Source organism: Oncorhynchus mykiss, chromosome 2, assembly GCF_057628025.1.
Source record: "Oncorhynchus mykiss isolate SJ-2025 chromosome 2, ASM5762802v1, whole genome shotgun sequence".
Lineage (NCBI taxonomy): Eukaryota > Metazoa > Chordata > Actinopteri > Salmoniformes > Salmonidae > Oncorhynchus > Oncorhynchus mykiss.
Genome location: NC_143023.1, coordinates 57,567,265 through 57,710,334, shown reverse-complemented (window position 1 = coordinate 57,710,334; position 143,070 = coordinate 57,567,265). Strand labels below are relative to the sequence as shown.

Sequence of the window (143,070 nt, the reverse complement as noted above, 5' to 3'; positions counted from 1 at the left end):
TTTTACATAATTATCCGAATACTGTCACCGTGAGTATCCGTGAACAATTGTATGGCTAAATACAAAATGCATCATCGGTATCTTTGTGTTGGGTCTAGAATGACTAACAGACGAAAATATGTTGGAAACACCAGGTGAACGTTTTGCAAAACACACAGTTCACCTGACAAATGACTAGGATAACCAATCAGGAAAGCTGACACACAGGCCATAGGTACTCATGATAATAGCCTAGTTTACCTGTACACACTCTCCCTATAATCGACATTGTTATTGTATAGACTATACACACATGTGGTATTAAAAAGGAATATATTAAATTAAATACCCTCACAAGAGGGGGCAACTTTTTAATCCTACACTACAGAGGATTCACTTGTTGTATAACAGTTGTATAACACAACCGTCTAATTTCACAATTGTGAAATAAAGGATGAAACCATTCAATTAAAATTCCAGCCAAAACATGTTAGTCCTATATGAACATTTTATACACCTATGAAGACATTATAAACGCATCTAAAGGCACCTGTGCAAAAGCATTACCCCAACAGGGTTCAGAGTACATCATAGGACGTTGATAACAGCCAAAACAAAATGAAACACAAATTAAGTTCTTACCTTGTGCCTAAATTCTCGAGCTACTTTTCGTTCCATTTTCGACAAAATAATAACGCTGACACCGACCGATGTTCTATCTTCCTGTTAGCGACAGTACCCTCTCAACAGTGGCGCTACCGACAGTGAACGCTGGGTGGTAGACATAAAGAATGATAGAGGCCTCTAGTGGCCCAAAGCCGTTTTAACATGGGCAGCGCCAATGAGTGCATGCTTCCATGCTTCCGCCATTTAAAAGTAGTCAAAGTAGTCGACTGGGTGGGGATTCCTATAGAGTACCACAGTAAGAGTCATAATACCCTGGCATGACGTTTTGATTACCGTGTAAATCTCTCTAGGACAAGGTGACTTTTATCAATATATTTGTCTGTATTTCCCCCCCCCCCCCCCCCCCCAATTAAAAAATAATAATAATTAAATGCTAATTAGCTGCTAATGTGGCAATCATAAAGAACTTGATCATCCATGATGATCTGGATGAGACTGCCGAATCAAGGCAAAGGTAAGAATCTCTGGATTAACTATCTAATGTTAATGTAGTAAAGAGTAAATAAGCTCCATTTCTTTAAATTTCTGAATTGAGACAATACCTGTTAGCAAAGGTGTCAGCTAGATGCAGGAGCTTGCATGGATTTGTAGTTTTGCATGATGTCTACGTTGATGCTGATTAGCATTTTTGTGACAGAGTAAATAGAGCCGAATATATTGTTAAGTCACCTTGTCCGAGAGAGATTTAAATGGTTATCAAAATGTCAGGTCAGGGTAAGTCTACATGAAACACGGCCCTTATTTTAAGTGTTTCTAAAATCCCCTTTGGAAAAAAATGAATGGTGGAAAAAAAAGATTGGAACCATTTCCCTGTTTGACCTCTAGATTTTATGGGTATAACGACACCCACACTGCAGGGCTCTATGGGTTGTAGCCTCAATGGCACTGCCCATGTTGTCACAGACACTATGTCACAGATGAGTCCTCTATCTATCTCTATGGTGGTAGATCCCAGCAGTGGCCCCATTCAGAGAATAGCTCCTGGTATTCAGTTGCTGAGGCACTGCTGGGCTGGGGAAAGGCGGATGTCTCCGGTTTTCAGGATACACTATTTACAATTCAGGAAGCTTCATAATTTAGTTGGTGGTAAAGCAACGGTACAAAGCTAAATATACTGAGCAAAAATATAAACTCAACATGCAACAATTTCAAAAAGTTTACTGATTTACAGTTCATATAAGGATGGGCATGGGCGCAACCATGGGTTGGTCTGAGAGGGCAGAGGCCCACCCACAGAGGAGCCAGGCCCAGCCATTCAGAATGAGTTTATCCCCCAAAAAGGGTTTTATTACAGACATAAATACTCAGATTTAATAGCTGCCCGGGTGGCAGGTCTCAGACGATCCTGCATGTGAAGAAGCCGGATGTGGAGGTCCTGGGCTGGCGTGGTTACACTTGGTCTGCGGTTGTGAGTCCGGTTGGACGTACTGCCAAACTCTATAAAACGACATTGGTAGAGAAATTAACATTACATTTACTAGCAACAGCTCTGGTGGACATTCCTGCAGTCAGCATGCCAATTGCACTCTCCCTCAAAACTTGAGACATCTGTGGCATTGTGTTGCGTGAAAAAACGTAACATTTTAGAGTGGCCTTTTATTGTCCCCAACACAAGGTGCACCTGTGTAATGATCGTTCTGTTTAATCAGCTTCTTGATATGCCACACCTATCAGGTGGATGGATTATCTTGGCAAAAGATAAATGCTCACTAACAGGGATGTAAACAAATGTGTGCACATTTAAGAGAAATACGTTTTTTGTGCTGAACATTTCTGGGATCTTTTATTTCAGCTCATGAAACATGGGACCAACACTTTACACTTTACGTTTCTATTTTTGTTACATATAAATATAAACACTCAGTTGTATCTATTTTCCATGTTTCTTGTTAGTCTGTATGTCCCACTCATGTCCAAATCCAAACCAAATGTATTTATATAGCCCTACGTACATCAGCTGATATCTCAAAGTGCTGAACAGAAACCCAGCCTAAAACCCCAAACAGCAAGCAATGCAGGTGTTGAAGCACGTTGGCTAGGAAAAACTCCCTAGAAAGGCCAAAACCTAGGAAGAAACCTAGAGAGGAACCAGGCTATGAGGGGTGGCCAGTCCTCTTCTGGCTGTGCCGGGTGGAGATTATAACAGAACATGGCCAAGATGTTCAAATGTTCATAAATGACCAGCATGGTCAAATAATAGGTCTGGGACAGGTAGCACGTCCGGTGAACAGGTCAGGATTCCATAGCCGCAGGCAGAACAGTTGAAACTGGAGCAGCAGCACGGCCAGGTGGACTGGGGACAGCAAGGAGTCATCATGCCAGGTAGTCCTGAGGCATGGTCCTAGGGCTCAGATCCTGAGAGAGAGAGAAAGAAAGAGAGAATTAGAGAGAGCATACTTAAATTCACACAGGACACCGGATAAAACAGGAGAAGTAGTCCAGATATAACAAACTGACCGTATCCCCCGACACATAAACTACTGCAGCATAAATACTGGAGGCTGAGACAGGAGGGGTCAGGAGACACTGTGGCACCATCCGATGATACCCCCGGACAGGGCCAAACAGGAAGGATATAACCCCACCCACTTTGCCAAAGCACAGCCCCCACACCACTAGAGGGATATCTTCAACCATCAACTTACCATGCTGAGACAAGGCCGAGTATAGCCCACAAAGATCTTCGTCACGGCACAACCCAAGAGGGGGGGGGGGGGGGCGCCAACCCAGACAGGAAGACCACATCAGTGTGAACGGCATGAAAGAGCACCAGTAAGCCAGTGACTCAGCCCCTGTAATAGGGTTAGAGGCAGAGAATCCCAGTGGAAAGAGGGGAACCGGCCAGGCAGAGACAGCAAGGGTGGTTCGTTGCTCCAGAGCCTTTCCATTCACCTTCACACTCCTGGGCCAGACTACACTCAATCATATGAACCACTGAAGAGATGAGTCTTCAGTAAAGACTTAAAGGTTGAGACCGAGTTTGCGTCTCTAACATGGGTAGGCAGACCATTCCATAAAAATGGAGCTCTATAGGAGAAAGCCCTGCCTCCAGCTGTTTGCTTCGAAATTCTAGGGACAATTAGGAGGCCTGCGTCTTGTGACCGTAGCGTACGTGTAGGTATGTACGGCAGGACCAAATCAGAGAGATAGGTAGGAGCAAGCCCATGTAATGCTTTGTAGGTTAGCAGTAAAATCTTGAAATCAGCCCTTGCCTTGACAGGAAGCCAGTATAGGGAGGCTAGCACTGGAGTAATATGATCACATTTTTTGGTTCTAGTCAGGATTCTAGCAGCCGTATTTAGCACTAACTGAAGTTTATTTAGTGATTTATCCGGGTAGCCGGAAAGTAGAGCATTGCAGTAGTCTAACCTAGAAGTAACAAAAGCATGGATTAATTCATCTGCATCCTAAAAACGTTTTTAACTTGGCAAGTCAGTTAAGTCCTATGGGGCTCCCAATTGCGGCCGGTTGTGATACAGCCTGGAATTGAACCACGCCTCTAGCACTGAGATGCAGTGCCTTAGAACGTTGCGCCACACGGGTGCCCCATTAGAGCTGCAGAGACAACAAATTAGGAACAATAGCTCTCTCTCTGCACTTTGTTCCATACTCGTCAAACGTCACGACACGTCATCAGAAGTGTCCACTTAATTTGAGGGCTGAGGTTAGGAAATTATTCATAAATATTATCCTGCCAACCACTATATGAAGAAGTTTAAGGAAAACATCAACTCAAATTGCTCCTTTTGTAATGACCACCCAGAAACAGTTGTGCATCTTTTTTTGGCATTGTATGCATGTAAGAAAACTGGCAAGACATCAGTAGGTTTATAATTGAACACATTTATGAAGATTTTACACTATTGTGGAGAGATGTACTGTTTGGATTCTTTACATACAATAGAAATAAGCGGAATCATTTTATGTAATTCATTTCATTATTCTTTTGGCCAAATTTCATATACACAAATGTAAATTTACAAACAGAAAACCACATTTTCTTCCCTACAAAAATAAATTGAACTGTATTTTAAGACGGTTAAATGCTCTACTAACAAAAAAGCTGTTAGAATTGTAAGTATATGCATGTCCCTTAAGGTCCTTGTGTAATTGTAATGTGATATTGTACCCCCTAGCTCGATTGTCTATTGTTTGTAATCTATGTATGCTTGTGTTCCCTCATGTGCTTTATGTATTGATTTGTTATTAATAAAAAATACAAAAAAAACACACACAAAAAAAAAAAAGGGCTGAGGGAGGAAGGAATGATTTTAAGTGTTTGGAATGCAGCCATGGTCACTTGCGGGGTTGATATGACTCACAATTCAATGAAAGCTGTAGTCTCTGGTGGCCGCGAAGTGTCAAATTTCATTTACAAGGCTGCATTTTCGGCATGTCAGGAAAAGTATAGCTTGCTAAAAAATATATTTATATATATACATACATATGTTGATTTTAGCATTGGCTTTGTCTCGTAGTGAGGAGCCTATAAAACGTTGATAGATTCATAAACATTTTTTTCGCAAATCTGACATTTATTTTGAAATAAATTACCAAACCATAAAAATTGCTACCGAGCTACGGGTAACTGTAGCTAGCTACCTCACAGGAGTACGTTAGCTTACTAGGTACCTTTTAATAACCTTAGGTTGGTTGTTTTAAAACTCAACTTCAAGATTTCCAGCAAAGGTTGCCTCTCCGATCATCACTCTCCCTCGCTTGGGCAAGGGACATTGAAGGTACTGTACACTGGGATGTGACGATTTAAAACGTCATTCAAGGGCTGAGGGGTTAGGGCCGAGGGCTGTCTATTTTGAGTTTGAAACGCAGCCAAAGTATATTGAAAGCAGGTGCTTCCACACAGATGTGGTTCCTTTGTTAATTAGGTAAGAATTGTGTTGCTTTCCTCCAATAAAGTTACAGACACTTGTAGTGTGGTGGCCCAAACACCCAAATTATACACATATGTATTACAAGTCTATTTAAATATGTTTAATTAAGGTCAACATGATGGAATAACCAACAAGAGACCATGTTTCAGACAGGTAAGGAAAGGCTACCTATTGTATAGCTAGCTATGTTTCCTCTTCAACTGCCCCAGAGAACATCATTAGTGACCAACCTCCTAGTAACTTTAATCTCAGAATAATCACCATCGTTGTCTAATTCCCATACTGCTCCTACTCTAATCTGATTCTAAGGATTTGTTCCTAGATTGGGTTTATCTGTGTCAGTTTAGTGGGATAATTTCCTCCCTTCTGGGTTGTTTTCCCTTCCAGGCCGACGGGCCGCACCCCTGGGGTGGAGGACTCTCCCCTGCCCCCTATCACCGAGCGCCTGGCGCACCTGTGTGCCTCCAGAGAGCTGCTGGAGTTCTACAGGGGGAAAGTCGTCCAGTTTGATGGAGAACATGAGGATCTGTTGGAGAAGTACAGGTGCACTACAGAGGACCAGGTAAATGGTGTTCTATACTGAACAAAAAATTAACGATCATGCTTGTTTAATCAGCTACTTGATATGTCACACCTGTCAGGTGGCTGGATTATCTTGGCGAAGGAGAATTGCTCACTAACAGTGATGTAAACAAATTTGTGCACAATTTAATAGAATTATGCTTCAGGGATGTTTTATTTCAGTTCATGAAACATTGGACCAAGACTTTCCATGTTTATATTTTTGTTCTGTGTAATTCCAGCCCGTTCACGCAGAGAGAAGACAAAAAAGCTTTTTGTTTGCTTTGGGCTTTAATCCCCCCCTGTCTCTCCCTGCCCTCCAATAGAAGCTGTAGTGGGAGGTGGGGGTCTCTGAATTGCAGAAGGCTCTGATAGAGAAGGAACAGGCACTGCGCCTGTACTCGGAGAACAACATACTCAAGATCAGGTGAGCTCTCATTTGATTCACAATTACACTTAACAATTGCAATTGACATATTCAGCTTTATTTGAGACTTTTTCAAAAATAATGTTTTTCTATTGTCTTTGTTTGCAGAGAGCAGGAGGACAGCAAGAGGATCCAGCACTTGTTAGCCCTGGTGGGGCCAGACATTGGGGAGGTCAGTCTCCAGGATCTATTCTACCCCATTGTCTTGTGTCACATTACATGACTTCGGACAGGGAGAGATATCTAGTTGTCCACTTGAAAGACTGTTGTCTGTCTGCTGTAGGTTACCATAGCCCAGAAGAAACTAGAGCCCAGGATTCTGGATCATCGGAAGACCACAAAATCAAGAACTGGATGTTGAAAATATACCTCAAGTCACACATTTTTTATGTTATGCGGTTGTAGAAGGTTTTTAGGTGAAAATCATTCTAGATGGCATTTGGTTAAAATGTTCTCAAACTACCTAGCTGAGTTACACTATTTTGCTTACTTAAGATAAAACGAAGCCCAAGGCGGGGAGCTACTAAAGTCTCATTAAGTAGGATTACAGCGGGCTCTTAGAACACTTGCTGTAAGTTGAATTGGTGTAATGTGCCTACCTGTGGAGGTGCTGCCGGCTCAGATGGAGGAGCAGACAGGTCTGTCCAAAAAGAAGGTGGAGTCTCTGCTGGAGGACAGGAGGATCCACGTGGAGGAGGGACAGGTCCAGCACCAGATAGACCAGGACCCCATCACTGACAAGTATGTATGTTCACTATCTACTATACTCTACCACATGCCACTTTTGCCTCATATTCCTCATACTTTACCCCCACACACCGCTAAATGACAAGTGGTATTACATGCCACTAGGGCTTCAGAATTCTGTGAACTGTCAATAAATTCCATGGTTTTCCAGAAATGATTGTTGAATGATTCTGGATTTCCTCCTGATTCCGGGAATCAAATCAAATTCGATTTGTCACATGCGCCAAATACAACAGGTATAGATAGACCTTACAGTGAAGTGCTTACAAGCCCTTGACCAACAATGCCGTTAAGAAAATAATACAAAAAAAGTACAAATAATTAAAGAGCAGCAGTAAAATGATAATAGGGAGGCTATGTACAGGGGGTACCGGTACAGAGTCAACGTGCGGGGTCAAGGGTTAGTTGGGGTAATTGAGATATGTACATGTGGGTAGGGTTAGTGACTCTGCATAGGTGATAACAGAATAGCAGCAGTGTAAAAGTGTGGGGGGGGCAGGCAATGAAAATAGTCTGGGTAGCCATTTAACTAGCTGTTCAGGAGCTAGACTTGGTGTTCCAGTACCGCTTGCCGTGCGGTAGAAGAGAGAACAGTCTGACTAGGGTAGCTGGAATCTTTGACAAATATTTTTTTTTTGGGGGGGGGCAACTTGCCATACCAGGCAGTGATGCAACCAGTCAGGATGCTCTCTGGTGTAGCTGTACAACCTTTTAAGAATCTGAGGACCCATGCCGAATCTTTTCAGTCTCCTGAGTGGAAATAGGTTTTGGCATGCCCTCTTCACAACTGTCTTGGTGTGCTTGGACCATGTTAGTCAGTTGGTGATGTGGACACAAAAGAACTTGAAGCGCTCAACCTGCTCCACTACAGCCCTGTCGATGAGAATGGGGGTGTGCTCGGTCTTCCTTTACCTGTAGTCCACAATCATCTCCTTTTGTCTTGATCACGTTGAGGGAGAGGTTGTTGTCCTGGCACCACACAGACTGGTCTCTGAACTCCCTATTGGCTGTCTTGTCAGTGATCACTTGTCACCGGTAAACTTAATAATGGTGTTGTAGTCGTGCCTGGCCATGCAGTTTTGAGTGAACAGGGAGTACAGGAGGGAACTGAGCATGCACCCCTGAGGGGCCCCCGTGTTGTGGATCAGCATGGCAGCTGTTACCTACCCTTACCAGCTGGGGGCGGCCCGTCAGGAAGTCCAGTTACAGAGGGAGGTGTTTAGTCCCAGGGTCCTTAGCTTAGTGATGAGCTTTTAAGGGCACTATGGTGTTAAATGCTGAGCTGTAGTCAATGAATAGCATTCTCGCATAGGTATTCCTGTTGTCCATGTGTGAAAGGGCAGTGTGACGTGCAATAGAGATTACATGATCAGTTGGGGCGGTATGCAAATTGGAGTGGGTCCAGGGTTTCTGGAATAAGGGTGTTGATGGCCATGACCAGCCTTTCAAAGCACTTCATGGCTACAGATGTGAGTGCTATGGGTCGGTAGTCATTTAGGCAGGCTACCTTAGTGTTCTTGGGCACAGGGACTACGGTGGTCTGCTTGAAACATGTTGGTATTACAGACTCGGTCAGGGAGAAGTTGAAAATGTCAGTGAAGACACTTGCCAGTTGGTCAGTACATGTTCGGAGTACACGTCCTGGTAATCCATCTGGCCCTGCGGCCTTATGAATGTTGACCTGTTTTAAAGGTCTTACTCACATCGGCTGCGGAGAGCATGGTCACACAGTCGTCCGGAACAGCTGATGCGCTCATGCATGTTTCAGTGTTATTTGCCTCGACGCAAGCATAGAAGTAATTTAGCTTGCCTGGAATGCTCGTGTTACTGGGCAGCTCTCGGCTGTGCTTCCCTTTGTAGTCTATAGTTCGCAAGCCCTGCCACATCCGAGTGTCAGAGCCGGTGTACTACGATTAGATCTTAGTCCTGTGACGCTTTGCCTGTTTGATAATTCATCGGCGGGCATAGCGGGATTTCTTATAAGCTTCTGGTTTGGAGTCCTTCTCCTTGAAAGCGGCAGCTCTACCTTTTACCTCAGTGCAGATGTTGCCTGTAATCCATGGCTTCTGGTTGAGATATGTACGTACAGTCACTGTGGGGACAACGTCCTCGATGCACTTATTGATGAAGCCAGTGACTGATGTGGTGTACTCCTCAATGCCATCGGAAGAATCCCGGAACATCTTTCAGTCTGTGCTAGCAAAACAGTCCTGTAGCTTAGCATCTGCTTCATCTGACCACTTTTTTTTTTATTGACCAAGTCACTGGTGCTTCCTGCTTTAATTTTAGCTTATAAGCAGGAATCAGGAGAATACAATTAAGTTCAAATTTGCCAAATGGAGGGAGAGTTTTGTACGCGTAAAGGTGGTCTAGAGTTTATTTATTTATTTCCCCCCCCCCCCCTGGTTGCACATGTAACATTCTGGTAGAAATTAGGTAAAGCGGATTTAAGTTTCACTGCATTAAAGTCCCCAGCCACTGTGTGCCTCAACCAGGATTTTGGGGGAAAACGGGTAAGTTATTGAAAGTTACAGGAATTTTGCAACCCTACATGCTACTATCCAGCCTTTATCATTTTCTTACTCTGTTCCTTCTCCCTCAGGCTGGAGGGGAACCAGAACTTGACGGATGAGAGCTCCAGGGACTTCCTAAAGCTGAAGTTTGAGACGCAGGCCCGCGAGATGGTGGAGAAGGACCGGCTGCTGCGGGAGCTGGACACGAACCAGGACCGACTGAGGGAGGCCAGAGACAGCCACGGGAGGGAGCAGCCACGATCCAGAGGACCCAGCAGCGTGGCCCAGCCTGACACCCAGCACGTCCAAAGAGAAGAGCTCTGGGTGGGTAGTGGTGCACACGCTTCAGATCAGGGGTCTTACAACATCGGGATCATACTCATCAAATCAAACTTTATTTGTCACGTGTGCTGAATACAACAGGTGTAACCTTACAGTTAAATGCTTAGTTACAGGCTCTAACCAATAGTGCAAAAAAGGGCACACAATGCAAATAGTCCGGGTAGCCATTTGATTACCTGTTCAGGAGTCTTATGACTTGGGGGTAAAAACTGTTGAGAATCACCATTAGCGGTGATTGGGGATCATCATTAGCCAAGGCAGCAGCTACTCTTCCTGGGGTCCAAACACATTAAGGCACTTGCATATAAGATAGGTGTGTTGGTATACCTTGTGTTTATGTTGTATTTGTGTGCAAGTTTACGCCACTGTGTTTTGCCTACCTTTGTGTGTAGGACCGGTCTGACAAGATGGCAAAGCGTCTTCAGATGATGACCCAGCGGTACGAGGCCCTGAAGAAGAGGGCAGCCATGGAGGTGGAGGGCTTCAAGAGCGACATCAAACATCTCCAACAGAAACTTAAAGATGTGGAGAAACAGCTCTTCAAGGTGAGCATGGGACAAATGTTGTACGCCTGTGTTACCTGTTGTGTGTGTGTGTGTGTGTGTTAAAGGTGACCCTGAACGTGGGTCCTGACCATCCTACACGAGGTGCGTCAGACCAACGTTCGGACCAGGAAGGTCCAGGGGGAGCTGAAGGCCAAGATCTACGGGCTGGAGAAAGACCTCCACTACAGCTGAGATACAGCACAGACTGGCCCACTGGAGACCTGGGTACCATTCAGTAGGTGCCAGACTTGGAAATATAAAAATTGATCATTGTTATTGAAATTGCAACCTTTTTAAAAACCTATTTAATGTCTACTGATCGCAACCCTGTATTCCCCTTTGACATTGTTTCCCTGTTTGAATTTCTGACACCTAATATGAGACGCATTCTACAATGTCTCACAAATCAGTTTGTCAGGTTTTAGGCCAAGAAGACCTGGGTGTATATGGTCATTGGCAGACAAGTTGTGTACGACATTAATCTCATTTTACATTGATACTCTAATCAAATACAAACACAACAACTTGAACATTGTGCATAGGTCATGCACATGCATCCTAGACGCACTTGTTTTCTACTACTGATTTGTCTATTGTGTGTTGCTGTGAAAAAACTAGTGGTTTTATTTTTATCAATAAAGATGTATCATTAATTAACTGGTCGTTGTAATAACTAGATATAAAAATGCACAATTGCGTGGGCTAGTTACATAAATGTTTGGGATCCGTTTCTGTTCAGAGGAAACAATCAAAATCTGTAAATGTAAAATATTGTTTAGGAAAAAGAGCCCATTGACTCAAATTGACGTAGACCTCATCCCGCCCATAAAGTAGGTATGCTGTCTTTGGTCCTTCCACCATAGAGCAGCTGGACCCCAGGATGATGCCAGCGCGATGAATCTGGCAAGTGTCTCGACCACAGTGCTTAAGAAATACAACTTCCTTGCATTGAAGATTGTGTCTAAGGTCACTGTCCACCCGGAGGGTCAACCTGGCTGGGGAGTCTAAAGTAAAATAAATAAATAAATTGGCTTCGTTTAAACACAGGCAAGAGTTTCCTTCCATATTTTTCTACCAGTCTAGGTGCCTATCCTTTAAATCCAAGTGACATTAGGTTTGGTTTCAATTATAACTCAATCTTATGTCCTGGCTATGGTGTTGAATAGAGTCCTCTAGTGGCCAAAAGACTGTTAGCTTGGGCGATGCCATTGAGGACTTGGGTGAAGCTTCCAACTTCATTGGCTGATCTCTCCTGATGACCTGGTTGACCTGATTACCAGTTTGGTGTCTGGACAGCCAGGTCATCAGGAGGGATCAGCCAATGAATTTTACTTGTGAAGAAGTAAAATGGACTATTTGAAGATGGCGATGTCCTCAATGGTGCAGCCCATGCTCACAGACACCATCTTTGATTTGATTAGGATCCCCATTAGCCGACGCCAATAGTGACAGCTCGTCTTACTGGGGTCCGACACACAACGAAAAAGATTTTACCATTTACATCCATTTAAAAACGTGTGCATACATGTCAGTACATACACAGAAGTAGGTCACATGTGGGAGAGGCATTGTGCTGTGAAGTGCTGCTTAATTTTTTTATTATTTTAAAGACCCCTGGTCTGGTGGAGTAAGTGTGTGTCAGTACTGTGCGTAAGTTGAATATGCAAACAATTTGGAATTTCCAACACGTTTCTTATAAAAATAAGAAGTGACGCAGTCAGCCAAGAGTCTGGCATGCATAATATTAATATTAGCCCTCTGATTACAGTGACGAGCAAGACGTGCCACTCTGTTCCGGGCCAGTTGCAGCTTAACTAGGTATTTTTTTGCAGCGCTTGACCATATGACTGGACAATAATCAAGATAAAATAAAACTATAGCCGGCAGGACTTGCTTTGTAGAGTGTGGTATCAAAAAAGCAGAGCATCTCTTTAGCACGGATACACACAATATTTACAACCATTGAATCTATATGTTTTAACCATGAGTTTACAATCTAAGGCAACTCCAAGTAATTTAGTCTCCTCAACTTGTTCATTATTACACAGATACAGAGATTATGTCTACCCAAGTCTATGGTCCGGGTCTATCACCTTATGTATTACTGCCCCCTAGTGGAAAGAAGTGACATCCCAAAATAAACTAGGTTTACAACACATACAGTGCCTTCAGAAAGTATTTACACCCCTCGACTTTTTCCACATTTTGTTGTGTTACAGCCTGAATTTAAAATAGATTAAATGGAAATGTGTCACTGGCTTACACACAATAGCCCATAATGCCAAAATTGAATTGTTATTAGACATTTTTGCAAATGAATAAAAACATTCAAAGCTGAAATGTCTTGAGTCAATAAGTATTCAATGCCTTTGTTATGGCAAGCCTAAATAAGTTTCAGGAGTAGACATCTGCTTAACAAGTCACATAATACATTGCATGGACTGACTCTGTGTGCAATAATAGTATTTAACATGATTTTTGAATGACTACCTCCACTCTGTACCCCGCACATACAGTAGAATAATCTGTAAAGTCCCTCAGTGGAGCAGTGAATTTCAAACACAGATTCAACCACAAAGACCAGGGAGGTTTTCCAATGCCTCACAAATAAGGGACCTAGATGGGTAAACAAATAAAAAAGCACACATTGAATATCCCTTTGAGCATGGTGAAGTTATTAATTACACTTTGGATGATGTATCAATATACCCAGTCACTACAAAGATACAGGTGTCCTTTCTAACTCAGTTGCCGGAGAGGAAGGAAACCACTCGGGGATTTCACCATTAGGTCAATGGTGACGTTAAAACAGTTACAGAGTTCAATGCCTGTGATAGGGGAAAAATGAGGATGGATCAACAACATTGTAGTTACTCCACAATAGTAATCTAAATGTCAGAGTGAAAACAGAGTGAAAAGAAAGAAGCCTGTATAGAATACAAATATTCCAAAACATGCATCCTGTTTGCAACAAGTAAAACCGCAAAAAATGTGGCAAAGAAACACATTTTATGTCCTGAATACAAAGTGTTATGTTTGGCGCAAACTCAACACATCACTGAGTTCCACTCTTCATGCATTGTTGGTGGCTGCATCATGTTGAGTAATGGTGACATGACGCTTGTCATCGGCAAGGAGTAGGGAGTTAAAGGGAGTTAAAATAAACGGAATAGAGCTAATCACAGGCAAAATCCTAGAGGAAAACCTGCTTCAGTCTGCTTTCCAACAGACACTGGGAGGCAAATTCACCTTTCAGCAGGACAATAACCTAAAAGACAAGGCCAAATTTACACGAGTTGCTTACCAAGAAGACATTTAATGTTCTTTAGTGGCCTAATTACAGTTTTGACTTAAATTGGCTTCAAATCTATGGCAAGACTTGAAAATGCCTGTCTATGAATGATCAACAAACCACTTGACAGAGCTTGAATATTTTTTTTTTAAGAATAATGTACAAATATTGTACAATCCAGGTGTGCAAAACTTAGACTTATCCAGAAAGAATCACAGATGTAGTCACTGCCAATGGAAATTCTAACATGTACTCAGGGGTGTGAATACTTATGTAAATTAGATATTTCTGTATTTCATTTTCAATAAATTTGCTAAAATGTTTAAAAACATGTTTTCACTTTGTCATTATGGGGTATTGTGTGTAGATGGTTGAGAAAAAACAAATATTTAATCCATTTTGAATTCAGGCTGTAACACAACAAAATGTGCAATAGGTCAAGGGGTACGAATAATATCTGAAGGAACTGTTAATGGCTTTCCACGCATAGGCTACTTTCTGTCCCTAAAACTAAAACTGAAACTAAATAATATAAAAACTGAGTATAAATGTTTTTATCAAACTGAAAATAAATAAAACTAGAAAATCAAGTCTGAAAACTGAAACTAAACTAAACTGATTATTATTATTTAATATGTAAAAACAAACAGAAATAAAAACTCACATTCAACCACAAAACTATAATAACCTTGATGTCACCTTCACACTTGCCTATCAATACTTAGCCACAGTCCCTGCCAAGGCTGTGCACTAAAATGACCAATGCCCACTGGCTGAAACTTGAAAGAGCTGGGTGGGTGTAGTTTGATAATGATTGACAGGGACAGAGCATAGAGCATGTAGTAGACACCACCACGATACTGTATGCACTGTGTGTACCTTGGCTTGGACAAGCCCCTCTACTCACACAGAATGGACTGTTTGAGTTGTGTGACTGGTCAGGTCATTATCAATGCAGACTAATTCCACTACCTACTGCACCTTAATGATGGAATCGACATTAGGGGAAACGGTGTTTGTTGTTTGAAGTATCTTCTTTGATGTTGTGTTATCCCAAATGGACATGGCAGTTTCACCAGCTTTAACGGCCTACCACAAAGAAAAGAAGGGTGGTCTGGCATGAAGGCCTACAGATATAAAGCCTACAGATATAAGGTCTACAGATTATACATATTTTCTGAATGTTAAAACAACCCTTTTACACAAAAATGAGTGGCATATTAGACAAAGGCAATCTGAAACATGTTGCAATCTTGTTGCTAGCAAGTAGCAACTAACGTCAGATAGCATAGCTAGCTAGCTAGCAATGTTTATCCCAAAGTCAGCCAGCTATAACTTTAGCTTGCTATTAACTTGAAATCAATTAGCTAATCAAATGTACAGTTGAAATCGGAAGTTTACATACACTTAAGTTGGAGTCATTAAATCTTGTTTTTCAACCACTCCACAAATTTCTTTGTGCATGCCACAAGTAATTTTTCCAACAATTGTTTAAAGACAGATTATTTAATTGATAATTCAGTGTGTCACAATTCCAGCGGGTCAGAAGATTACATACTAAATTGACTGTGCTTTTAAGCAGCTTGGAAAATTCCCAAAAATGATGTCATGGCTTTAGAAGCTTCTGATAGGCTATTGACATCATTTGAGTCAATTGGAGGTGTACCTGTGGCTGTATTTCAAGGCCTACCTTCAAACTCAGTACCTCTTTGCTTGACATCATGGAAAAATCAAAAGAAATCAGCCAAGACCTCAGAATAAAAATTGTAGACCTCCACAAGTCTGGTTCACCCTTGGGAGCAATTTCCAAATTCCTGAAGGTACCACGTTCATCTGTACAAACAATAGTACGCAAGTACATACACCATGGGACCATGCAGCCGTCATACCACTCAGGAAGGAGACGCGTTCTGTCTCTTAGAAATGAACGTACTTCGGTGCAAAAAGTGCAAATCAATTCCAGAACAACAAAGGACCTTGTGAAGATGCTGGAGGAAACAGGTACAAAAGTATCTATATCCACAGTAAAACGAGTCCTATATCGACATAACCTGAAAGGCCACTCAGCAAGGAAGAAGCCACTGCTCCAAAACCGCCATAAAAAAGCCAGACTACGGTTTGCAACTGTACATGGGGACAAAGATTGTACTTTTTGGAGAAATGTCCACTGGTCTGATGAAACAAAAATAGAACTGTTTGGCCATGATGACAATTGTTATGTTTGGAGGTAAAGGGGGAGGATTGCAAGCCAAAGAACACCATCCCAACCATGAAGCACGGGGGTTGCAGCATCATGTTGTGGGGTGCTTTGCTGCAGGAGGAACTGGTGCACTTCACAAAATGGATGGCATCATGAAGGAGGAAAATTGTGTGGATATATTGAAGCAACATCTCAAGACATCAGTCATGAAGTTAAAGCTTTGTCGCAAATGGGTCTTCCAAATGAACAATGACCCCAAGCATACCTCCAAAGTTGTGGCAAAATGGCTTAAGGACAACAAAGTCAAGGTATTGGAGTGGCCATCACAATCCTCAATCCTATAGAGCATTTGTGTGCAGAACTGAAAAGCATGTGTGAGCAAGGAGGCCTTCAAACCTGACTCAGTTACACCAGCTCTGTCAGGAGGAATGGGCCAAAATTCAGCCAACTTATTGTGGGAAGATGGTGGAAGGTTGCCTGAAATGTTTGACCCAAGTTAAACAATTTAAAGGCAATGCTATCAAATACTAATTGAGTGTATGTAAACTTCTTACCCACTGGGAATGTGATGAAAGAAATAAAAGCTGGAATTAATCATTCTCTCTAATATTATTCTGACATTTCACATTCTTAAAATAAAGTGGTGATCCTAACTGACCTAAGACAGGGAATTTTCACTATGAATTAATGTCAGGAATTGTGAAAAACTAACTTGAAATGTATTTGGCTAAGGTGTATGTAAACTTCCGACTTCAACTGTATGTTTTAGTCATACCACAGAGTATATAAACCCAGAGGCGCAATATCTTGAGAATTCCGGGAACGCTTGCGAAACAGAACAAGCACATCAGGACGAGGTTTGGGGTTTGAGAAGTCAATTAGTGAAGTGAAAACTTCTTCCTTAGTTACTTATTTTCTCTAAATCTAAAGGAACAAACTACAATCGAGCCAATGTCTTAAGTTATTACTCCAACCTCGTGAAAACTGACAGGTTTTATTTATTATTATTTTTTTACCCCCTTTATCTCCCCAATTTCGCGATTACGATCTTGTCTCATCGCTGCAACTCCCCAACGGGCTCGGGAGAGTCGAAGGTCAAGTCATGCGCCCTCCAAAACATGGCCCAAAGCCAGCTGCACCAATGTGTTGGAGGAAACACCATTCGACTGACGACCGAAGTCAGCCTGCAGTCGAAACTGAGACCTTTTCATTAGAGTTAATAACAACTTTATAGCGAATAAGTGACTTTGATTTGAAGGCCTGCATATGCGCAGTTAGGCGCTTTTCCGCATGAGCTTAGCTAGCCAAAGTCACCCTGACATCGCCTACAAGTGTGATCGGGAATTTCTATTAGAGAAGCAGTTTCTGCCTATCTTCATACTGTATTGTCTTTGGTTATACATTTACTAGTTAGCTAATTACAGGCTAAACATTACCCCACTGAAGGTATTAATTTTCCTTCTTGGATGTCCTCTGTTTACATAGTACAATGTGAATCACTCATGTATTCTATCTACTACTGCTGTAGCATGTTTCCTCCCTGCTCCCTCATTATGGCAATGCGTGTAGTAACCTAAACATTAATAGATCACAGTCTGGCCCACAAAGATCAGACGACAGCAAGTATGACCAACAAAACCTAAATAGATACGAATCATGTTTCATCAAGTCAAGAAGAAATGTCTAATGCAACATTTACTAATGTAAATAAAGAAAACAGAGCATGTACAAAATTAACTTTATTTTAGAGGGTGATATAAGGCATGAAGCAAATGTGGAATGACTTTGTGAAATGTGAAGGTTTAGACCCGCTGAAGATGTAGAGTGAAGGTATCTTTTAACCCTCTCTGTACCCAGGTGCAGTGGAACAATGATCTTTCAGCCTCAGAGCAGCATGACTGGTTCTGATTCTGGATAGGTGTGTAACGTTCGTCGTAGGTGGAAGAAGAGGAGGACCAATGCGCAGCGTGGTAAGTGTCCATATTCTTTAATAAAGTAATTGAACACTGAAACAATAAATAAAACGACAAACGAACAGTCCTGAATGGTGCTGGAAAAACACTAAACAGAAAAGAATCACTCAGGAGTGAAAACAGGCTACCTAAGTATGGTTCTCAATCAGGGACAACGATTGACAGCTGCCTCTGATTGAGAACCATACCAGCCAAACACAGAAATCCCAAATTATAGAAAAAAGAACATAGACTGCCCACCCCAACTCACGCCCTGACCATACTAAAACAAAGACAAAACAAAGGAACTAAGGTCAGAACGTGACAGTACCATAAAACCTGAACCTATAGGGGAGGGTCTGGGTGGACGTCTGTCCGTGGTGGTCGCTCTGGCGCGGGACGTGGACCCCACTCCACCATAGTCTTTGTCCGCCTCTTAACCCGCCTCCGTGGCCTCTTTAGAGCGGCGACCCTCGCCGCCGACCTCGGACTGGGGACCCTAGCAACGGGTTTCCGAATGGACGGGAGATTCTGGCAGCACCAGACAGGCGGGAGACTCCAGGAGCTCCGGAGTGAAGGGCGATTCCGGCAGCACCGGAGTAACGGACTGCTCTGGCAGCTCCTGACTGACAGGCGGCTCTGGCAGCTCAGGACAGACTGGAGACTCTGGCAGCTCAGGACAGACGGGAGACTCTGGCAGCTCAGGACAGACGGGAGACTCTGGCAGCTCAGGACAGACGGGAGACTCTGGCAGCTCAGGACAGACGGGAGACTCTGGCAGCTCAGGACAGACGGGAGACTCTGGCAGCTCAGGACAGACGGGAGACTCTGGCAGCTCAGGACAGACGGGAGACTCTGGCAGCTCAGGACAGACGGGAGACTCTGACGGGAGCACCTGTAGGGAGAAGACGGAGAGACAGCCTGGTGCGGGGGGCTGCCACCGGAGTGTTGGTGTGTGGAGGAGGCACCGGATAGACCGGACCGTGGAGGTGCACTTGAGGTCTCATGCACCGAGCCTGCCCAACCCTACCTGGCTGGATGCTCCCCGTAGCCAGGCCAGTGCGGCGAGGTGGAATCGACCGCACTGGGCTGTGCTGGTGAACCGGGGACACCATGCGCAGGGCTGGTGCCATGTACCCCGGCCCAAGGAGACGCACTGGAGACCAGATGCGCTGAACCGGCTTCATGGCACCTGGCTCGATGCCCACTCTTGACGGCATAACACGGTGCCTGCCCGGTCCACTTCTCTCCACGGTAAGCACGGGGAGTTGGCTCAGGTCTCCTACATGACTTAGCCACACTCCCCGTGTGCCTCCCCCCAATAAATTTTTGGGGCTGCCTCTCGGGCTTCCTTGATCGCCGTAACAACTCCATTCTCCGGTAGCCCTCCTCGCACTGTTCCAGAGAATCCCAGGAGGGCTCCGGCACTCTCCCTGGGTCGACCGACCACCTTTCTATCTCGTCCCATGTTGTCACCTCCTCCAGATAGCGCTGCTCCTTACCACGCTGCTTGATCCTTTGGTGGTGGGTGATTCTGTAACGTTCGTCGTAGGTGGAAGAAGAGGAGGACCAATGCGCAGCGTGGTAAGGGTCCATATTCTTTAATAGTAAAGTAATTGAACACTGAAACAATAAATAAATCGACAAACAGTCCTGAATGGTGCTGGAAAAACACTGAACAGAAAATAATCACCCACAACTCAAGGGTGAAAACAGGCTACCTAAATATGGTTCTCAATCAAGGACAATGATTGACAGCTGCCTCTGATTGAGAACCATACCAGGCCAAACACAGACATCTCAAATCATAGAAAAAAGAACATAGACTGCCCACCCCAACTCACGCCCTGACCATACTAAAACAAAGACAAAACAAAGGAACTAAGGTCAGAACGTGACAGTACCATAAAACCTGAACCTATAGGGGAGGGTCTGGGTGGACGTCTGTCCGTGGTGGTCGCTCTGGCGCGGGACGTGGACCCCACTCCACCATAGTCTTTGTCCGCCTCTTAACCCGCCTCCGTGGCCTCTTTAGAGCGGCGACCCTCGCCGCCGACCTCGGACTGGGGACCCTAGCAACGGGTTTCCGAATGGACGGGAGATTCTGGCAGCACCAGACAGGCGGGAGACTCCAGGAGCTCCGGAGTGAAGGGCGATTCCGGCAGCACCGGAGTAACGGACTGCTCTGGCAGCTCCTGACTGACAGGCGGCTCTGGCAGCTCAGGACAGACTGGAGACTCTGGCAGCTCAGGACAGACGGGAGACTCTGGCAGCTCAGGACAGACGGGAGACTCTGGCAGCTCAGGACAGACGGGAGACTCTGGCAGCTCAGGACAGACGGGAGACTCTGGCAGCTCAGGACAGACGGGAGACTCTGGCAGCTCAGGACAGACGGGAGACTCTGGCAGCTCAGGACAGACGGGAGACTCTGGCAGCTCAGGACAGACGGGAGACTCTGACGGGAGCACCTGTAGGGAGAAGACGGAGAGACAGCCTGGTGCGGGGGGCTGCCACCGGAGTGTTGGTGTGTGGAGGAGGCACCGGATAGACCGGACCGTGGAGGTGCACTTGAGGTCTCATGCACCGAGCCTGCCCAACCCTACCTGGCTGGATGCTCCCCGTAGCCAGGCCAGTGCGGCGAGGTGGAATCGACCGCACTGGGCTGTGCTGGTGAACCGGGGACACCATGCGCAGGGCTGGTGCCATGTACCCCGGCCCAAGGAGACGCACTGGAGACCAGATGCGCTGAACCGGCTTCATGGCACCTGGCTCGATGCCCACTCTTGACGGCATAACACGGTGCCTGCCCGGTCCACTTCTCTCCACGGTAAGCACGGGGAGTTGGCTCAGGTCTCCTACATGACTTAGCCACACTCCCCGTGTGCCTCCCCCCAATAAATTTTTGGGGCTGCCTCTCGGGCTTCCTTGATCGCCGTAACAACTCCATTCTCCGGTAGCCCTCCTCGCACTGTTCCAGAGAATCCCAGGAGGGCTCCGGCACTCTCCCTGGGTCGACCGACCACCTTTCTATCTCGTCCCATGTTGTCACCTCCTCCAGATAGCGCTGCTCCTTACCACGCTGCTTGATCCTTTGGTGGTGGGTGATTCTGTAACGTTCGTCGTAGGTGGAAGAAGAGGAGGACCAATGCGCAGCGTGGTAAGGGTCCATATTCTTTAATAGTAAAGTAATTGAACACTGAAACAATAAATAAATCGACAAACAGTCCTGAATGGTGCTGGAAAAACACTGAACAGAAAATAATCACCCACAACTCAAGGGTGAAAACAGGCTACCTAAATATGGTTCTCAATCAAGGACAATGATTGACAGCTGCCTCTGATTGAGAACCATACCAGGCCAAACACAGACATCTCAAATCATAGAAAAAAGAACATAGACTGCCCACCCCAACTCACGCCCTGACCATACTAAAACAAAGACAAAACAAAGGAACTAAGGTCAGAACATGACAAGCTGAACGCCTTTATATAGTGGAAGCACCTTTTTAATATCAACAGTTGTCCAACCATAACATTGGAAATCACTCTGTGAGCTATGAGTTTTTCCAACTTGAGACTAGGGCTGTCATGTCATTTTGTCATCCGGTGATTGTCATGCAAATATCTGCTGGTCTCACGGTAATTGATCGTTAATTAACATAACAATGTTTAGCCTCTCTTGGCTTCCACGCATAGCCTACAAGCCACTGATGCAGACCTTTGGAACGTCTGCATTTCAAAAATCCATTTAATATAGCCTACACCTTCACAATAAATGTTTTGATTTTTAAAACATTCTAAGGTTGAATGATGCGACTAATTATGATTTGAAAAAAGTTGCATGAAAGTCATGAGCTCAGCTTTGTATCTTGCGCAGGATGCACACACTACATCAGTCTCTCATTCACAATTTGACAAGCACTTGATAATATTCTCACTAGGCCTCTAATGTCCCGGCGGCATCCTCCTTGTGTGGCCATCATGTCCCCTAAAAAATCCATGCCTTTTGCGGCCAAAGTGGCCATTGTGTCCTTGGGCTGAATATAATTAATATAATTCCCTTCTCCAGGCTGCCAATCACCGTGCTCTGAAGCACCTCACACTCACATGGCTCTCAGATACCTAAATTATTTTCAGCCAATGCCCTTCATGTGATCGGGTCCTTCTCACAGGCATCTCAGCTCTGAAGTAGGCTAAGAGTGAAGACAGACACATCTGGGACGCAACTGTGCGTGTCCTTCTTGTCGAAGTCCGAGGTGCATATTGAGGATGTTAGAAGAACTGTCCACATGTACTTTTCATCAGCCAACAAGATGAGTAGGCTTGCTGAACAGTTCTAGGTCATTGTACATACCATTTGTAGGCCATGTGGACTTCATCCGCAATGACTCTGACAATTTTGAATCTGTAAAGGACTGAGGCCAAAACATCTTTCCTGGTTTTCTCCAACCAGCTCTCCGGACTTCCGAAGACAAGGTCGCATGCACCCTCCAATATACCGTTCTTGTCTTGCTTCACAACCACCGCTCTGAGAGCCAGGGCTGTTGCCTCGTGGATTAGTCCGTCCACCACAGCCTTTAGCGTGGACACGACTGTCAGAATTGGAAGCTGTTTTCCTAGCTTCTTGAAGACTAGAACTCGCTAGCTGGTTAAATTAGGCTTTTCCCCAAATGCAATTGGCAAGACCATCAATATATCCTCCCCTCGCACAAAGGCTTGAAATGCTTCAAGTTGCGCCTATCTTAATTCAGTCCCTAAATTGGCCGTTACTTTTCAGAATGCTTCACCCCTGAGTTTTCCTCCCCACAGCTTGGCTTGTTTATTTCGCTAGTGGGGAGTAGGAAATTGACGAGGAAATAGCGTGCATATGAGAACCAATCAAAATGTTAGCTCAAATTCTGAGCAAATATTGAATTTTACACGGACTCTTGTCCAGACCAAGTGGGTCACAGCTCTTTGCTGTGTAGTCACGTGGGTCACGTCAGCCAGGCTATCACATTTTAACTCAAGCCCGCTTAACTCTCTTCCTTCCCTCCCGTCTCTCCATCACAGTGATAACCCTATAGCAGACATTTATGGTGCCAACCTCTACAACCACTACTTACAGGCCTGACGCCACTGCAGGGTTCAGATGCAGCTCAAGCGGATCGGTGGGGAGCCCCAGAGCCTGGAGGACAACCACAAAATTATCCGTGACAAAATGGAATGGGTGTCAGGGGTGTACTAGGGGCGAGGACAATACTGTCCTGTCAAGTCTATTCCTGGCCCATACACTGTTCACTTCACTGCCTAGTTAGTTAACAGCCCCTCATGGTCTGGGTCTCAAAGGTTGCCTTTACACAGGCAGCCTAATTCTGATCTTTTGCCCAATAATTGCTCTTTTGACCAGTCAGATCAGATGTTTTGCCAACAATTGGGTAAAAGATCAGAATTGTGCTGCCTGTGTAAACCTAGCCTAACAGCTACTCTTTGGTTAGGACAGAGTCTGAGAGTCCACATAGACCTCTCTGTGACCAACAGATGTCTAAAATACAAGTTAACATATGAAGGAGGCTTCCTCCTTAACCCCCCCACTCTTGTATTGTCTTATACAAGTCTAGAATGTCCGTGCACATTTACCATACGGTTCTGCCATTGAGATTTCCGTAACTTTTCAATTTCTGTTGCGTGTCCTGTTCTAAAGAGTGTAATTATGTCTGTTATGGTAATCATGACTATGTTTTTGGCGACTAAAATTATTCTTAGTTTAATTGAAACAGCCTTAGGGGTGGTTTGATAGGTCAGTGACTTCCAGGATTATTACAGTATAAGAGTCATTTCTTTATGCAAGTGACTAATTTAAGTCAAGGAATGTTCATTGATGGTCTCCACAACTGATGCAAGGCAAGTTGTTCAATTTACCGTTAACTAAACTAGTCCTACATATCCGCTTGTGTTCAATTAAGGGTTGGAGCATCTTAACAGAGCCAATAGTATGTGAAGGCATGCTATCGGGGGATGTAAGTATTTTATCATGTTTTCTGAATTATGATTATTATTTTTATGGAATTTGTTATTGAATGTTTTATGCGGGGATGTCAGCATTTGTACAATTTGGCCCATGGTTTTAAGGGAAAGAAGTGTGAGACTGTGGAATTGTCAATGCAACAGTATATTTGACAAACTGGAGGACATTTTTTTTTTTTTTTTTAAGGTAAAAGATCAAACAATAGGGGTGTTCATTGAAACCAGTCATTCTGACACATACAATAGACCACAGGTGGCCAGAGGATACTTTTACCACGTTTGGTTATTAAATACTGGTTACGTTTTAGACAATAGTAGTAGGTTAAGCACGATAAGGACATGTGCATGTGACTACTGGCAGCCAAGTTTAAAACTACAGTTAAAGACCCACTCCAGCCTCCCTAGAACTTAATTTATCACCTGATTCACTTAACAAAATAGGTGGTCCATTGCTCCTCTATTGTTCCTGCAAGCAAAGGGAAAATCCGATGACATCAGAGTGCACCATCAGACCAACTCCTTGTTTTGGCAAACTCTTGAATTTTGCAATTGTGTTAAAAAAATAATAATTTAAACTATTTTGCTCAAAACATGTCATTTTTTTTACCCCTAAATGTGTGTACTGTATTTATACTTGAAATATTGTTTTTCAATGGGAAAAGTAAAAAATACAGCTGGAGTGGGACTTTTCAGTGGCAGTGATGGTCTCAATCATCACTACAGTACTTGTATCTATTCCGTCCCCACCAACGCACAATATAGTAGACACACACATCCCCAACCCCTAGCCTCTATCCCAACACGCTTCTTGACAGCACCTTTAAATGTGACAGTCTAAAACTAGCAGGTGTTGTGGCAACGTTGATTCCAGACAATTATAGTTTATCTCTAGGTTAATTATACAGTTATCAGGACCATCAGCCCAACAACCTCTTGTCCACCTTGCCCATCAATTCTCTCAACAACATGATTTCCTGTCCGTGGAATCGGAGCCATGGATAGGATGGGAGTTTGGGAAGTGTGGGGAGGCCTGTGAGTGTTCGTCTGTGATGGTCAGGCCGTTCCTAACCATCAGCTCCCGGGCCATTAGCACGAAGGCTGCCTCCACATTCTGGGCCTCCTTGGCTGAGGTTTCCAAGGCGGCCAGCGCACCCTTCCCTTCAGCCAGAGTACAGGCATCCTCAAACAGCACTTGTCTCTCCGACTGCAGATCCGACTTGTTCCCTAGGAGAAAAGAGCAGACAATGGAAATTGATATTTTTATTTGAGAAATAGACGACTGTTGATTGCTTGGAAGAATCTATTTATAAGCTCAAGGTAAGTGTCAGACAATTTTCTCTCACCCACCGGTAACGATGAGCACCACATCTGTTATGTCATTATTACAACTGCTCAGTAGGCTTTATAACAGAGTTTGACTAAAGCCACGTGTTGCCTGTGTCTCTCCCACCCACCAATGAGGATGAGAACAACGCTAGCAGCCCCGTACTGCTCCACTTCCTGGATCCAGTGTGTCACAGATTCAAACGTTGGACGCCGTGTGATGTCATAAGCCACTATAGCACCGTGGGCACTGCGGTAATAACTCTGGGTGATTGTGCGGAAACGCTCCTGTCCAGCTGTGTCCCACACCTGCAGCTGAGGAGACAAGAAACAACACCCACTTTAGCTGGAGAACACACACTACACCAATTTCTTATACACACACTCTCAGGCCAGGTTAAGGAACAAAGGGTCAGTTGAAACCCACCCATAGCCTTTTCCCCAACCCTCTGGTAGAACAAGATAGGTGTAAACATGGAGAGCGCTCCCCTAAGCACATTGAAAGATTAGCTGGACACAGCACCACATGCTTACACCTATCCAGTCGCTTCGGCAAACACTAAAGGGCAAAGGACTGTGGGTTGGATGTCTATGCATCCCTGTGCAGGAGAGACCGGTACAGGGAGGTTTTAATTGATTTCATTTATGGATGAGATGTTTTTCAGGGTGGTCCAAAAACATCCAACCCATCCTCCAAATACACAGACCTAGGAAAACACACTTATATTGTCCATACAATTATACAGTCACTTGATACACACCCAGAAAACACACACACTCACAGCGGGGCGATCCAAAGTTACAGTTTGACCTCTCCCGTTCCTTAAAACAAACAAAAAAGTGCTGAAGACTTCTTTGCTTTTGAGGAAAAGCAGAGGCAGAACAATTTACACTGTGTAAAGACACAATTAAGCTAGCTAGGCCTATCGACATTAACGAAATACCGGACGGAACAAAGACAACATCTCCTGTACTTAACATCGAAAAATGTGATAAACAATCATCCCAGAAATCTACACATATTTCCTTACCTTGACCTTCCTGCCATCAATGTCCATGGTGCGTACGGTGAAGTCCACCCCGATAGTGTTTTGTTGTTTCTCCATGAAGACACCAGACTTAAAGCTCTGGACCACGCAGGTCTTCCCCACGTCCGAGTCTCCCACCAGGATGATCTTAAAGAGGAAGTCGAAGGAGTCGTCCTGCTCCGGCCCAGAGGACTGCATGGTGAGGGGTCGACACAGGGAGAGTCTGAGAGACAAAACTAAAATAGGGCCAGGTCGAGATGCCCTGCAGCAGCGATAGAACTGGTTCTCTACTGTGTAAGTTGTTAGCTGCGTCAATAACAGTTGAAACTGTTGACAGAGATGGTCACATCCTAGTCAAAAACACGAAGAGAACCCTTCCTCAAGAGGAGCTAAAGAAGTACATGAACATTTCCTACTAAAACGGTGTCCCTTCTATGCAGATTGTCTTATATTTCTTTTTAAACTGGCTGCTATACAGAAAACAAATTGTTGGCCAAAACAAGAATATCACGGCTTGTTAGTCCCCTGTTTATAACCATAGCCTGTTTCTTCTTCATTATTTTTTCTTGTCAGAAGTTGTATTGAAGATAAGGCTTCAATAGGCTGTATCCTCTACTTCTACAGGTGTTCTCTACTCAGCCCCTCTTCGGGTATTTCTTCAGGTGTCCATCTCCCAAAGTGAGCTCATTCCACACACAAATAAAACATCACATTCGAAACAATGTCACAATTAAAGGTGTTCTGGAAGGCTTCCAAAAGGTCCACGTTTCAAGTCTTCGCCCTTTTCAAAGGTTGTGTACATCAAATCACTCCCATTCTTTGTGCTCAGACCTCCAACTGTTTCCCTGCACAGTTGGTGTTCTTATGCCCTTTATACCATATTTCTCTCTCTACTCTGTTGTTCTCCCCACTCTCATTCGTTCACAGACAGCTACGGTACACCCCTTACCTTTCCTGGCAGGTGTGATTTCCAGTTGCCTGCCCACCTGCACCACTGCATCTTGGGAATTGTAGTTTTCCGGGCAAGGTCCAGGGTCTGTGAGGACAGGAAGGAGGGATCAGTCGCAGCGGTCACATTTAAGACTTTTCTCTAGGTTCTTGCAAGGCTCACTGGGTACACATCCTTAAGTCAATAGAGGGAGCCACTCCTGTAGTTAAGCTGCTCGTGGCGAAATGTAAACACAATAATTTTGTCTTGACAAGTGGCCTTTGGACCCCAGAGAGCTGCATACAAATACTCAGAAACACACAGGCGGCTTCCCCTCTCTCACTATTCGCCACCTCCTGACTGCCGTCAACTAACACATTCCAGTGCATTCAACAGCTAAATATAGAGCAGGCAAGAACACAAGACAACGCTTAAGCGTTTCTCAGTAAACATCTTGTTAATGAGGGTTAATTGAATTTACTGTGTGATGAATCCATTTTACCTCAGGCGCCATACATTGACCTCGCGAGGAGATAAAGTGAAGTGATGAAGAGTCTCCTGTTCTGGAAGTCAGAGACCCCCTCTTTTTTTTCCATTTCTCTCTCTCCACCCACACACGGGTTTGTCGTCATCTCAGCCCACAGAGGCACAAGGCACAGCTGGACACAGAACAATGCGTGCGAGTGTGAGTGGCGCTGTGCACCAAGGCTGGCCTATCTCTGGCCCCAGCCACCATGATCTTCCTCTGAGTGTGTAGTCACATGACGGTTCCACATTAAGCCCTGAAGCCTGAGGAATGTTTATCTTTCACCCACTGACACCATATCTCCTATTATTGCCTTATCTACAGCTGTCTACTGATCAACTCATGTTATGTTAGCATTGTTTTTTTTACTGTGTCTGACAAATAGTTCAAGCATAAGAAATTACACTTGTCAGTCTCCCTCTTTGTCTGCTATCCATTTAGGTTGATAAATCTAAAATGAATTAAAATATCCAGCCCATAGCCATAATATAAATAGCCACAACTAAACAGTACAAACCGTTTTTATTGACATCCCGAACTATGCAAAAAAATGTACATGTCATTAGAAAATTGTTTGTCAGTGAAAGTAACAGAATTTGTAGAAATATTTAGCTTCACATGAATCATAAAATATTCTTTGAGAATTAAGAACCTATACAAATCTGGCCTTAAAAAAATACGCTACCACAACGTGTCTTTTCGATAAGAAATACATGACAACACAGTCAATGGACTAGTGCAACAGTCTACACAGTGCAGTCGGAAAGTATTCAGACCTGGACTTTCCCCACATTTTGTTACGCTACAGCCTTATTTTAAACTGGACTAAATAGCGTTTTTCCTCATCAATCTACACACAATACCACACAGTGACAAAGCGAAAACAGGTTTTTAGAATTTATTGCAAATGTATTAAATAAAAAAAAGACCTATACCATGGTTCACCAACTAGCAGCCCGCAGGTGATTTTATTATTGTTGGACATAAAAGACTGAAAACATCAGCAAATCAGCTCCAAGTGATTTGAATTTTGGCTATCTGTTTCAAAAGATTCACATGCATAAAAGAGAGATATACTGTTTGTGATCTAATTCAAATGTAAGCAAGGTTTGAAATTATCCGATTTTTTTGTCAAATGTTTTATCGGTTTGGGCTTCGTGCGGTCAATTTGCAGTCTACAAATGATTGGTAATTATATTCCGGCCACCTGATCATCCACTCAAAAAAGTTGATGATCCCTGGTATGTACATTAGCATGGTCACCTCCCCTGTGTCCTCTCACAGTACCATAAAGCGCCTAAACACTGATCTAAGGTCAGTTTTGTGGTTTCCCCGGAGGTTAGATCTGAGGATAGTACTCTAGATCTGTTTCCAAGGTGAACCTCTACTGGAGCGGTCATCTCCTCTGCAGGCGAGCTGCCGAGCTTACAGTGTATCTGAGTCTGAATGGGATGCTGGGGCTGTTCTGGTACTTGGGTTGACTTGGCCGTTTCCTGTGAGAAGTCTTCTTCACTGGTGTTTTCTCTGGTGGCGGGACGTGGATGGGCTTCCATGGGATTGGGTTGTAGAAGCTGGGAGATGGGTACGTTACATTGTCATAGCCACCTGGGAGAAGACACAAAATACACTTACTTTACAAAATCAAAACTTGCTTTAAAATATACATGCACGACTGTACAACTACATGTGTGTGGCAATAAAACATCTTATTGTTACATTTTTTTAATTGACATTTTCCAGAAGGTGAATATGAGATTGAACAACCCTAAACCGGGTGAAGACCGTTATGTTACCTCGAGGGCAGCCGGGTGCATTGGGACTGGGTCGGCTCTTGTCCTGGGCACGAAGCCATTCCTTAAAGTTTTCCTCTGCTCTCTGTCTGCGCTCCCTCTCCTGAGCCTCTCTGCTGGCTGCCTCCTCCTGTTACAACACAATTGCCCCAATCTCAGCAGCTGAGCACCTCACAACTAATTTCCAGGGAAACCAAAGCAGTTGTGGTCAGAAAGATTGAAACGCATGTTGAAACGGACATTTCCAGGAATTTTCCACATGAACTTGCATTCAGAGTAACAAACTACTGTATAATGCAATTACATGGTTTCGTTCTGTGTTGCTGAAGATTAGTTAGCAACGACAGAAGAGAGAGAGCACAGGAATATTTAGCAAATGGCTAATATGTCGATCTCTTCCAACAACTGTACTTTAATGTAGAGAGCAAACCAACAAAACATTTCAGATATTTTAATTTGTTTACTGTCCTGAATACATCTCTGAATACACAAGGCTACTGTGAAAGAACCTACCTTCGCTCTCCTCTCGCTCTCCATTTTCTCCAGGTTCTTCCTCCGTAGCCACTCTCTGTACTTCTCTGCTGCTTTCTGTTCAATCTCCCTCTGCTTCTGCTGCTGCCTCTGCATCTCCTTCTGCTCTTTTCTCTCCTTCAGCAATTTCTCCTGCTTCTCCTGGGGATGCCAAACAATCACAAAAACATGACTTACCCCTTTAGGTGCAGATATAACGTATGCATGAGAAAGCATACAACTGCATTGTTCCTCTCTGGAACTTTGTTAATAACCGAGTCAAAAGAAGGGGGGGGGGGGGGGGGGTTCTTAACCTGTTCTTTCTTCATCTGCAGCCACTCCTGGATCTTCTCCTCCACCACCATCTTCTTCTTCTGCTGCTCTCTCTCCTGTTCCTCATTCCTCTCCCTCAGTAGGCGCTCCTAACAAATAACACTCGTCAGCCTCACAGTCATACTCAATTGCTTCCATGTATAGACATTTGCAACCCTAATTTACAGAAAGTATAAAATGTTAGAAAAACATAAATGATCACGTTCTGACTCCAATGCTAACAGGAGTTGCCAAACAGAAGAAGAAACTAAAAAGATACGACTGCGCACCTCTTCTGCTTTCTTTTCTATTCTGAGTCTCTCCTCTTTGGCTTTGCAGACCAGCCACCTCTCCCAGGCAGAGAGACATGCCTCTGGATCCTCCGCCTCAGTTACTGCTCTCCTCTCTGGGGGCTTCTGTTGTGGATCATCTCTGAAACACACACGCTCAACTCTGAGCATAACTTTGTGCACAAACCCTACAGTTAAGCCTACTAGAGCTAATTCTGTGCACCCGTCATTCATACATCTAATTTTGGTCTGTGGCACTTCCATTGAAACAGTCTCATCAAATTGTTTAGCGTCATCAACCCTTTTTAATTGCTTGTTGATGAGGGGACCCTAACTAAAGAGCATGTGGCGCGAACAAAAATATTGCTGACTGTCTGCTGAATCCAGATGGGTAACACTGCTCGTGTACACCAACCATACCTGATGGGTGAGAGGGGTCTGGCGTCATCACTCTGTGTGGCTGAGGTGTCTATCTGATGTACGTGGTGAGCTGCAGACAGGTCCTCATCACTCTCATAGCTGTCATGGTAGATGGGGGAGAGCAGAGAGTAGGTGGAGTCGCCTGTTGAGTCATAGTCCACACTCTTGGACCGGTGCAGTTCCCTGCCGCTGTCCTGGTAAGTCTTCAGAGGAGTCGAGCTGAAACTCTTGGAGGCGGAGGCAGGAAAGCTTGACATCTTTCCCCCTGTTATCATACAAACATGTGATTTTTTTTTTTTTTTAAACGAGCACAAAGCATTTTAAAATGTATTTTGTGGATACTCACTCTAATGTATTGAGCAGTCACAAATAAGGAATGCAGACAGAGTTAAACAGGAGCAGCTATGTAGCGAGCATTATGACGAGCGATCATTGTGATGAACAAGCATTATGATAAACACACATGGCTACTAAACGGAACCCAAACCGTCTGCGCGCGTGCGCCGTCGTGCGCTATTGTGCATAAATGTATTTTGTCCCCCCACACCAAACGTGATCACGACATGCAGGTTAAAATATCAAAACAAACTCTGAACCAATGACATTAATTTGGGGACAGGTCAAAAAGCAATAAACATGTATGGCAATTTCGCTAGTTAGCTTGCACTTGCTAGCTAATTTGTCCTATTTAGCAAGCTTGCTGTTGCTAGCTAATTTGTCCTGGGATATAAACATTGAGTTGTTATTTTACCTGAAATGCACAAGGACCTCTACTCCGACAATTAATCCACACATAAAACGGCCAACCGAATCATTTCTAGTCATCTCTCCTCCTTCCAGGCTTTTTCATCTTTGAAATTACATGGGGATCGCATCTAAACTTTCATAGTATTACCATGACAACCGGCAACAAAGTTAGTCTTTCAACCACCCACGTGGGTATAACCAATGAGGAGATGGCACGTGGGTACCAACTAATATAAACCAATGAGGAGATGGGAGAGGCAGGACTTTCAGCGCGATCTGTTTCAGAAATAGGAATGACATCTATTTTACATGCTGAACAGACCGGACACGTCGCGTGCACGAGCGGCGCAAAATAAATGTAGAAATCTATGTTAGTCAATTATTGCACCCACACTGCTCGCGAGAGACTACGACACCAAGGGCTAAAATAGAAGTCGTTCCTATTTCTGACGCAGATCACGCTGAAAGTCCTGCCTCTCCCATCTCCTCATTGGTTTATAGAAGCAGGTACACACGTGCCATCTCCTCATTGGTTATACCCACGTGGGTGATTGAAAGACAAATTTTGTTGCCGGTTGTCGTGGTAATACAATGATAGTTTAGTTGCGTTCACCATATAAGTTCAACAATGAAAAAGCCTGGAAGGAGGAGAGATGACTAGAAACGATTCGGTTTACCGTTTTATGTGTGGATTAATTTGTCAGAGTAGAGAACCTTGTGCAGTTCAGGTAAAATAACAACTCAATGTGTATATCCCAGGACAAATTAGCTAGCAAGTGCACGCTAACTAGCTAAATTGCCATACATGTTTAATGCTTTTCGACCTGTCCCCAAATTAATGTCATTGGTTCAGAGTTTGTTTTGATATTTTAACCTGCATGTCGTGATCGCGTTTGGTGTGGGGGGACAAAATACATGTATGCACGATAGCGCAAGAGCGCAGTCGGTTTGGGTTCCGTGTTAGCCCTTGGCATCCCAGACGCTCGTTGGCGCGCGCGAGCAGTGTGGGTGCAATAATTTAATAACATGGATTTCTAAATTTATTTTGCGACGCTCTCGCACGCGACGTGTCCGGTCTGGTCAGCATATAACGCCCATGAAGCTCCGATTCGAACCCCTATTCACCAGTTCTGCCAGCGTTATAACGTCAACATATGTTCGCTGATCACCATATATGGAGTTCCGCTAAGCAACTATATTCATTTACTCTCGTAGCGCCCAGTATGTACTTCCAAGAAAGGTCTAAATAAAAATGTACAAGTAACCGGAAAATTCCTCTTCAGCACCTCCAATGTACTGTGTTGAGTTGTTGTAGACTTCTGACCTGTGCGTGGCAGTAATTATTGATTTCCATTGGCATTGTTGGAGGTGCCGAATAAAACATTGTTCAATTGCTTGTAAATGTTGTATTTAGACCTTTTTGGGAAGTACATACCAGCCGTAACGGGACTAAATTACGATAGTTGCTAAGCGAAACTCGATATTTCGTGATAAACGAACGTATTTTGACATTATAACGCTTGCAGAGTTGGTGAATGGGAGTTTGAACGGAGCGATCTGGGCGTTAGATACTGGTTCAAAGTTATCGTAGCTATTTGCAGGGCCCGATCAGCCTTAGCAGACTGTTATTGCAGCTCAGATCAATTATGTTAAAAGGCCCAGACAGCTAGCTAATCCTCTGGCAATAACCTCCCTTGGCACTGGCCAGTTAACGCGATACGTAGCACTGTATGAAGTAGCTACTTACCTACAGACAGTTAGCAAATTAGCTAGTTACTAGCTTGTTTTCCAGCTAGCTAACGTTAGATTATCATACCATTTTGCTTGTCATTAGCAATGCAATAGCATCTAGCTCGACTACACAATAAACATTTGGCTTATATTAATCTTTTTACCTAGGTCTTCACACACCTCTTCCCTTCTGTTTACTTGGTTGTGATTGCAAACAACTTTATTTTCCCATGATACACCACACAATCTCTCACCAATCACCAACGCGGAACGCGACGCTCCTAGTAGACGCTGAGCGGTATCCATGGCGACATCATGGAGAAGAGGGTCGTCACGGTCATGAACGTCAGATTTGACTTGTAGTAGGTTAGAACTTCCGCCGCAAGCTAGGATAATTAACTAATTTGCATTTTTAGGATGATTAGGTTAAGGGTTAGGTCTATCTAAAATACAAAACAAATATCTAATTTATTTTTTTTTTAAGCCGGATCACATCTTGCCATGACTGTCATAACTATATAGTTAAATTCAAAGGGGCTTAAATGTATGTATGGGCAACATTGTTTACATTGCCAAAGCAAGTGAAATAAACAACAAAAAACAACAAAATAACAATTCTAAATTATCAGTAAGCATTGCACTCTAAAAGGTTTAAAGTAAAGACATGTCAAGTGTTATATTGTGCAAATAGTTGTAGTACGAATAGTAGGGGAAGACAAGTAAACAGATTAATATTGGATGTATTTACAATGTTGTTTGTGCTCCACTGGTTGCCCTGTTTTCATGGCAACGGGCAGGGTTGGGTAAATTACTTTCTAAATGTAAGCCATTACAGTTACTAGTTACCTGTCCAAAATTGTAATCAGAAACAACTTTTGAATTACCCAAACTCAGTAACGTAATCTGATTACTTTCCCCTTAAGAGGCATTAGAAGACAAAAATGTAGGTTACCAATTGAACAACATCTATTGCAGGATAAATGAATGTTAAAGTTTACACAGCTGGCCATATACAGTGGGGCAAAAAAGTATTTAGTCAGCCACCAATTGTGCAAGTTCTCCCACTTAAAAAGATGAGAGGCCTGCAATGTTCATCATAGGTACACTTCAACTATGACAGACAAAATAAGAAGAAAAAAATCCAGAAAATCACATTGTAGGATTTTTAATGAATTTATTTGCAAATTATGGTGGAAAATAAGTATTTGGTCAATAACAAAAGTTTATCTCAATACTTTGTTAAATACCTTTTGTTGGCAATGACAGAGGTCAAACGTTTTCTGTAAGTCTTCACAAGGTTTTCACACACTGTTGCTGGTATTTTGGCCCATTCCTCCATGCAGATCTCCTCTAGAGCAGTGGTGATTTGGGGCTGTTGCTGGGCAACACTGACTTTCAACTCCCTCCAAAGATTTTCTATGGGGTTGAGATCTGGAGACTGGCTAGGCCACTCCAGGACCTTGAAATGCTTCTTACGAAGCCACTCCTTCGTTGCCCGGGCGGTGTGTTTGGGATCATTGTCATGCTGAAAGACCCAGCCACGTTTCATCTTCAATGCCCTTGCTGATGGAAGGAGGTTTTCACTCAAAATCTCACGATACACGGCCCCATTCATTCTTTCCTTTACACGGATCAGTCGTCCTGGTCCCTTTGCAGAAAAACAGCCCCAAAGCATGATGTTTCCACCCCCATGCTTCACAGTAGGTATGGTGTTCTTTGGATGCACTCAGCATTCTTTGTCCTCTAAACACAACAAGTTTTTGAGTTTTTACCAAAAAGTTATATTTTGGTTTCATCTGACCATATGACATTCTCCCAATCTTCTTCTGGATCATCCAAATGCTCTCTAGCAAACTTCAGACGGGATTGGACATGTACTGGCTTAAGCAGTGGGACATGTCTGGCACCGCAGGATTTGAGTCCCTGACGGCGTAGTGTGTTACTGATGGTAGGCTTTGTTACTTTGGTCCCAGCTCTCTGCAGGTCATTCACTAGGTCCCCCCGTGTGGTTCTGGGATTTTTGCTCACCATTCTTGTGATAATTTTGACCCCACGGGGTGAGATCTTGTGTGGAGCCCCAGATCGAGGGAGATTATCAGTGGTCTTGTATGTCTTCCATTTCCTAATAATTGCTCCCACAGTTGATTTCTTCAAACCAAGCTGCTTACCTATTGCAGATTCAGTCATCCCAGCCTGGTGCAGGTCTACAATTTTGTTTCTGGTGTCCTTTGACAGCTCTTTGGTCTTGGCCATCGTGGAGTTTGGAGTGTGACTGTTTGAGGTTGTGGACAGGTGTCTTTTATACTGATAACAAGTTCAAACAGGTGCCATTAATACAGGTAACGAGTGGAGGACAGAGGAGCCTCTTAAAGAAGAAGTTACAGATCTGTGAGAGCCAGAAATCTTGCTTGTTTGTAGGCGACCAAATACTTATTTTCCACCATATTTAGCAAATAAATTCATTAAAAATCCTACAATGTGATTTTCTGGATTTTTTTTCTCATTTTGTCTGTCATAGTTGAAGTGTACCTATGATGAAAATGACAGGCCTCTCTCATATTTTTAAGTGGGAGAACTTGCACAATTGGTGGCTGACTAAATACTTTTTTGCCCCACTGTATGGATGCAAAATTTAACTTTATGGGTTGGTTATGTAGGCTTCTTCTAACCCATCGCTTTCTGCTACATATAATATGATTAAATTATATCTTTACATTTAAAACCAAAGTCTATCAGAATTCCAGTCATTCCAATAAATTCTTGGTCTTCAAGAATAAGACTTGGAAAAATGGAAGTATAGATTCGACAAATTGTTTTACCTGAGCATGACCTCAATACTAAGGACTTATTATCCAGCCCTACTCTGTTGTACATGGAGGACTGATTGGGCTCATTGGTTTGAGTTGAAAATTAAATGCTGCGCTCATGGAATGGCATGCTTTGATCACTACTGAAAAGTACTATTTACATGTGAAAAATGAATGGCATATGCTGCATTTGCTATAAGCCTATTGTTGACCTTTAGTTGGTGACACTTTGACATGTTGATAATATGCAGCTGTTTAAAGGGCAAATCCACAGACTAAACAATAATAAAACGGTCACCCCGTCTCTGTTTTGGTAAAAAAAAAACTGAGGGATGGACCTGGAGAAATGTAACCACTCTCAGATTAATAGACAGAGCTATGGACTGACCATCCATGATATCAAAATGGTTGTTTTAACCATGTTATGAGGCTATACAGTGTTTGTTTACTTTTACAATGTTTAAAAACATTGGGGAAAAACACGGTTATATATTGGGTTCTCCCGGAGTGTGACAGTTGAACTAAGCTCATGAGGCATTTATAAGTTGTTTTAGAACATCTACTCATTCAAGGGTTTTTCTTTATTTTTACTATTTTCTACATTGTAGAATAATAGTGAAGACATCAAAACTATGAAATAACACATATGGAATCATGTAGTAATCAAAAAAGTGTTAAACAAATCAGAATGTTTTGTATTTGAGATTCTTCAAAGTAGCCACCCTTTGCCTTGATGACAGCTTTGCAGTCTTGCACCCTCTCCCCTCAGAACACCCTCAATTCGTCGGGGCATAGACTCTACAAGGTGACAAGTGTTCCACAGGGATGCTGGCCCATGTTGACACCAATGCTTCCCAAAGTTGTGTCAAGTTGACAGTATGTTCCTTGGGTGGTGGACCATGCTTGAAACACACAGGAAACTGTTGAGCGTGAAAAACCCAGCAGCGTTGTAGTTCTTGACACAAACTAGTGCATCTGGCACCTACTACCCCGTTCAAAGGCACTTATCTTGCCCATTCACCCTCTGAATAGCACACATACACAACCCATGTCTCAATTGTATCAAGGCTTAAAAATCCTTCTTTAACTCTGCAAAGCTACCTCCAGAACAAGATTCATGACAGAAAACACTAACCTGCGAGCGTGGGGTAGTGATTTTGGTACGAGACAGCCACATCAACACGCCCCCATTCCACTCTTCCTCCCAGTAGCAGGTTTCAGACAGAGCCACTTTGCACAGATCCTGGTGATAGTAGGTGAACCTTGTCACTCCATGTTATCTCCTTGTTTCTTTTTTTATATGAATTTATTTGATTTATTACTCCAACAATAACAACCCAACATAAACAAAAGACAATAAACAGACACACAAATTTCAACAAAATGACATCACACCTTCTCAGACCCACATGTTCCCACCGCAACCATACATGTCTCACAACCACACTACCCCTCATCCTTCATCCCCTGGAACATTCCAGTGCTTGTAGCACTCTATTCCATATCTGACTTCAAATTGCACTGTTCTATTTTTCTTCGTAGCCCCACACCTTTTCAATACTTAAATGCTGGACAGAGAGAGGGTTGCACATGCTGTGTTGGGATCCACATCCATGCTAGGACTGCAGGAGTCTGTGAAAGAGGTTGTAGAAGATACTGGGCCAGTGCAGCGTGTATGTGAGTGAGAGAAAGATGGGAGGAGGGAAAGAGAGCAAGAGAGAGAAGAGAGAGAGGTAGAAAGGGGAAGGTTGAGAGAGACCGAGGGAAGGAGATAGATAAAGAGGGATGGGGAAAGTCCTTGTAAAATTCAAAGAGAGAGATAAATGCACACCTGTCGTAGAAGATTTTGGCCTTTCTAGGGAGTTTTTCCTAGCCACCGTGCTTCTACACCTGCATTGCTTGTTGTTTGGGGTTTAGGCTGGGTTTCTGTACAGCACTTTGAGATATCAGCTGATGTACGAAGGGCTATATAAATACATTTGATTTTGATTTGATTTGAAGATGGAGCAGATAATCAACAAATTTGATTTTTTATTTTTATTACTTTACTCCAAAAGTTTGAAGATGTATTGGTCCTAAAGGTGGAGGAAGGAGACAAGCATTCAAAGACAGGATGAGGTGGGATGAATGAGTACTCACCCTGGTCAGTGAGCAGAGGCAGCTGAACTCTAGGAAGGCAGTGTGAGGGCCACCTTCACAGGCTGCAGGGTCATGGAGAGGTCCTGGACAAACGTGTCCGTACTGACATCATCCTGCATTTGGACAATCTGCATAGAGAGAGGAAGGGAAGGAGGGAGAAAGAGGCAGGGACAAAAAAATGGAGAAGGGGAGAGATCAGATCAATTGGAAAATATGATTATGAACAATAAGAAACGTTTTATACCAGACTGTGAGAAGAAATTAACTGTGTACTTATTTTGCAGCCTGGAGGTAATAGCCAATTTCACTGGGTAATGGTCCTGGGTCATCATGGCAATGCGGGTAAGCGCCTCCCTATCTAGCTGTAAGTCCTCCATCCATCTACTTTGTGGATAGATTACTCAGTTCAGTCTCTCACACTCACTCACTCACGAGCTGAAAGGTGAAAACAACTTCAGAAAACTAAAAAAGGGCTTGAACCCCAGCCTTCTAGTACCTTTGAAGTAGAAAACACACAGAGCAACCAAGCCAGCACTTGTTCCCAGGGGCTTTGTCAGGATGCGATCCAGCTCGCTGCCAGTTCGGTTGATTGCGTCAATGGTTGTGCCTGTTTTCAATCTTTCCGCAAGGTGGCTCAAACTCTCCGTGCTTGGTAAATGCTCAGTACAATGCTCATGTGCTTTCAAATTGGTCCTGATATTATTCCAGAAACTAACAACATCACTGCTCAAATGAGAGTATCTTTTTCCAAAAATGCGACAACAAAAAGAAAAAAGCGGCATCAGCTCTACTTGAATACACAAGCCATGTCCGTGTAAGATGGTGCCGACAGATATGCTGAAAATTTGCAGTTATTTGTTTTTTTGTGTGTTTTTTCTTACACTATTAACCTCCTGAAGAAGTTGTGTTATTACATACAACCGGAAATAACTTTTGGTATTCAGAGCGGCGGTGACTCAACAGCATTACATCCAAGAATATAACTTTCCCGAGTTTGATCCTTTGTTCGTACCACTCAGAGCAATTTAACTTATTCCAGAGGCTGCTCCAAAACACTGCTGGTGGAGAAGAGGTATTCGGAGTGGACTCCTAGTCCTACTCAGGAGGCGTGCACACCATCCACCACTTCTGAGTATATTACTCGCTAATGTTCAGTCTCTGGATAATAAAGTAGACAAGCTCTGGGCGAGGATCTCCTTCCAGAGAGACATCGGGGATTGCAACATACTCTGTTTCCCGGAAACATGGCTCTCTCGGGATATACTGTCCCCGTCCATACAGACATCTGGGTTCTCAGTACATCGCACAGAAAGGAATAAATAACTCTCAGGGAAGAAGAAAGCCAGGGGTGTATGTTTCATGATTAACTACTCATGGTGTGATTGTGATAACATACAGAAACTCAAGTCATTTTCTTCACCGACCGAGAATACCTCCAACAAATGCCAACCGTATTACCTCCCAAGAGAATTATCTTCGGTTATAGTCACAGCCCTGTATTTTCCCCCTCAAGCCGATAACACGACGACCCTCAAAGAACTACACTGGCCTTTATGCAAACTGGAAACCACATATCCTGAGGCTGCATTTATTGTAGCTGGGGATTGAAACAAAGTAAATTTGAGGAAAATACTACCGAAGTACTACATTGACTGTAGTACTCGCCCTGGTAAAACATTGGACAACTGCTACTCAACTTTTTTAAATGCCCCTGGGAAGGCCCTCCCTTTGGCAAATCTGATCAAGACTCCATTTTGCTCCTCCCTTCCTATATGCAGAAACTCAAACAGGAAGTACCCGTGCTAAGGTCTATTCAATGCTGGTCTGACCAATCGGAATCCATACTTCAAGATTGTTTTTTTTGTTTTGAATTTTACCCCTTTTTCTCCCCAATTTCGTGGTATCCAATTGTTGTAGTAGCTACTATCTTGTCTCATCGCTACAACTCCCGTACGGGCTCGGGAGAGACGAAGGTTGAAAGCCATGCGTCCTCCTATACACAACCCAACCAAGCCGCACTGCTTCTTAACACAGCACGCATCCAACCCGGAAGCCAGCCGCACCAATGCGCCGGAGGAAACACTGTGCACCTGGCCACCTTGGTTAGCGCACACTGCGCCCAACCCGCCACAGGAGTCGCTGGTGCGCGATGAGACAAGGACACCCCTACCGACCAAGCCCTCCCTAACCCGGGCGACGCTAGGCCAATTGTGCGTCGCCCCACGGACCTCCCGGTCACAGCCGGTTATGACAGAGCCTGGGCGCGAACCCAGGGACTCTGACGCTGCAGTACAGCGCCCTAACCACTGCGCCACCCGGGAGGCCTCACTTCAAGATTGTTTTGATCACACGGACCATATGTTCCAGGTAGCCTCTGAAAATAACATCGATGAATACACGGATACAGTGACTGAGTTCATCAGGAAGTGTATAGGAGATGTTGTACCCACTGTGACTATTAAAACCTACCCAAACCAGAAACCATGGATAGATGGCAGCATTCGTGCAAAACTGAAAGTGCGAACCACCGCATTTAACCATGGCAAGGTGACTGGGAATATGGCTGAACACAAACAGTGTAGTTATTCCCTCCGTAAGGCAATCAAACAGGCAAAACATCAGCACAGAGACAAAGTGGAGTTCAATGGTTCAATGGCAATTCAATGGTTCAGACACAAGACATATGTGGCAGGATCTACAGACAATCACAGACTACAAAGGGAAAACCACAGACATCTAACTTCCAAACAAGCTAAACACCTTCTTCGCCCGCTTTGAGGACAACACAGTGCCACCGACGCAGTCCGCTATCAAGGACTGTGGGCTATCCTTCTCCGTGGCCGACGTGAGTAAGACATATAAACGTGTTAACCCTCGCAAGGCTGTTGGCACAGACGGCATCCAAAGTCACATCCTCAGAGAATGCGCACACCAGCTGGCTGTAGTGTTTACGGACATATTAAATCTCTCCCTGTCACAGGGTCTGTGGTTTTTGACTATTGTTTCTTCAGGTTTCTACTGGAGGGCACCATTACCCTGTCTTCTAGTTTCCAGGTTACCCTGATTAATGGTTATTGAATTCACCTGGTTGCCTTGTATTTAGGTTCCTCTGTTGGCCTGGATCCTTGCTTAGGTCTCGTGTTTTTCTTAGTGTGCCCTTGTGCGGTTGCTTTGTTATGACTAAGTAAAGTTATGGATTTACCCTTACCTCTGCCTGCTGTGTTTCTCTGCGCCTGGGTTCGAGTTGGTACTAGCATTATTGTCACACTCCCTATCCCAGTCTGCTGTCCGCACTTGCTTCAAGATGTCCACCATTGTTCCTGGACCCAAGAAAGCAAAGGTAACTGAATTAAATTACTATCGCCACATAGCACTCACTTCTGTCATTATGAAGTGCTTTGAGAGGCAAGTTAAGGATCATATCACCTTTACCTTACCTGACAACCTAGACCAGGGGTGGACAACTCCAGTCCTCGAGGGCATGATTGGTGTCACACTTTTATTCCATCCCGAGCAAACACAGCTGATTCATCAAATTGCTTTCTAAACTGAAGATTATGATTAGATGATTATTGGAGTCAGGTGTGTTAGCTGGGGCAAAACTGTGAGACCAATCAGGCCCTCGAGGACTGGAATTGTCCACCCCTGCCCTAGACCCTCTTCAATTTGCTTACCGCCCCAATAGATCCACAGACGATGCAATCGCCATTACACTGCACACTGCCCTATCCCATCTGGACAAGAGGAATACCTATGTAAGAATGCTGCCCTGTGCAACTGGGTCCTGGACTTTCTGACGGGCCGCCCACAGGTGGTGAAGGAAGGAAACAACACTTCCACTTTGCTGATCCTCAACATAGGGGCCCCACAAGGGTGCGTGCTCAGCCCCCTCCTGTACTCCCTGTTCACCCATGACTGCATGGCCACGCACGCCTCCAACTCAATCATCAAGTTTGCAGATGACACAACAGCAGTTGGCCTGATTCCCAACAATGTCCGAGAGAGATTTACATGGTTATCAAAAGCTCACGCCAGGGTTAAGCCTACACCAAACACAGCCTTATTTTAAGTGTTTCTAAAATCCCCTCTGGGAAAAATGAATGGTGGAAAAATTATTGGAACCATTTCCCTGTTAGACCGCTAGGTTTTGTGGGTATTATGACTAATACCGTGGTACAGGGAAACAGGGAAACACAAGTATTTCTTACCTCCTCACTATTCATGTTAATAAATTAGTCTGTCAATTTAAACTAAGCAAACTGCTAAATCGTTCAGTTTACATCTTGCCTACATCTTGCCTAGGCTACTGTAGGCTATCTGAAATTAGATGTAGGCCTATCAGGGGCTATAGGCTACCTGCGTCTAGCTAAGATTCTAATTAAGCAGAGTTTAATCAGTTATCACAAACCCAGATTTTAGTCTATAGCCTATGTATATTTGTCCTTGTGTAATTGTCCTTCTGAATTGTGAATTTGTCTCAAAGTGTCTGTTGGAAAGCCGACTGAACCATGTTTTCCTCTAGGATTCTGCATGTGCTTTACTCTATTCTGTTTATTTTTCTCCTAAAAAAAACTTCCTAGTCCTTATTGATGATTAGCATATCCATAACATGATGTATCCACCAACATGCTTGAAAATATGCAGAATGGTACTCAGTTTTTGATTTGCCACAAACATTAGGATACCTTGTCAGTTGCACAACTGAATGCATTCAACCGAAATGTGTCTTCTGCATTTAAACCAACCCCTCTAAATCAGAGAGGTGCGGGGGCTGCCTTAATCAACGTCCATGGCGCCCAAGGAGTAGTTGTTGGGGTTTAACTACCTTGCTTATGGGCAAAATTGGAGTTTTTGTCACCTTGCCGGCTGGTAATTAGATTCAGCGACCTTTCAGTTACTGGCCCAATGCTATAAACCACTAGGCTACCTGCCGCCCATACGCTTTGTATTCAGGACAAAAAGTGATTTTCTTTGACACATTTTTTGCAGTATTAATTTAAATCAAATCAAATCAAATGTATTTATATAGCCCTTCGTACATCAGCTGATATCTCAAAGTGCTGTACAGAAACCCAGCCTAAAACCCCAAACAGCAAGCAATGCAGGTGTTGAAGCACGGTGGCTAGGAAAAATTCCCTAGAAAGGCCAAAACCTAGGAAGAAACCTAGAGAGGAACCAGGCTATGTGGGGTGGCCAGTCCTCTTCTGGCTGTGCCGGGTGGAGATTATAACAGAACATGGCCAAGATGTTCAAAGGTTCATAAATGACCAGCATGGTCCAATAATAATTACAGGCAGAACAGTTGAAACTGGAGCAGCAGCACGGCCAGGTGGACTGGGGAAGGCAAGGAGTCATGTCAGGTAGAGAGAGAAAGAAAGAGAGAAAGAGAGAATTAGAGAGAGCACACTTAAATTCACACAGGACTCCGAATAGGACAGGAGAAGTACTCCAGATATAACAAACTGACCCTAGCCCCCAGACACATAACCTACTGCAGCATAAATACTGGAGGCTGAGACAGGAGGGGTCAGGAGACACTGTGGCCCCATCCGAGGACACCCCCGGACAGGGCCAAACAGGAAGGATATAACCCCACCCACTTTGCCAAAGCATAGCCCCCACACCACTAGAGGGATATCTTCAACCACCAACCATCCTGAGACAAGGCTGAGTATAGCCCACAAAGATCTCCGCCACGGCACAACCCAAGGGGGGGGGGGGCGCCAACCCAGACAGGATGATCACATCAGTGACTCAACCCACTCAGGTGACGCACCCCTCCCAGGGACGGTATGAGAGAGCCCCAGTAAGCCAGTGACTCAGCCCCTGTAATAGGGTTAGAGGCAGAGAATCCCAGTGGAAAGAGGGGAACCGGCCAGGCAGAGACAGCAAGGGCGGTTCGTTGCTCCAGAGCCTTTCCGTTCACCTTCCCACTCCTGGGCCAGACTACACTCAATCATATGACCCACTGAAGAGATGAGTCTTCAGTAAAGACTTACAGGTTGAGACCGAGTTTGCGTCTCTGACATGGGTAGGCAGACCGTTCCATAAAAATTGAGCTCTATAGGAGAAAGCCCTGCCTCCAGCTGTTTGTTTAGAAATTCTAGGGACAATTAGGAGGTCTGCGTCTTGTGACCGTAGCATACGTGTAGGTATGTACGGCAGGACCAAATCAGAGAGATAGGTAGGAGCAAGCCCATGTAATGCTTTGTAGGTTAGCAGTAAAACCTTGAAATCAGCCCTTGCTTTGACAGGAAGCCAGTATAGGGAGGCTAGCACTGGAGTAATATGATCAAAAACATTTTTAGTGCCTTATTGCAAAGGCACTAAAAGGCACCCTTCTTTCCACGTTTTGGAATATTTTTATTCTTTACCGGCTTCCTTCTTTTCACTCTTGTCATTTATGCTAGTATTGTGGAGTAATCTTGATCAATTTCTTCAAAGGACAATCAGGTCTATACAATTATCAAACGTATATATTGGTAGTAGAAAGGAAACACAGACTCCTTGTTTAACTATTAGGATTCTCCTTTAGTAGTACAATTGTATGGCAGAAGTTGGTAGAGTACGGTATATGATAGGCGTCTAAGACCTCCTGCAACTTATATAGTTATAGGTTCATAACAAGGTGACATTTCACAACAGAGAAGTCTAAGCATCTTCTGCCAAGTGGCGGTTTCCATCAGGCCTGCGGTGGCCTTGTGTTCTCAGAAAACCAGTCGGATTCTCAGAACGTCAGACAGTCACGGTGGGACCCAGACAGGAGGAGTATGAGCTTAGGCGGTTTCCGCCATCTGATAGTGTCTGCAGGGCATATCACTCAAGTCAGGTTTTAACACACACACAGAGGTCTTCTGAGAGGAGACCTTACAGTTCATCATAACACAATTTATTAACCCTTTAAAAGGTATGAGGCCTTGGTTTAACCCCTTCAGTAACTACAATATTTTTGATCCATCCTCAGTTATCTCCTGTCACAGCCATTAAACTGGTGAAATTCCTGAGCGGTTTCCTTCCTCTCCGGCAACTGAGTTAGGATGGACAAAAGTATATCTTTGTAGTGACTGCGTGTAATCCAAAGTGTAGTTAATAACTTCACCATGCTTAATTTTTTTATCTACCAATAGGTGCCCTTCTTTGCGAACCATTGGAAAACCTCCCTGGTCTTTGTGGTTGAATCTGTGCTTGAAATTCACTGCTCGACTGAGGGATAATTGTATGTGTGGGGTAGATTGGGCAGTTAAACATTATTATTTAATACAGAATAAGCCCATGCAACATATGTGATTTGTTATGCACATTTATATTCCTGAACTTATTTAGACTTGCCATAACAAAAGTGTTGAATACTCATTGACTCAAGGCTATTCTTTTTTTTCTTCTACATTTTTTCAAACATAATTCCACACATTATGGGGAAGTTTTGTGTGTAGATCAGTGACACAAAATATAAATGTAATCATTTTTAAATTCAGTCTGTTACACAACAAACTGTGGAAAAAGTCAAGGCGTGTGAATACCAATTTGTGAGTGTGTGATATGGGGGTTGGAGATATGGGGGTTGCAGACACTTTTATAAACAATAGCAACACTGTCATGTTGCACTGAGCCTTGATGTTGGAAAACCACATCAGTGTCCAACTTTCGGCTGTCTCAGATGCACCGCCTCTGACTTCACTCCTCGACCGTATATACTCGGTTGCCTTCGCATTACCACTCAAATTAGCCCATGGTGAAAGTTGATGGGAGATTGTGGGGGTACCTGAAAAAGAACTGGTTGGATAGAGAGTAATTTCATGCTAATTTATTAAATTATGCCCATATGTATATGCAAATTAGTTATTTTCAAACGTTATTATTCTATCAATATGACAGAACGTATAAAAGGGCCATATGTGGTTTAAAAACCTTGGCATGTATTTTTGATATTTGACATTCAGTCCCACCAATGTCTGAATTCCACTGATTTTCTGTCTCTCATAGAATTATTTGCTATAATACAGACCATATTTGACAGATTTTGTTTTTCTCATTAAAAATTGTTAAGTATCTTACTCCTTTATGCAGCTGTTACAATGATCAAAACTGTATTTTGGACCTTTTTTATCCATTTTGACGACCGTTGCCGATGTTGATAGGGGGTCTGTCTACATTAAGGTGATTAATTTCTATAGCCAATGAAAGCACTGTTTCCTGTCCAACTTCAGGTAACTTCTGCCCAAACACACTGCATTAAGGGAATCTGGAGCATTTCTTCTTCACATTCATGGCCATAAATACTCTGGTGTTCTGGTGGATATCTTACAGTTACAATATGAGAACCTCTCTTGAGAATTCCTTTGACCCCGTGTAACATCTAATTTAAATGGCTATCGATCTAGTCATTGCAAAGGAGATGACGAGAGTTCTTTCAATCAAGATTCAGTGATTTTGTGACCATAAAAGTGAAAGTTCATTACATTCATGTTGCATTGTTATTATGGATAAATAGTGATTGCTGGGTCTAATTTCACTCTGCCAGTAATGGAGACAACATTGAGAGAAAAATAAACATTTATGGATATAAGCCAAACTCATCTTTGGTATAAGGCTCAGGGGCAATTTAGACCTGTAAAAAAAAAAAAAACTTTAGTAACAGGGGCTCATTAACATATTTCCCAGGGTTCTGTTGATGGCGCCTTCCACTATTAGTGCGATTTCTGTATCAGTGGAGTATGATTTATGGGCCCTTGTATGGAGGAGCCTTCTATAAAGCTACAGTGTAATAATGGATAATCATATTGGAAAACAAATGATCTGTCTAGAAACAAAGCCTTGGTTCTATGAACTTAATTGGACAGTAAAAGAGAAGTTTCCTTCTCCTTTTCCTGTTTGTGCTGAGGTATGAGGTACCAGGTCTGGTCAGAAGAGGGCAGAAGTGATGTCACTGGACAGAATAGAGACACAACTCCCAACAAATCACTCTCACTTTTAATGAACTAATATAGTAGAGTAGTGCATAGTATACATACATTACTATATGGTAAGGCAGAGTTATGGCTAGTTATGGTTAGAAAAGTACAAAGTGACCAGTATACTACCCTACTTACATCGCAAAGTCTAAACACATGGTCTTATGGTTGGCATTGAATAGGTTGAACAGCAGCTGAACTTATTGTTCGCTGTACACACAGGGAGTATGATTGATGACAATCAACAGGGCTTTTTCAAAGTTTCCAAAAAGTACACAAATAACCGTGCCACTTTACAATGTGTTCCTGATACTTTTCTATTTGCACAGTAGTTCCATAGGGAAGTACTGTAATCTAGGTTCATATTAAGTTAGTTACTACTCATAAATGGTGTCAGTATCCTCACAGATGAACCAACCCCAAACCCAGGGTAGAGGGGCCGAGTGAACGTGGTCTTGACTCCGTGGAGGAGGGTCATGGTGTCTGAGACAGTCACGCTGTAAAAGGACAGAGTTCCTGCCCTGTGGTCCAGGTACACTCCGACTCTGGAGTCTGAGCGGATGGCGGGGATAGAAGTCTCTCTACCATTATGGTAGAAACAGCATCTAGATGCAGAGCAGTACAACCTCCAGGACTGGTCATTAGCACCAAACCAACACTCACGACCACTTCCTCTCCTGCTGATCCCTTTATATGAGACGGCTACATCAACCTCCACCCCGGTCCACTCTACCTCCCAGTAGCAGGGTTCAGACACACTCCAGACACCCTCTTTACACAACACCTGTTTCCAGTGGCTAAATCTATGTTCATGGTTGGGATAGGCCTGGATCTTATGACTCCTGGTCACCTTTCTGTTCCCCTCAGACAGACACAGGAGTTGATTTGCTGTGTTGGGATCCAATGTCAGCGGGCAGCAGTCTACGAAGAGGAAAAATAGTGTACATTTTATTTAATTTTTTATTTAAAGACCCTGTGAATGCATGTATGCATGCATGCATGTATGGGCCTCGTTTTACCCTAATACAAGGGCTAGAAACTCATACAATCCACATCAAATTGAACCAAATCCACATCCATCATTATCATATTTTCCAGCATGCTCTATATAAACCATTTTCAACTACCTCAAGTATTTGTAAAGTTGGTTATCTTCAAATAAACTACAAAATAAAACTATTTTCTGCCCAGGTCTGGTTGGAGAGAAACATTTTAAGCATCTGTTTGGTTCTTATTGGACCACCTGTGGTGGGTCAGATCCCTAACAGTCAGTGTTGTATAGCAGTCAGTGTTGTATGAGTATATAGCAAGTGAGGTCTCAGAAGCTGATCACTCAGAATGGTTCCAGCTAGCTGCTTCTTTTACAAAGTGAGTGAACATGCATTGTGTGCGTGTGCTTTACTTACATTCTAAGAACTCCTCTCTGGTCTTGGGCTCAGAAAGGCGAATGTTTGGAACTTTAGTCACTATAGGACACAGGCACAACCATCATTAGGAGGTATGCAACAAGTTTCAGGAGGGCAACGTCACTCAGCGATGCTAACCTAGCCATCAACGGTACAAACACCGCAAATCATACTGCATGCATCTCTACAGAAGACACAATAGCAAACATACAAGAGCACTTATGAGCTCGAAATATGCCTTCTACCAACCTTTCCCGTATATTCTGTCCATTTCCTCCTTGCAGATGTCTTGTAGTCGCTCTTTCAGTTCAGTGACAAATTTCTTCACGTGCTCAAAGGTGACAATGATGCTGGGTGTGCCCTCAGATCCAAGAGGGACACAGAGAGACTGGAAATGCTACGACATTGAGAAAGGCTACGGTTACTTTATTTCAGCACATTTCACTTGTGAAAGAGTTCTAGACCTAGTCATTGAAAAGTAATTTGTGAATGACATTTAAGTTAGAGATGTCACCTGGAGGAAATGGATGTGATCTTCTGTGTGTGACAGGTGCTTTAGCTCAGCATCTCTCCTCCTCAGTTCAGCGACCTCTTGCTCCAGTTGCTTCAGATGCCTTTTAGCTAGACTCACTTGAGCCTTCGCTTGGGCAATGATCAGCTCCTTCACCTCAGAGCGCCTTTTCTCAACGGAGTGGATGAGCTCAGTCAAGGTCCTCTCGCTATCAAACAATTCCGCTTGTGCAGAGCGCTGTTAGGACACAGAGAAGAGGGGATCCATTACAACCACCCTATTCACTTAGCTTTCACCGGGACCCCAGACTGCCGCGAGTGTAATTAAAATGTTCCCAACGCTCACCTTCAGAGAGTCCACAGCCTGTCTCAGCTCCTGCATCTCCTTCTCTCTCTTCTGGATTCTCTGCTGGGATTTCAGATTATTTCCTCCCAACTGCTTCTGCAGAGAATATTATCATATGCATAAAACAAATAGTTTACTATCAAGGTAGGCCACTGTGCATCTGACAAGGTACCCAGAAAACAAAATGTTGAAAAGGCGTTTTTGTCTGACGTTGAAGCCATCTACAATTTTAGTTCTGAAGGAACCGGTTCAAGGAACGGAACCTGAAAATACCGATATTTTTCAAGGAATCGAAACAGAACCGGGCCAAAGTGATCTCTCGTGTTTCCGAAGTGGAACCGTTATTTTCAAATCTTGAGAGCAGCATAATGTTATTTTTTTGTTTCTAATGTCTAGTATATAATGCTGTAATTCAGTGAAATGTATGATGCTAGTAATGGCAAAAGCACATTTCTATTCACGTCATGATGTTCAGCGCTTCAAGCCAAGCCCCTTTCGTGTCCACACCTCTCTGGCTCTCTCACCCCCTTGAAATTTGAGCTGCATCTCGCTCTCAAACATCTGACTCATCAAGCGTGCAACCACTAGTTTAACGGTCTGAAAACTATTGTCCGCTCAAATGGGTTGGGCTTCGCACTGATTGGATGATCCCTTTCCAAATTGAACCTCATCATTCTGTTTTGTATGAGGAACCAGGGACATCGACCTACCAGATGAAGCATGTTAAAAACAGGTTATGCCCAAATAATTTTTGCGAGTTAAAATGTCTCTACTCTGCTTCTTACGCATATTCTCACTCGCTGGTCTGGATGCCAGGCTAAAAGAGATGAACAAATGTATTGTGTGATTTGACTGTTCTCATCTTTACCTGTTTTTCAGTCCTTTCTTCTGCAGCGGCGACTATATCATGTCCTTTATGATCATCAATCACACACAGCAGACAGATACACTGCTGATCGGTACGACAGTAAACCTCCAGCAGTTTGTCATGGCGAGTGCAAATCTTCTCCTGTAGTCTAGTGGCATCAATCAACTTGTGTTTTTTTCCTTGGTTGAGGTCATTGTGAAGTTTTAGGTGAGTCGCACAGTAAGAGGCAAGACACAGCAGACAGGACTTGACAGCTTTGAGTTTTCTCCCAGCGCAGATGTCACACCCCACATCTAAAGGTCCAGCACAACAGTAAGCAGGAGGAGCAGCTTGGAGTCCTGTCATCTTCAGTTTCTCCACCAATTCGTTCAGTAGAGTATTTTTCCCCAGCACAGGTCTTGGGGTGAAGGTCTGCCTGCACTGGGGACAGCTGTAGACACCTTTCCCATCATCCTGATCCCAGCTTTCTTTAATGCAGCCCATACAGTAACTGTGTCCACAGGCAGTAGTCACTGGATCCTTCAGTGGATCCAGACAGATTGAACAGGTAATCAAATCCTTATCAAAAACAGCTTCTGCCATGGTGAAACACACCCTATCAGACTGAGCAGCAGAGTCAGAGAGAGATACTTGTTTCCCGGTTTAATGGTTTGTTCTGAGCAGTAGGTGTGGCTTCCACCGAATTCGAAACTTGGCTTTTGGCCTGGATCTGTGAGTGATCCCATAAAATCAGTGTCTGGCCAGCAGAGGGCATCAGAATCCCTATTCGTCAAGTATAGTACATTGACTTAGACAGTGTACTATAGTACATAGACAGTGTACTAACAGAATACAGACACAGTCAACATACTTACAGTAAACATAACATTCTGGAGTAGATGATTTACAGTGAGGATATACAATTTACAGAGGGGATATGCAGAGGAAAGGATGCTGCCTTAAAAAATATATACAGTGCATATAGTGTAGTGCAAACGCAGTATACTGCAGGTTATTGATGGCAAGGTGCAGTGTTCGGCTCAAATACAAAGTCTCTTAATCCCCATGATATGAGGTCTGTCAGAAGTTTCAATTAGAACCTGACCAATACATCGCATCACCGACAATCGGGCCTATATCGGCATTGTTAACGCTATATCAGTCGATAATTCCACCAATAACTGATATTCAATAAATAGCTGATCTGAACGGCTTGTGGCCATTCTCACGTCATTCTTGTCACAATGTAAGAAATCAACATCGACTCACAACCAGAAAATAAATTCTGATGAAGGGTCAAATTGGTGTAAAATCCTTCATCTGTGTCGCATTAAGATCATCAGCGTGCTGAAGTTTCTTTTCATTACAACCAGAGATAATTGTCTTCTCAGAATGATCACCTGGGGCTATTAATCTAACCCTTTTCAATGTGGCAAGGGGGCACGGTTTATTCTGTTCTGGACACATTTCCCCAATAGCTAAAACCCCATAACTTCTGTGCATGTGCTACGGAACAACGCTCAGCTAGTTTCGGAAATCCCATATCTATGGCTGGAACATTGGTCCACTGTGGGAGGCAACCCGTCTGATGCTCCGCCTCTTCTAAAAGTTACATTAAAAGCTGGAGGTTTTTTGTTGTTGTTGGGGTCATATTTCAAGTATTTGTTAAACAAACCAAATAACATAATTTAGCATTCAAGTTGTTGCGTAACATTTATCGTAATCATGATACAGATAAAGACTTAGAATGCTTAAGTTAGCCACTTCACCGAGGGGTAATTTACAGTGTAGCCTAGTACTCGAGCTCAAGTCATCCCAACAAAATAAAATGCATATCCGAGAAACAATGGAAAACAATAATACTGAACTCTTCCATGCAGCAACTCACACATTTTGCATGTTAAAAAAAAGAAGAAAAAAAGTCTGTGGTGGTGAGGTTTCAATTAGAAGCTGACCGATATATTGCGTCGCCGAAATGATCTGCTGATATTGGCATTTTAACGCTTTATCGGTATCAGCCGATAATTTCACGATAACTAATATTCAATAAATAGGATGGGGGGGGGATGGGTATCTCAAGCTGATCTGAATGTTTGCGGCCATTCTCATTATGTCACAATGTAAGAAATCAACATTAGCAGCATATTTCTGGGACAACTGCTCTTCTGAATGGCAATTTAGGAGAATTCAGTGTGGAAAATGACACTTTCATTTCCCTGCTGTAAAACAGTATAACAGCAGATATCTGTATCGGTAAGTTTTGTCCCCCCAAAAATCGGACCCAAATAACCATATCGGTCAGGCTCTAGTTTTAATAGGGTAAATAACAGGAGGTGTGTCACTAAAACAATTGAAACATATTTTGGTAGGCTGTACTATTGCAATTAGCTGGATTCCAATAGGCTTACCCATGACCAACAAAGCTCACTACCTCTTTAAATGAGTGCATATTTCCAAGCTCAACCATTATTAAAGAGAGCCACTCCTGTGCACACAAACAAATGACTAGCTGGGTGCAGTCCTCCTGTGGTTAGTAATGAAGGATTCAGTTCTTCACAACCACAACACACATTCAAGTATCTTCTTCATTGTTAGTGGCGAGTGATGGACAAGCGTGTCTAACGAAAGGGATCTTTGGACACAATCTTGGCGTTTACAAGTGAACAGCAGTCAGTGTGCTGGTTTAAATCCTGACCATCAAATCAGCTACTGATTCAAACCCGACAAACCAGATAACTGGCCAAAACTCAAAGCCAAATCAATCACATTGACCTCCTGCTGCTTCTATCTAATCTATGGGTACTGAGTAGAACTCTAAGCCTGGGTTATGAAGGCACTACTCTGCAGGTACTGAGTAGAGCTCTAGGCCTGGGTTACGGAGGCTCTACTCTGCAGGTACTGAGTAGCGCTCTAGGCCTGGGTTACGGAGGCTCTACTCTGCAGGTACTGAGTAGAGCTCTAGGCCTGGGTTATGAAGGCTCTACTCTGCAGGTACTGAGTCCGGGCCCTCGTCCCTCAGCATGTCCGTTTCAGGGCTAGGCAGGCCTTGGTCAGAGGTGGGCGTGTCGGCCTGCTCCTGGGAGAGGCCTTCGGAACACCGGCTTACATTCGGGGAAATTACGTCGGGGCTCGTGTCACATGACTCGGTGCTCTGCCCCGACATGGTGGCGGTGATCATCGTGGCGACACTGGGCGGGATGGGATCAAACTCGTCGTCCTCCAGGACCGGCGACTCGTGGGCGTCTGTGAGGGAGAGACTCAGGGTGACTCTCGATAGTCTAAAGTAGCCACCATTCTACATTAATTGGAGAGAGAAAAAACATCACAGGTGAAAGCAATTCACCACAAATTTCTTTCCCCATTGTGCATATGGATGAAGAAAGTACAGCACTTAATAATATTAAGATGCCCCCTCAAAGGCACTGAGGAGAAAGACTTAATGAATATGGAATCAAAACATTGAATTACGTTACGTCAAATACTTTCGAAAGTGTCGGATATGTGTAGATTCAATTAACAAGAAGAGTAAACTACTGTACTGTGAAAAATGCCTGAATGTGCAACTATTTACAGTAAACAACTTGTCTGTCTGCCAATGTTGCCGTTATGACTGTAAAATGTCAAACTCACTTCTGAAGGCCTCTGGGTACTGCTTGGCGATCTTGCCCTTTAAAGTCCTGCGTGGACAGATAAAACCATGAATATGTGGATTATGAAAGAAAGAAACCAAGGTTAGAGCTATAATTTTGTGACTACTCCCACTAGCTAGAGTGAAAATTGGACAAGAGACAGTATGTGACTGACCGTCACAGTCAGATGAAAGTTTAAATTCGTAGTTAGTATAATATGTACTTGGAGGAAGTATACAATCCACCAAGAAAATGGTTGTTAAACAACCCCTTGCCACTTCCCCTAAACACTTCCTGTAGATCTGAAAAGTTGATAGGTATGAAAGTAGTTCCCATCTTGTCCCGATAGGCTGGGTGGAGACATTACCATATTGTTTACACTTATCCAACCCGTGTCAGATCTACAGAAAGGATTTCGGGGTAAGGCTTGGGGATGTTTTTGTATGCAGGGTATAAGGAGTCTAGAGGCCGGGTCTAAGGGTAGCCTCATTGTCTTACGTCAGATAGCGTGACGGCAACGGCGTGTCATGTCAGAATGATGCCATCTGTCAGAAGACAATGGGGGTGGAATTAGGATGGGTCCATCACCTGATTCTCCTAAAGATGCTGTCCAAGTCCTTCTTCATCTCCACCAGGGTGCGCGTGTGAAGCAGGAAGTGTTCGTTCATCTGCTGCAGCCGCACGTTGGAAAGTCCATTGAAGTTGATCAGCATCTCATTGGTCTTCTCAAAGCGGTCCAGCCTGGGAGAGGAGCCAATGACGAGCAAGATAAAATAGGCTCTATTATATCGATAATATTAAATTAATGGTGTCCTATTTGTGTTAGTCTTTGGCAAAGCTGTGCCTGTTTTGCCAGTCTGCACAAGCTGACTGTAACAGGCTTGAGTGTCAAGGAAATGAGTAGGTCTAAACTGTTTTGTTGCTGTAATAAAATCACCTCAGATCTGATTGACCCAAAATGAACCAATGTTGTGCTGTACTTGACTATTGTAACATATCACAGTGAGTGCAAGGCCATCTATCAAGACCACATGCAGCCAGCTAGTCTGCTCTCCATGTTAGTGTTTCCCAACTCCAGTCCTCAAATACCCCCAACAGTACAACTTTTTATTGTAGCCCTGGACAAGCACACACGTTGAATGAGGTATGTTTGTTCGGAGCAATAACGAAAATGTAAGCTGGAGTTGGGAAACATTGCTCTGGGTGAGAAATATCAATGCTCCCAGCAGATATAGGATGTGCTCTGTGCAGCAGTCCGGACTGTTACTCACATGTGCCTCTGGGCTTGGATGATGGCGTTGACATCCTCAGAGTTTACCATGCTAAGCATTCTGTTACAGAACATTCCAGAAGCTGTGGGTTCCATGGCGCTGATGATTAATGGAAAGCATTTACCATCAACACTGTGAATACATGAATGTCAAACAGCTAGGCGTTTGCATGACAAATTATAACAAGTAGCTAGCTAACACAAATATGAGCCTGCTAGGGAGCAGGCCTATCGTAGTCAAGAAATGCTATGAAGCAGTTACATTGTTAGCACTGGCAAGATACAAGGCTTGTTATGCGTTCTGTTAGTTTGCTTAACACTGAACAAAAATATAAATGCAACAATTTAAAAGATTTTACTGAGTTACATTTCATATAAGGAAATCACTCAAAATAAAATCAATCAGGCTATGGATTTCACATGACTGGGAATACAGATATGCATCGGTTGGTCACAGATGTCTTAAAAAAAGGTATGGGTGTGGATCAGAAAACCAGTCAGAAACTGGTGTGGCCACCATGTCTCATGCAGTGTGACACATCTCCTTCACATAGAGTTGATCAGGTTGATTGTGGCCTGTGGAATGTTGTCCCACTCCTCTTCAATTGCTGTGCAAAGTTGATGGATATTGGCGGGAACTGGAACACACTATCATACACATCGATCCAGAACATCCAAACATGCTCAATGGGCCACTGAAGAAGTGGGACATTTTCATCTTCCAGGAATTGTGTAGAGATACTTGCAACATGGGGCAGTGTGTTATCTCGTCACAATGTCTGTGCAAATTTCCATCGATAAAATGCAATGGTGTTTGTTGTCCATAGCTTATACCTGCCCATACCATAACCCCACCACCACCATAGGGCACTCTGTTCAAAGTTGACATCAGCAAACCACTGCCTGGTACAGTCGAAACCGAGATTCATCCGTGAAGAGCACACTTCTCCAACGTGCCAGTGGCCATTGAAGGTGAGCATTTGCCCACTGAAGTTGGTTACGACGCCAAACTGCAGTCAGGTCAAGACCCTGGTGAGGAACGATGAGCACGCAGATGAGCTCCCCTCCTTTTGTGCCAAAATTCTTAGGTTGTGCAAACCCACAGTTCCATCAGCTGTTCAGGTGGCTGGTCTCAGACGATCCCACAGGTGAAGAAGCCGGATGTGGAGGTCCTTGGCTGGCATGGTTACAAGTTTAAGGCTGGTTGGACGTACTTCCAAACAACTTGATAATGGTAGGGAAATTAACATTCAATTATCTGGCAACAGCCCTGGTGGACATTCCTGCAGTCTGCATACTAATTGCACGCACCCTCAAAACGTGAGTTAGCTGTGGCATGTGTTGTGTGACAAAATTGCACATTTTTGAGTGACAAAGTTGTTCACAATTTGAGAGAGACGTTTTTGTGCGTATGGAAAATGTGTGGGATCTTTTATATCAGCTCATGAAACCAACACTTTACGTTGCGTTTATATTATTGTTCAGTGTGCTAAAGCTAGCTGGCCAGCATACTAACGTTACCTAACTATGATGGACTAGACTAGACAGACAGTACACGTAACGTCACACAGAACGAACTTAGTTATACAAATATGTGGTAACGATAAGCAGGCTAGCCTAACATACTTACGATTAGATATGTCCCAAACTCGTTATATCCGTGAGTTTTCTTTAACACTTTAATGGCAATATACACTCTTACATTAAGCTACTAACATTCATTTTCATAATTGGAGCTAGATGAAATTTAGCAGTCTGTGGCAAAGAGAAACATTTATTTCTGGAGAAACAGAACGATACGCTGCACCGCACTTCCGTGTTGTGGGAATGTTGATCATGTGACATAGGAAAGGAATATCTGTCATTTCCGGTGGCTTTATGGCAATCACAGCAAACCAAAGGTAGTTATTATAATTGTTTTTACCTTTTTTAGAACTTTAGGACGGGTTAGGGGGTAACGGATTACATGTAATTACCGGTTTTTGTGGGGGTTTTTTTTGCATGTAATCCGTTAACGGTAACTGTAGTCTTTACATTACTTGCAAAAATATTCCAATCAAATTACAGATACTTTTGAAAAACTATATTACTTCGAGGATTACTTTTAAATTCAGAAAGGATGTTGCGAAAAAAAATATTTCACACTTCTCTGTTTTGAAAAAAGGCGCAAATTTAAGTTTGTTCCACTTGAGCAAATCTGACCACATGTGGAACAAACTTAAACTTGCGCCTTTTTTCAATGCTGATTTGAATGCCATTAAGAAAACAGAGAAGTGTGAAATATTTTTTTATGATCTCTGACTTGTGATGTCACACCAAATGTGTTTGATGGATCGCGGGAAAAGAGCAGGAATAGGCTTTGGTAGGCTACAGTACAAGCTATGTCTTCCAATGGTGGGACTGCTGTCGGCATCCAAAGATGATCAATTTGAATAAACGCTTGGATGTAAGGGTGACAGCAGTTGTGTAGTCTACGGCGATACGGATATCACTTATTATTGATATCTACATAGCGCATTGATGTGAATCACACTGATCACACACTCTCTCATTTAGCTATTTGCGCCTTACCGATTGTGGTTGTTGTGGATGGCTGTTCACAAATCTAAATGTGTATTTGAACCCAATAATGGTTGAATTCAAGATGTTTAAACTGCCTATCAATCATTGTTTTGGAAACCAATGGACAGCCAGTGAAAAATGCGCTCTTGCCACATCTGCATAGTGCGGATCAAAACCCATGGAATAAAAGTGGGGCTTTTATTGCTCAATTTAATTCATGTTGATAAAAAATAATAGCCCTAAGGGACACATGCTCACACTTGCACACTTTTGATAGACTTAAAGCGGCAATCTGTAGTTGCTACATCCGTTTTTGGACTTATCAATAATTTTTATATCATGGATGGTCAGTCCTTGCATCCATAGCTCTGTCTATTAATCTGAGAGTGGTTATTGTTTCATCTGTGGATTTGCCCTTTAAACAGCTGAATGTTATTAACATTTCAAAGTGTCACCAACAAAAAGGTTAACAATAGTCCTATAACAAATGCAGGATATGGCATTCATTTTTCACATGTAAATAGCACTTTTCAGTAGAGCTCAAAGCATGAGTGCAGCATTTATTTTTCAACTGAATCAATGAGCCCAATCAGTCCTGCATGACAACAAAATCATAAACAACAGAGTTGGGCTGGCTAATAAGTCCTTAGTTTTGGGGTCATGCTCAGGTAAAACAATTTCCATATTTCCAAGTCCTATTCTTGAAGACCAAGAATTTATTGTAATGACTGGAATTCTGATAGACTTTGGTTTTTAATGTAAAGATATAATTTTATCGTATTATTATATGTAGTAGAAGGCGATGGGTTAGAAGAAGCCTACATAACCAACCCATAAAGTAAAATTTAACATCCATATATGGCCAGCTTTGTAAACTTTAACATTGATGTATCCTGCAATAGATGTTGTTCAATTGGTAACATACATTTTTCTCTTCGTCTAATGCCTCTTGAAGGGAAAGTAATCTAAAAGTAACAGAATGTAATAAGATTACATTACTGAGTTTGGGTAATCCCACAATTCCATTACTGATTACAATTTTGGACAGGTAACTAGTTTGGGTAATCCCACAATTACATGACTGATTACAATTTTGGACAGGCAACTAAAAAAAATCAATACAAAAACAAATCACTGTGTCTGCCTAAAACTGCATGGACCCCTCTTGTGCAGTGGAACCCAGAACGATATGTGGAACCCAGAACGATGTGTGACCACTTGCTTAAGGCAATGCCGTTTAGCAGAGGACACCCAAGCCAGAGTGGCCACTGCAAAGCCCAAGGAGCCTGACCCTCTCTGGAAGTTGCTGTAGCCCTGTTTAGTATATACTTTTGGGTTAAAACGTTCTTTCAGTCCTTTCGCTTACAATGCAATTTCATCCAGATCTGTTGCCTACGCCTTTAATAGTCATACTCATCACTTATTATTAGTATTATTACAAATTATCTGTTCTAACAATGTTGCTTGTTTAGTAAAGTTAGATCAAAGAATCAACGTCTCGCAAGATTGAAATGATTAATTTGCATGTTACATAACCAAATATAATAACTTACAATTGTAGGGCTATAACATTACTGCTACACCAAAAACACCTCCTCATTTCTAATTAGATTTTAGGATGGTTAGTAGCTGAAGCTGAATAGGCTAATCACATGTATTTTCTCATGCGTCAAAACTCAACAGAGCACCCCTCTCGGCAGAATATATGCTTTGATTGACAGAAATAACAAAAAAAGGCTAATAGTCTGTTAACACAATCTTTTCAAATTCACTAATTCAAGAAGATCTAAACACATATTGCCATGAACCTGATTGAGATCAATTCTGAAATGATAGAGCTGTTTATTACTTTTGGCAAGGTCTCTCTATAACTGTACATAAACTGGCGAAAGCTAGCCAAGTTAATTTACTTCCTGAAACGGAACAAAACAAAGGCTACAAATATCACTTTCTGACAGATAACTAGAGGCTAGAGCTGACCTGGCTGTGTTATTCATTCACCTTAGTCGAGAGGGGATAAAACATTAGATAAAGTTACATGTCAGTTACAATACTCGCTCAGCACTGCGAATAAACATAGTTATGTTTTTTTTTATGTTACGTTAAACAGCAGTTACCTTGTCAACTAAATAGTAGGGGGGGCAAAAATGCAATTTCTCAATGTGTGTGGGACATGACCCCCGTCCTCAGTGAAAGTTATGCCCATCATATCTACAGTTGAAGTCGGAAGTTTACATACACCTTAGCCAAATACATGTAAACTCAGTTTTTCACAATTCCTGACATTTAATCCTCATAAAAAATCCCTGTTTTAGGTCAGTTAGGATAACCACTTTATTTTAAGAATGTGAAATGTCAGAATAATAGTAGAGAGAATGATTTATTTCAGCTTTTATTTCTTTCAAAGTTTACATCAATCACATGTATTTATAAAGCCCTTCTTATATCAGCTGGTGTCACAAAGTGCTGTACAGAAACCCAGCCTAAAACTCCAAACAGCAAGCAAGCAATGCAGGTGAAGCAGCACGGTGGCTAGGAAAAACTCCCTAGAAAGGCCAGAAACTAAGAAGAAACCTAGAGAGGAACCAGGCTATGAGGGGCAACCCGGCTACATATACTCAATTAGTACTTGGTAGCATTGCCTTTAAATTGTTTAACTTGGGTCAAATGTTTCGGGTAGCCTTCCACAAGCTTCCCACAATAAATTGGGTGAATTTTGTCCCATTCCTCCTGACAGAGCTGGTGTAACTGATTCAGGTTTGTAAGGCTTCCTTGCTCGCACACTCTTTTTCAGTTCTGCCCACAAATTTTCTATAGGATGGAGGTCAGGGCTTTGTGATGGCCACTCCCATACCTTGACTTTGTTGTCCTTAAGCCATTTTGCCACAACTGTAGAAGAATGCTTGTCCATTTGGAAGACCCATTTGCAACCAAGCTTTAACTTCGTGACTGATGTCTTGAGATGTTGCTTCAATATATCCACCTAATTGTCCTTCCTCATGCCATTAATTTTGTGAAGTGCACCAGTCCCTCCTGCAGCAAAGCACTCCCACAACATGATGCTGCCACCACCGTGCTTCACGGTTGGGATGGTGTTCTTCAGCTTGCAAGCCTCCTCCTTTTTCCTCCAAACATAACAATGGTCATTATGGCCAAACAGTTCTATTTTTGTTTCATCAGACCAGAGGACATTTCTCCAAAAAGTATGATCTTTGTCCCCATGTGCAACTGCAAAACGTAGTCTGGCTTTTTTATGACGGTTTTGGAGCAGTGGCTTCTTCCTTGCTGGGCGGCCTTCCGGGTTATGTCGATATTGTACTCGTTTTACTGTGGATATAGATATTTCTGTACCTGTGTCCTCCAGCATCTTCACAAGGTCATTTGCTGTTGTTCTGGGATTGATTTGCATTATTCGCATCAAAGTAGATTCACCTCTAGGAGACAGAACGCGGTATGACGGCTGCGTAGTCCCATGGTATTTATACTTGCATACTATTGTTTGTACAGATGACCAGGGTCCCTTCAGGTGTTTGGAAATTGTTCCTAAGGATGAACCAGACTTGTGGTCTACACATTTTTGTCTGATGTTTTGGCTGATTTCTTTAGATTTTCAAATGATGTCAAGCAAAGAGGCACTGAGTTTGAAGGTAGGCCTTGAAATACATCCACCAGAAGCCCACTGGAATTGTGATACAATGAATTATAAGTGAAATAATCTGTCTGTAAACAATTTTGGGAAAAATGACTTGTGTCATGCACACAGTAGATGTCCTAACCGACTTGCCAAAACTATAGTTAACAAGAAATTTGGGGAGTGGTTAAAAAATGAGTTTTAATGACTCCAACCTAAGTGTATGTAAACTTCCGACTTCAACTGTATCTATTGCTACAACTCGGGAAAGCAAGTTTGAAGTTTATTAGGCTACTGATGAAATAAGTTCTGAACTTCATAGGATGGTGAAAGTGCATTGTGATGAGCTTGGGAGTGGTTATAAACTACCCCAAAACAGGATAAAATATAAACTACCCCAAAACAGGATGAAAGTCCAAGGTTTTTAGCAAAACAGAAAATTCTGACTCAAAAATCACAAATTATTTTTATTGAAAGACTAGTACAAAAAAGTACATCATGTATAAAACACAAAACATTGCTTTGTCTAGATCTAACTTGGTAAATAAATGCAATTGCATAGCTACAATACATGCATGAAGCACTAAAGCAAAGATTCGACTTGCAGGTCATATGCAACATTACAGGGCAAAGATGAGAGGAAAGTAAAATTGGAATATAGGCTACCTCAAATCATTGAAATTCATAGTTCAACAGGCTGGATACCTGATACAAAGATACAGGTCCAAACAAATTATTGTACAGTATATTACATAATAAATTACTACACATTAATGTTGATAAGATTATTGTTCCCAATAATTCACAAATACTGTTCATTGTGAATTTCAGACTAGACTGATTGCTTAAGAACTACATTAAATGCTAACCATATCACAGAACTTTAAATGTGAAATCTAAGTTATTACATAGTGAGAAACCAGCATCAGAATAGTCACATGGGGAAAATGCACAAATACAAATCAAAGTTTATTAGTCACATACTTCGCAGACAAACGAACAGTGAAATGCTTATTTATGGGTCCTTTTCCAACAATGCAGAGATAAAATAAGAAAAAAATAAATAGTGGAGGAATAAATACAGTGAATAACAAATAAAATAAACATGGCTGTATATAGGGAGTAGAAAATAACACAGCTATAACAGTATACAGGAAGTACCGAGTCAATATGAAATAAATAAACATTTAATTAGAAAGCCCTCAACCCCCCATTGAAATATGTCCATATACATACAATCTTCCCTATAGTATGGATAATTAAAGACTGATTTTAGTGTCCTTTTTATACCACTCAAGTTACAAATAAATGACTAAATAACCTGTTTTGCATTTGAAATGGAATGAATTTAAGTGTGCTTTGGTTTTGGTTTGATAATGTAGGCTAGTATATAGCAGTTGCTTAACTAACCAAGGAATGATGAATTCTAAGTTTGAACATGATAGTAAGTCCTCAAAAGTATAAAATGCCTAAATAACGATCAATAGAATTGACATATGTATCATGAAGTTTAAATTATACGGAAGTCCTGCAGACAAAAGACAAATAGAAAAGATAACAATTCCCCAGAATAAAAAATAAAAAAAATGTTTTTGACAACAGGGGGGACAGATAGAGTTGTGCTCATGTGGGTTATTTCATTGCATTGTAGGTCTAAGTTGTTGCAGTAGATCCACTGTGTGTGTGGTAATGACAATCATGTCCCATTATTGACAGTAATAACCAAAAAGGTATCCAGCCAGGCCTCCAGGAGGAATATTTCACGATCTGAACAGGTTACTATTGCATTTGCTGATTTATAATATGGTGAAGACATTTTTTTATATGTAATATATAAATAAAAAATACTTTGGGGGCATTGGGTCTGGAAAATAAGAGCAAGATTTAAAATAAGAGTAATATGCTTTTAAGGTCATGAAATAGCATATTTGACTCATGCATCTGATCTACAGATCTTCTGGATGAGAGGGGTTATTTCTTCGGCATTTATGCAAAGCACACTAGTGTTGCTTCACTTCATTTTGAAAACCTTAGGCCTCCGTTGCAAACGTTAACATAATAAGCTGGAGAAAACGCAAACTACCTATCTAGCACTAACTATTGCCTTAAAAAAAGGAGACATTTCACCATTTTCAACTTCATATTCATCATCTCCACCAACCAAACATCAACATACTATATATAAAAACAGCCCATTTCTATATTTTGTAGTAACAAAAGATGAGGACATCATTCAGGAAACACTTTAGAAATTGGTAGCGTTCCTCAGCCTAGGTTTTGTTGACACCAGACAAATCTTACAACACCTGGATAGGTATTTTACGTATCAGCTAACCACATAATAATAATATACATATGCCATTTAGCAGACACTTTTATATGCGGGTGGCCTCAGTGGGAATGGAACCCATGATATTTGGTATTGTAAACAACTTGCTCTACCAATTGAGCCACACAGGACCACCTACGTTATAGCAATCTATCAGTCCATGTCACAGTTGCTATAATGGCACGCAACCATTGGTTGATGCATGCAACGTCTGAGCAGGAGCATCACCTGGTCAAAATTACTAACTCATAATTGGTTAAAATGACATGATGCACACCAGATGACATCATCTAGAATAATATATTTTCTGGTGTGCATCTTTTTGATTACACAACACAAAAAAACACAGTTTACACACCGGTGTTGGTGTGGTTCCTGGAGATGATGAATATGAAGTTTCAATTGGAACATTTTCCCTTAATATCATCCCTAAGTACCAACACTGACAAAACACTAGCACTGCCTTCCCTCACTAAATTAAGGCTGGTGTATTGGCTGTTGGTGCTGTGAACAGGCTCTCGACCGTAGCCCATATAGAAATACATACAGGCCCATATATACAGAATAGATAAATATAGTGTGAATGTGAATTTGTTTCACAATAATACAAGTGCTACTGTACGGCTGTTACCTGTTAATTAAGGTATTCTGCCGATCAGTCAAAACTACAGCATTTTATGTCAAGGAGAAAAACACCAAGAGAGGTGTCCGAATATCTGGGTTGTGTTCATAAGGCACCAAACGGAAGAAAATGGATTTGCAACACGGAGTGGACTACATGGACTTGCCCAATAATAAATGCTCATTTTCCGTTGCAGAACTTTTTCAAACATTTTCAGTTGCATGCCCAAGCCTAATGAAGACGAACCCAGGACAATACTAATTACAACAAGACCAGATGAATTGGGGAAAAACTAGTCCATATGCCTCAGTCAGTCTATAAGTTACCAAACAAACAAAACGACAGGATTCAGCTACTCGCTGACTAAAGGCAATCAGCGGTAACTTCTTCTTGTAAGAGCTTGTAAACCAGAAGCATTCCGTAGGCTTCCTCAAAGATGCTCACACTGTGGTGCAATATCGCCAGTCTTCCTCCTCAACCTCCACTTTGGTCTGAGATGTTGTCGTGATGACCTCTGAGCTCTCCTGGCTGTTTGACCTCACCACCTCGTCTTCCTTCCTCACCACCACCTCTTCCGCCACTTCTACCTCTTCCACAACCTCCTCATCCTGCCGCTGCTGTTGCCGTTTCTTGCGACAGCAGGGCTTGAAGAGGTGAGGGTCGATGAGCACCTCCCCAAAGCGGCCCTTGTAGATGATCCCACAACACACCTTCTGCCTGGAGGAGAAGCAAAGGAACATGAGATTATGTAATACTGATACAGTTTATGCAGCCAAACTGCCATACAAGATATGGTCAATTATTGTTACAGCGACGAATGCATATGTGCATATAAAATAAATTAAGTCTTAGATTGTTCATGTTTCCTTTTTTTCCCTATTTCTCTCTTATCTGAGTACCAAAGCATCTGGTGAAGATGAACAAGGACACTTCCAGGCTGGATATTACAGACACAGTGTTTTGATTGGAGGGGACTGCGGCCTTACCTCTTCCAGTAGGTGAGGTCCAGGAAGGAGAAGACAGGGGAGCGGCTGGAGCCTGGGGAGAGCTCTGTGTCGGAGCCCTCATCTGAAGGGTGGCTGTAGCTGGGAGACTGGGCCGGGGAGGCACTGGACGTGGTGCTGTGGGCATCAGAGTCTGGAGGAGGGAGGGGTAGAACCATAGATGTAGAAGGCTATGCTGTAGTGTACATCATTGGGTAGACTGAAGGAGGAGTATGTTCAGATTGGTAAAATGTCGCAAAATGTTTGAATCTCAACCTTCCGGATTATGTGGATATTTAGGCTACGTTATGAAGATACTTGTGAAATGAAAAAAAATATTGTCTGACTCAGTGCCTCAACCTCTGAAAAGCACTGAGATTGGGTGTTACGGTTGCATTGATCTATTACTGAATTAGCAAAACGGACCTAAAAGTGGTCAAACCTTAATATGTTTATGGGGCACTGTGAACAGGACTTACTGTTCCTCTTTAGCTCTTTCTGCAGTCGGCTGATCTGGATTGGCATGGCTCTCTTGGAGAGGGACTTCCGTTTCTTTGGCCTGGAGGAAATCTTTAGGCTGGGGCCTCCTCGGGCATCAACCACCTAGGATAGGATAGAAGAAAAGAACATTTAAGAGAGGAGAAGTGAAGAGAGGCACTCCCATCACTTTTTTCCCCCTTCTTAACCATTTCCAACAGGCAGGTGAGTTGTGAGGAGCAGATATGGACAAAAAATGTGGAGCTTACGTGATTCCAGTTTTTCTTAGACCCCACTGGGAGTTTCTTACATCGTTTCACCAGGAGTACACAGGCATTGCAGATTTCTCCAGACCGAGTTTCACATAATCTACATGTGGGGAAAACATGTGAAATATGGGTTAAGCAGGACCATGTGAACAATGGAAATATTACGGATGTTCATAATGACATTACATTTAGCTTTACCAGGAGGAACACAATTTCTGACCATTTTACAGTATTTCACATGTAGCTGTCCACTCATTAGGGATAATAATATTTGGTTAATTTTCAGAGTGTGTTTGGGAGGTAGCAGTCCACCGATTTCCTGCACAGGCCCCATGCATAATTATGCACTGAGTGCTATGGAAACAGAACTCAAAGTGTGATATTTTATTGACTGCTTAGTTTTTTTTTTTTTTGACTGCTTTAGTTATTTTATGTTTTACAACGCTTGCAGTCATTCTACTTTTGCAAGAATGCATAGATGTTGAAATCTGCTATGAGGGCGCGGTAACTGTCAGAAATCCTTGCTTACCCGAAACAGCTCGTGAAGTCATTCTCGTACCGCTTGCTGTCGGTGAAGCGTGAGCTGGAGGACTTGGCGCGGCAGATGCAACAGCCGTCTAAACTCCGGTACATCTTTGGCTTGTGAAAGCCAAACATCTGTTTTCAAAAACACAAAACAGCAAAGGCATTTGCAGTTTAATAAAATAAAAATGGTACAAATCATTATGAAAGGAAATGGCCTATAATAAGATGGTCAATTTTATGGTCAATTTTGTTCAAAAGTTATTTATTTGCAAAAGATTCAGCCTGTGTACCAACCAGCGGAACAACAGGTTACAACTTCAATATTTTTTCCCCTCCATATAGGCTAACTATTGATAGTTAGACATTCAATAATTTTCAGAAGTCTCGCGCGTTAAATACATTTGAAATTAAAAGAAAAAAAATAACGCGCAGCAGATGAAAGTGAGCATCTTGCCATGCCCTGACCCAAAAGGAGCGAATATAGGTCAGCTGTCTGTATGCCTGTCATACAGATAATGTCACCCTGCTGCCGCGCTCATATCGTCTTCGGAGATTTGCATTGCATAGTTGCCGCAGCGTTATGGCCAAATATCCTTAGCTAAGACAAAATTGTAAACTCTAGTTTGATGCTAGAAGACATAGACGCACCGACGCAGTAAATTAAATAACCAAGGCATAAGCTAAGTTTATCTGACCTGCTGCTTGTGTGAATACCTCGTGGTGCAAGAAATGTGAAGAAAATTTGGAAGAACGGGTTATTTCTCATTTGCATTTAAAGGAGAAGTATATATTACGTTGCCATGCAAAACCTATCACGATGCTTGGAATCCTTCAAAATAATCATGCGGCAAAACCGTGAGCCGCGCCCCCTACAGTCTACTTGTTTTGCCATATAAGTGGCAGTCCTTCGGGTCTCTTGACAGTGCAGTGGCACAACCAGACAGTAGCAGGATAATACAGTACGTGACGTAACTCTACATGGCAACAGACTTCAAAGGCGGAGAGGGGGTGTGTATGTGGAGGAGGGGGACGGGGTGTGTATATGTGGAGGAGGGGGACAGGGTGTGTGTATGTGGAGGAGGAGGCCCGGGGGTGTGTGTGTGGAGGAGGAGGCCAGGGGGTGTGGAGGAGGAGGAAAGGGGGTGTGTGTGGAGGAGGGGGAAAGTGGGTGTTTGAGGGAGGAATGGAGCTTGTGATATTTAGAATTTTAAAGTTGTAAAACCGACTAACATCGTTTCATTAAAAACGGCCTATGTTTAAAAACGAAACGAGACGGTCGTGATGAAAAATAACCTTAGCACCGAAGACCGACTACTGTAAATCGATACGTTCCCCGCCCACTTACACGAGGAAGCATGCCACAAGAGCAGCCTCATGCGCACCCATTTTAACTGAACCTTTCAACCCACCGTCTGAGTCCATAAACTCGATTATGTCATTGACACAACCGCATTATCAAACTTTTTACATAAAAACAACACAGTCCTCTCTAAAAACGAGACATTTTTAGCTTTGGAATAGTCGTGTAATGTGATCTTTAGGCTACACATTGTTATTCAGGTGACGTCGCGTCACTGGCCAGTGCAACTCCAAACACCAAATGCGCACGAAGTTCAAAGCTTCGGTTTTTAACAGTGACAACGTAGGTCTACATCAATTATTTTAAATTGTGGTTTAATCTTGCTATCATTTTTAGTTCGTCGCTATCATTTGGTTAGGCTACTACTTGTTTTGTGATAGATGCATCCGTGTTGACACAGAGCAATCGCCCGCGTGTTGAAAGCGCACCATCTCGGGTAGGAATGGCAGGCATGATGGGGTCGTCTCGAACTTGGGTATTACTTACGTCGGTAAGCAGTCGAATAAATAGCGGAACATGCACATTTCAACATTGCAAACGAAGTGTACTCGGAGGCTAGGAATCCACCTATTAAGAATCACAACTAAAAACGAATTAATCGGGAAGACACCATACAACGCACTATATAACTCGAAATAATGGGGATAAAATGCCTAGGCCTAAATCTGCTGTTCACCCATTTTTTATATGTTGCAGACTGGGTTTATTTAGTTCACCTCCAGAAGTCAACAAACAGGCATATTACTGCAATCGTTTCATTCCCATTTAAACTAGCCTATTAAATCCGGTATATAAAAAAAAGTTAAAAACGAATAAATAGGCTAGGCTTATAAGCCAATTAATTCTGTTTTTCGAACTGTGAAAATCGATGTTAATTGTTCGCCTTCTCAAGTGGCCAAAACAACTCGGAGCTTGCTTGTTTCGAAGCCTACAATAGCCAAGCAAACTGACACAAAAATGTTGCACATTTTGAGAAGCCTAGACCTGAACATTAGCCAACACAATTCTTACCTTAAATGCAAGTCGAACGTAGCTGATACAAATTAATAACCTTGAACACGCGTCGTTACAATGTTGCCGAACTACTCTCACAATTCCACAGCATCGAGATACCGTTCTCTCTTGTTGATGTCTAGCTCGCTGTGTATGGGACTTGGTAGTTGTGGACTCAGTGCGCGTGCGCCCCATCCACGCCTCCATTTTCTGACTTTCTTCAATCAACCTGATTTGCATAAACGGCTGACGTTTCATCGCGTTTGCACTTTGCTGGCGTTATGAGGATGGGAGCATTGCGCGGGAACAGGGGGCTCGTCTTTCGTTGCTATGGCACGTTGAAGAATGTAAGCAAAGAGGCGGAGACAGTCTTTTACTATGGAACGCCAGATGGCTTGTTAAAATGCATTCGCTTGAGTAATGGCCGTTATAACAAAACATTAGTAACTGGACTTAGGTCTCTAGTGGACAAGGACTCGTGTAGCTGGGTAACTCCAACATACATTTATTTAAAAGTTAGAACCACTCACTGACATCTGACTTTTTATCAAATCAAATTGTATTGGTATGCGGGTGTAGCGAAACGTTGTGTTCCTAGCTCCAAAAGTGCAGTAATTAAAAAAAATACACAACTTTTTTTGACTCCAGCTATTTAAAAACCGCTTAAGGACCCCCCCCTTTCAAAAAATGTTCACCTAAATGACATACCCAACTCTGACTGCCTGTAGCTCAGGACCTGAAGCAAGGATATGCATATTATTGATACCATTAGAATGGAAACACTTTGAAGTTTGTGGAAATGCGAAATGAATGTAGGAGAATATAACACATTAGATCTGGTAAAAGATAATACAAATAAAAAAACGTGTTTTTTTGTATTTTTTTGTACCATCATCTTGTAAAATGCAAGAGAAAGGCCATACATAATACATTATTTCAGCCCAGGCGCAATTTAGATTTTGGCCACTAGATGGCAGCAGTGTATGTACAAAGTTTTAGACGGATACAATGAACCATTGCATTTCTGTTCAAAATGTATCAAGACTGCCCAAATGTGCCTAATTGGTTTATTAATAACTTTTCAAGTTCATAACTGTGGACTCTCCTCAAACAATAGCATGGTATTCTTTCACTGTAATAGCTACTGTAAATTAGACAGTGCAGGTAGATTAACAAGAATTTAAGCTTTCTGCCAATATCAGATAAGGTCAGGATTTGTGAAAAACTGAGTATAAATGGAGTTGGCTAAGGTGTATGTAAACTTCCAATTTCAACTGTAATTTTTTTTGATGCATGCCAGAAAAGCCACAACACAACACTAAACAATACATTAATTGCACTATAACGGTGACAAACGGTACCCACAAACTGTTAGAGCCTACATAAAGCTGTCCCAACAGCAGAGTCCAAACAGCAGTCCCAACACCTTACCACTGCTACTCCTGGCTATCAATAGAGCCTTGTCTGGCAGTTAAACAGTTCATTCAGCCTAATTTACTGCCTTTTAAAAGAACATCGCTGATATGGCTGACTTGCTTAAACAAATTTGGTTTCTACTGATAATTGAGATGGACAAACTGTGTCATAAGGGTGGATGAGAGGAAATCCTTAATTTCGATGAAGACATTAATGAGCGGGCTACGACGGACGTAGTCAATATAAATATTTTTTCGGCATTTTTGAAATGTACAGTGACAGAATTCAGAACATGGGCCGTTCTTACAGTATTCTCCCTGTACACCAAGTCAGAATGATATGATAAATAATTGGGCGCATATAAGCAGACAATGAAAGCTCTTATAATATTTGATGATGACATTTCTCTAAAACAGGCTATAGGCTACATGTGCACCACCAAGTCAGAACAGTAGGCTAAGTTATGAGGGGAAATGGGACCAAATTATTATGGTGAGGAACAGGGGCTACTAACACCTTACTACACAACATTAGTATTTCTTTCTTAGCTACAGTATACATATCTCCCTGGCATATTACATAATTTATGCAGCAGCATACAATACATTTTTGGACTCACCTTGTTGTGCTGTGCTCACTTGAACAGGAATGTGCCGCAGCAGTCCTGGTGGGCAAATTTTGTCATCAAAGTCTAGCATTTTTGGACTCACCTTGTGTCACACCCTGATCAGTTTCACCTGTCCTCGTTATTGTCTCCACCCCTTCCAGGTGTCGCTTGTTTTCCCCAGTGTATTTATCCCTGTGTTTCCTGTCTCTCTGTGCCAGTTTGTCTTGTATGTTAGTTGAGTAAACCCGCATGTTTTTCCCCATACTCCCTTTTCTATTCTCTTTGGATTGTCCTCCTGGTTTTGATGCCTGCCCAACTCTGAACTTCTTTCCCGCCTGCCTAATCATCCTGTCTGGCCTCACCTTGATTCTGCCTGCCTGTACCTTTTGGACTGGTTTTGACCCTTTTGCCTGTCCACGACCATTCTCTTGCCTTCCCCTATTGGATTAATAAATATTGTAAGACTCCAACCATCTGCCTCCTGTGTCTGCATCTGAGTCTAGCCTTGTGTCATGATACCTTGTACTGTGCTCACTTGAACAGGACAGTGGTGAGGAGGGCTTTCGTGAGCAGATTTTGTCATGAAAATTTGTCATCAAAATCGGGCAGTCTCTGGATTTATGGAGCTTTCAAGATAACTGGGAACTCTGGGGGGGGGGGGAACCAGGTTGAATCATGAGGATCACTGACAACATGATTCAGGTTGAAGCTCTAGAAAGAGGCCAGAGTTCCTGACTTGGAATTCCGAGTTGGATGACCATTCTAAATATATTTTCCCAGTCTGAGTTTTTTTTTAACAAGTTCCCAGTTGTCTTGAACTCACTGAACTCATTCCCCAGTATAATTTTTTTTATATCCTTTGGTCTGATGAGTCCAAATTTGAGATTTTTGGTTCCAACCGCCGTGTCTTTGTGAGACGCAGAGTAGGTGAACGGATGATCTTTGTGAAGCATGGAGGATGAGGTGTGAGGGTGCTTGGCTGGTGACCGTGTCAGTGATTTATTTACAATTCAAGGCACCCTTAACCATAATGGCTACCACAGCATTCTGCAACAATATGCCATCCCAACTGGTTTGCACTCAGCGGGACTATCATTTGTTTTTCAACAAGACAATGACCCAACACACCTCCAGGCAGTGTAAGGGTTATTTGTGTAAGGGCTATAAGAAGGAGAGGGATGGAGTGCTAGTGATGGAGTGCTGCATCACATAACCTGGCCTCCACAATCACCTGACCTCAACCCAAATGAGATGGTTTTGGGATGAGTTGGACCGCAGAGTGAAGGAAAAGCAGCCAACAAGTGTTTAGCATTTGTGGGAACTCCTTCAAGACTGTTAGAAAAGTATTCCAGGTGAAGCTGGTTGAGAGAATGCCAAGTGTGTAAAGCTGTCATCAAGGCAAAGGGTGGCTACTTTGAAGAATCTCAAATATAACATATGTTTTGATTTATGTAACACTTTTTTGGTTACTAAATGATTCCATATGTGTTATTTCATAGTTTTGATGTCTTCTCTATTATTCTACAATCTAGAAAATAGTAAAAATAAAGAAAAAACCTTCAATGAGTAGGTGTGTCAAAACCTTTGACTGGTACTGTATATGTAACAAAAAAGCTGTAGAAACAAAATAGCTATTGTTTTGTCCTCCAAAGAGGTGGATGGGTTAATTAAAAATAAAAATAAAACATTAAAAAAACACGTAGGCTATTATTCCTCAAGTATAATTTCAGGTAATAAAAAAAAAAGTAAATTCCAGAGGTGGCCAACCTTGCTACCATGATCCCTGATTCAGCCCGGCAATAGCACAGTTGATTATCAACTAATTATGTGTGATAAGGTGTGTTAGTGCTGGGCTGGAACAGAAGCCTGTACACCCAGAGCGGTTGGCCTGCTCCAGTTTTAATAGGTTTATACATTGTGTGTGACTTTTAAACTGTATTTTTGTTCACAACATTTGCTAACATAAATACACATATAAACCATGGTAAACAAGGATGTACCCTTATTCTCTTGAGACAGTCATTGGGACCTCTTCATCTGCAGACAGGGTTTCACAGAAAAAATCACAATGAAACAGGCTTCATTGTACTTTAATTAGACAGCACTGAATGTTATGTTGCTATATCTCTGTCCTCAGTTTTTTCTCGCTAGGGACCTGAATTGGAGAATATTTTCATTATTCCTCCCACAAAGGTACCTGCCCTTTCCAGAGTAGCCTACCTTCTCTGACAGCTGGAGCTTCTAATTCTTTCACCCTCTTCCATGGCTGTTAGCTAGCTAGCTGCCTAGCTACAAATGCATTTCGAGTTTGCGTTTTTAATTTCTAATGATAAACACATTAGGATAGCTAGCTATAGCTAATATGAAGTTAGCTAGCTGGTGATATTTAATTCACTTAGCTAGCTATACAGTATGTCAATTACGTTAGCAGCGCCTGTCAAAAATGTTATCATATAACTCCAGTGCTAGCCTCTCTACACTGGCTTCCTGTTAAGGCAAGGGCTGATTTCTAGGTTTTACTGCTAACCTACAAAGCATTACATGGGCTTGCTCCTACCTATCTTTCCAATTTGGTCCTGCCGTACATACCTACATGTTCGCTACGGTCACATGACGCAGGCCTCCTTATTGTCCCTATAATTTCTAAGCAAACAGCTGGAGGCAGGGCTTTCTCTTGTAGAGCTCCATTTTTATGGAATGGTCTGCCTACCCATGTGAGAGATGCACACTTGTTCTCTACCTTTAAGTCTTTATTGAAGACTCATCTCTTCAGTAGGTCCTATGATTGAGTGTAGTCTAGCCCAGGAGTGTGAAGGTGAACAGAAAGGCTCTGGAGCAACGAACCGCCCTTGCTGTCTCTGCCTGGCTGGTTCCCCACTCTCCACTGGGATTCTCTGCCTCTAACCCTATTGCAGGGGCTGAGACACTGGCTTACTGGTGCTCTTCCATGCCGTCCCTAGGAGGGGTGCATCACTTGAGTGGGTTGAGTCACTGACATGATCTTCCTGTCCAGGTAGGCACCCCCCCCTTGGGTTGTGCCGTGGCGGAGATCTTTGTGTGCTTGTCTCAGGATGGTAAGTTGGTGGTTGAAGATATCCCTCTAGTGGTGTGGGGCCTATGCTTTGGCAAAGTGGGTGGGGTTATATCCTGCCTGTTTGGCCCTGTCCGGGGGTATCGTCAGATGGGGCCACAGTGTCTCTCTACCCCTCCTGTCTCAGCCTCCAGTTTATGCTGCAGTAGTTTATGTGTCGGGGGGCTAGGGTCAGTCTGTTATATCTGGAGTATGTCTCCTGTCTTATCCAGTGTCCTGTGTGAATTTAAGTATGGGCTCTCTAATTCTTTCTTTCTTTCTCTCGGAGACCATGCCTCAGCACTACCTGGCCTGATGACGCCTTGCTGTCCCCAGTCCACCTGGCTGTGCTGCTGCTCCAGTTTCAACTGTTCTGCCTGCGGCTATGGAGGAGCAGGAGCAGTAGAGATACTCTGAATGATCGGCTATGAAAAGCCAACTGAAATTTACTCCTGAGTTGCTGACCTGTTGCACCCTCAACAACCACTGCGTGTGATAACATGCGTCTTGGTGAGAGGTGTAGGAGTCAGGCGCAGGAGAGCAGGGATGTCTGAGGAGCGTGTTTAATAATAGTCCAGCAATGCAAATGGCACAGAACAAAAATCCCCAAACTACGCTCTCGAATAATCGTGCAAACACACGGAGGAACTAACACCGTTCCGACACTTTACATACACGTGCGTAAATGCGAAAAAAACAACAAACATCAAATACCATCGAACGCAATACACACAAGTCTAATCCTGCACGAATTACGGCAGGTAACAGCTGCCCTATATACCCACAGAAATCAAAGCAATTGAAAACCAGGTGTGAAAAGGAACACAGACAAAACAACCAGAAAAAGAAAAAGGGATCGGTAGTGGCTAGTAGACCGGCGACGCCGAGCGCCGAGCGCCGCCCGAACAGGGAGAGAAGTTACCCTCGGTAGAAGTCGTGACAGTACCCCCCCCCTGACGCGCGGCTCCCGCAGCGCGACGACGCCGGCCTCGAGGACGACCCGGAGGACGAGGCGCAGGGCGATCCGGATGGAGGCGGTGAAACTCCCTTAGCATAGGAGGATCCAGTACGTCCTCCACCGGCACCCAGCATCTCTCCTCCGGACCGTACCCCTCCCAGTCCACGAGGTACTGAAGACCCCCCACCCGACGCCTCGAGTCCAGTATGGACCGAACTGCATACGCCGGCGCCCCCCCGATGTCCAGGGGGGGCGGAGGGACCTCCCGCACCTCATCTTCTTGAAGCGGACCAGCCACCACCGGCCTGAGGAGAGACACATGAAACGAGGGGTTAATACGGTAATACGGGGGGAGCTGTAACCTATAACACACCTCGTTTATTCTCCTCAGGACTTTGAATGGCCCCACAAACCGCGGACCCAGCTTCCGGCAGGGCAGGTGGAGGGGCAGGTTTCGGGTCGAGAGCCAGACCCGGTCCCCCGGTGTGTACACCGGGGCCTCGCTGCGATGGCGGTCGGCACTGGCCTTCTGCCGTGCTTCGGCCCGTTTAAGGTACCCATGGGCGGCCTCCCAGGTTTCCCTTGAGCGTTTCACCCAATCGTCCACCGCAGGAGCCTCGGTCTGGCTCTGATGCCATGGTACCAGGACCGGCTGATAGCCCAACACACATTGGAAGGGCGACAGGTTCGTAGAGGAGTGGGGGAGTGAGTTCTGGGCCATCTCCGCCCAGGGGATGTACTTCGCCCACTCCCCTGGCCGGTCCTGGCAATACGACCGCAGAAACCTACCCACATCCTGGTTCACTCTTTCCACCTGCCCATTACTCTCAGGGTGAAACCCAGAGGTCAGGCTGACCGAGACCCCCAAACGTTCCATGAATGCCTTCCACACCCTGGACGTGAACTGGGGACCCCGATCAGAAACAATATCCTCAGGCACCCCGTAGTGCCGGAAGACGTGAGTAAACAGAGCCTCCGCCGTCCGTAGGGCCGTAGGGAGACCGGGCAAAGGGAGGAGACGACAGGACTTAGAAAACCGATCCACAACGACCAGGATTGTGGTGTTGCCCTGTGACGGTGGCAGATCGGTCAAGAAGTCAACCGACAGGTGTGACCAAGGCCGCTGTGGAACGGGAAGGGGTTGTAACTTCCCTCTGGGCAGGTGCCTAGGAGCCTTGCACTGAGCGCACACTGAGCAGGAGGACACATAAACCCTCACGTCCTTGGCTAAAGTGGTCCACCAGTACTTCCCACTAAGACATCGCACCGTCCTCCCAATCCCCGGATGACCAGAGGAGGGGGATGTGTGAGCCCACCAAATTAACCTGTCTCTAACCTCCAGCGGAACATACACCCTGGACATTGTGGTGGAGTGGGCTCAACACGCGATGCTCGCTCAATGTCTGCGTCCACCTCCCACCTTACAGGTGCCACTAAACAAGAAGCCGGGAGGATGGGCGCAGGATCAATGGCCCGCTCCTCCGTATCATATAGTCGGGACAGTGCGTCTGCCTTGGTGTTCTGGGAGCCTGGTCTATAGGAGATGGTAAACCTAAATCGGGTGAAAAACATGGCCCACCTTGCCTGACGAGGGTTCAGTCTCCTCGCTGCCCGAATGTACTCTAGATTACGGTGGTCAGTCCAGATGAGGAAAGGGTGCTGGGCCCCCTCAAGCCAATGTCTCCACACCTTCAGGGCTCTGACAACAGCTAGCAGCTCCCGATCCCCCACGTCATAGTTTCGCTCCGCCGGGCTGAGCTTCTGAGAAAAGAAAGCACAGGGGCGGAGCTTCGGTGGCGCACCCGAGCGCTGGGAGAGCACGGCTCCAACCCCAGCCTCGGATGCGTCCACCTCCACTATAAATGCCAAAGAGGGGTCCGGATGCGCCAGCACGGGAGCCGAGGTAAAAAGAGCCTTCAGGCGACCAAAAGCCCTGTCCGCCTCAGCCGACCACCCCAGACGCGTCGGCCCCCCCTTCAGCAGTGACGTAATGGGCGCAGCCACCTGCCCAAAACCCCGGATAAACCTCCGGTAGTAGTTGGCAAACCCTAAGAACCGCTGCACCTCCTTTACCGTGGTTGGAGTCGGCCAATTACTCACGGCTGCAATGCGGTCATCCTCCATCACCAACCCCGATGTGGAAATGCGATATCCAAGGAAGGAGACGGCCTGTTGGAAGAACGAGCATTTCTCAGCCTTGACGTACAGGTCATGCTCCAACAGTCTCCCAAGTACCCTGCGCACCAGAGACACATGCGCGGCCCGTGTAGCGGAATAGACCAGAATATCATCGATGTAAACCACCACACCCTGACCGTGCAGATCCCTGAGAATCTCATCCACAAAAGATTGGAAGACTGCTGGAGCATTCTTCAAACCGTACGGCATGACGAGGTACTCATAATGGCCGGATGTGGTACTAAACGCCGTCTTCCACTCATCTCCCTTCCGGATACGCACCAAGTTATATGCACTCCTGAGATCCAGTTTTGTGAAAAACCGTGCTCCGTGAAATGACTCAATCGCCGTGGCAATGAGAGGTAGCGGGTAACTATACCCCACCGTGATGGAATTTAGACCTCTATAGTCAATGCACGGACGCAGACCACCCTCCTTCTTCTTCACAAAAAAGAAACTCGAGGAGGCAGGTGAGATGGAGGGCTGAATGAACCCCTGCCCCAGAGATTCCGATATGTATGTCTCCATAGCCACCGTCTCCTCCTGTGACAGGGGATACACGTGACTCCTGGGAAGTGCAGCGCCTACCAGGAGATTTATCGCACAATCCCCTCGTCGATGAGGTGGTAATTGGGTCGCCTTCTTTTTACAGAAGGCGATAGCCAAATCGGCATATTCTGAGGGAATGTGCACGGTGGAGACTTGGTCTGGACTCTCCACCGTTGTAGCACCGATGGAAACTCCTACACACCTGCCTGAGCACTCCTCCGACCACCCCTGTAGAGCCCTCTGTTGCCACGAAATCCTGGGGTTGTGACGGGCCAACCAGGGGATCCCCAACACCACCGGAAACGCAGGAGAATCAATGAGGAAGAGACTAATTCTCTCCTCATGACCCTCCTGCGTAACCATATCCAGTGGAGCCGTGGCCTCCCTGACTAGCCCTGACCCTAATGGTCGGCTATCTAAGGCGTGCACTGGGAAGGGTTTATCCAGCTGAACAAGGGGAATCCCTAACCTGTTCGCTAAACCGCGGTCAATAAAATTCCCCGCCGCGCCTGAATCTACTAGCGCCTTATGCCGGGAAAGAGGGGAAAATTTAGGAAAAACAATCCATACATACACGTGACCAACAGGGGGCTCTGGGTGAGCCTGGTGCCGACTCACCTGAGGTGTCCGGGCAGTGCTCGGCCTGGCGTCTCGACTCCCGGGGGGACCCCCCCAGCACCGGTCAGCAGTGTGCCCTCTGCGACCACAGCTGGCACAGGAAAGGCCCCCTCCTCCGGTCGCCCTCGCTGAAGCACCTCCTAGCTCCATGGGTGTTGGAGTGGTGGAGCTGGGAGATGGAACTGACAGAGCCCGATCTGGACGTCCACGGGTCGCCAGCAAGTTGTCCAACCGAATGGACATGTTGATCAATTGGTCCAAGGACAGGGTGGTGTCTCTACAGGCCAGCTCCCTACGGACGTCCTCACGCAAACTACACCTATAGTGATCGATCAAGGCCCTGTCGTTCCATCCCGCGCCAGCGGCCAAGGTCCGGAACTCTAGAGCAAAGTCCTGAGCACTCCTCCTCTCCTGCCTCAGATGGAACAGCCGTTCACCCGCCGCTCGACCCTCAGGTGGGTGATCAAACACGGCCCGAAAGCGGCGGGTGAACTCTGGGTAGTGGTCCCTCGCCGAGTCAGGATCGTTCCACACCGCGTTGGCCCACTCCAGGGCTTTACCTGCGAGGCAGGAGACGAGGGCGTTCACGCTCTCACCCCCCGAAGGAGCCGGACGAACGGTCGCCAGGTATAGGTCCATCTGGAGTAAGAAACCCTGGCACCCGGCCGCCGTCCCATCATACTCCCTCGGGAGGGCGAGTCGAATTCCACTGTGCTCAGGCAATGAAGGAGAGGGTAGTGGTACTGGTTGGGGTGTAGCTGATAACGGTGTGGGAAGGCCACCTCTCTCCCATCTCTCCATCGTCGCCATCACCTGATCCATGGCGGTCCCCAGTCGGTGTAACACTGCCGTGTGGTGTTGAACTCGCTCCTCCACAGACCCTGGAAGTGCGTCCGCTCCTGCTGACTCCATAATTATATTGGTGCAGGATTCTGTGATATCATGCGTCTTGGTGAGAGGTGTAGGAGTCAGGCGCAGGAGAGCAGGGATGTCTGAGGAGCGTGTTTAATAATAGTCCAGCAATGCAAATGGCACAGAACAAAAATCCCCAAACTACGCTCTCGAATAATCGTGCAAACACACGGAGGAACTAACACCGTTCCGACACTTTACATACACGTGCGTAAATGCGAAAAAAACAACAAACATCAAATACCATCGAACGCAATACACACAAGTCTAATCCTGCACGAATTACGGCAGGTAACAGCTGCCCTATATACCCACAGAAATCAAAGCAATTGAAAACCAGGTGTGAAAAGGAACACAGACAAAACAACCAGAAAAAGAAAAAGGGATCGGTAGTGGCTAGTAGACCGGCGACGCCGAGCGCCGAGCGCCGCCCGAACAGGGAGAGAAGTTACCCTCGGTAGAAGTCGTGACACTGCGATTATTATTATTTGACCCCGCTGGTCATCTGTGAATATTTGAACATCTTGGCAATGTTCTGTTATAATCTCCACCCGGTACAGCCAGAAGAGGACTGGCCACCCCCCATAGCCTGGTTCCTCTCTAGGTTTCTTCCTAGGTTCTGGCCTTTCTAGGGAGTTTTTCCTAGCCACCGTGCTTATACACTTGCATTGCTTGCTGTTTGGGGTTTTTGTACAGCACTTTGTGACATCAGGGATTTATAAATACATTTGATTGATTTGATTGATGTGAGTTAATCTGCACACTAAGTTACTGTAGCAAGCTAGCAGTAAACTTTAAGAAAAATAATTTTCAAAATATATTTACTTACTTGAATAGGTTCTCCCACTGACTCTATTTTCTGTGTCTTTAGAAAAACTAAATATATAAATGTCCTAAAGCAAAAATACACACAAATAATATTATCTGATGAAATTGCTTTAGAAAGGGGCACAAGACAGGGATGTCCTCTCTCCCCCCTGCTGTTTTCACTGGCAATTGAACCACTTGCATAAATTCATTGGTCAGGAACCAAACGTAATATGTATAAGTATTGGTAAACATAAGTATAAACTAAACTCATTTGCAGATGATCTCCTAATATACCTGACCAATATTGAAAACTCAATATCTGAAAATCTCAGGATATAAAATTAAAGTGGAAAAAACAAAATATTGGCAATAGGAAAAATAAAAATAATAACTCATGATCTGCAGCAATCCTATAAGTGAACCACAAAAAATATCAAATACTTTGGATGCCTTATAAGTGACAACAAACAACAAATATATAAAGATAACTTCATGCCATTACTCAACAATATGAAAGCAGATCTAATTAAATGGAACAATCTTCCCATTAATCTTACAAGTAGAATAAACCTCTTCAGAATAGCATGGCTCACAAAGTTTTTATATGAATTCTCGGTAATACTGTTTACCCCACCAAAGATATTAATAAAAAAAGTATACTCTGTCATAACAGACTTTATAAGGGCAAATAAAACTCATAGAATAAAAAGGCAAGTTTTACATCTTCCTAAGTCTGAGGGTGGTTTTACGTACTGTCACGGATCCCCCGGTACTGCTGCTCATTCCGTTCACCAGCTCCGGCCTTCTAGGCATCACTGAACTGGATTCATTACCACCAACCCCAAACTGTCTTGTCTCATTACGCACATCTGGTTCCCATTCCCCCTGATTAGTATGTTATATTTGTGCCCTCTGTTCTCCATTGTCCTTGTCGGCTATTGTTACCATGTCCGTTGGTCCTGTGTGTACCTGTGCTGTTGGATCAGCTTCCATGTATTTGTGCACTTGTTTTACGGGCCTTGCCCCGTGTATTATTTAGAGATTTACACCTCTCTCTTTTGTTTGGGTGGAGAAAATAAAAAACCCTATTACGTATTCCTGCGCCTGTCTCCGATCATTAGACAATGTGACATTTATCTGTGAATTCTGAAAAACTATCCAAGGATTGTTCCATAGGGTGGTGTTTTTAGGGAGTGATATTGGTTCTTTTAGAATACGTTTAATATTCTTCCATATTGTTATAGTGTTCATAACTATGAAGTTGTTAATGTTCTTAGCTTTTTCCTTTGAAAAAAGACATGTGAAAAGATTCTGGGGATGAGCATTACACCACAAACCACGGGCTCAGCTTCCTACAGGGCAAGCGGAGGGGCAGGTTCCGGGTGGAGAGCCAGACCCGGTCGCCTGGAGAGAAGACAGGCGCCTCACTGCGGTGGCGGTTGGCCTGTTTCTTGTGCCAACGCACGGCCTGCTGGAGACGATTGTGCTCAGCGTTCCAGGTCTCCTCAGCATCCCGAAACCACTCGTCCACAGCAGGGGCCTTGGTCTTGCTAGGATGCCAAGGTGCCAGGGCCGGCTGATACCCCAACATGCACTGGAAAGGAGTGAGGTTAGTGGAGGAGTGAAGGAGGGAGTTCTGCGCGTACTCAGCCCAAGGTAGAAAATATGCCCACTCCCTCGGCAGGTCCTGACAGTAACACCTCAGGAACATGCCTACCTCCTGATTGACCCCCTCCACTTGCCCATTAGCTTGAGGACGGTACCCGAAGGTGAGACTGACCGTGACCCCCAGGCGTTCCATGAACGCTTTCCATACGCTTGAGGTGAACTGAGGGCCACAGTCTGACACAATGTCCTCCGGGATCCCGTAGTGCAGGAAGACGTGGGTAAAACGAACCTCCGTGGTTTGCATGGTCGACGGGAGCCCAGGCAGAGGAAGGAGGCGACAAGCTTTTTAAACCGGACCACAACAACGAGAACGGCGGTGTTCCCCTGGGAGGGGGGAAAGTCAGTGACAAAGTCCACCGAGAGGTGAGACCAGGGTCATTGTGGAACCGGCAGGGGAAGGAGCTTTCCATAAGGGAGGTGTCTGGGTGTCTTAGACTGGGCACAGATGGAGCAGGAAGAGACGTAAACCTGGGCTTCCCTAGCCAAGGTGGGCCACCAGTACTTCTCAGTCATGCATGCGATGGTACGGCCAGGATGACCCGACACAGGCGCCGTGTGCTCCCAGGCAAGGAGGCGGTCCCGCACACCCATGGGTATGTAGATGCGGTTCTCCGGGCACTGTGCAGGTAACGGGTTCTGTGCGCAGGGCCTGCCGTATGTTGGTGTCCACGTCCCACACCACTGGCGCGATGATGCAGGACAGAGGGATGATGGGGTCTCCTCTCCCTCTCTCACCTCTGCGTCATAGAGGCGAGACAGGACGTCCACCTTCACGTTCTTCAAGCCTGGCCTGTAAGAAAGCGTGATTTGGAACCTGGCGAAGAATAGATCCCACCTGGCCTGTCTCGGGTTTAGCCTTCACTGCCCTGATGTACTCCAGGTTGCGGTGGTCCGTCCACACCAGGAAAGGGTGTTTGGTCCCCTCCAGCCAGTGCCTCCACTCCTTCAGAGCCTTCTTGACTGCCAAGAGTTCCCAGTCCCTGACTTCGTAGTTCCTCTGGACGGGGCTCAGCTGCCTGGAGTAGAAGGTGCAGGGCCACAGCTTTGGAGGGATTCCTGACAGCCCACTTGGAGTTTGCCAAAAGGCACCTAAAGGACTCTCAGGCCATGAGAAACTAGATTGTCTGGTCTGATGAAACCAAGATTTGGCCTGAATGCCAAGTGTCATGTCTGAAGGAAAACTGGCACCATCCCTATGTTGAAGCATGGTTTTGGCAGCATCATGCTGTGGGGATGTTTTTCAGCGTCAGGGACTGGGAGACTAGTCAGGATTGACGGAAAGATGAACGGAGCAAAGTACAGAGAGATCCTTTATGAAAACCTGCTCCAGAGAGCTCAGGGCCTCAGACTGGGGCAAAGGTTCACCTTCCAACTGGACAACGACCCTAAGCACACAGCCAAGACAACGCAGGAGTGGCTTCGAGACAAGTCTCTGAATGTCCTTGAGTGGCCCAGACAGACCCTGGACTTGAAACCAATCTAGCATCTCTGGAGAGACCTGAAAATAGCTGAGACCTGACAGAGCTTGAGAGGATCTGCAGAGAAGAATGGGAGAAACTCCCCAAATACAGGTGTGCCAAGCTTGTATCATCATACTCAAGGCTGTAATCACTGCCAAGGGTGCTTCAACAAAGTACTGAGTAAAGACCCTGAAAACCTTTATTTAACTAGGAAAGTCAGTAAGAACAAATTCTTATTTACAATGACAGCGTTCACGGGTCCATATGGGACTTCCAATCAAAGCCGGTTGTTATGCAGCCTGGAATCAAACCAGGGTCTGTAGTGATGCTGCTAGCACTGATATGCAGTGCCTTAGACCTCTGTGCCACTCTGGAGCCCACTTATATCAATGTAATATTTCAGTTTATTATTTATAATACATTTGCAGAAATTCCTAACAAACTATATGCTTTGTCATTATGGGTTATTGTGTGTAGATTGATGAGGGGAAAACAATCAATTTAATCCATTTTAGAATAAGGCTGTAACGTAACAAAATGTGGAAAAAATCAAGGGGTCTGAATACTTTCGGAATGCACTGTATCTGCATTGACCCTTCTTGCACACATCTCTTTTCACTCATCACATCTGCTGCTGCTTCTGTTTATCTATCCTGTTGCCTATTCACTTTATGCCTACCTATATGATCATATCTACCTTAATTAAAGTTGAAGTCGGACATTTACATACACTTAGGTTGGAGTCATTAAAAATCGTTTTTCAACCATTCCAAAAATGTCTTGTTAACAAACTATAGTTTTGGCAAGTCGGTTAGGACATCTACTTTGTGCATGACACAAGTTATTTTTCCAACAATTGTTTACAGACAGATTATTTCACTTATAATTCACTGTATCACAATTCCAGTGGGTCAGAAGTTTACATACACTAAGTTGACTGTGCCTTTAAACAGCTTGGAGAATTTCAGAAAATGATGTCATGGCTTTAGAGGCTTCTGATAGGCTAATTGACATAATTTGAGTCAATTGGAGGTGTACCTGTGGATGTATTTCAAGGTCTACCTTCAAACTCATACTGCTCAGGAAGGAGACGCGGTTTGTCTCATAGAGATGAACGTACTTTGGTGCGAAAAGTGCAAATCAATCCCAGAACAACAACAAAGGACCTTGTGAAGATGCTGGAGGAAACAGGTACAAAAGTATCTATATCCATATTAAAACGAGTCCTACATTGACATAACCTGAAAGGAAGAAGCCACAGCTCCAAAACCGCCATAAAAAAGCCAGACTACGGTTTGCAACTGCACACGGGGACAAAGATCGTACTTTTTGGAGAAATGTCCTCTGGTCTGATGAAATAAAAATAGAACTGTTTGGTCATAATGACCATCGTTATGTTTGGAGGTAAAAGGAGGAGGATTGCAGCCGAAGAACACCATCCCAACCGTGAAGCACGGGGGTGGCAGCATCATGTTGTGGGGATGCTTTACTGCAAGAGGTACTGGTGCACTTCACAAAATAGATGGCACCATGAGGAAGGAAAATTATGTGGATATATTAAAGCAAAACATCAGTCAGGAAGTCCAAAGTTGTGGCAAAATGGCTTAAAGACAACAAAGTCAAAGTCAAGGAGTGGCCATCACAAAGCCCTAACCTCAATCCCATAGAAAATATGTGGGCAGAACTGCAAACGCGTGTGCGAGCAAGGAGGCCTACAAACCAGACTCTGTTACACCAGCTCTGTCAGGAGGAATGGGCCAAAGTTCACTCAACTTATTGTTGAAAGCTGGTGGAAGGCTACCCGAAATGTTTGACGCAAGATAAACCATTTAAAGGCAATGCTGCCAAATACTAATTGAGTGTATGTAAACTTCTGACCCACTGGGAATGTGATGCAAGAAATAAAAGCTGAAATAAATCATTCTCTCTACTATTATTCTGACATTTCACATTCTTAAAATAAAGTGATGATCCAAACTGACCTAAAACAGGGAATTTTTACTTGGATTAAATGTCAGGAATTGTGAAAAACTGAGTATAAATGTATTTGGCTAAGGTGTATGTAAACTTCCGACTTCAACTGTACCTCGTACCCCTGCACGTCGACTCGGTACTGTATATAGCCAAGCTATCTTACTCATTGTGTATTTATTCCTTATTATTATTTAAAAAAAAGTTTTTGCATTGTTGAAGTAAGCATTTCACTGTTACTCTACACATGTTGTTCACGAAGCATGTGACACATTTTATTTGATTTAACCCCCTCCATGTCATCTAACTATCGCCAGCACAAACACATTTTGGTGTTTACCGAGTATATCATGCACAAATAAAAATTTGTATGCTTTGCTTATCTGATTGAGCATACCTTTCTTGTACTTATATTGTATTTTTGCGGTGGGGTTTTCATATAAGCCCTTTTGGGATTCCAACTCACCTGCACACTGTTTTCACCAGTTTGCATCTGGGCTGTTGTTGGGCAGCCCCCGAAGTGACTCTTACATTTATCTACACTCTGTGCAAAAGGTTTTGTCTTTTCAGGAATTCAGCCTTTTCTGTGTTGATCTCCCGATCCCCCATTGTCACACCTCTGAGAAGCAGAGGTTCTTTTGTAATTACATCATGTATATCTGATATCTAATTAGAGATGAACTTTACAGTAAAACTATTGGTCAACAACTGAGATGCTTATAAAAAGGGTTTCATTGATTAATTGTTCTCTCTCTCTCTCTCTCTCTCTCTCTCTCTCTCTAATGCCTTGTAACTGAAGCTTTATGCCCTGTATGTGAATCCTTTCATTTTACAATGTAATTCCATTCTCAGACATTTCTTAATGGCCTGTTACTGTAACTCAGCTATCGGGCTGATGGGCTCATTGCTTTCAGTACATGAGTCGTGAGAATCATATCACCCGGCAAACAAAGCAAACAGTTTATCTTAGACTTTAATCTTTAACGACACGTTTCATAAATATTCAAAGGAACAATAATACATTATTGCTTACCCTCATATCTATGTTCAGGTAATATTAGTAGAGACTTGGTCATTGTGGCTTTGACTAAGGACAGTGCTTGCAGGACAACGCACAAGACAGTATCTTGGGACCTTGTCAACAAAGAAAGCACATGTAATATCAATATAATATGAAGCTTATTTCTGTACTCAGTGTTTCGACCTAGCAATTACAATTAAATAAGCATCACGATATTACGATCAGAAAATGCAGAAAACACTTTTCTACTCGTTGACAGATTGTTTTCACAAGTCTACTGTAAGTAACATTGTCTATTGTGACATTGGATGACTGAAGGACGACTTCTTACTAGGCGACGTTCAAATAAACAAACATTCACAGTAAAAAAAAAAAAAAGAAGCTGCGTGAACAAAATGTTCATTTAACACAAGACCAATTTCAATATATCACTAATCTATATTTGTCAGCAAAACCAGAATGACCCCGGAGGCAAACAGTGAATCGAACAACACAGATCAATAAGTCAGGGAACATTAAGAGTCGTGCCTCTTATGGCTTCAGTAGGTCAAATAAAACCTCCAATGTACAGGACTAGGCAACTGTTGCACAGAGACAATTTCAAGAGAAAATGACATGAGATTTTGGTAACACTTTAAATCAACTTTCATGAATGGGCATTCATAAACATATTTATTTTAACAATTACCCCCTTTTTCTCCCCCAATGTCGTGGTATCCAATTGGTAGTTACAGTCTTATCCCATCGCTGCAACTCCGGTACAGACTTGGGAGAGGCGAAGGTGGAGACCCGTGCGTCCTCCGAAACATAACCGAGCTGAACAGCACCGCTTCTTGACACAATGCCTGCTTAACTCGGAAGCCAGCTGGAAAGCGACTGTGTCAGCATGCATTGCACCCAGCTCGCCATAGGAGTCACTAGAGTGCAATGGGACAAGAACATCCCTGCCGGCCAAACCCTCCCCTAACCCGGCCAATGCTGGGCCAATTGTGCGCCGCCCCATGGGTCTCCCGGTCACGGCCGGCTGGGACAGAGCCTGGACTCGAACCAGGATCTCTAGTGGCACAGCTAGCACTGCGCCACTCGGCAGGCCATTAATAAACCATTTATAAACTTAAGTGTTATTTGTAAGCCTTTATAAGCATAATATTTTATAACATTTATAGTTTATAAAGCACTTGATGTTTTTCTTCATGAAAGATATTACAAAGTGTTACCAAGGCTTGGAGGACAAACATGCACACCAGCTTTTGAGCAGAGTAACTATCCTAAATGAATCCATTCACAATGCCCATACCATAAAAATACACATGATTGGCGGGCAGAAAAACTGTGTCGAGAGAATACACCACAGAGAGAGAAAAACAGGGGTGTATTCATTAGTGCATACCATTGAAAACATTAGCAAATATTAGTGTTTCTCATTGGACAAGTTTGTCCCTCCTCGTTTCGGCCCGTTTGGTTCCTAGTGAATACGCCCCTGATATGGCCATGCATACATTTGTCAGGTTTATATTCCCAAGGAAAGCATAACAGCAATAGGATTCAAAGTAGGCCTGGTGGGCAGGTCAAAGTTCATGACCATCACTACCACCGCTACTCTTTTCTCCTCCCTTGTTCTTCACGATGTGAGACATCAAAGCTGATTGGGTAAAAGGGAATCACTCCGCCTCACTCCTCCTACAGACAGATCACAGTGTAGATAAGCATAAGAGGAGAAGAAAGAAAAAACATGTTTTCTTCTGTGTGTATGTACAGTATGTATGACATTGACTGATTTAGTGGACAAGGCAATAAGCCTGCTGTGCTGTGGCATTAGAGGCCTGCAGAAGCTGCCGTTTGGCAGTGGCTTGTTTCTGGGTTCCTTCCCCTCCCAGACACCACCCACAAATAACTTCCTCTTTTCATGAGAGTTCAGCTGTCTAGTTCTGACCAGCCCTGGTGGTTGTGTCTCAATAGTCTAAAGCCTGTGTCGCACAAAGCAATTTGGACGCAATTTCTGTTGTAGACGTAAGTTGCAAACAGGGTTGCATGGGGAATAATTTGTTACATGTAATCAGTCACATGTAATCGGATAAAATAATAAAATACATGTAACTTTAATCAGCGAGAAAGTAATCGGATTACATTATGAAATTTTGGTAATCCTAAGGTTATTTTACCCTTACATTTTGGACAGGTAACTAGTAACTAACGGATTACATTTAGAAAGAAACCTACCCAACCCTGGTTGCAAGTGACATCTGAGTCCCGAACAGAACGATATGACAAGTCTTGTAGCTCACTGATTGGACATTGCATACAGTCAGTTGGTGAAATAGGATCAATCTCTAGCACTTGCGATGCAATGCAACTAAGTTGCTGGCCATTTTTGTGGGTTGACACACAGAGCAACCCAGATGCAACTTTGTTGCAAGTATTTAAAAAATTGCATTCAGATTGCTTCGTGTGACTTCAGCTTAAAGTAACTTCCTGTCATTGTCTCCTTTCCTTCCTCTACACTGGATCGGACGGGATTGAAGAGATGATGATCCAATGACGAGCTTTGTGCCACACTGCTTACTTACAACTGCCAAATCTACGCAGATGGGTGCGGAAAGGAAGGAGAGAGGACACCGTGAGAGGCAGTCATTAGGGCTGTGACGGTCATGTAATTTTGGATGACGGTAATTAGTCAGCCAAATGACCGCGGTCATCGTTATATAACCATGTGAATAGCAAAACAAATTGTATATATATATATATATATATATTTTTTTTTTAAGGGGCAATCTGCAGTTGCTACATTCATTTTGGGACTTGTGACTGAGTGATATGTACTCATTGATTCTTGAAGAATATAACTTACAAATGCCTCATTTAGTACAAATGTTATACGCCATCAGAACCTAAAATATAAGCTTGTTTTTACTACAATGTTTGTAAACAAAGTAAATCTAAAACTAACACTTTACCCTAAAACATGGTTAATACTATAACTCTGACATCATGGATGGTCAGTCTTTGCATCCATAGCTCTGTTTATGAATTTGAGAGTGGTTACATTTCTCCTGCCCCGTCCCTCAGCTTTACAAAAAGCAGGGGGCTTTATTGTTTCAACCGCAGATTGCCGCTTTAAAGACGCACATTTTCTCTCTACTGACTGCTGCTGCAGGGGGGGGGGGACGTTGTCTAGGCAACCGAATACTAGTTTGCTACAACATCCTGCCTGTTTCACCAAGGAGCAACAAAGTTTCATCCGTTGTAGAGTCCGTGTTACAGCAGAAACCGACGCAACCGCACAAATGCCCAGCATCCAATATAGTGGTCAGCTGTTCATTCCACCTCCCCCCCAAAAAAACATGATCATAATTTCAATGGTTATGAAGGGGATTTTATTTTCATGAGTCTTCATCCATAACCGTCAGTTAAGCGGTTATACGGTAATTGTGCCAGCCCTAGCAGTCGCTCGACTCTGTTGAGGTCCTGCTACCCTGTGTACGTTGTGCATTATGTGAATAGGGGTAAAACTCCATATCCCAGTGTCCTCAGCGGCGGTGGGGTTAGAGGTCAACCCCCTTAATGAGGGCCGTCTCCAGGGTGATGGGGAACTCGTGGAGGGTATGAAGGATGCGAGAGAGGGAGTTGACGGCTGCGTGGTCCTGGACCAAAGCCGACTCCTCGTAGAGACGTGCTGTCAGGTGGGACTCGGCCAACAAGGGGAGCCACTGGGGTAGCAGCTGGTCCCTGCCAACACAAAGGGTCAAAGGTCAAATCATAACTTTCTCCAGAGGCCTATTCAGGAAGGCGCAATGCTACCTAACGTTCAGACAGAAATACATTGTGTAAAACAAATCTGATTGCCTACCATGTGAAATAGAGAGATCATGTCAGCTCTATTCATTACATTTCTATCTGCAATGTTCTGAATGTTCCACCTCTCTAAATACACCCGATGATTACTCTGATTAGGACGAAGTTGCCCTAAGGCAACTGATCTAAGCAAAGTTTTGCATTTATGCTAGAATGGTTAAGGATTGGAATTGGCGAGAGGGAGCTGATCCTAAATATGTGCTTATAGGGGCAACTTCTACCTGGAGCTGTTGACTACATCCTCAGATTCAAGTTAGGCATTTTATTTAAAATTCAACAACATCAATTAAGTGAGCTCATTCAATATGGGTTTTATTTGATGCTTCTTCCAATATAGTGGTCAGTTACTAGCTAGGTGGTCCGTCTCAGGAAAATGTAGATACAATATACAGAAGAGTACAAACAAAGCACCTCAGACCACTTACTACCCAAAATCCTCGCCGAAATAACAGAGTGTGATGTAAACGAGTCAGGTCGGTGACTGTGAGGCCTTGGCGGCTCCAGGAAGGGGCAAGACTGTGCTGAAGCCCCCTCTAGAATAGCCCTGGCACATACACGCATGTACCATATATTGCAAGCACTCGTATGCATGGACCAAGCTACTCCTTACCTACCCCCAGTGAAAAATGTATAGTGCCCGCCCCTGGGCCTTGTAGACCAATTAAATAATCAAAATGTTGATTTATTAGCCTATTTGTATTTAGGTATAGCATGTGAAATCATTGTCAAAGGTACCATACACATCTAGATTATTGATGTATTTAAAATGTTGACGTTTTAAAAATGTTGTATTCATTTAACCTTTATTTCACTAGGCAAGTCGGTAATTCTTATTTACAATGAAGGCCTACCATATAGAATTATCAAAACATAATTTTTAACAACTCCAAAGCTAATTACATGTGGTGCAGGAACCACTGACTCGCTGCATTTCTCTATTATCAAGACACGTGCTGGTAACTCTTAAATGGTTAGGACAGCTCATGAAGTGTCCTAAATATCTGTCCACTAGGGGGGGGCTCTTATTATTAAAGAGGCTTCATGCATAGCTTTTATTTTTACTCATAAGAGTAAAATGTTTATTCTCAGCACTTACGATCAATCTTCTACTTTGTGTGGTTACGGGCCCATTCCTGTTGCCAGCCACTCTGCGGGAGCAGCGCTCAGGGGCTTCAGGGGGAGTGAAAGTGTGTAACTCTGACTGACACAATTAACACAACCACCAGAGGGCAGGGGTGACGTTCCGATTTTCATTAGAAAGCCCTGTTCAAATGCATCTATCCAAGTCACACCTGCACAAGTGGGGTCTCAACTGGGGTTTATTCTGAAGGATGCAGCGTTCTGAATAGATAGAAATATGATGACTAGAGCTGAAATGATTCCCTATTCTGCATGACAGTCATATCTGTTCTACTTGTTGGATTCTGAGAATATGAAATATACTTATTCATGTCACGGAGGGAGAGAGGGTAATGTATAACGTTTACTTGATATCAGGTATCCTATTGAAATATTGAGTGCTTAGGTTTAGAGGGTCTACACCAGAAGTTAATGGTTATCTGTAGGAGGAAGGTATGTGGTGTGTGCAATTAAGCTTGGAATGTGCTGAGTACAGGGAAAGCGATCACATGTGGCAGGCATTGATAAGGGGAGAGAGCCATGGATTAGTGATGAAGGGGGGTCGAGATGAGCTTAGGTCACGTTAACTTCTTTGGGACTGGGGGGCAGTATTGAGTAGCTTGGATAAAAAGGTGCCCAGAGTAAACTCCCTGCTACTCAGGCCCAAAAGGTAGAATATGCATATAATTAGTAGATTTGGATAGAAAACACTCTGAAGTTTCTAAAACTGTTTGAATGATGTCTGTGAGTATAACATAACTCATATGGTGTCTGGCAGAGTGCCATGAGCTGATCACGCGCGCCCCCGTGAGAGTTAGCTGCTTTCCATTGCATTTCTAAAGATAAAGGAATTCTCCGGTTGGAACATAATTGAAGATTTATGTTAACTTTGATATAGGGGGCGCTCTTTTAATTTTTGGATAAAAAAACGTTCCCGTTTTAAGCACAATATTTTGCCACGAAAAGATGCTCGACTATGCATATAATTGACAGCTTTGGAAAGAAAACACTCTGCCGTTTCCAAATCTGCAAAGATATTATCTGTGAGTGCCACAGAACTGATGCTACAGGCAAAACCAAGATGAAATTTCAAACCTGAAATGCCCCAGATTTTGAAGGCGCTGTTTTCCAATGTCTCCTTATATGGCTGTGAATGCGCCAGGAATGAGCTTACACTTTCTGTCGTTTCCCCAAGGTGTCTGCAGCGTTGTGACGTATTTGTAGGCATATCATTGGAAGATTGACCATAAGAGACTACATTTACCAGGTGCTCGCTTGGTGTCCTCCGTTGCAATTATTGCGTAATCTCCACCTGCGTGTATTTTTCCATTTTCTTCAGAGGAGAAACCCAACTGCCAGGAATGACTTATCGTCGAATAGATATGTGAAAAACACCTTGAGGATTGATTCTAAACAACGTTTGCCATGTTTCTGTCGATATAATGGAGTTAATTTGGAAAAAAGTTTGGCGTTGTAATGACTGAATTTTCATTTTTTTTTCTTAGCCAAACGTGATGAACAAAACGGAGCGATTTTTCCTACACAAATAATATTTTTGGAAAAACTGAACATTTGCTATCTAACTGAGAGTCTCCTCATTGAAAACATCCGAAGTTCTTCAAAGGTAAATTATTTTATTTGAATGCTTTTCTTGTTTTTGTGAAAATGTTGCCTGCTGAATGCTAGGCTTAATGCTATGCTAGCTATCAATACTCTTACACAAATGCTTGTGTAGCTATGGTTGAAAAGCATATTTTGAAAATCTGAGATGACAGTGTTGTTAATAACAAAAGGCTAAGCTTGTGATCCAATATATTTATTTCATTTCATTTGCGATTTTCATGAATAGTTAACGTTGCATTATGCTAATGAGCTTGAGGCTATAATTACGCTCCCGGATACGGGATTGCTCGCCACAACAGGTTAAGGAGAAGTTTATCTATATATCCATGTATAACACTTGTATATTTTATCAATGTTTATTATGAGTATTTCTGTAATTTGATGTGGCTCTCTGCACTTTCACCGGATGTTTGTTTGAGACAACGCATTTGTGATCATAACACACCAATTTCAAATGGGGTTTTTGGACATAAAGATTAACTTTATCGAACAAAACACACATTTATTGTGTAACATGAAGTCCTGTGAGTGCCATCTGATGAAGATCATCAAAGGTTAGTGATTAATTTAATCGCTATTTCTGATTTTTGTGAGCCCTCTCCTTGGCTGGAAAATGGCTGTATGGTTTTCTGTGACTAGGTGCTGACCTAACATAATCGTGTGGTGTGCTTTCGCTGAAAAGCCTATTTGAAATTGGACACTGTGGCTGGATTTACAAGATTTATCTTTAAAATGGTGTAAAATACTTGTATGTTTGAGGAATTTTAATTATGGGATTTCTGTTGTTTTGAATTTGGCGCCATGCAATTTCACTGGCTGTTGGCGAGGTGGGACGCTACCGTCCCACATATCCCAGAGAAGTTTTAAGGGAGAAAGAAAAGTTTTTGACCCGTATCACTTAGTGTCCTGCCTAGCAGTAAAGACAATGTTTGTACAGATGTGTAAGTGGACACTCAGCCTTGTGCTTGTGTGAAAAGGTTTTTGTCTAATGCAGCTATATTGATCCTCTGGGAAGAATAAACTTGGTTAAGCTTTCATAGCGTCCGTTGAGTTTGAACTCTGAAAATTAGAACCTAACATACTAAATATATTTACAGTATATCTGAATGTTTTGTGATGTGACGTTACATCCTCCTGGCCCCTACCATCTCCATTGCCGTTTGAACTTTCAACTTTGACCTCTCACCTGACTCCCAAGCAGACCAGCAGCTGGAACTTGCCCTCCTTGCCGATGTTCCGCGGCGAGGCGTTGATGGCGTTGGCATAGTGACACAAAGAGTCACACAGTTCCGTTGACCCCCGCAAGTCACCCATTTGATCCGCCGTCTCCATGGAAACCACCACCTTCTCTGTGGGAGAGAGGTGCGGAGCAGGTAACACATTAGAAGGACAGGGTCCATAGATAAATAATGACTATTCCTACACTAGACTTCTAGTAATTTTATTTCTATGGCAAGGATGACCCTTGGATAACTATGGAATAAAGATCTGAGCTAAGGAGTCGGCCAAATTGAGAAGTCGTTCTATGATTTCAGTAAGTGTATGTACTGTTCTAGAAAAATAACTGTTTGAAGGCAAAGATGAGGCTGTTTACTGTACTGGATGAGTCATGCTGTGCTGCACTAACAATGAATAATGTAAAAGTGAACTTACACTAAATCAGCCACTAGATTGAGACAAGTTATATGGACTTAGAGTACTACACTCCACATAGTCTGTCCGTGTGCACACACACACCCACACCCACTTACCCACAAAGTCCCATATGAACACACTCCTTTGGAATAAGCGGGAGGACTTGAAGCCATGTAGGAGGAACTGTTCCAGGGAGTGCACCAGCCCCTCCTCTCCACACAGCAGAGCAGTCAGGTTCCCCCTCTGAGGAGAGGAGAGGTCTTGCATTCAGAAATGTTTGGGCATATCATCACAGAAATTGGAACGCAGGTTTAGTAAGCCAGGAGTCCACCACAATGATGACATTTGATACACGAGTTCAATGGTATGAGAGTAGCCAATTTTCACGTCCCATAAAGTATCCTTGCAAATGAGGCACTACTGTCTTGCCTATGGTGTTGTACAATTGCCGGGCTGCAGTGTGGAGGAGTTGAATTATGGTTGCCACGGTGACAAACCCCAACACAGGGCGAAAGTATTTAGTACACTTCATTTCCAGAGGGGAAAGCTTCAGCTTTCCCTTCAGGTTCCCAAAACAACCAAATCCAAAGCACTTGCTGTCACAATCACCCAAAGCGGTGTGTTTTTATACATTATAATTGAATGGATTTTCTGTAATTTACAATTTACAGAGGGGCTGTGTAAATCTGCAAGGCTCCTCAGCTTCTGCTGTGCCGAGGAAAGGGTCATTTATTCAAGCTGATTGATAGAGGCGTTGTCCTGGTGGCAGGGGCTAAGTGGCATCCAATTAAAATGTTATTAAGGTGCGCCACAGGCCCAATAGTAGCAATACTACCGTGATTCACCAACAGTCTCGACAGGGCTTGGTGTTTAAAGGGGAGGTCAGGGCCCGTATCCACTTAGCGTCTCAGAAAAGGTCCTAGGTGTCACGTTCTGACCTCTATTTCTGTTGTTTTGTATTTATTTAGTATGGTCAGGGCGTGAGTTGGGTGGGCAGTCTATGTTTGTTTTTCTATGTTTTGGGGCATTTCTATGTTTTCGGCCTAGTATGGTTCTCAATCAGAGGCAGGTGTCATTAGTTGTCTCTGATTGAGAATCATACTTAGGTAGCCTGGGTTTCACTGTGTTTGTGGGTGATTGTTCCTGTCACTGTGTTTGTTGTCACAGGATAGGACTGTTTTGCGTTTTCACATTTCTTGTTTTTGTTAGTTTGTTCATGTGTAGTGATTTATTAAAACATGAATAACCACCACGCTGCGCTTTGGTCCGCTTCTCTTCCTCCTACAGACGAACGCCCTTACAGAATCACCCACCGCAACAGGACCAAGCGGCGTGGTAACGGGCAACAGCGGCACAAGGAGGAATGGACTTGGGATGATGTGTTGGACGGCAAGGGTTGCTACACATGGGAGGAGATCCTGGCGGGAAAGGATCGCCTTCCATGGGAACAGGTGGAGGCAGCGAGGAGAGCAGAGGCAGCCGGAGAGAGGAGCCGGCGATATGAGGGAACACGGTTGGCAAGGAAGCCCAGGAGTCAGCCCCAAAAATTTATTGGGGGGGGGCTAACAGGGAGTATGGCTACGCCAGGTAGGAGACCTGAGCCAACTTCCTGTGGTTACCGGGGGGCTAGAGAGACCGGGCAGGCACCGTGTTATGCTGTGGAGCGCACGGTGTCCCCAGTGCGGGTGCACAGCCCGGTGCGGTACATTCCAGCTCCGCGTATCGGCCGGGCTAGAGTGGGCATCGAGCCAAGTGCCATGAAGCCGGCTCTACGCATCTGGTCTCCAGTGCGTCTCCTTGGGCCGGCTTACATGGCACCAGCCTTGCGCACGGTGTCCCCGGTTCGCCTGCATAGCCCAGTGCGGGCTATTCCACCTCGCCGCACTGGCAGGGCGACCGGGACCATTCAACCGGGTAAGGTTGGGCAGGCTCGGTGCTCAAGAGCTCCAGGGCGCCTGCACGGCCCGGTCTATCCGTCACCACCTCCACGCACCAGCCCTCCGGTGGCAGCTCCCCGTACCAGGCTGTCTCTCCGGCCCATCCTTGCAGGGGCTCTCTCCTCTCCAGCGCTGCCGGAGTCTCCCGCCTCTCCGGCGCTACCAGAGCCTTCCTCCTCTCCAGCGCTGCCGGAGTCTCCCGCTTGTTCGGCGCTAGGAGAGCTACTCAGCCCAGCGCCGCCAGCGCCGCCCGTCTGCCCAGCGCCGCCAGTGCCGCCCGTCTGCCCAGCGCCGCCAGTGCCGCCCGTCTGCCCAGCGCCGCCAGTGCCGCCCGTCTGCCCACAGCCGCCAGTGCCGCCCGTCTGCCCAGCGCCGCCAGTGCCGCCCGTCTGCCCAGCGCCGCCAGTGCCGCCCGTCTGCCCAGCGCCGCCAGTGCCGCCCGTCTGCCCAGCGCCGCCAGTGCCGCCCGTCTGCCCAGCGCCGCCAGTGCCGCCCGTCTGCCCAGCGCCGCCAGTGCCGCCCGTCTGCCAGGAGCCGCCAGTGCCGCCCGTCTGCCAGGAGCCGCCAGTGCCGCCCGTCTGCCAGGGGCCGCCAGTGCCGCCCGTCTGCCAGGGGCCGCCAGTGCCGCCCGTCAGCCAGGGGCCGCCAGTGCCGCCCGTCAGCCAGGGGCCGCCAGTGCCGCCCGTCAGCCAGGGGCCGCCAGTGCCGCCCGTCAGCCAGGGGCCGCCAGTGCCGCCCGTCAGCCAGGGGCCGCCAGTGCCGCCAGTCAGCCAGGGGCCGCCAGTGCCGCCAGTCAGCCAGGGGCCGCCAGTGCCGCCAGTCAGCCAGGGGCCGCCAGTGCCGCCAGTCAGCCAGGGGCCGCCAGTGCCGCCAGTCAGCCAGGGGCCGCCAGTAAGCCAGGGGCCGCCAGTGCCGCCAGTCAGCCAGGGGCCGCCAGTAAGCCAGGGGCCGCCAGTGCCGTCAGTCAGCCAGGGGCCGCCCGAGCAGCTGCCCCTCTGTCCAGAGCAGCTGTCGCCCCTCTGTCCCAAGCTGCTGCCGCCCCTCTGTCCCGAGCAGCTGTCCCTCTGTCCCGAGCAGCTGTCCCTCTGTCCCGAGCAGCTGTCCCTCTGTCCCGAGCAGCTGCCGCCCCTCTGTCCCGAGCAGCTGCCGCCCCTCTGTCCCGAGCAGCTGCCGCCCCTCTGTCCCGAGCAGCTGCCGCCCCTCTGTCCCGAGCTGCTATCGCCCCTCTGTCCCGAGCTGCTATCGCCCCTCTGTCCCGAGCAGTTGTCCCTCTGTCCCGAGCAGCTGCTTCACCTCTGTCCTGAGCTGCCCCTCTGTCCCGAGCAGCCCCTCTGTCCAGTGGGGTCATTGAGAGGGGTGGCCATAGTGAGTAAGCCAGGGAGGCGGACAATAAGGCGGACTAAGACAATGGTGAAGTGGGGTCCGCGTCCCGCGCCAGAGCCGCCCCCGCGGACAGACGCCCACCCAGACCCTCCCCTATAGGTCAAGGTTTTGCGGCCGGAGTCCGCACCTTTGGGGGGGGGTACTGTCACGTTCTGACCTCTATTTCTGTTGTTTTGTATTTATTTAGTATGGTCAGGGTGTGAGTTGGGTGGGCAGTCTATGTTTGTTTTTCTATGTTTTGGGGCATTTCTATGTTTTCGGCCTAGTATGGTTCTCAATCAGAGGCAGGTGTCATTAGTTGTCTCTGATTGAGAATCATACTTAGGTAGCCTGGGTTTCACTGTGTTTGTGGGTGATTGTTCCTGTCACTGTGTTTGTTGTCACAGGATAGGACTGTTTTGCGTTTTCACATTTCTTGTTTTTGTTAGTTTGTTCATGTGTAGTGATTTATTAAAACATGAATAACCACCACGCTGCGCTTTGGTCCGCTTCTCTTCCTCCTACAGACGAACGCCCTTACACTAGGAATCCTGTTAAAACCCGTTTTAGGACAACAACAAAAAAACTCTTCGCTCAGAGTACGTTTTAGGATGATATTAAAACGCTGCTCAGAGAAAATCTGATCCAGGAGTAAGAATCAGCCCATAAAATGGGGAATAACCAATCGCGAGGAGACATTGCCAGCTGTGAACTCTGTAGCATGCTACAGAAAACCAAGGTGAACCAAATGTTACAATGGAAAAACATTTAACGGCCTATAATTTACACCTGACACGAACACTTTGCCTACTCTTTTTTTTATAATGTGATGGGCCTATTGCACTGAATCCTACAGTATTGCCTGTCTATGGTGCAGGACCCACTGACTCTCTGCCAATCACCAAGACACCTGCTGGTAACATAACTGGTTAGGACAGCTCGAGCTCTCCTAAATATCTGTCGACTCGGCAGGACTCTTACGACTAAAAGGGCTTCATGAACAGCTTTTATTGTTTTTAGCCATAAGAGTAGGAGTAAAACGTCTACTCTCAGACTTATGACCAATTCTCTACCCTGAGTCACTGTGGATACGGCTCCAGGGCAGGCTTTTAAAAGGGAGAGGTCAGAGCAGGCCGTAGACTAGAGAGAGAGAGAAAAAAAAAGCCAGTCTGCCTTTTAACTGTGAGAGGTTCTGCCTTGCAGAGTGAAGGTCATGAATCGTGTACAAGAAACACGAACACACTAGGGTTGGGAGGTGTCCAGATGTTCATAGAGTTCCTGTACCATACCGGGGCATACTGTACTACCAGCAGTGGACCAGCAAGGGATTTCTTTCCAAACGTTAAAAAAACCCACACAGAACAATTTAGGCAGCAGGGATCTTGATCCAGGAGGAGGTTGGTTGTCTCTGTTGTAACCAAGAAGCTTGATCTCGCAAACGAGCCACTTATTGAGCAAGTTAGCAAACAAAATGCATAGGCTGGAGCCCTAGGGGCTCATTTATAGACGTTGCATACGTACAACATATGTCCCAAACATGTGTATGCCAGTTTTCACAAAAAAAGTTGTAATTTATAAAGAACGGAACGTGAGAATGTGCTTTTCTCCCCGCTAACTTTAGACCATGCGTACACACAGCCAAGAAGCTAAAAATACACATTAAACTTTAGCCTGTTAGGCTTAAGCCTGCATATAGCCTGCACGTTCTGTTGTTAAAATAGTGCTATACAAATAAAATGCATAATTATTTGTGTATTATTCTTATTGTCACTTATTATTTTAGATATTTTTACATTAAAGGTTAAATATAATTTGTCACTTGGGCCTATGGCTATTCCTTATAGGCTAATCAATTCTCACTCCTTAACCATTTGCCAGCAGCATACCACCCTGCATACCACTGCTATCTTGCTTCTGAAGCTAAGCAGGGTTGGTCCTGGTCAGTTCCTGGATGGGAGACCAGGTGCTGCTGGAAGTGGTGTTGGAGGGCCAGTAGGCACTCTTTCCTCTGGTCTAAAGACATATCCCAATACCCCAGGGCAGTAATTGGGGACACTGCCCTGTGTAGGGTGCTGTCTTTCGGATGGGACGTTAAACGGGTGTCCTGACTCTCTGAGGTCATTAAAGATCCCATGGCACTTATCGTAAGAGTAGGGGTGTTAACCCCGGTGTCCTGGCTAAATTCCCAATCTGGCCCTCAAACCATCACGGTCACCTAATAATCCCCAATTTACATCCCCCTCCTCTCCCCTGTAACTATTCCCCAGGTCGTTGCTGCAAATGAGAACGTGTTCTCAGTCAACTTACCTGGTAAAATAATGGATAAATAAATTCACATTTAATATTGATGCATTTCACTGCACTGGTGCAAGCAATTACTCAAAATTGTCTCTGTTAATATAAATATATGCATGTCTGTTCTAGACTAGCCTCATCCAAAGACCAGGGCTGCGTTGGCAATCTTGGCATGATTATTCTCCGCGAGTGTCTTTTGAGACGAGCAGATTTTCTTGGGCCCACGATGATGACTGGCTTATGAGACAATACAGGTTCCCCAGAGCCATTCTGTTGGACCGATGTTCTGAATTAGTGTAAATGCCTGCACGGCCTACACGCCGCAATCAGGCTATACCTGTCCATGTACAGGTTTTGACCACTGTTGGGTTCCTAGCCACAGGGACTTTCAGAGGGAATAGTGTGACAGATCGGGCATATCACAGCCCTCCCTCAGCCGCGTAATGCCAAGTGTTGGATGGCATCATTCGTCTGTGTCTGAGGTACATACGGTTCCCCTACACAGCCAGTGAACAGGCAAAAAAACAATTGCAATTTGTAGCAATGGAAGGTTTTCCAAATCGTGATCGATCGATCAATAAGGGCAACAGTGAGAGCAAGTTTGTGTATGTGAACTGGAAAAACTTCCACTCCATCAATGTGCAAGTGATTTGTGATCGACAAATGGCACTCACCAATGTTGTTGACCATTGGCCCGGTTCATTAGCCCGGTTCAAGTCACGACTTGTTCATCCGGATGAACAGCAGTGTGGGCAACAGACTATATATAAATACAGTTGAAGTCAGAAGTTTACATACACTTAGGTTTGAGTCATTAAAACTCATTTTTCAAATATCTTGTTAACAAACTATAGTTTTGGCAAGTCAGTTAGGACAGGTACTTTGTGCACGACACAAGTACTTTTTCCAACAATTGTTTACAGACAGATTATTTCACTTACAATTCACTGTATCACAATTCCAGTGGATCAGAAGTTTACATACACTAAGTTGACTGTGCCTTTAAACAGCTTGGAAAATTCCAGAAAATTATGTCATGGCTTTAAAGGCTTCTGATAGGCCAATTGACATAATTTGAGTCAATTGGAGGTGTACCTATGGATGTATTTCAAGGTCTACCTTCAAACTGTGCCTCTTTGCATGACATCATGGGAAAATCAAAAGAAATCAGCCAAGACCTTGAAATACATTGTAGACCTCCACAAGTGTGGTTCATCCTTGGGAGCAATTTCCAAATGCCTGAAGGTACCACGTTCATCTGTACAAACAATAGCACACAAGTATAAACACCATGGGACCACGCAGCCGTCATACCGCTCAGGAAGGAGAGATGAACGTACTTTGGTGCGAAAAGTGCAAATAAATCCCAGAACAACAACAAAGGATCTTGTGAAGATGCTGGAGGAAACAGGTACAAAAACGAGTCCTATATTGACATAACCTGAAAGGCCGCTCAGCAAGGAAGAAGCCACTGCTTCAAAACCACCATAAAAAAGCAAGACTCCGGTTTGCAACTGCACATGGGGACAAAGATTGTACTTTTTGGAGAAATGTCCTCTGGTCTGATGAAACAAAAATAGAACTGTTTGGCCATAATGACCATATTTATTTTTTGTGGAAAAAGGGGGGTGACTTGCAAGCCGAAGAACACCATCCCAACCGTGAAGCACGGGAGTGGCAGCATCATGTTGTGGAGTGCTTTGCTGCAGGAGGGACTGATGAACTTCACAAAATAGATGGCACCACGAGGAAGGAAAATTATGTGGATATATTGAAGCAACATCTTAAGACATCAGTCAGGAAGTTGAAGCTTGGTCACAAATGGGTCTTCAAATGGACAATGACCCCAAGCATACTTCCAAAGTTGTGGCAAGATGGCTTAAGGACAACAAAGTCAAGGTATTGGAGTGGCCATCATAAAGCCCTGACCTCAATCCTATAGAACATTTGTGGGCAGAACTGAAAAAGCTTGTGCGAGCAAGGAGGCCAAAATTCAGCCAACCTATTGTGGGAAGCTTGTGGAAGGCTACCCAAAATGTTTGACCCAAGTTAAACAATTTATAGGCAATGCTACCAAATTCTAATTGAGTGTATGTAAACTTCTGACCCACTGGGAATGTGATGAAATAAATAAAAGCTGAAATAAATCATTGTCTCTACTATTATTCTGACATTTCACATTCTTAAAATGAAGTGGTGATCCTAACTGACCTAAGACAGGGAATTGTTACTAGGATTAAATGTAAGGAATTGTGAAAAACTGAGTTTAAATGTATTTGGCTAAGGTGTATGTAAACTTTCGACATCAACTGTAATTAGCAGGTTTAATTATGAAATAGTCACAATTATTTCCCCTGCATCATGTAAAGGTTTTTTCCTCCTCCCAGGTAATAGGGTACATCCCCTTAAACTCTGGCTGATCACCAACTCCCAGGGTGCAGAAGAGAGGCGCTTCAACGAGCTCCACTGTCTCATCCACCCTCTTGTGGAGCACACAATAGGTGCACTAAAAGGGAGATGGTGGTGCCTTGATACACGCGGTGGGAGACTCCTGTACAAGCCTGAGAAAGTGTGCAGAATTGTAATGGCTTGCTGTGTGTTGCACAACATGGCTGTGTGCAATTGGGTTCCCATCCTCCCAGAGGACATGAAGACCCGATGAGCCTCAGGATAACTACCAACCTCCTAGCAAGCAGCCAAATGCAACCGCAATTCAGTTGCGACTGGGTGTTATGTGTTGTTTTCAAAGAAGTTTGGATCGTAATTATTTGGTTCAAATACATTTGTTTATCATCAAGTAGAAGGCAATCCATCGTCCTCGAGGATCTATTTTAACGGATTGCACCTCGAGGTCCAAATTGTTTCTTAACAGGATCATAACACCTTGGAATTTCTTTACGCCTGACTGAAATAGATTTATTTGTATTTTTCCCAGGCCACTTCTTCGGGAAGATATTCAATTAGTTTCCTGAAGACAATAAATATGGTTATCTTTATCCTTTAGCCATGTAAAAACTGCTCTATGCAATAGAAATAAAATATATATATAGTCTTTGCCAGACTTAAATGCTCTCTAGTCAAGCACAAATGTGACCCGTTTCAGGAAGCTAGGTGTATGTCACACGTCACTACTTCACAGGAGAGGCCTTTGAAATTGAACTCAATGTGTTCTTTGGCAGAAATGCCTTTTGGAACATGTGAACTTTCATGTGCCTTAATAACAGACTTGTATGCCATCTGTAAATACTGATACAATTGTTAAATTACAAGCCTAGTTGGTTTAGCCACAGAAAAAGAAAGGAACTTTCCCTCTAGCCACGATTGGCTGAGATAATGGATAGGCTGGACATGCCAAGAGATGAGTTCGGAATGGTCTGCCATGTAGCATGCTTCTGTCTATAACATGAGCTGCTCAGTATGTGTAGATACTACATGTGGCATTTTTTTAAAGGTCTAACATTAGCCATGGAGAACTACAAAAGTGTTGCTACTACACTCAACAACATTGCTGCCCTGAATTTAGCAGGCGCTATCGACAAAGATCAGTGGGGAAAAGTTGTGATGGACTACTTTCTGCACACGATCAGTGTGAACTGGAGTGATTTGACACAACGCGGGCCAAACAAGCTGTACAAACAAAAACGGACACGACACAGAATGCCTTACTTAGTAACAGGGGTTCCAGTCTGCCGTAAAGCGATCATCCATGTATACGGGTAAGAGTCTAGCTACATTTTCAGTTATTATACGTTTCTAATTTTGCCAAAGTCGTTTTCATTGCAAGTTAAAGCGTACTGTTAGCTAGCTAGGGAATGTTAGCTTGCTGGTTCGCTAGCTAGCGTTACATGTATGATCTGTGTAATAATATTATTAGTATCTCAAAATCAATATGCATTGCTAGTTATATCCTAATGTTAGCTAGCTACTTAACATTGAACGTAGTTGGTTAGCTTTAGGTACCTGCAGATTCATACTACAGCATTTCATGCACAGTGGCTAGCTATGAAAATCAGTTTGTATTGCTTGTAGTATGGGTTGGGATTATGGTTCCTTCTTTAGCTAGCTAGCTACATGTCTAAACAAAAAAGACTCTTCACCAGATGATTACATGACCCATGTTAGCCAGGTGTGTCTGGGGTTGATTACGGCCATCTATTGTATTTCATGAACATGTGTAAATGTCTAGACAAAAGTGACCCATCTTCTTAGGTAGATGTGGCTGGGGGGTGGTTATAGCATTTCTTTCACATGACCCATCAATTTAGACAAGTGTGTCTGGGTAAGCGTCATCTAATAATGATCAAATGTTTTTTATCTGGACACTTTCTATTTTTGATATCGCTACTATGCAAATGTACAAAGTCAGATTAGGATATAGGCCAAGGACTGGATAAAGTGTATTTTTACCTGGAGTTATTCGTTATTGTAGGCTACTACTTTCAGTCTTGAAATCTTTGGTTGTTAACTACACTACCTTACACTACACTACCTGACAAAGGAGAGCTCTCCAGTAGGTATACCAAAATATTCAAGTGCCATTTTCTCAAAAGTGGAGTTTCAAATTAATCAACTTTCAAAGCAGAACTACTTTCCCATTGTTCCAAAACTGCAGGTTATGATATACCATTTTGTAGTGCATAAACATTGTCTGTCCTCGGTTGCAACACTCACTACAGAGTTCCAAACTGTCTCTGGAGGGACCGTCAGCACAATAACTGTTTGTCAGGATCTTCATGAAATTGGTTTCCATGGCTGAGCAGCTCCACACAAGCCTAAGATCACCATGCGCAATGCCAAGTGTCGGCTGGAGTGGTGTAAAGCTCGCCGCCATTGGACTCTAACAGTGGAAACGTGTTCTCTGGAGGGATGAATCACACTTCACCATCTGGCAGTCCGACAGATGATTCTGGGTATGCGGAAGCCAGGAGAACGCTACCTGCCCCAATGCATAGTGCCAACTGTAAAGTTTGGTGGAGGAGGAATAATAGTCTGGGGCGATTTTTCATAGTTCCGGCTAGGCCCCTTAGTTCCTTAGTTCCAAGTGAAGGAAAATCTTAACGCTACAGAAACAAAAATCTCTCTGGTAAGAAGAAGGGCGGGGGTGTATGCCTTATGATTAACGACTCATGGTGTAATCATAACAACATACAGGAACTCAAGTCCCTTTGTTCACCTAACCTAGAATTCCTTGCAATCAAATGCCGACCAAATTATCTACCAGGCAGACACCTCGACGACCCTGCTGAAATAACTTTACTGGACTCTATGTAAACTAAAAATCAAATATCCTGAGGCTGCATTTATTGTAGCTGGGGATTTTAACAAAGCTAATCTGAGAACAAGGCTTCCTAAATTCTATCAGCATATCAAATGCGCGACACACGCTGGTAGCATTCTGGACCATTGCTACTCTAACGTCCGCGATGCATACAAAGCCCTCCCCACCCTCCCTTCGACAAATCTGACCATGACTCCATTTTGTTGCTCCCAGCTTATAGACAGAAACTAAAACAGGAAACGCCCATGCTCATGTCTATCCAACGCTGGTCTGACCAATCAGATTCAACGCTTCAAGACTGCTTCAATCACGTGGACTTAATTATGTTCCGGGTTGCCTCAGACAACAACATTGACGTATACACTGACTCTGTGAGCAAGTTTATTAGCAAGTGCATCAATGATGTTGTAGACAGTGACTATTAAAACCTTCTCTAACCAGAAACCATGGATTGATGGCAGCATTCGTCAGCAAAACTGAAAGCGCGAACCACCACTTTTAATCATGGCAAGGCGACTGGAAACATGACCGAATACAAACAGTGTAGCTATTCCCTCCGTAAGGCAATCATACAAGCAAAGCGTCAGTATAGAGACAAAGTAGAGTCGCAATTCAATGGCTGAAACACGAGACGTATGTGGCAGGGTCTACAGTCAATCACGGATTACAAAAAGAAAACCAGCCCCGTCGCAGACATCGACATCTTGCTCCCAGACAAATTAAACAAGTTCTTTGCTCGCTTTAAGGACTATACAGTGCCACTGACACAGCCCGCTACCAAAGCCTGTGAGCTCTCCTTCACCGTGGCCAACGTGAGTAAAACATTTAAATGTGTTAACCCTCGCAAGGCAATCCTTATCCCTGTCTGCTGTTCCCACATGCTTCAAGATGGCCACCATTGTTCCTGTTCCCAAGAAAGCTAAGGTAACTGAAACTAAATGACTATCGTCCTGTAGCACTCACTTCTGTCATCATGAAGTTCTTTGAGGGACTAGTCAAGGATCATATCACCTCTACCCTATCTAATACCCTAGACCCACTCCAATTTGCTTACCACCCCAATAGGTCCACAGACGACACAATTGCCATCACACTGCCCTAACCCATCTGGAAAAGAGGAATACCTATGTAAGAATGCTGTTCATTGACTACAGCTCAGCATTTAACACCATAGTAACCTCCAAACTCGTCATTAAGCTTGAGACCCTGGGTCTCGACCCTGCCCTATGCAACTGGGTCCTGGACTTTCTGACGGGCCGCCCCCCAGGTGGTGAGGGTAGGGAACAACATCTCCACCCCACTGATCCTCCACACTGGGTTCCCACAAGGGTGAATTCACAGCCCCCTCCTGTACTCCCTGTTCAACTATGCCTGTGTGGCCATGCATGCCTCCAACTCAATCAGCAAGTTTGCAGACGACACTACAGTGGTAGGCTTGATTACCAACAACGACGAGACAGCCTACAGGGAGGAGGTGAGGGCCCTCAGAGTGTGGTGTCAGGAAAATAACCTCTCACTCAACGTCAACAAAACAAAGGAGATGATCGTGGACTTCAGAAAACAGCAGAGGGAGCACCCCCCCATCCACATCGACGGGACAGTAGTGGAGAAGGTGGAAAGTTAAGTTCCTCAGCATACACATCACGGACAAACTGAAATGGTCCACCCACACAGACAACGTGGTGAAGAAGGCGCTGTCACCTCTTCAGGAGGCTGAAGGAATTTGGCTTGTCACCTAAAACACTCACAAACTGTTACAGCTGCACAATCGAGAGCGTCTTGTCGGGCTGTATCACCGCCTGGTATGGCAATTGCTCCGCCCACAACCGCAAGGCTCTCCAGAGGGTAGTGCGGTCTGCAAAACGCATCAGGGGGCAAACTACCTGCCTTCCAGGAGACCTACAGCACTCACAGGAAGGCCAAAAAGATGATTCTATTCCAGACATTACAATGAGCCCGTCCTCCTATAGCTCTTCCCACCAGCCTCCACTAATCCAGGGGGTTTCAGACTGGCACATAGCCGTTTATTTGGAGGGAGGAAGGGGAGTTGCAAGGGCATTTTCTGTTAAACCTTACTAATGCTTGTGTACGAAAATATCCTTTAAGCCTAGGCATTGGGCTTGAGAATGTTTCTTTAACAAACTCATACAAGGTAGAAAAGTGCGCATTAATAGAGGCCTGTTCTGATTGTGTTGTGTGTGTGTGTGTGTGTGTGTAGAAGGACCCCGTGATGTCTGGGCGCTCAGCCAAGAATGACAGAAACTAACTGCTTCCTCTCAACCTAACTGGAGATAGAGTGAAGTGTTATATTCTACACACCAGTGATAGAGCTGTTGTTCTGTTTGGAGCCTGTTTCTGGGCGAAAGGTTCATGTTTTGTGCGTGTTTAGCGGTAGGACATACGTCATTTGGGCCGAGAGTCAAAGGCGCTTGCTTTCCCAACTTGGGGGAACCGTTGAGCTGCTGTTAGAGGAAGTATGTCTGGAGTGACTTCCTGTCACTTTGGCCCCCATTGTCCTCACTCAGTTGCGACAGACCGAGGCAACCTTTTCCCCCAGTTGTCTCCCCCACACACACATAGATCGGGTCACGTGTTTTTGCAGGTGTTTGCATGAGATAGCTCGACTATAGAAAGCTTCCGTGCTCTTTGTGTGCAGGCTCTCACTCCATCTCACCTGCGTGGGTGGTGCGACCAGCCATCTTACGATAGTTTTTAATAAAAGTAATACCTTGATTGATTATTGACTTTGCCTCTCCTCGTTATTAGTTAAAAGGTAGAGATTCCACCACAGAGTACGGTATTGAAAATCATACTATAGGTGGTACTTCTAAATTCCCCAAGCCTAGTGCACACACATCGGCCTGCGCAGACCAGCACACACACACACACACTCTTCTCATCAGAGATTAGACCTCTCTGCTGTGCTCTCTCTCTATTTCTGTTTTTGGAATCTCTCTCTCTCTCACACACGCACACCTACACACGTACACACACCAACCCATACCTCCTGCTCTGCTTTGTGGAAGTGCTTGACGAGGTTGTTTACTGCCTCCCTCATTTCCTCCTGCACCTGGACAGAAGACAGTCCTGAATGAAGGAGAGAGGGAGAGCGAGGATCATAGAGAAGAGATGGAGGGATTGAGAGGAGGAAGAGACGTGAAGATGGACAATGGCATGGAGGATATAAGGAGAGCATTAAAAGTAAGGTATAGCAATGAGTGACTTAAAAAAAAAATGTTTTGCACATTTTACTCATGACAATAGAAATAAATTATTATGGTGACTGTTTCTATAAAAAGTGAAATATCTGTTTTTGACTGTCGTTTTAATTACAGGTGTGTGTGTCTGTCCCCCATACATACTGTTGTTACTGTTGCTGCGCCCCAGTGACACCATGTGTCCACTCTGAGGGGGTGAACCCTGCTCCGGGGGTGTCCCCGTCCACCTCCCAGACTCCTCCTCTCCTCTGGGAGACACCAGCTGACCAATCAGCACCCTCTCCAGGCTGCCGTCACCCACACCCTTCCCCAGCCAGCGGCCACATGGGAACCTGGGAGGAGAGCGTGGATGTAGATAGATAATGGGGTCAGACGATAGATGTGAAATAGGGCAAGCGAGAAGTCATTTGGGATCTGGCAATTCAGAATTTTGAAGGAGAGTCACATTCATTGGGCACCAAACAAAAAGGGAGGGACAACCTGAACTTGTCTAATAATAAACACACATTTTCCTGTTGCAGAACGTTTTCAAACGTTTTCCGTTGCGTGCCCTAATGAACATGACCTAGGTGAGTGCAGAAATTAGAGCAACACTTTTCCGACTAACGTGGTCCAAAAGATGTGGAGTTCAATGCAGGTTTGACACGCAGCCAAAACAGTGTGTCCATACAGTATGTGTGCGTTACCTGTAGGTGTGTCCAGTGATCTCGTTGTGCACAATCACACAGTCCACCAGACACTTAGCCAGTAGGCCAGAGTTCTCCTGCCCCAACTGCAGGGTGCTCAGCCTGCCCAGGTTCTGGCACTGACACAGAGACAGAGAGACCAAAGTGAGAACTGTGTGTGTGTGTGTGTGAGACAGTGATTTGTGAGAACGTGTGTACATGTACATGTAGGTGTGTGTGTGTGTGTGTGTGTGTGTGTGTGTGTGTGTGTGTGTGTGTGTGTGTGTGTGTGTGTGTGTGTGTGTGTGTGTGTGTGTGTGTGTGTGTGTGTGTACATGCATGTGTTTGCACATGTGTGTTTGATGGAGAATTCCCAAACCAGTAGCTTCCATCCACGCCACCCAGCCCAGAGGAACGGAGCATCTCACCTGGAAGACGATCTCCTGTGTGTTCTTGGGGATCTGCCTGACCCCAGAGTCACCCAGCTCTCCAGACACACACACCCAGGGGTTGGACAGTGTCATGGCAATACTCAGCTTCTTCATGGGCATTATGACAACACGGTATGGAATGTCTGAAGGGACACAAGAGACAAGGACTTTTACATTTTGGTCATTTAGCAGATGCTCTTATCACTGCAAGGCGGTGAACACATTTCAGTGCAATGTTAGATGCCTTACCTCTAGTTCAGGGTTCTCCAACCTCACAGAATTTGTCCCGCGGGTGGTTTTATTTGCCCCCCCCCCCCCCCCCCCAAATTGGACATAAAAAAGTGATTTTAATTTAAGAAATCTGTTCCCAAGTATTCTCACGCATAATAGAGATGGGATCGTATACAAATGTAAACAAGGTCTGAAAGGATTATATTTTACTCAAACATAATGTCTGTTTTGGCTTCTCGCGGTCAATTTGCAGTCTACACATTATTTTTAATTAAGTTCATGGCCCCTTCATTTACTCAAGACAATAAAAAAATAAAAAATTAATCGGCCCGCGGCTGAATCTAGTTGATGATCCCTGCTCTAGTTTAAACCAGCTAACAATGTTTGGTTCCCTAGTACGCTAGTGGTAACGTTCCACTATCCAAGATGCCAGTGTTCTAAAAACATTCCTTCTTAAAACGTTTCAGGGACTGTCTTAAGAACTGTTTTCAGAACTGCAGGTAGATGTTGACTTATGATATGAAAGTAATGTTTCTGCAAAATCAATCTAATAACTGTAACGCTCTAATAACATTAGGAAAACAGTCTCATACTGTTGTCATACAACCAAATAGGAACAAGGAACCCAACGAGAACACCCCCCCCCTCCCGATATGTTCCAGGAACGTTTCTGGTTTCAGTATCTTGGAAGCTGGGACGTGTTCATTAGGACCCGCAACAAATGAACACATTTAGCAGAAAGCTAAAAAGGAACGCTTCTCATTGAACACAGCCCTGCTACACTTACTGATGGAGATGAATGTGTGTGTGAAGCAGAGGTAGTCCACAGTGTTGAGGGACAGCAGGTGGAACAGGAACTGCTCCCTCTCCTCCTCACACAGTAGGAACGCGTGGGGCTTGTACAGCTGCCTGTAGGGAGGGGACCGAAAAGTGAACACACACACACACACCTCACAGAGTGAAGGAAACGAAGCATACGTCTGAAGATTCATCTGTCATTGCCCTTTTCACGTCATGGTGACGACCCGAAACGTGGAGGCTCAAATATTTTCTTTTTCACATGGTCCTTTCCAGCACGGTCCTAGCAACTATCGTGGAGGTGCAACCAAGCCAGCTCAGTGCGGCTTCCCAAACTGTTTTATGATCAATTGTTTCCATATGGCATTTTCATTGTAAACAATTCTGACTTTGCGAGTAAGGATGTCTTCGGTATAACTTCATTTGACCACCACTGACTTCTGAGTGGCTCAGCTCTGCTCAGCTCAAGTTTCAAGTTTTAATGGCACATGCACAACTACAGTGAAATGCCTTTCTTGCAAACTCAAAACGCAACAATGCACTAATCAATAACAATTTAATAAAAAATGCGCAATAAAGTAAGTAAGTAAGCATACTATATACAGGAAAACAATTATTAAGTCAGTTCCAATACAATATTTACAATGTGCAGGACTACTGGAGTGATGGAGGTAGATATGTGGAGGGGTAAGGTGACGAGGCATCAGGATATATGATAAACGGTAGCAGCAGCTTGTATGTGAGTGGCTGTGTGGGTGTGTAGAGTCAGCATAAATGTGTGTGCGTATTCTGTGTGAGTGGGAAAATGATGGAGTGAGGGATTGCGTGTGTGTGTTGGAGTGAGTGTGTATAGGGCCCTGTGAGTGTGCATAGAGACAGTGCACAAATAAAGGGTCAATAAAGATACAAGGTTAACGCAGACCGTCTGTGTAGCTATTTTGTTAGCTATTTATCAGTCGTATTGCTTGGGGATAGAAGCTGTTCAAGAGCCCGTTGGTGTCAGACTTGATGCACCTGGACCTCATGCCGTGCGGCAGCAGAGAAAACAGTCTATGGCTTGGGTGGCTGGAGTCTTGAACGATTTTCCGGGCCTTCTATTCAGACCGCTTAATATACAGGTCATGGTTGGCAGGTAGCTCAGCCCCAGTGATGTACTAGGCTTTCCTCACAACCCTCTGTAGCGCCATGCGGTCGAAGGCGGTGCTATTGCCATACCAAGCAGTGATGCACCTAGTCGATATGCTCTCAGTGCTACAGCTGTAGGGGATTTGAGGACCCCTGCCAAACTTTTTCAACCTCCTGAGGGGGAAGAGATACTGTCGCGTCTTCTTCACGACCGTGCGTGCGTGTGTGTTTGGACCAGTGGTTTGGACACTGAGTAACTTGAAGCTGTCTACCTGCTCCACTGCCACCCTGTCGATATGGATGGGGGCATGCTCGGCCCCCCCGTTTCCTGTAGTCCACGATCATCTCCTTGGTCCTGCTGACGTTGAGGGACAGGTTGTTGCTCCGGCACCACACTGCCAGGTCTCTGACATCCTCCCTGTATGCTGTCTCATCGTCGCCGGTGATCAGGCCAGCCAACGTCGTGTCGTCAGCGAACTTGATGGTGCTGGAGTCGTGCGTGGCCACACAGTCGTGGATAGAACAGGAAGTACAGGTGGGGTACGAAGCACACACCCCTGTGGGGCCCCCGTGTTAAGGGTGGCAGATGTGATGTTGCCTACCCTCACCACCTGGGGTCGGCCCGTCAGGAAATCCAGGATCCATTTGCAGAGGGAGGTGTTCAGACCCAAGCTTGGTGACGAGCTTAAAGGGGACAATGGTGTTGAATGCTGAGCTTTAGTCACTGAACAGCATTTCTCACGTAGCTATTCCTCTTATCTAGGTGGGTGAGGGCAGTGTGGAGGTCAATTGCGATTGCATCGTCTATGGATCTGTTGGGGCGGTATTCAAATTGGAGTGGGTCTAGAGGGGGCTGGGATGGCGGAGTTGATAGTGTGCCATAACTTTCAAAGCACTTCATGATTACAGAAGTGAGTGCTACAGGGCGGTAGTCATTGTAGCACGAAGTTCGTAGGAACAGGAATGATGGCGGTCAGTAGTGTGAAGAGGGTATATGTGATATGTGTGTATACCTGATTAGGTTCTGGTTGGCCAGCAGCAGTTTGAGGTGTTGCGAGAGCACTTTCTTCTCCAGGGAAAGATGGATCCAGGCCCGCGCCCGACCCACCTCACTGAGACCCTCACTCATTGTCTGGACAAACCTAAAACAAACATGTTTAAAAACGCTATCAGAAATTCAACGGTTTTCAAAGATAGCACTGTTTTGGGTTGTGTTGCACTGTCCATTTGGGTTATGTTGCGCTTTATTACCTCATATCCTGTACAAAGGAGCCCGGGGGTGCAAGCCCCTCCTCTAGCCTCATGCTGTCCAGCCCATTGGACACTGTAACCAGGAAGAGAGAGTGATTGGCAGATGTGATCAGACTTGACAGAGTACACCTAACAGACAAACTATTATCTTGTTAATGACAGGTGATGCTAGCAGACCAGAATATAGAATGATTGAGGCATGATTAGATAGATTACTATACTACATTCCTTGTATGTGTCTAGCCTGGTCCCAGATCTGTTTGTGCTGTATATTAAATTCCAATGATCATTGTCATTGGCAGCACAAACAGGCTAGAAGGTATCTGCTCTGACCTGGAGACTCGGCAGGTGATGGTGGCTCCATCTTCTCTCCATTGGCCTGGCAGTGGAGCAGGTGGGACCACAGAGCCGACCTTCCCTGGACGGTACAAACACTCAATCACACACTCAACCACGGCAAAACAGCAGTGTGTGATTACAGTAAGTTTGAACGTGTGTTTGTGTATGTTTGTTACGAACCTGTTTGAGCAGCAGCCCGTGGCCCCAGGTCCTCTCCAGCAGGTCACAGAGGCTGTGGATCAGTGTGTTCTCCTGCAGGCCTGTGATGCTGGCCTCACCCTGACCCAGCTCCACACTCTCCTTCCCCATCCTCTCCATCAACATACGCCTGGTCTGCACCACACAGAGACACACAACAAACACTAAATCGGGCCTAAATCCTGACTTCTTACTCTTAGCCTGCGTCCCAATTCTACACCCTTCTACCGAAGTGTGGACTTGATTTAAGGATTTTAGGTCCATGACGGGGCACACTTTAGGAGAAGTGTGGAGAATTTGGACACATGTCAATACATGATTCATGCAAGGGTCAGAATTAAGCACCCGCAACTCAAGTTAGGAGGACTTGGCCCTCATTGAATGTAGTCTTGATTTATGTTATCATTTCAAGAATCAGAGGTCACAAAACTTAAATTTTTCAGCTACAGATGCACTGCACACTCACACTGCATTTCTCCAAAAGTGGAGAACAATATAGGGAATATGGTTCCATTTTGGACAATCACTCTGTATATCCACCTCTAATGTGCTGTGTGATTGTCTAGAGTCGATGCCCAACTGAAAGATGATGTGCCCCTGCTGTGGTGGGTCAGGAGACCCCTTACCTTCAGGCGACATTCACTCAGGAGCCCCTCCACGAACCCCCGCTGGATTTGAGTGACAGCTGAGGGGGAGGGGTCAAGAAGCTTGGACTGGTGTAGGCTCCTCCTCCCCGGGGAATACTTCTAACGGATAAACCCAGAGAGCACGAGCCAATCAGACACAAAAATAATGTTAATTCTGAAAACAACCAATAACTCCTTTCCTAGCCCCTACCCATCCTGGGTTTGTAGATCGGACTAAAACAGAAAGGGACTACCTGGCTCATTTCATTTTTTCCACTTTTTTCATGCAAAGAAATGTGAAGGCATCACCATATTGCTTACACCAGTTAAGGGAAAGGGCTAGTGGTTGATTTTGGACAGGGCCATAGGTAAAGCAGGTGTTTACCTCTCTCTGGTCATTGCCCAGTCCTGATGTCGTATCATTGGTCACTGGTCTCTTAATGTCGCTCCTGCGAGTGTTACGGCTTGACCACCTGCACACAGGGGCAACTGCATCAGACTCAATGTACATTGTGTGTTTGTGTGCATGCAGGTGATTTGTGTGCGTGTGTGTTTAGGTCATTCTTGTGTGCATGTGTGTGTGTGTAGGTCATTCTTGTGTGTGTGTGTGTCAGTGTGTTTATATGGGTGTATGTCACTTACTTATTGGTGTTATGTCCCTGTGCCAGTACATCAGCCTGCAGCCTGGGGAAGCAGCCCTGTTGGTGTCGACCCTGGCCGATCCTCATGTCCAACAGGTGGGGGTGGATGGCCGTGTGGTCAACCTTCAGCAGCCTGCGTTCCATGGCCTGGGCTAGGGATCAGAGCAAAATAGAGGTGGGCGATGTGAGTGGGGCCTACTGGAGAATGCTGTAGGAGAGGCAGTGCCAATGAACCTTTTCACATTATAGTGCTGACCCAAACCGTACTGTGCTGTCTCTGGAATTATCCTTCCACTCGGTCATTTCCAGAAACTATGGTAGATGTGTAACCAGGCTAGGGCAGTAAAATAATATGAATATACAGTGCCTTGCGAAAGTATTCGGCCCCCTTGAACTTTGCGACCTTTTGCCACATTTCAGGCTTCAAACATAAAGATATAAAACTGTATTTTTTTGTGAAGAATCAACAACAAGTGGGACACAATCATGAAGTGGAACGACATTTATTGGATATTTCAAACTTTTTTAACAAATCAAAAACTGAAAAATTGGGCGTGCTAAATTATTCAGCCCCTTTACTTTCAGTGCAGCAAACTCTCTCCAGAAGTTCAGTGAGGATCTCTGAATGATCCAATGTTGACCTAAATGACTAATGATGATAAATACAATCCACCTGTGTGTAATCAAGTCTCTGTATAAATGCACCTGCACTGTGATAGTCTCAGAGGTCCGTTAAAAGCGCAGAGAACATCATGAAGAACAAGGAACACACCAGGCAGGTCCGAGATACTGTTGTGAAGAAGTTTAAAGCCGGATTTGGATACAAAAAGATTTCCCAAGCTTTAAACATCCCAAGGAGCACTGTGCAAGCGAAAATTGAACTTTTTGGCAACAATGCAAAACGTTATGTTTGGCGTAAAAGCAACACAGCTGAACACACCATCCCCACTGTCAAACATGGTGGTGGCAGCATCATGGTTTGGGCCTGCTTTTCTTCAGCAGGGACAGGGAAGATGGTTAAAATTGATGGGAAGATGGATGGAGCCAAATACAGGACCATTCTGGAAGAAAACCTGATGGAGTCTGCAAAAGACCTGAGACTGGGACGGAGATTTGTCTTCCAACAAGACAATGATCCAAAACATAAAGCAAAATCTACAATGGAATGGTTCAAAAATAAACATATCCAGGTGTTAGAATGGCCAAGTCAAAGTCCAGACCTGAATCCAATCGAGAATCTGTGGAAAGAACTGAAAACTGCTGTTCACAAATGTTCTCCATCCAACCTCACTGAGCTCGAGCTGTTTTGCAAGGAGGAATGGGAAAGAATGTCAGTCTCTCGATGTGCAAAACTGATAGAGACATACCCCAAGCAACTTACAGCTGTAATCGCAGCAAAAGGTGGCGCTACAAAGTATTAACTTAAGGGGGCTGAATAATTTTGCACGCCCAATTTTTCAGTTTTTGATTTTTTCAGTTTTTTGTTAAAAAAGTTTGAAATTTCCAATAAATGTCGTTCCACTTCATGATTGTGTCCCACTTGTTGTTGATTCAAACAGAAACAGAAAGAGAGAGAGAGAGAGAGAGAGAGAGAGAGAGAGAGAGAGAGAGAGAGAAACAGAAAGAGAGAGAGAGCTTGGCAGAGTACTTGGCAGTACTTCAAAGCCGAGAGTTTTGGGGCTCTCATTATAAGGAAAAAATGTACTGTTTTCTCCCTCCTCCTCTCATCATATGCTACTTATCCCCCCCTCCCCATCCGCCACCGCTCTACAGTATCCCCTTCTCAGTCTACCTCCCTTCCCCCCCCCCCCCCCCCCCCATATATCATTTTCTACCTCTTTTACCCTCCACTCTCCCTTTTTTACAATTTGGTCTTCTCTCAGAAGTGAACTTAATTTCCCCTCTAATTTCACCAGAACAAATACCCCCCATCCCTCACTCATCTTTTATTCTATGTCGCAGCCGCTCCGTCTAAATCTTCCCTCTTTTGTTTCCCTCTTCGTTCAGTGGAACAGAGGGAATATAGGGAGGAGAAAGAAAAAAATGCCAAGACGAATCCGCTAACCCATACAATGCGAGATGTATAATGGTTTGAAAGTCACATTCCGGGTTTTGGCGACTCTAGGATCTTTACCTAATCTCTGTCTCTCAATATACTCTGTGCATTGGACAAACGGACCGTGTTCATCAGGCACCAGCAGACTACAAGAGTGAGGGACTATCTGAACTCATTTTTTTGTTGCAAAAGATTTTAAAATATTTTCTAATGAACATGACCCAGAGATAGGAGGACTGGGGGGCTTGCCCACCGGATGCAGTTAGCAATAATAACAATAATAATAATAATAATGGAAATGTGAGTACTACTGTAGCACCCCTGGATCCAATTTCCACACCCTGCAGTCACCCACCCACCTGACTTGTGGAGCACGCTGCACTTCCTGTAGCGACGGTTGCCGGGGTCATCCTCGAACGTGTCGTAGAGGTGCTCCCTCTCCAGGCGGCCGTTGAACACACGCTGCATCGGCTCCTGGTCGGCCCAGCGAGACAACACCTTGCTGTCCAAGAATGATGAGAACATGGCCGTCTCCAGGAACCAGGACAGGAAGTGCAGGTGCGGGGCAGGCTGCGCCGACAGGAAGGAGCCCTGGTGATACCACTAACCAGTTAAAGCAGTAACAGCGGGCGAACATTGCTTCTATCCTGAATGAGAGCTTCTTGTGAATGTATGTATGATTACTGACTGTGAAGGAGTAGCCTATGGATGTAATGCGTGTCTATGGTATTCCTTCAGTGAGTGACTGTCGATCAATCTTCACCCTTACCTTATCAAAGTTGCTCGTTCCGTCACGGTTGCCTAGCCAGGACTCCAGGTCGGGAGCGCTGTGGATCACAAACTCTTCGTACCTCCCGAAAATGACGGCAAAACGCCCTGCGAACACCTCCCTCAGCTGCACGTTCATTTTGGCCGCATTCAGTTCCTCCTCCTCCTCCTGGAACGCCCGTCCAAGGGTCTTTCCCCCCTCCACCCCTCCTTCTCCACACCTCCTGGCCAGTGCCTGCAGTCGTTCCAGCACGGCCAACTCCTCCCCTCCAAGGTTCCCATTGCGCCTGTCTTCCATCAGGTCCTCCAGGACGAGGCTGCTGAGGCAGAGGGGAGCGGCAGGGGCGGGGTTGGTGGTGGTGGCGCCACCATGTGGCTGGAGGCCGAAACGCAGCAGCACCTCGTTCAGCTCGAGGATGAGCTCGGGCTGGTCTGGGAAGAGGGGCAGGTCCTCGGGTGGATCCACGCGGTGGTTGTCTATGTCCACAAAGCACAGGTTGGCCTGGAAGGGGGACAGATCAAAAAACATGTTACTCGTCGTGTACACAGTTTACAGCGGGTATAAAAAGGTGCAGCGAAATGCTCGTTTCAAATCCCTCTCTTCCCCAGATCACCCTCTCTTTTCCTCATTTCGCCTACGTCTCATCTCTCCTTTCACCTCCTCTCTCCCTTTCTTCTCTAAAAACCCTGTCTCTCTTGGCATACTAGTTTCACGTAGCCTGGTCCCAGATCTCTTTGCTCTGTATAGTCAACCAGAACAATTGGAGTTGGCTAAACAGCCAAAGATCTGGGACCAGGCCAAGTTCAAATCAAATCAAATTTTATTTGTCACATGCGCCGAATACAACCGGTGTAGACCCTACAGTAAAATGCTTACTTACAAGCCCTTAACCAACCATTTAGTTTTAAGAAAATCCCTAAAAAGTAAGAGATAAGAATAACAAATAATTAAAGAGCAGCAGTAAATAACAATAGCGGGGCTATATACAGGGGGTACCGGTTCAGAGTCAATGTGTCAATGTGCGGGGGCACTGGTGTCGATGTAGGTAGAGTTATTAAAGTGACTACGAATAGATAATAACAGAGAGTAGCAGCAGCATAGGGGAGTGGGGGGGGGGGGTCTAGGTAGCAAATAGTCTAGGTAGCAATTTGATTAGCTGTTCAGGAGTCTTAGCTGTTTAGAAGCCTCTTGGAACTAGACTTGGCGCTCCGGTACCGCTTGCCGTGCGGTAGCAGAGAGAGCAGTCTATGACTAGGGTGGCTGGAGTCTTTGACAATTTTTAGGGCCATCCTCTGACACCGCCTGGGATAGAAGTCCTGGATGGCAGGGAGCTTGGCACCGGTGATGTACTGGTCTGTACGCACTACCCTCTGTAGTGCCTTGATGCAACCAGGATGCTCTTAATGGTGCAGCTGTAAAACCTTTTGAGGATCTGAGGACCCATGCCAAATCTTTTCAGTCTCCTTAGGGGGATTAGGTTTTGTCGTGCCCTCTTCACAACTATCTTGGTGTGCTTGGACCATGTTAGTTTGTTGGTGATGTGGACGCCAAAGGAACTTGAAGCTCTCAACCTGCTCCACTACAGCCCTGTCGATGAGAATGGGGGCGTGCTCGGTCCTCCTTTTCGTGTAGTCCACAATCATCCGCTTTGTCTTGATCACGTTGAGGGAGAGGTTGTTGTCCTGGCACCACACGGTCAGGTCTCTGAACTCCCTATAGGCTGTCTCGTCAGTGATCAGGCCTACCACTGTTGTGTCATCGGCAAACTTAATGATGGAGTTGGAGTCGTGCCTGACTGTGCCGTCATGAGTGAACAGGGAGTACAGGAGCTGAGCACGTACCCCTGAGAGGCCCCCATGTTGAGGATCAGCGTGGCGGATGTGTTGTTACCTACCCTCACCACCTGGAGGCGGCCCGTCAGGAAGTCCAGGATCCAGCTGCAAAAGGAGGTGTTTAGTCCCAGGGTCCTTAGCTTAGTGATGAGCTTTGAGGGCACTACGGTATTGAACGCTGAGCTGTAGTCAATGAATTGCTTTCTCGCATAGGTGTTCCTGTTGTCCAGGTGGGAAAGGGCAGTGTGGAGTGCAATAGAGATTACATCATCTGTGGATCTGTTGGTGCGGTATGCAAATTGGAGTGGGACTAGGGTTTCTGGGAAAATAGTGTTGATGTGAGCAATAACAAGACTTTCAAAGCATTTCATGGCTACAGACGTGTTCTTGGGCACAGGGACTATGGTGGCCTGCTTAAAACATGTTGGTATTACAGACTCGGACAAGGAGAGGTTGAAAATGTCAGTGAAGACACTTGCCAGTCGGTCAGCGCATGCTCGCAGTACATTTCCTGGTAATCCGTCTGGCCCTGTGGCCTTGTGAATGTTGAACTGTTTAAAGGTCTTACTCACATCGGCTGTGGAGGGCGTGATCACAAACTCTTCCGGAACTGCTGGAGCTCTCATGCATGTTTCAGTGTTATTTGCCTCGAAGCGAGCATTGAAGTAGTTTAGCTTGTCTGATAGGTCTTAGTCCCATATTGACGCTTTGCCTGTTCGTCGGAGGGCATAGCGGGATTTCTTATAAGCTTCCGGGTTAGAGTCCCGGCTCCTTGAAAACGGCAGCTCTAGTCGTTAGCTCAGTGCGGATGTTGCCTGTAATCCATGGTTTCTGGTTAGGGTATGTACACACAGTCACTGTGGGGACAACGTCCTCAATGCACTTATTGATAAAGCCAGTGACTGATGTGGTGTACTCCTCAATGCCATCGGAAGAATCCCTTAACATGTTCCAGTCTGTGCTAGAAAAACAGTCCTGTAGTTTAGCATCTACTTCATCTGACCACTTATAGACAGAGTCACTGGTGCTTCCTGCTTAAATTTTTGCTTGTAAGCAGGAATCAGGAGGATAGAGTTATGGTCAGATTTGCCAAATAGAGGGCGAGAGAGAGCTTTGTACGCATCTCTCTGTGTGGATTAAAGGTGGTCTAGAATTTTTTTCCCCCTCTGGTTGCACATTTTTTACACGCTGATGGAAATGAGGTGAAACTGTTTCATTGCACATCCCCTCATTCACTGACAAAATGTTTGTCAATGCGGAAAACAGTCAGAGAAACGAGTCGACCTCTGGAGAGAAGCTTAGCAGGCACTGGCCTGACACAGACTATGTCAGAGACCGACACCATGAAATCCCATAACAGCATCAACAGTGTGCTCTGCTTAAGTGACACTCTGTTGGTCCAAATTCAGCACTGACGTTATGCCATGGTCCAGTTTTCTTCTTAACTGCATGTGATGAGACAGATTCACACAGACCACCATTTGTTTACAGTTCTAGTTTAAAGGCCCACTCCTCAACTTAAGACAAGACAGTGATATTCATCATGAACAGTGGGTATCATTCATTTAAATGATCAAACATGTCTGTAAATATCAAAGAATGTGCCTTTAAAAGTTCATAGGATTGAAGCCTTGTCGCTCCACTTCTCATGGGAAAGCTTGCAACATAAACCACGCCCTCGCCTTCCCCCTCGGAGTATGTTGACCCAATTTACCATGACAAAATATGTTGACATCCCACTGTACTGTGACACATCAGCTAAATGCCATCAAAAGCTATGTGCTTTTTCAAAAAAGCCATGACTTTAGATAAGGATACAAATAAAACGCACTTAATCCTGCTGGAAAAAAGGGGTTGTAAGACAGATAGATATTTAATACACAGGATAGGGTCGGGATGCGTTCCACAATCTGCTAAGTGTGCATTCTATTGCTGCCTCCTGTGGCCCCCCTACCCTCTCACATACATCCAGAAATAAACTGTGGAATTCTTAAACCTTAATTATTCACGTTGTCTGATATCTTTAGAAATGTGTTGCTCAGTGCCTTCCTCCTCCCACCTCTCTCTCTCTACTGATGTCTCCTGCTCCCTCTCTCTGGGCCAGCTCTAGCACTTCAAAGAAAACTCCTAAAATCTGTGTCCCAAATGGCACCTTTACACAGGGAATAGGGTGCCATTTGGGACGCATGCCTAGCGAAATGCTTGTGCGAAACGGCTCGATCTTTCGTAGAGGGATGGAGAATTGGATTTGGGGAGAGAAGGGAGAAGCGGAGGCGCTCGCCAGAGGAGCTATGTGAATTTCTATGTTCTCCAACACCAGAGAGCTCGGGGGGGGGGGGGGGGGGGGGGCACTGCAAGAATGCAGCAAATGTTACAAAGCTCTTTTCACTGCCTGTTACATTGCGTAATGGAATGTCTGTTATTAGAATGCACGTTACAGTACATTGTGTTCGAATGCTTGTTGGAATGTTTTTTGCAAGGTCAGTGAATGCCTGCTAGAATGCCAGTCAGAAGGTGTATCAAAATGCCTAGTAGAATGCTACAGAGAATGAACTATACTGAACAAAAATATGTGGGGACCGCCCATGTTTCATGAGCTGAAATAAAAGATCCCAGAAATGTTCCATACGCACAATAAAGCTTATTTCTCAAAAATGTTGTGCACAAATTTGTTTACATCCCTGACAGGTGTGGCATATCAAGAAGATGATTAAACAGCAGGATCATTACACAGGTGCACCTCGTGCCGGGGACAACTCTAAAATGTGCAGTTTTCACGTAACACAATGCCACAGATGTATAAAATCTTGAGGGAGAGTGCAATTGGCATGCCAACAACAAGGATGTCCACCAGAGCTGTTGCCAGATAATTTAATGTTAATTTCTCTACCATAAGCCACCTCCAGCATCGTTTTAGAGAATTTGGCAGTACGTCCAACCACCCTCACAACCGCAGACCATGTGTATGGCGTTGTGTGGGCATGCGGTTTGCTGATGTCATCGTTGTGAACAGAGTGCCCCGTGGTGGAGGTGGGGTTATGGTATGGGCAGGCATAAACTACGGACAACGAAGACAATTGCATTTTAAAGATGGCAATTTGAATGCACAGAGATGCCATGTCGATATCCTGAGGCCCGTTGCCGTGCCGTTCTTCCGGCGCCATCCCCTAATGTTTCAGCATGATAATGCACGGCCCCATGGCCCCATGTCGCAAGGACCTGTACACAATCCAGCAACTTGGCACAGCCATTTGAAGAGGAATGGGTCAACGTTCCACAGGCCACAATCAACAGCATGATCAACACTATGCAAAGGAGACGTGTCGCGCTGCATGAGGCAAATGGTTGTCACACCAGATACCGACTGGTTTTCTGATTTACGCCCCTACCTTTTTTGTATTACATTTTTTAAATTTTTTTTATAAAGGTATCTGTGACCAACAGATGCATATCTGTATTCCCAGTCATGTGAAATCCATATCTGTATTCCCAGTCATGTGAAATCCATAGATTAGGGCCTACTGAATTCATTTCAAATGGACTGATTTCCTTATATGAACTGTAACTCAGTAAAATCTTTGGAATATTTGCATGTTGTGTTTATATTTTTGTTCAGTATAGAATGCTTCAAAGTCTATGGTATAGCCAGTTGGTTTGGCCAGTTGAATTGTAATTGAAGAGTGGATTTAAAACTAACTAGGTGTGTGGACTCAGCAACCTCCCACTCTTATTAAAGAAATATGAACTTTGGACTACATGAGAACATCGTTTGTCCTACTGCACCTCCCAGTTCTGGTCAACTTCAAAAGATTTAAAAATGGTTGCTCCCTCTTGGTCAGGTCGTATTTAAAGGAGAAATGTGTTCTCAATAACTTGACTGGTTAAATAAAGGCATTTTGAGGGTAAAACTTTTTTTTTTTTTTAAGCCACCGTTACATGCCTACAGTTCCAAACACAAAGCACTAAGCAGGCACATACACAGATAGGACTCTACCTGTGCAGAGCACATGCCCCTTTGCCCTTCCAGTCTCCAAAGTGCCCTTTTGGGTGGTGGTATAATTTCCCCCAAAATGATGTTTTTTTGTACAAATGTTTTGGTCATTGTTGTTCAGAACCCACTGCCTGCAAGTCGTGGTCATGTTCGCCACCCCCCCATCCCATGTCCGTTGGTTGCGCATGTTGATCTGCCCTGTACGGAGCTCTCGCACGCCCCGTGGCGCAGTTTCTCCGCTCCCAGTCTGCCCTGTAATGAGGTTGCACATGCCCGGTATCCAAACATGCATGGCTCGAGAGATGCGGTCACCGGTTAAGTGTGTGTGTAGCTACCAAGTTTAAATATCAACAGTACTGCCACAGCGGTGTAACATTTGATCAACACGGCCTACATCATCGTCAATATTAGGTCTGGTTGGCGGATACGCGCAGCAGAGAGACAGACACAGAGGTCAATCTTAACCAGTCAAAGAAATGGAGCTAGCTGACTAGCAGGTTTATATCAACCATCAACATCAATGATCAGCTGATGGCCCACCCCTTTTCTCCGATGTCAATCATCTCTTTAGGAGGCACTGTAACTAGCTTGCTTACAATTTGTGACGATGAGTGTGTTCTTGCAGAAATAAATAGGCCTATGCTTAATTTTTTTTGTAAATGTTCACTACAGAGGAATTTGGTATGTTAGGAAGTATGAAAGTAGAATTTTTTTCAACGGTCTGTTTATGGCCCTGGTACTAAGTATATTCAATACCTCATGGGACAGATCCAAAGTGGAGCATTGGGAGCAATCCTTCCGTTGGATGCCCATCAAGAAGGGCACGGGGGCATCCAGGAGATGGTGCAGGGGCACGGGCAAGATGGGCAGGTAGACGTGCTGCCACTGGAATGGAAACAGTAGGTTGGTGATGCCCTCTGCCACCGTCATCAACCGCTGGTAGTCTGGAGACAGAGAGGCGCATGATGGGAAATGAACAAGTGCACACTTTTGGGTTACATTTGAAAAATGATCGAAACACAACCTAGGCTGGTGATCTTTCAGAAAATGCTGCCTGATCTTTTGGTGCTTACCCTGTGAGTAGAGCAGGACCTGGGTCTCCAGCAGCACAGAGGTGAGCAGCCTCACCATGTTCTCCACCCCCAGCAGGGAGAAGGCCTCTCCTAGTGGGTAGTCCCCGAGCGGGAGCTCCTCAGGGCCGGGCTGCTGGCACACGATAGGCCCCTGGACCCCGTGGAACCGGAGCGAACGACCGGGCGGCGGCACGGGTACCTCGTACAGGATGTTGTGGATGTAGCTCTCCAGCGGCAGTGGCGGGGCCGCGTGCGATGTCACCGCCTGGTGCAGCTGGGACAGGAAGTGGCGGGCGGCGTGCAGGAAGGGGAGGGGCGTGAGGAGGCAGAGGGCCTTGGAGGCATACAGGGTGTCCCGGGCCGGCTGGAAGGAGCCCGCTGCGCAGCCCAAACAAGCCGACATTGGGCGCGCTGCCAGGGAGTCGGCATCCAACTCATCCAGGCTGCTCACCAGAGAATCCATGCTGGATGTGGAGGGGGAGGAGGCGGAGGAAGATGACGAAGAGGAGGTGGAATAGTGCTCCACATGGTGCATCTGATGAAGGGTCTGCATCGCCGTGGTGATCTGGGCATTCGTCACCGCTTCGTAGTACGTGTGCACGAAGCCGTAGGAGCGCGTGCCGTCGTCCTGGGCGACCGTGAAGGAGTGGAAGTGGTGCTCGCGGCCGTCCGCCTGACTACGGAACGACAGGCCGTGCGGCATGCAGAGCTGGGGATGAGAGAGAGAGAGAGAGAGAGAGAGAGAGAGAGAGAAAGAGATGAAGGAGGAAGATGGAGAATGAGAGATGAAGAAAGGAGAGAGAGGGTGAGGAGAGAAATATGAAGGGAGGAAGAGAGACATGGGAAGAGGAATGAGGTGAGGTGGGGAGAAAAAGAGCGAGAGAGAGGAGTGAGAGGATGGTGAATGGAATAGAGGTGGGAGAGATGTCGAAGGAAGAGCGAGTTGCGATGTTTTAGAGGACATAGCAGAGGAAAAAGTAAATAAAGGGGATAGAGAGAGAGAGAGAGAGAGAGATAGGAGAGGAAGACGAGGTAGGGGAAGGTACAGAAAGAGAGGCAAACAATCTCAACTGCCTTCAATAGCCTGCTCTTAAATCAAACGCAAGTGATTATGGACAGGGATGAGAGGGGTCAAATCATTCTGAAGAGCTTTCATTCTGACAAACAACATTAAAGACTAGCGGTTGAAAGGGCCCTTATTTGTGGAAAGAACCAGAGTGTGGCTCCATGAAAAGGCGCTCTATCTGCTACAAAGTACCTCAGGGTCTGTAGGGAGACTGCTCACAACAAGAACTTTTCACCAAAAACAACTCAAGTTTTTTTTTAATTGGTTCATCTATGTTAGTAGATTGTGTTGAGTTCCTGCCCTAACGCTTTTATCATCCAGACTTGTTTATACAAGAGTGTGCCATAAAAAGAAACACTTAAAAACAGAAAATATTCTCTCATTCGCATGAAAGATAAATGCATTATGGTACCGGAGAACAAAACAAAGACGTGACAGCACAGCATTTAAGGCTCTTGCAGTGCCAAACAATCAAACATCTGCCCAACCACTTTCAAATGGTTCAATTAACGCTAGTTAGCATTGCGCTAACGCTAGTTAGCCACTTCCTTCAAAACTGCACGCAGAGACATAAAAATGGTCTCCACCAGTTCATCTGACTCTGGGGAAGGATCCCATTAACAAAACAATAGTGCACAAACAACAAATGTAAAGTCCTCTATTCTGTGTAAAATATGTGCACAACAGAAGCTATACTTTCTTGTAATGAATGCATGAAATGAGGCCATTTTCAAAACAACCATCTTTCCATAAAGGGCTAAAACAGCCAAAATGAATGTATCCTAGCCCCACTGTCTTACCATGTTGACTGCATCTCTGTTGAAGGGACTCCTGTCTGTGCTCTCAGGGTAGTGGGCCAGAACCTTGGATTTGAAGGACCTCCGTAGGGGGCTCTGCTCAAAGCTCTCACCTAGGAAAGAGAGAAAGGGGTTGAAAACGAGTGGCGGGGGAGAGAGAGAGAGAGGGTAGAGACAGACAGACGGAGAGAACGAGTATGTCAGCATTGCAATACTGGCACAGACAAATTCAGAGGGACAAGTGACCTTCATTTCCCGCACTGAATTCTTAATAAGGGGACAGGGCGGAGAGCAACACTGCGGTTACCAGACAGGGTCAGGACTTAATATCTGAGACAGCAAAGCTTTTGGCCCATCATCTGATATCAGCTAAAAACTCTGTGTGTGTTGAATACCTTTAATGAGCCAGAGGTGAGATGGTAGAGGGGTGAGACTAGAGATGGAAATTAAGTTAACCCGCTTGCCCGAGGCTAGTAATTTTCAGACTGGGCTAGTAGAAAATGTAGAGAGGTGAGACAGAGTTGGGCAACAGCAGAGAGAAGAGATAGTAGAGGGGTGAGACAGTAGAGGTGAGAGAGAAGTGATTACAATAGATTTGTGACATTACTGGGACAGTAGAGCGGTAAGGCAGTAGAGGGGTAAGGCAGTAGAGAGGTGAGACCGTTAGTGAGACAACAGAGAAGTGAGGCAATAGGGGTGGTTCTGCAGTGAAGGGGGGAAGCCCTGCCAAGTCCAGACTTATATAACGACCAACCCTGAGGTGCCTTCAAAGCAGCTACAGTGCCCACATCCCCTCACACTGCACCATCGTCAGAAAGTCAGATAGAGGAGGAGAGAGAACAGGGGGACAGGTAGGGTTGTCATGATCCCAGGCATACTCTGAAGTATCGTGTCAAGGAGACAAAACATTAAGCTGACTTTCTGTTGTCACCCAGAGTCACGTTTGTTTATTTTTTAAAGCTATATCACACAGTATTTCACATAGAGCTGGTTTGTAAAAGACCATAAAGTTCAGTCTGCTTCATGAAAATCCAGTATTGTCGTGGTATTGCAATATTGGTATCGTGACAACCCTAGGGGATAGGAAGGTTGATTTGGAGAGGGAGATAAGTGAGGAAGGGTTAGAGGAGATGAGGGGGGGATTTGATTCAAGATGTTGTAGAAGCAGGAGCAATGCACAGAACGCATCCCAACGCTCTGCAGGGTGAACCTGACTGTTTACAGTACGCGGATACAAGCTGAAACTGGGTCTTGATAGCAAAGAGGATCTTTGGTTTAGCTGGAAATAAGAAAACACACTACATCGCACCATCCATGTCATAGTTTCAGCAAAGTGAAAGTGTTTTTTTGTTTGTGTAGCAGACTTTCAAATGAAAAAAACTTACTACATTTTCTGACACATGTATGGTATGTGTACATGCATTGAAGGGAAGGAGAGAATTCAGTGACACACACTTCCCCTGACCTTGATGTATAACCTTGTCTGCCTGATGCATCTCCTGCCTCTCTCACTGTCCCCTGTGTCAACTGCCTGCTCCAATTACATACAGATAGCTGTGTGTGTGTGTGTGTGTGTGTGTGTGTGTGTGTGTGTGTGTGTGTGTGTGTGTGTGTGTGTGTGTGTGTGTGTGTGTGTGTGTGTGTGTGTGTGTGTGTGTGTCTCATGCAAGCCACTGGTGTGTACCAGCGTTGTGCTCCATCCAGGATTTTGGAATTGACTCCCATTCAACTCATGAGTTGAAATTCCAATTGGCCACACCCCACATGATGTAGAATTTGAGTGCCAGGAAGTCGAATTTAATTCAGTGCAATTCAAAGAAATTCCACTCAGTCATAGAACATGAGGTTTCATTGAGTCTGACAGGTCGCACTTCCAGATACCAAAGAATGCATCACTTTTCTCTGCGAACAATGTTCATATACTCTTTTAACCTTGGTGCTTAGAATAGCCAATTATATGTCCACCGACCATAATATTTGTGGTTTTCTCTTTGAAGGATTTAGGGTCAACTTGAGGGTTAAACTAATGCATTCTGGGAAATGTTTTATTTTGATTAATGAAATAATTAAATATTAATTAAATATAACAACTTGGAATATTTGCATGGAGGTTGTTTTCATTGATCATCCATTAAGAGTTTGTCCTGAAAATCAATTGTTTCAACAATATTTTACATGCATTTTTATATGTATATTTGTAAGACTAGACCTAATATAGAACAGTCATTTACATTTGATTGAATTTGACTCAATTCAATTCCCTTTCATTCAAATTCTAATTGCAATTCTGCATCCTGTTTACTACTTCAATTCAAATTCAATTGGAATTAATGAGGCATTCTCAATTCAATTCAGAATTGAGCACAACCCTAGTATGTACACTCAAAATACCTCATTTTTGAAGGAACTCCATCATTCCCTAGAGTGCATCACTCTTCCCATTACTACCCTGCCTGGGATGTGGATGCGCACATGCACACACACACATCCACACATTCAAGAAATCTGTGACGCCATTTCCGGTCACAACTTGCAGACTTGTTTACGTGTTGCTGTGCGTTTAGTGCATTTGGTTGCCAACCTTACTTTGCTACCTGACAACTTTACGGTTTTTACTTTTTAATTACCGTTTATATTTTTGGTTTTTCCCTCACTCAACTTTTTTTCATTCAACTTTTTCACTCCGGACGCTTTATCTGGACACGGTTCGTCAGGACCTCCAACAGCCGAAGCTAAGCAGTAACATTAACATGATGTCTTCTAATTGCAGTCGCTGTACTCATAATATACAGGAGAACGATCGCCTTACGGCGAGGATAGCTGTGCTGCAAGCCCAGCTTCAGACGCAATCGTTAGGCAAGGGTAATTTCAGTGTAGGAAAGGATGAAACCGCGTCTGTGCCACCAGTAAGTACAGATAGTAACGTTAGTATAAATCCCCTCGCACGGTCCCTGCAGCCGGACAACTTTCTCACAGTTTCTGGAGGGAAATGCTGTAGGAATGCTCAACCAGTGTCGCTCATTCAGCCGACAGAAACTTTCAACCGGTTTTCCCCATTAAGCAGCGAGTCGGAGTCAGAGGCCGAGCCTTCTCCTGTCTCTACTCCTCCCGTTACGGGGTCTGAGACGCCGAAGCCTCCCACCGTTAGCTCTGACAAATTGAAAACTCTAGTCATTGGCGACTCCATTACCCGCAGTATTAGACTTATTAAAACAAATCATCCAGTGATCATACACTGTTTACCAGGGGGCAGGGCTACCGACGTTAAGGCTAATCTGAAGATATTGCTGGCTAAAGCTAAAACTGCCGAGTGTAGAGAGGATAGAGATATTGTTATCCACGTCAGCACCAACAATGTTAGGATGAAACAGTCAGAGGTCACCAAGCGCAACATAGCTTCAGCGTGTAAATCAGCTAGAAAGATGTGTCGGCATAGAGTAATTGTCTCTGGCGCCCTCACAGTTAGGGGGAGTGATGAGCTCTACAGCATAGTCTCACGACTCAATCGCTGGTTGAAAACTGTTTTCTGCCCCTCCCAAAAGATAGAATGTGTAGATAATGGGCCCTCTTTCTGGGACTCACCCACAAACAGGACCAAGCCTGGCCTGCTGAGGAGTGACGGACTCCATCCTAGCTGGAGGGGTGCTCTCATCTTATCTACCAACATAGACAGGGCTCTAACTCCTCTAGCTCCACAATGAAATCGGGTGCATGCCAGGCAGCAGGTTGTTAGTCTGCCACTAGCACAGTCAGTGTAGTCAGCTCAGCTATCCCCATTGAGACCGTGTCTGTGCCTCGACCTGGGTTGGGCAAAACTAAACATGGCGGTGTTTGCCTTAGCAATCTCACTAGGATAAAGACCTCCTCCATTCATGCCATTATTGAAAGAGATGGTGATACCTCACATCTCAAAATAGGGTTACTTAATGTTAGATCCCTCACTTCAAAGGCAGTTACAGTCAATGAACTAATCACTGATCATAATCTTGATGTGATTGGCCTGACTGAAACATGGCTGAAGCCTGATGAATTTACTGTGTTAATTAAGGCCTCACCTCCTGGTCACACTAGTGACCATATCCCCCGTGCATCCCGCAAAGGTGGAGGTGTTGCTAACATTTACGATAGCAAATTTCAATTTACAAAAAAAAATACATGTTTTCATCTCTTGAGCTTCTAGTCATGACATCTATGCAGCCTACTCAATCACTTTTTATAGCTACTGTTTACAGGCCTCCTGGGCCATATACAGCGTTCCTCATTGAGTTCCCTGAATTCCTATCGGACCTTGTAGTCATAGCAGATAATATTCAAATTTTTGTTGACTTTTATATTCACATGGAAAAGTCCACAGACCCACTCCAAAAGGCTTTCGGAGCCATCATCGACTCAGTGGGTTTTGTCCAACATGTCTCTGGACCTACTCACTGTCACAGTCATACTCTGGACCTAGTTTTGTCCCATGGAATAAATGTTGTGGATCTTAATGTTTTTCCTCATAATCCTGGACAATCGGACCACCATTTTATTACGTTTGCAATTGCAACAAATAATCTGCTCAGACCCCAACCAAGGAGCATCAAAAATCGTGCTATAAATTCACAGACAACACAAAGATTCCTTGATACCCTTCCAGACTCCCTCTGCCTACCCAAGGACGTTAGAGGACAAAAATCAGTTAACCACCAAACTGAGGAACTCAGTATAACCTTGCGCAATACCCTAGATGCAGTTGCACCCCTAAAAACGAAACAAATTTATCATAAGAAACTAGTTCCCTGGTATACAAAAAATACCCAAGCTCTGAAGCAAACTTCCAGAAAATATGAACAGAAACGGCGCCACACCAAACTGGAAGTCTTCCGACTAGCTTGGAAAGACAGTACCGTGCAGTATCGAAGACCCCTTACTGCTGCTGGATCATCCTATTTTTCCAACTTTATTGAGGAAATTTATTTTTGATACTGTCGCAAAGCTAACTAAAAAGCAGCATTCCCAAGTGAGGATGGCTTTCACTTCAGCAGTAATAAATTCATGAACTTCTTTGAGGAAAAGATCAACTGTAAATGTCGGTGTTCCTCAAGGTTCCGTTTTAGGACCACTATTGTTTTCACTAAATATTTTAACTCTTGGGGATGTCATTCGAAAACATAATGTTAACTAATGTTATCAAGACTGTTTCAAGGACAGCTTTTTTCCATCTACATAACATTGCAAAAATCTGAAACTTTCTGTCCAAAAATGATTCAGAAAAATTAATCCATGCTTTTGTTACTTCTAGGTTAGACTACTGCAATGCTCTACTTTCCGGCTACCCGGATAAAGCACTAAATAAACTTCAGTTAGTGCTAAATACGGCTACTAGAATCCTGACTAGAACCAAAAAATGTGATCATATTACTCCAGTGCTAGCCTTTTCCTACACTGGCTTCCTGTCAAGGCAAGGGCTGATTTCAAGGTTTTGAAGATATCCCTCTAATGGCGTGGGGGCTGTGCTTTGGCAAAGTGGGTGGGGTTATATCCTTCCTGTTTGGCCCTGTCTGGGTGTATCATTGGATTGGGACACAGTGTCTCCTGACCCCTCCTGTCTCAGCCTCCAGTATTTATGCTACAGTAGTTTATGTGTCAGTGGGCTAGGGTCAGTTTGTTATATCTGGAGTACTTCTCCTGTCTTATCCGGTGTCCTGTGTGAATTTAAATATGCTCTCTCTAATTCTCTCTTTCTCTCATTCTTTCTCTTTCTCGAATAACCTGAGCCCTAGGACCATGCCTCAGGACTACCTGGCATGATGACTCCTTGCTGTTCCCAGTCCACCTGGCCATGCTGCTGCTCCAGTTTCAACTGTTCTGCCTGGGGCTATGGAATCCTGACCTGTTCACCGGACGTGCTACCTGTCCCAGACCTTCTGTTTTCAACTCTCTAGAGACAGCAGGAGTGGTAGAGATACTCTTAATGATCGGCTATGAAAAGCCAACTGACATTTACTCCTGAGGTGCTGACTTGCTGCACCCTCGACAAATACTGTGATTATTATTATTTGACCATGCTGGTCATTTATGAACATTTGAACATCTTGGCCATGTTCTGTTATAATCTCCACCCGGCACAGCCAGAAGAGGACTGGCCACCCCTCATAGCCTGGTTCCTCTCTAGGTTTCTTCCTAGGTTTTGGCCTTTCTAGGGAGTTTTTCCTAGCCACCGTGCTTCTACACCTGCATTGCTTGCTGTTTGAGGTTTTAGGCTGGGTTTCTGTACAGCACTTTGAGATATCAGCTGATGTACAAAGGGCTATATAAATACATTTGGTTTGATTTGATTTGATCCATGCACTGTCAAAACACCCATGGGCAATAACATGGTGATAAAGCAGGAAGAGCAACACTCTTGCTTAAAAGCAACGCGTCTCATGGCTTTCGACCTTCGTCTCTCCCGAGCCCGTACGGGAGTTGTAGCGATGAGACAAGATAGTAACTACTAACAATTGGAGACCACGAAATTGGGGAGAAAAGGGGTAATTTTTTACATTTTAAATAATTAATTAAAACAACGCGTCTTACAATTTAACGCTTGCTTTGACGCATATCCACTATCCACCCAGATTATATTATTCTACATACTTCTCCGATGACGCATGGAAAGCCGACAACAGAAAGGATGCTGAAGACAAGAAATGGATCACCCGAACTAAGAGGGTTGCTTTGCTTTGAAACAGGCTGGTGGGTGGGTAGTATGAATGCAGACTGGTGGGTGGGTAGTATGAATGCAGGCTGGTGGGTGGGTAGTATGAATGCAGGCTGGTGGGTGGGTAGTATGAATGCAGGCTGGTGGGTGGGTAGTATGAATGCAGACTGGTGGGTGGGTAGTATGAAAGCAGGCTGGTGGGTGGGTAGTATGAATGCAGGCTGGTGGGTGGGTAGTATGAATGCAGGCTGGTGGGTGGGTAGTATGAAATCAGGCTGGTGGGTGGGTAGTATGAATGCAGGCTGGTGGGTGGGTAGTATGAATGCAGGCTGGTGGGTGGGTAGTATGAATGCAGGCTGGTGGGTGGGTAGTATGAATGCAGGCTGGTGGGTGGGTAGTATGAATGCAGGCTGGTGGGTGGGTAGTATGAAATCAGGCTGGTGGGTGGGTAGTATGAATGCAGGCTGGTGGGTGGGTAGTATGAATGCAGGCTGGTGGGTGGGTAGTATGAATGCAGGCTGGTGGGTGGGTAGTATGAATGCAGGCTGGTGGGTGGGTAGTATGAAAGCAGGCTGGTGGGTGGGTAGTATGAAAGCAGGCTGGTGGGTGGGTAGTATGAATGTAGGCTGGTGGGCGGGTAGTATGAAAGCAGGCTGGTGGGTGGGTAGTATGAATGCAGGCTGGTGGGCGGGTAGTATGAAAGCAGGCTGGTGGGTGGGTAGTATGAATGCAGGCTGGTGGGCGGGTAGTATGAAAGCAGGCTGGTGGGTGGGTAGTATGAATGCAGGCTGGTGGGTGGGTAGTATGAAAGCAGGCTGGTGGGTGGGTAGTATGAATGCAGGCTGGTGGGTGGGTAGTATGAAAGCAGGCTGGTGGGTGGGTAGTATGAAAGCAGGCTGGTGGGTGGGTAGTATGAATGCAGGCTGGTGGATGGGTAGTATGAAAGCAGGCTGGTGGGTGGGTAGTATGAAAGCAGGCTGGTGGGTGGGTAGTATGAATGCAGGCTGGTGGGTGGGTAGTATGAATGCAGGCTGGTGGGTGGGTAGTATGAAAGCAGGCTGGTGGGTGGGTAGTATGAATGCAGGCTGGTGGGTGGGTAGTATGAAAGCAGGCTGGTGGGTGGGTAGTATGAAAGCAGGCTGGTGGGTGGGTAGTATGAATGCAGGCTGGTGGATGGGTAGTATGAAAGCAGGCTGGTGGGTGGGTAGTATGAAAGCAGGCTGGTGGGTGGGTAGTATGAATGCAGGCTGGTGGGTGGGTAGTATGAATGCAGGCTGGTGGGTGGGTAGTATGAATGCAGGCTGGTGGGTGGGTAGTATGAAATCAGGCTGGTGGGTGGGTAGTATGAAAGCAGGCTGGTGGGTGGGTAGTATGAATGCAGGCTGGTGGGTGGGTAGTATGAATGCAGGCTGGTGGGTGGGTAGTATGAAAGCAGGCTGGTGGGTGGGTAGTATGAATGCAGGCTGGTGGGTGGGTAGTATGAATGCAGGCTGGTGGGTGGGTAGTATGAATGCAGGCTGGTGGGTGGGTAGTATGAATGCAGGCTGGTGGGTGGGTAGTATGAAAGCAGGGTGGGTCCTATTCACAAAAAAATTCTGATCAATCTCTCAGATATAGGACAGACACTTCAGAACAAACTTCCTTTAGATTTGTTTGAGGGGGGACTATCTGTTGTTCCATGTAATGAATATGTTATTGGGCTAATAGCAGTAAGGCCAAATCATTTTTATATATATATATATATATATATATATATATATACACTTCAAGGGGTCTTAACATTCCAAATCAAATAGCAAAATGATCCTTGGTATGACCTTAAAACAATTCCATATAGCTTACTATCTCGGCCCCAGTTATGTACTGGGCTGTCCGGACCATCCTTTGCAGAGCTGTGCGGTCAAGGGCGGTGCAATTGCCAAACCAAGCGGTGATGCAGCCAGTCACATGCCAAATCTTTTCAGCCTCCTGCGGGGGAAACCCTCATTTACGTTTTGCTATGGTGTGCACTATTGAAAACGACCCTGTTGGGTGGAAGCCATTGTACGAATGCGATGTTATGAGAACAGGGCAGCCAATGTTGGATATCGGTGTGATAAGGAAGTGAATCAGAGCTGGTATCAAAAAAACTCAACAGTGACACTATTTTGCTGAGCGTTCTACCATTCTGGTCCTCTATTTGTATTATAATCAAGAGACATGACACACAGAGATCAAATCAAAATCAAATGGTATTTGTCACACGCGCCGAATACAACAAGTGTAGACCTTACTGTGAAATGCCTACTTACAAGCCCTTAACCAACAGTGTAGCTCAAGAGATGTGACAAACACTAAGACCACACTGTGACGCGTTATCTACCAAGCCTTGATCTTCCTCGGGGCAACAAAAAAAAGCAAAGGGAGGGAGAAATCAGAAGAGCCTTGAGCCTAGCCGTCAAGAAGAGAGGGACGTCTGGCTGCCATGGTCACCATTTCCGACGGCATTAAGTTTGCCGGGGCCTTGGAGAGGAAGTCAGTCGCTACGTTTCATTAGCTGACCCAGATAGTTAGGTTCACACACACACGCACGCACGCACACACAGCCATGAGGCAACATCAAACGTCTGTGCGAAATCCACAGGAGGCTGGTGAGGGGAAGATGGCTCCAGAGCCCATTCTACCCAATTAAGGTGCTGCAAGCCACCTGCGATCAAATCTCTATTCACTCCGTGCCTGGGAATGGGTTTCACTGCTGTCCATTCACTGAACCTGTTCTTTGAAGGTCTCACGGGGACGCATTTTAAACATAAGCACTTGAAATGAACAGTCCACTGGTGAATGAATGGTACACTGTTGTTTTTAAGCTGTTTAGTGGCAGAGATGGAAGTCAAATATTAGGAAGTTGCTGACCCCATTAAAGACAAAAGGTAGAGAGAGAGAGAGAGAGAGAGATAATCGTAGGAGATGAAAGGGTTCAAGAGACAGAAAGAGAAGAGGGATAGGGAGATATGGAAGCAGAGGGGGAAGAAGAGGGAGCTAACAGGAGAGATGGTGAAGCAGGGAGGGGGAGGGGAGGGTGGCTTGTTTTGGTTCTGCGGATGAAAGATTAAAAATGGGGCCTCGGTTAGGCTGTGCGACTCTCATAATCATCATTGCCCTAGCTAGACATCTCCCACACAGCACTGTGAAATCAGCTCAGCTCACTCCAGAGAGTGTTAAAACACTACGAAAATGCATTTATCCTACTTAGAAGTAAAACCATCGAATAGGTGAAAGCACGATTCTACGATGTACATGTATGCTAACACCAATTCTGCCATGACGGATCAGTGACTACTCAGAGGAAGGAAGGAGGAACAGTAGAAAGAATTAAGACGGCAGTTCCTTCACATTGGAACAGGCCTTTAGTCTCACGGTTCCACTCCAGGGACTGAAACGTCTCCGAGACACTGCTGCAAATCTCAACGTCACAGGATCCCTCTTCAAGCATGGCTAGATTTATCAAGGGGAGTTCAGTCAGTCACATCAGTTCTCAGGACAGGAAGAGCCATTTTTATGCCACATATAACCCTTTAGTTGTCGAACCTGAGTCTGGTTCAGTTCACTTACGGAAGGAAAACAATCCAAATGGGGAGGCACTACCAGACCTTGTCCAATAAGAAACTCTTGACTTGGTTAACTGTTGCAAAACATTTCAAAACATGTTGCTATGGGGTGCCCTAATGAACATTGCTGATTGGATCACAGGATGACATCTGGTTTTCATTGGTCTATAGTGTTGGTGATGTTAAATAAGATTACAAATGCATACAATTTCATTGGATGCTAGTAGGCATTCTGTAAAAATCACCCAATTTTCCCATACAGTAGATACGCAGACGAACAGAGGTGTGATCTGAAACCTAAAAGACAAAGAGGCCTATGATAAAGCAGCTGACATTTCACAGCTGATAGATATTTAAATGTGTGATTAACAGTCGTACGCAGCGTCCCATCCTTCAAAACGGACAGATTGAGACAGGGATGACTGACTATATAAAGAGCGATGTAATTTCATCTTCGCCCAACTCAATTGCCCCACCACATTCAATTCATCACACCCTCGGATGGGCAAGAGGAGAAGGAGGGAGACGGAGGTGGGCAGACCGATAAAAAGACAGAATGACAACGGGCTTTCATTCAAGGAGCAGACACTGCGTCTCAATTATAAGAATCTCCAAGTGGTCTTTGTCTCATGAATAAATGTAGTGGTTTGCTGAACTATGCTTGCTGAAATGATATGTAACACTGCTCCCACACTGGAGAACTTGCATGAAGGCTTTAGCTCAGAGGGATAACGCATTCACGGGAATGGACGACTCGGGTTTGATCATTGATTGGTTACAGAAGAAAGCAAGAGGTCATGTGAGGTCAAAACCGACTGTACAAGTATAACCACCAGCTTTTCAATGTGACTGAATATAGCCTAATAGGAGTTCAATAGGTATTTTTACAATACAGCCAACAGGAGCTAAGTCCATCCTTGTCTTCCTTCACACAAACTAATCACAGGCTGCGTTCATGATCCCTTTAAGCAAGGTTGTAGTAGGCTCTAAAAATCAAAACTTCCCTTGACACCTGTTCAATGTCTATTCTTAAAAAAGCATTTTCCAATCCAGCAATATCACACGTTCCCACCCGGACGACAGTTCGGCGTCCCTGAACAGCCCACTGTGGGGGTTCCCTCTCCGACACTAATGTCCTTCCGCGTGACAGTCAGCCGGCCGGGAGCAGCCGGTAGATGAAACCACGGCGATCCGGCATTCCAGCCGGGAATGTCATGTGACATTTGATTAGGGCTGCAGAAACACACAAGGGGCATCTATTGAGAGGCCAACAAGAGCAGATTGTCTCTCTGCAGTCACTCTCCAATTACACAAACGACATCTCTCAAAAAACACATTCACCATCGACAGACACACACATCCCTCAAAGGAACACACATTTGTTCACCGACACAAACACACCTCTCAGAAAACACCATCCAGACAGACAGACAGACAGACAGACAGACACACACACACACACACACACACACACGAGGATGGCCTGCTGTTACATAAGCAGATTGGTGATGGCCAGATTGCAGAACCCTGTCCCACCCAGCAGGGAACAGAACCCTGTCCCACTCAGCAGGGAGCAGAACCATGTCCCACCCAGCAGGGAGCAGAACCCTGTCCCACCCAGCAGAGAACAGAACCATGACCCACCCAGCAGGGAGCAGAACCATGTCCCACCCAGCAGGGAGCAGAACCATGTCCCACCCAGCAGGGAACAGAACCCTGTCCCACCCAGCAGGGAGCAGAACCCTGTCCCACCCAGCAGGGAACAGAACCCTGTCCCACCCAGCAGGGAGCAGAACCCTGTCCCACCCAGCAGGGAACAGAACCCTGTCCCACCCAGCAGGGAACAGAACCCTGTCCCACCCAGCAGGGAACAGAACCCGGTCCCACCCAGCAGGGCGCAAAACCATGTCCCACCCAGCAGGGAACCTGCTATCACTACTGTCCTTACTTGGAAACGCTACACCAAGACACACACACCCGCGCTTACCTCGAAAAAACACGAGCATGCATTAATTAAAGAATATATATAATCTAGAACACATGCATGCCCACACATCCATTTATCGAAACACACAAACACACACTATAACTAATAACAGTAATACTGAGTCCTGTCCTTTCCTTTCCCTGCATGGTCTGGATAACGTGATCCTCAGTGAGTATGGGGGCTGTTGTGAATGTGAAGGGGGGTAAGGATGTTTTTTTTTCATTTTAATAGCCTGAGACAAAGCACTAGGCTAGCTAGGCTGCATGACGACAGTCACAGAGGGATAAATGTGTCCGGTTACCACCCCGCAATGTTCCCTGTGGACGTATTCTACAGAGAATATTCTGCCTTTGATACTCCCTCCCCTGTCGTTCTCTCCCAACTCCACATGGAAAACAGGATACAGGGTGTGACTGTGTGTGTGTGTGTGTGTGTGTGTGTGTGTGTTTTCTGTGATTTAACAATGACAGAGAGGCAGTGGGGAGAGGTTCAAATTGTTTTATTCTAAATAGAGCCCACACACGGACACATGCATATGTGCACTCGCCCGCACACATACTTCCTTGCCTCCTCCTCACCAGGGACTTATTATGGAGAATCCAATAGACAAGAGCCTGCAATATACCATTTACACACCATAGGCCAGGGACTCTCTGGAAGTGGCCACTCCCCCTCGGGTTTCAGGCAAGACAGCATCACCGTGGCTGACTGTCGCGGTTGCCTTGGCAACGTGAAGCACGCCATCCACTGCATCCAAGTGACCTGACCAGGAAAGGCTCTAGCCCCTAGGTAGGCTACGACAACCACAACAGAGTTGGCTACAGAAGAAACAGGCCTTGTTCACTACAGGGCACGAAACAGTAGACCCTTTTAAGAAAGGCTTGTTTTTTTGTGTCGTGTTGCACAACATTTTGTAAACATTTTGTGCCATAATCAATGAACAAGACCCACCACACCCATTACACCAGAGGATAGGACAGGGAGATGGTTGTCTGTGATAAAACAGGACTCATCAGTGGAGGAGATTATCCCTGGAGAACCGCCATGCACCACCTTTGACCTCACAAGGAGGTCTATTCTCGGCAGACGAGATACCACACACACCTGACAGTGCCATGTCTAATTTGGTACCAAGCACAGTCCAGCAAGATGGCTTTTGTTAATCTGGTTGAGTGTGCATCCACCCTGTTCCAGCTACAGAAGAGTGCAGATCAGAATAAACATGTCCGAGATGTTAATTCCCTTGTTTATCCCTGTGTGTGGGCTACTCTGCAGCAGCATCAACAAGAGTGAGTGGGAGTGGAATAATATACATGGTTGGGATCTGCCTTCCTCCACTAATAAAGACTTTATGTCTTTTATAGCGATGGTGGTAAACGGCACTACACAAGTTGAAAAGAAGTCAAGAATTGATGGACGTCATTGTTTTTGCAGCTGAACTATTTCTGTGTCGAAAATATTTAACATCAGAGGAACTACATGGAATACTGTATCGTGCGGTCCCACCCTCTCAGGCTGTGTAGGGTATTTGAGTTTTCAAATGACTGAAGTAATGGGAATATATGTTATTTATACAAATTGTGTTAATTATTTTTTGTAGTTTGTCTAATGTTCATTTTCCCTACCCTGTAACGCAAATACTTTTTTTGTCAGTCACAGGTGGGGACTGGATTAGGTGTGAGCAGTGAAGGAGGTGGGCTCATGAGTTGTGCTCCAATTTTCCTGGGGATAGCTTTATTTGTGACCAATGTACAAATTAGAACCGTGCAGTTGCAGAGCATAAGCGAGTTGCCACATCAATTTTACACTGGGTTAATTAGTTAAGCTATTGTTATTAAAATGTTATATTTAATGTTATTAGTTATATTCCATTCCAAATCATATTTTTTTAATGAATTAAAGACAACTATTGAAAACCTTTTGCTCCAGAATGTCATTTTAAAGACTGTTAGGATTTAAAATCTTGCATTACGGCCTCCCGAGTGATGCAGTGGTCTAAGGCACTGCATCGCAGTGCTAGCTGTGCCACTAGAGGTCCTGATTTGAGTCCTGGCTCTGTCGCAGCCGGCCGCGACTGGGAGACCCATGGGGCGGTGCACAATTGGCCCAGAGTCGTCCGGGTTAGGGGAGGGTTTGGCCGGCAGGGATGTTTATTGCGCACAAGCGACTCCTGTGGCGGGCTGGGCGCAATGCATGCTGACACGGTCGCCAGGTGCACGGTGTTTCCTCTGACACATTGGTGCGGCTAGCTTCCAGGCTAAGCAGGTATTGTGTCAAGAAGCAGTGTGGCTTGGCTGGGTTGTGTTTCGGAGGATGAATGGGCTCTCAACCTTCACCTCTCCCATGTCCGTACGGGAGTTGCAGCGATGGGACAAGACTGTAACTACCAATTGGATACCACGAAAAAGGGATAAATATAAAATCTTGTATTATTCAAAAAATATTTAGTGCAATTGTACATGATGGATTGTAAGGAAAAGGAACAACAAAGGAAGACCAAAGAAAATGTATGTTCAGGTGAGTTAGAAGGAGGGACTTAACATCAAATCCCCTCATAGTGTGAATATTAATGGTGACATGTGCAACACAATCCCCCCCCTCCATATTTTATTTCAATAATTAAAATAAGGTAACTAGACTATTCTTTTCATTATTACTTACAAAATAATTTCTAAATAAAACTCATTAAATTGATTTAAAGACACTTCTGTGAAACCCTATGCCATAATCGTCTACCGGGGTTACCCGGGTACTTTAAAAAAACACCCCTTTTCTAAAAAACATTTCATAAAATAACAAAAAAAACTGTAGCCATTTGTTTTCCTTTATAGTTTATTAATCTAAGCATGACCTTCGTCCACATACCAATTTTCTTCCAAACATTGCTTTTTTGTGTCAGCAATTAGACATTCTTCTTAGGGGGGGCTGGTTACCCCATAGTACCCAACTAGGGGCTTCATATGCACTCAGCTGTGACAACAATAAACACCGCTCCCAGTCTCATCTGTTTTCCCGACGTTGTCTCACGCCACGGAACATCACTTCTCACATGACACTGGACTTGCTGCCAGACACAAATAAAAACCTCTCGAACAGTCACCCAATCACTTTGATAAATAAATTGATCAATCAATCAATTGAAGATCTCTCGGGGTTTTCGCCTTTAATTGCGTAAGCTAATTCTTAAGTTTAAGATACATTTTTTATTCTATTAATTAGGCAAATATCAATCAACAACAGAATATTTACCTGCTAATTCTTCGGGTTCTAGACCAGTCTCCGTGTCCAATCCACACACCACGAAGTAGTGGGCGAAGCGGCACGAAGCCGACCCTGTGCCCGAAGTAACCCCGCTCATCATCGGTTTAGATATGCTACTCGGTTAGTCTCTATTTCATACTCTGGACCTCCATCCTGTAGCCTATACGCAGGGCAAATTATGACACGCTGTAGTCTAGACAGTGGGATAATTTCCGTTTTAAATCAAACGAACACCTTGTATTCTTTTCGGGATGAAATTGTCCTTTCTGTATGTTCTCCGTCCACGGTCGGCAGTCAGACTAGTGTCATCCCGAAATGACTGTGTTGTGTAGGAGGCAGCCTACCTCATTGTGTGTGTGTGTGTGTGAGAGAGAGAGAGAGAGAGCGAGATAGAGAGAGTAAATCTCATAAAATGTTCTCATCAGGTTTATTCAGATTCACATTTAAGCTGGCCAGATGATGACTAATGTTTGATGTGATCTAATTATGACAATGAAGCTAATTAAAATCCCATACAATTAAAATAGGTAATTGTGCTGTGCAAAAACAGGAGCACAGTCATCGTCAGTGCTGGGTGGTGATTAGTGCTCATTAAAGGGCCTTGTTCGAATACGACAGACATACATCCTTCCTTCCTTGAAGTTGGATTGGTGTTGGTTGAGTTCTATATGGAAGCCTAAAGCTAGGCATACACTAGACTAGT

The 143,070-nt window shown here is 44.7% G+C and overlaps 8 protein-coding genes, 1 long non-coding RNA gene and 1 pseudogene across 16 annotated transcripts in view; 3 read left to right on the top strand and 7 right to left on the bottom strand.

Annotated features, from left to right (window-relative positions):
* LOC110492494 (harmonin) overlaps nt 1-765 on the bottom strand; it is a 57,977-nt gene extending 57,212 nt beyond the window's left edge. Inside the window, exon 1 of the mRNA XM_090215232.1 lies at nt 622-765. Within this exon, the coding sequence (XP_090071358.1) occupies nt 622-657 (36 nt within the window). The 5' untranslated portion in view covers nt 658-765. The remainder of the gene's footprint in view (nt 1-621) is intronic.
* A 4,933-nt stretch (nt 766-5,698) lies between these two features.
* LOC110492469 (coiled-coil domain-containing protein 77) lies at nt 5,699-7,035 on the top strand. Its single transcript, XM_090215217.1, is given in 5 exon segments — nt 5,699-5,711; nt 5,933-6,120; nt 6,446-6,546; nt 6,655-6,718; nt 6,830-7,035. Coding segments are annotated over 5 exon segments (444 nt in total). The 3' UTR covers nt 6,908-7,035.
* Nucleotides 7,036-7,135: 100 nt separating this feature from the next.
* LOC149985160 (coiled-coil domain-containing protein 77-like) lies at nt 7,136-18,146 on the top strand (annotated as a pseudogene).
* A 6,123-nt stretch (nt 18,147-24,269) lies between these two features.
* LOC110492461 (ras-related protein Rab-19) lies at nt 24,270-28,175 on the bottom strand. Its single transcript, XM_021566807.3, has 5 exons — nt 27,925-28,175; nt 27,444-27,530; nt 26,498-26,686; nt 25,598-25,781; nt 24,270-25,367 (listed from the first exon to the last, which is right to left on the bottom strand). Exons 1-5 carry the CDS (start codon nt 27,934-27,936, stop codon nt 25,102-25,104), a joined length of 738 nt encoding a protein of 245 aa, XP_021422482.3. The 5' UTR covers nt 27,937-28,175; the 3' UTR covers nt 24,270-25,101.
* Nucleotides 28,176-28,451: 276 nt separating this feature from the next.
* Nucleotides 28,452-34,078, bottom strand: ccdc34 (coiled-coil domain containing 34). Of its 4 annotated transcripts, none has more exons than XR_016487355.1 (7): nt 33,913-34,062; nt 31,271-31,535; nt 30,851-30,992; nt 30,563-30,670; nt 30,252-30,410; nt 29,742-29,915; nt 28,452-29,553 (listed from the first exon to the last, which is right to left on the bottom strand). XR_016487355.1 is itself a non-coding variant. In XM_090203240.1 (7 exons), the coding sequence occupies exons 2-7, from the start codon at nt 31,525-31,527 to the stop codon at nt 29,345-29,347; spliced, it is 1,002 nt and encodes a 333-aa protein (XP_090059366.1). In that variant the 5' UTR covers nt 31,528-31,535; nt 33,929-34,078; the 3' UTR covers nt 28,452-29,344. The 4 variants fall into 4 exon arrangements, 3 of the variants coding, with proteins under 3 accessions (XP_090059366.1, XP_021422460.3, XP_021422469.3); XM_090203240.1 differs by having other exon boundaries at nt 29,742-29,868; nt 33,929-34,078; XM_021566785.3 differs by having other exon boundaries at nt 29,742-29,868; nt 33,913-34,069.
* Nucleotides 34,079-47,642: 13,564 nt separating this feature from the next.
* On the bottom strand, nt 47,643-53,997 carry LOC110492308 (E3 ubiquitin-protein ligase TRIM16). Its single transcript, XM_021566525.3, has 6 exons — nt 50,776-53,997; nt 49,908-50,003; nt 49,566-49,799; nt 49,301-49,448; nt 49,052-49,111; nt 47,643-48,566 (listed from the first exon to the last, which is right to left on the bottom strand). The coding sequence occupies exons 1-6, from the start codon at nt 51,355-51,357 to the stop codon at nt 48,016-48,018; spliced, it is 1,671 nt and encodes a 556-aa protein (XP_021422200.3). The 5' UTR covers nt 51,358-53,997; the 3' UTR covers nt 47,643-48,015.
* Nucleotides 51,646-57,506, bottom strand: LOC110492398 (kxDL motif-containing protein 1). 4 transcript variants are annotated; one of them, XM_021566686.3, is made up of 5 exons: nt 57,284-57,506; nt 55,655-55,753; nt 54,972-55,124; nt 54,385-54,431; nt 51,646-53,997 (listed from the first exon to the last, which is right to left on the bottom strand). In XM_021566686.3, exons 2-5 carry the CDS (start codon nt 55,747-55,749, stop codon nt 53,735-53,737), a joined length of 558 nt encoding a protein of 185 aa, XP_021422361.2. In that variant the 5' UTR covers nt 55,750-55,753; nt 57,284-57,506; the 3' UTR covers nt 51,646-53,734. The 4 variants fall into 4 exon arrangements, with proteins under 4 accessions (XP_021422361.2, XP_021422368.2, XP_090059474.1 ...); XM_021566693.3 differs by having other exon boundaries at nt 55,655-55,786; nt 57,284-57,493; XM_090203348.1 differs by having other exon boundaries at nt 52,442-54,049; nt 57,284-57,493.
* Nucleotides 57,507-62,293: 4,787 nt separating this feature from the next.
* Nucleotides 62,294-70,822, bottom strand: LOC110492340 (SIN3-HDAC complex-associated factor). The gene is made up of 6 exons (XM_021566576.3): nt 69,423-70,822; nt 67,056-67,183; nt 66,527-66,626; nt 66,260-66,383; nt 65,784-65,934; nt 62,294-65,514 (listed from the first exon to the last, which is right to left on the bottom strand). Exons 1-6 carry the CDS (start codon nt 69,660-69,662, stop codon nt 65,238-65,240), a joined length of 1,020 nt encoding a protein of 339 aa, XP_021422251.3. The 5' UTR covers nt 69,663-70,822; the 3' UTR covers nt 62,294-65,237.
* A 15,754-nt stretch (nt 70,823-86,576) lies between these two features.
* On the bottom strand, nt 86,577-142,733 carry LOC110492265 (DENN domain-containing protein 5B). Of its 2 annotated transcripts, none has more exons than XM_036951202.2 (21): nt 142,356-142,733; nt 126,854-126,963; nt 124,988-125,696; nt 124,671-124,858; nt 118,092-118,592; nt 117,682-117,913; nt 115,268-115,418; nt 115,011-115,098; nt 114,626-114,745; nt 113,982-114,134; nt 113,796-113,880; nt 113,463-113,535; nt 113,225-113,353; nt 111,076-111,197; nt 110,055-110,200; nt 109,648-109,766; nt 109,106-109,293; nt 108,748-108,830; nt 94,988-95,114; nt 94,423-94,585; nt 86,577-90,368 (listed from the first exon to the last, which is right to left on the bottom strand). In XM_036951202.2, the coding sequence occupies exons 1-21, from the start codon at nt 142,465-142,467 to the stop codon at nt 90,185-90,187; spliced, it is 3,783 nt and encodes a 1,260-aa protein (XP_036807097.2). In that variant the 5' UTR covers nt 142,468-142,733; the 3' UTR covers nt 86,577-90,184. The 2 variants fall into 2 exon arrangements, with proteins under 2 accessions (XP_036807097.2, XP_090059247.1); XM_090203121.1 differs by having other exon boundaries at nt 114,626-114,742.
* Nucleotides 104,058-109,484, top strand: LOC149985159 (uncharacterized). The gene is made up of 3 exons (XR_016487383.1): nt 104,058-104,181; nt 108,822-108,944; nt 109,079-109,484. It is a non-coding gene; the product is annotated as an uncharacterized LOC149985159 (long non-coding RNA).
* Nucleotides 142,734-143,070: the final 337 nt, after the last annotated feature.

Coding starts and splice junctions, on each gene's coding strand:
- LOC110492461 (XM_021566807.3), bottom strand. Junction 26,687..27,443: donor AATCACACCTGCCAGGAAAG/GTAAGGGGTGTA, acceptor CTCACCATGCAG/TCCTCTGGGCCGGAGCAGGA. Junction 25,782..26,497: donor TTGATGGCAGGAAGGTCAAG/GTAAGGAAATAT, acceptor TTGTCTCCTCAG/CTGCAGGTGTGGGACACAGC.
- ccdc34 (XM_021566785.3), bottom strand. CDS start 34,054: ATGGATACCGCTCAGCGTCTACTAGGAGCGTCGCGTTCCGCGTTGGTG. Junction 30,993..31,270: donor AGACCCCTCTCACCCATCAG/GTATGGTTGGTG, acceptor TGTGTGTTTCAG/AGATGATCCACAACAGAAGC. Junction 30,671..30,850: donor TAGAAAAGAAAGCAGAAGAG/GTGCGCAGTCGT, acceptor GTTATTTGTTAG/GAGCGCCTACTGAGGGAGAG.
- LOC110492308 (XM_021566525.3), bottom strand. CDS start 51,357: ATGGCAGAAGCTGTTTTTGATAAGGATTTGATTACCTGTTCAATCTGT. Junction 49,449..49,565: donor ATCACATCCATTTCCTCCAG/GTGACATCTCTA, acceptor TCAATGTCGTAG/CATTTCCAGTCTCTCTGTGT. Junction 48,567..49,051: donor CAGAGAGGAGTTCTTAGAAT/GTAAGTAAAGCA, acceptor TCCTCTTCGTAG/ACTGCTGCCCGCTGACATTG.
- LOC110492398 (XM_021566686.3), bottom strand. CDS start 55,749: ATGGAACCCACAGCTTCTGGAATGTTCTGTAACAGAATGCTTAGCATG. Junction 55,125..55,654: donor ATCCAAGCCCAGAGGCACAT/GTGAGTAACAGT, acceptor CTCCTCTCCCAG/GCTGGACCGCTTTGAGAAGA. Junction 54,432..54,971: donor AGCATCTTTAGGAGAATCAG/GTGATGGACCCA, acceptor CTGTCCACGCAG/GACTTTAAAGGGCAAGATCG.
- LOC110492340 (XM_021566576.3), bottom strand. CDS start 69,662: ATGAAACGTCAGCCGTTTATGCAAATCAGGTTGATTGAAGAAAGTCAG. Junction 67,184..69,422: donor ACGTTCGACTTGCATTTAAG/GTAAGAATTGTG, acceptor TTTTGAAAACAG/ATGTTTGGCTTTCACAAGCC. Junction 66,627..67,055: donor GACTTCACGAGCTGTTTCGG/GTAAGCAAGGAT, acceptor CCCCACATGTAG/ATTATGTGAAACTCGGTCTG.
- LOC110492265 (XM_036951202.2), bottom strand. CDS start 142,467: ATGATGAGCGGGGTTACTTCGGGCACAGGGTCGGCTTCGTGCCGCTTC. Junction 124,859..124,987: donor GGTCCTGCTCTACTCACAGG/GTAAGCACCAAA, acceptor CTCTGTCTCCAG/ACTACCAGCGGTTGATGACG. Junction 113,536..113,795: donor ATCACCTGCCGAGTCTCCAG/GTCAGAGCAGAT, acceptor TCCTGGTTACAG/TGTCCAATGGGCTGGACAGC.